Genomic DNA, 144,179 nt, shown 5'->3' with positions numbered 1-144,179 from the left:
ATTATTTAGGGCCTAAGTTCTATTTTTTGTAAAAGGAGAGAAGAAGAAAAACACTGACTGATAAGTTTTCTTTGAATGCTAAATATATGATTAAGAACTCTAACAACTTTCAGATCTCTGTTTTGACAGTATAAAGAAAAATAAACTTCCCCTTTGATATACCCAATAAAAGTCCTTTGAATGAACAAAGAAGCAAGTTCCACCTTTACTGACTCTCTGATAATATGAAACCCCAAATTTCCCTTCATTGACTACAGTTTGGGGGTATTTTGCTTTTTATCTTTTTTTATGTGGTTATAAGTCTATGAGGAATAGACTATCGATCTCTGAAGCTATTCACAACCTCAAAGTATTAGAAGGAAAGAGAATGCTGTTAAATGCCATTGAAGCTTAGGAAAAAAAGCATTTCTAGACCTCATTCATTTTCCTTTGTCAGTAAGGAAATATTGCTTTCAGACAATAGTAAAAGAGGCTAGTAATAGAATTTGAGGCAAAGTCTGGTTTTTGGTTGATGCTTCAAATTCAACCCTTTCATTTCATGGGCTGTAGTCTGTAAGAAGAGAGATGGATTATTCATCTTTATAATTAAAGAGATACCAGTCATTGAAACATAATGTCCTTCTCAGTGAGTGACAGCCTCTATGATTGGGAGTTAGCAGTGGTCCACATGTGAGATGAATTCAGGTAATCTCATTTTTTTCTCTACCTCTTAGAAATACCTCAAATTGACACTAATTTGATAGTCTCAAATCCCCAAACCTCTCAGATACTGAGAATTGAATGTAAAGAATTTCTCCTTGGTGTCTGTCAGTAACTTTCTTTTTGCTTCAGGTTACAAAGGGTGATTGACAGGAAAAGAAGGACTGCTTATTGCTACAAGGAACATGAACCTGAAAACGATTTATAAGGAAGTGCTGTGGGATTTTGTTTAATTGTGAAATCCAATGATTGTGAAGAATAGATGATGAGAGTTCTCAAAAAGATCCATTTGTCAGTAGTTGTCAAGATTCATATGGCACAACAAATTGACATCTACCTACTTTTAAAAATATGAAAAGAAAGTAGACTTTTTTCTGAATATCCCCCCCCATAAATGTGCTTTCTGCATTTCAACATCAGTAAGTGATGGGAGACCAGGTGTTAATTCTCTTAAGGGATAGAGATGTATCTGGATTATTGAGGGTAGAAGATAAAACAAATAGTGGGGGGGGTCTCAGAAATAGAAGGAATTGGAAAGTATAGTCTGAGTTAGAGGGTATTTTTGCAATGATGAAAATCAGCATGTGAGTAATAAATTACAAATTCCTTCCCTAGGTAATATGATATATTTTTTTAAATTGCACTTTACATCTGAAATCTCACACTGCCTTAAGGAAACTATGTGGAAAAAAGAGAACTGGCAAAACTAATTGATCAAAAGTGAAGAAATGCTTGAATGGATCCTCTGACTTGTCATAACTTCAAAAAATAAGAATTAAGATTGCTAAATTATAATGTTGGAAATTTGCTATGGTTTAAAATCACTGAGTAATAGAATGTTAAATTTGGAAGAAATGTTAGCATTTACTCTGAACTTACTTCTTTTTTTCTCTTTTCCTTTCCTTCCTTTCTCTAATACATTCTCTTCTTTCTTCCTTCTGTCTCTGTCCCTTTTTTTTAGGGGGGGGATAATAATGGAGCTCAGAGTAGGACAGCAACTGATGAAGCTAGGAGCAGGCTCAATTTTTCTGCAGCATGCTAATTCTTATTTTTGCCAGAAATAAAACTCTCTAGGTAAATAAGCTCTAAGAGTAAAATATTCTCCATGCTCCTTCTCGGTTTTAATCTGTTCTTTAAGTTACAGTTAAAGTCTATTTATTTCATGGAAAGATTCCCAGCCTACCATAGACTGAACCATTCTCAAAAGTGTAATATACCAATGATCTTGTGCAATTCATTCCTAAGTGACAATTTCATTATAAGTAAAGTAGACTGATTAGCTAAGTCCCTAAGGTCCCTTTTAATCCTAAATCTCTTATTCCATGATTCAATCACTCAATCAATAAATATTTATTAAGATGCCCAGGCACTGTTCTGAGGTTAGGGATACAAAAGAGGCAAAGAACATTGTGTCTTCAAGGATCATATTATTCAATGGTGGAGACAACAAGAAAGTAAATATATGCACAAACAAGCTATATACAGGATAAACAGGGAATATCAAAGGTTGGCTTTGAAATTAAGTGATTTAGGGGAAGGCTGCCTGTTGAAGGTGGGAGTTCAGTGGGGTCTTTAAGGAAGTCAAGGAGGTCAGTAGTACATTAGAAATGGGGAGCATTCTAAACCTGGCAAAAAGTCAAAGAAAATTCCCATAGCCAAGAGATGGAATGTCTTTCCTGTGAAACAGTGAGGAGGTTTTGCAATCAGATTGAATAGTATTGAAACTTTGCAACTAATCATATAATCTTTTATTTTTTCAAATATACTATATTAGTATATTGAAGCCATTATTCTCAAAAAAAAACAAACAAGAAACAAAGTAGATCTTGCAAGTTTTTAAGGATGGTAAATAGCTTTTATAGTTTTTACATGTCCTCCATATTTTTTACACTATGTAGTTATATAATTCACACTTAATAAAGTCTTGACAGATAAAAGAAAATCAACTAAAATGTACACAAAATAATCCAGGATTGTTACTATTGGGCATATTACCTGAAAGAGGGAGGTCAAAGAGAGAAACAAAGACCTAATATGTACCAAAAGATTTATAGGAATATTTCTCATAGTATCAAACAACTGAAAACAAGCTCAAAAAATGAAAAAAGGTCAACAATAACTCATTGAAAATGAATGTAATAAATACTTGTGTTTCAAAGTTATGGATATGGGAAAGGCAGGCAGATGTTCCAGTGGACAGAAACTGACTGCCATAGTCAAGAAGACATAGATTTAAATGCTGTCAATGTCGCTCTTTGAACTGGAACAAGTCATTTCACCTGTTAGCAGTTCTTTAAGACTATACATTTCAGGGGTGGCTAGGTGGTGCAGTGGATAGAGCACTGGCCCTGGAGACAGGAGTACCTGAGTTTAAATCTGGCCTCAGGCACTTAATACTTACTTAATTGTGTGGCCTTGAGCAAGCCACTTAAGCACGCTTGCCTTGCAAAAACCCAAAAATACGACTATACATTTCAGAGAAATTGTAAAGACAGTTCCCTCAACTGAGAATTCCATATTGAAATGAAATCATAGATGTAATCCCTATCTCTTTCCCTAACCTTATCACTATCATTATGCTTATTCCTACATCTCTTCCTATTTCAATGGGAAATTCATAAAAATATGTGTATTAAATAGTATAGATAGAAACAGGATGAAGAGAATAATATTCATGATCACAATATAAACTAATTGATCACTAAAGGGAAGTTGAATTCTGAGCGAAGAAAATTTGATGAAAGTCCCAAAAAAGAGATAGTTGAAGAAACTTCTTCCCTCATAGCAGAGAAGCTGAGAATTACTAGGACTGTTTTTTAACTAAACTTTTATTTAAGTCTTTTGTTTTTTTTTAAATCATCAAATTTTTCTCTGATATCCTTTCCCTTTCCCAATCCAATGTATCATCATGTGATACAAATACTACCTTTTGTAGGATCAATAATTAATTAATTATTTAATGCTAATTTTTAAAGTTTCAAATTGTATTCATTTCCCCAACCATTATTCTATCCCATTGAAAAAGCAAGCAATCTATTATTCATATGAAATCATGCAAAACATATTTGCATATTATCCATGTTGCAAATAAACAAAAAAAATTAAATTGAAAAAATCCTTCAGTTTGACTCAGAGTTGATCATTTCTCTCAAGGTATTTTTCATTTTGAGTCCTTTAAACTTTTCTTGAATCATTGTATTGATGAGAGCTTATCATCATAATAATATTGCTACTACACTTTTTCAATAGTCTGTTTATACTCACTTCACTGCATACAATAATATTCTGTCACTGACAACTGTCACAACTTATTCAATCATTCTCTAACTAATGGGGATCCCTTCAATTTTGAATTCCTAGTCACCACAAAGAGCTATTATAAATATCTTTTTTGCATGTGTATCTTTTCCTTTTTACTTTTACCTCTCTGATCTATAGAATTAATAATGATATTTCTGGGTCAGAGGATAAGCAAAGTATTATATTTATATACCTTTGGGCATAGTTCTAAATTGTTTTCCAGACTGTTTGGATCATTTTACCACTCTACCTTCAATGTTTTAATATCCCTCTTTATTCACATACCAGAGAACATTTATTATTTTCCTTTTCCGTCATGTTAGCCAATTCAAAAGTGGGGAAGTGGTGCTTTATACTGTGTTTAATTTGTATTTCTCTAATCAGAAGTGAATTATAATTTTGTATGTGAATGGATAGCTTTGATTTCTTCTGCAAACTGCAAGTAAATTTCATTTGACCATTTATCAATTGGGAATGACTCTTATTATAAATTTGAAATGGCTTCGTATATATTTAAGAAAATAGGCACTTATTAGAGGAATTTGTAAAATTTTAAAATTATATTTCTTTAATGACAAGAAGAACATTTTGCAAAATGAAATATTCTTATTCATATCTTATAATTTAATTTAGTTTTTGCTTTTGTCTGAGATCATGATTGCTTCTTTATGTTCAGTCATTCAGTTGTGTCTGACTCTTTGCAATTCAATGAAACATAGCATGTAAAATTGTCCATTGGTTTTCTTGACTATTATATTGGAGTGATTCACCATTCTCTTCTTCAATGGATTGAGAAAGAGGCTAATGATTTATCCAGGGTCCTATAGTTAATAAGTGTCTGAGATTACATTTGAACCCAAGTCTTCATGATTGTAGACTCTGTGCTCTCTTTATTAAGCCACCTACCCAATGATTGTGAACTATTTTTTACAAGTGAAGTTTAATAAATCCCACCACAAGATCTTATTTTAACTCTTTTTCTCTGTGTGTTCATATTTCATGTGTATTTCTAATAAATAACATATTGTTGAATTCTGGTTTTTAATCCATTCTCTTCTCCATTTCCACTTTAGAGGTGACTTGATCCAATTCACATTCATAGTTATAATTACTATTTCCTTCCATCTTATTTTCTTCAATTTATCCTGCCATCACTCTCTATTTTTTTACTCTGTCTGTCGTCAATTGTCTGTTTTGTTTCTTACAGGTGTCTCCCTTGATCTTCTTTTATTATTCCTCTTTCTTCTCCCCTTCCTCTCCTACTTCCCAGTTAGGTAAGAATTATTTTTTTTTTCCAAAATTGAGTGTGTATACATTTTCTTCCCTCTTTGAACCAATTCTTATGTTAATGAGGTTCAAGTGTTTTCTGCCACTCCCCCCACCCAGTTTTTGTCCACTGTTAAAATTTTCCTTTGGTGCGTCTCTCATTTAGTTAATTTCTGCATGCTTTTTCTCTCCTTCCCTTTTTTCCCCCAGTGCATGACATTTTATTGTCCCCCCCTTTTTTATATCAACTCAACTATTTTGACTTACATTCATGCCCTCTGCCTAGGGAAACATTTTTTCACTTCTCCAATAATGTAAAATTCTTAGGAATACAAGTATCATATTTCCATTCAGGAATATAAGCAGTTTAGCATTATTGAATTCCTTACTTTTTTCTTTCATGTTCACCTTGATATGCTTCTCTTGAGTCTTATATTTGGATGTCAACCTTTCATTCTTTTATGTTTCTTTAACAGTTATGCTTAAAAGTTGCCAATTCTTTAAATGCCTATGTTCACACAATTACACTCAGCTATTCTAGGTAAGTAATTCTTGGTTGCAATTCTAGCTATTTGGACTTCTAGAATTACTTTAGTATTTTAATAGGGAAGTAGCTAAATATTTTAGCATCCTAATTATATCTCCATGGCATTTGAATGATTCCTTTCTATCTACTCGAAATATTTTCATCTTAACTTGGTAACTACGAAATTTGGATGAAATATTCCTCAGATTTTTTTTTTTTTTGCTTTGGAATCTCTCTCAGAAGGTAATTTGCAAATTCCTTCAATTGCTATTTCACCTTCTGGATCTAAGATAGTTGGGCCAATTTGTGAAATATGATTTCAAAGCTCTTTTTGATCATGGTTTCAAGTAATCCTATTCTTTAATAATCTTTTAGAACCATTTTCTATACCAATTGCTTTTCCAATGTTATATTTCACTTTTTTTCATTCTTTTTACTGTATCTTTAAGTCTCATAAATGCATTACCTTCCACTTTTCCAATTCTAATTTTTTAGGAAATATTATCTTCAATGCACTTTTGTGCCTATTTTTCCATTTGGCCAATTCTACTTCTTAAGGACTTCAACCCTTCAGTGCATTTTGTGTCTCTTTTACTATTTGGACAATTCTGTTTTTAAGCTTATTGTTGTCCTCAGTTTTCAGAGCCTATTTTTATAAATCAGTTATTACTCTTTTTATATAATTTTCTTTCATAATTCTCATTCCTTTTTTCCAATTTTTTTCTTGATCACACATGACTTTAAATCTTAGGGGAATTATTTTTGTATTTAGATCCAATTTGCATTTTTCTTTGAGGTTTTGCTCATATTTGTTTTCATAGTGTTTTCTTATTCATTTGTGTCTTGACCTTTCTTGCCACCATAGTAATGTTTTAAGGCAAGATATTTTTGTTGTTATTTTTCTCATTTTCCCATTCTATTTTTCACTTTGAATTTTTTGATAAAATTCAGTTATATTCACCTGAGGTTGTGAACTATCCCAAGCTTCAAGGATTTTCACATTACTGTTTTCAGAAATGGTTCTGGGAGGCACAGTGGGTAGAGCACTAACCCTGAAGTCAGGAGGAGTTGAGTTCAAATCTGATCTCAGACACATAATAATTACTTGACTTTGTGACCTTTTGCTTTGCAAAAAATCCACCCCCCCCCAAAAAAAAAAGAAATGGTTCTGGGTGTCTCAAGATTTTCAGTGTTTCCAAGTTGCTGCTGTCCTAGATAAGGATCTCCAACTTTATACTCTGGTCTTACACATGAAACTCCCTGTTCTCCTGCAGAAACAAACACTGGGTTATAGGATTATGACCAGGTCTCTTTACTCTTGGAAACTCAAGTGCTAATCTTCTCTGCCCTAGAACTGTGACCTTGGATCCTATTTTATTATGACTAATTAGAAGCACTTCTCTTTTTTCCAGGAACTGAAACTCTGAACCATGGACAAACAATGGACTTGCCAAACATTTTCCTATTCTCTGTCAAGTGTCAGATCAGGCTTCCTTTTATCTTCTTTTGGAGTGCTTCTTTAATTTCCTTGCAACTATTATAGATACCTACAATGTCCACTACTGATGTTCCAGCACCTCTAAGGTGTAATGCTTCAGTGTTACAGACCTCTTTCCTGAAAACTCCTAAATTATCTTCAACTGAAAACTGCCTCATTCTCACCTTTTGTTGCCTATGCAATTCCACCAACTAGAGAGTTTGGAGAGTTCTACTGGATTGTTTCTTTTACTCTGCTCTCTTCTGTAAATTCCTTTTTTTAGAACTGATCTTTATATTAGTTGTCTTTAAGTATTTTTCCCTCTAAAATTGAGGGTTTAATCTAGAGGAAAGAGTGTGGGGCAAAGCAATGCAAAATAAAGATAAGAGTTAAGCCTTATTTCAAAAAATGAATGATGGAAAACAAATCTTATTTTTTGTCATGGACTATGAATTTGAATTCCTGTCTTGACCATTTAATACCTGTGTGATGCTGAACAAGTTGTTGAACTTCTCTAGGTTCTACGTCCCTCATCTATAAAATAAGCTTTTATCAGATGATCTCTAAGTTCTATTCAATTCCAAATCCATTAAATTATGAAGCAGTGATTGATTCCTCAAGGGATTTGGTTTGAAATTCCAAGTTTTCATGTTATAAAACTCCAGATAAATAAATCTATGAAAAAATAAATAAATATGAGATCAAGTGAGAGGTAAACACAGACACATACACACAGCTATGCGAATTAATTTATGAATCAATTAGGAATAAAATTACTTTCAACTCCATAGGGTTATTGCTTTATGTTATTGAGATACTCTATACACATTTAACATCCTACATTTAAATATTGATTATTGTCACAGTCATTTTTATCAAAGATATCCTTTTATCTGCTTTTAAATATTTTGTTGTCGCCATGATTATTGTTTGGTCAATCTTATCTATCTCTCCCTAGTCCCATGCACTTGTCCATGAATTTTTTGGCATGGAAGTGGCTTCTCATTTCATGCCTCAATATGTTCCCATTTTACAAATGAGAGACTGAGGGAAATCCTAGGGTCACATAACTAGTAAGTTTCCTAGGTCAAATTTGAACTCAGACCTTCCAGACACAGTTTCCACCTACTTGCATCACTTTAAAATTTTTTTTTAATTTTTTTCATCCATCTGCACATATATATTCTTTAAGTTACAAAATTTCCTTTCACTCTCCATTTCCACCACTCTTCCCTCAGCAATGACCATTCAGGTTAATATTTTACATACACATTAAGCATAGTTACAGATTAGTCATTTTCAGGATAAGGAATTAGGATTAAGGGAAAGATATATATATATATATATATATATATATATATATACATATATATATATATGAGATAATTTTTATAGAGTTCATAAGATTTTGAAGGATTGATTATTTTGTTTGTTTTTGTTTTGTTTTGTTTTTCTTCCTCTGGATGGGGATCACATTGTCCATAGTCGATCTTGTATAGTTGTCCTAGCTCTCTGAATTGCTAAGAGGAGTTGCATCTATCAAGGTTTTTCATCTCACAATGTTGTTAATGTGCACATTGATCTTGTGGTTCTACTCCCTTGACTCAGCATCAGATCCAGTAAGTCATTCCATATTTCTACATAGTTCAACCAGTTATGGTTTCTTATAGAAAAATTGTATTCCATAGTATTCATTTACCATAACTTGTTTAACCATTCTCCAACTGATAGACATTCCCTCAATTTCCAATTCTTTGACACTACTAAAAGAGTTACTCTGAATAATTTGGAACATGTGGGACTTTTCCCATTTTTATGAATTTCCTTTGGATATAGACCTAGAATTGGAAGTGCTAGGTAAAAGGGTATGAACAGTTTTATTGCTCTTTGGGCACATTCCTGTATTTCTTTCCAGAAATGTTGAATCCATTCACAACTCTGCCAGCAATTGCATCAATGTCCAAATCTTCCCATAACTTCTCTAGCATTGATCATTTTCCCTTTTTCTCATCCTGGTCAATCTGATAGGTGTAAAGTGAAACCTCGCTGTTGTTTTAATTTGTATTTCTCTAATTAATAATGATTTGGAGTCGCTTTTATATGATTATATATAATTTTAATTCCTTCATTTGAAAACTGTCTATTCATATCCTTTGACCATTTATCAATTGGGGAAGGACTTGTAACCATATACATTTATTTTAGGTTTTTGCAAGGCAATGGGGTTAAGTGGCTTGCCCAAGGCCACACAACTAGGTAATTATTAAGTGTCTCAGGCCAGATTTGAACTCAGGTACTCCTGACTCCAGGGCCAGTGTTCTATTCACTGCACCACCTAGTCCCTCCATTACCTTTTAAATTGATATAATTCTCTTTATATTTTAGAAATGAGACCTTTATCAGAACTCCTAGTATGAAGATTATTTTCTAACTTATGCTTTCCTTCCATTGATTGTATTAGTGCAAAAGCTTTTTGGTCAATTTGATTAAAAAAAAAGAAAGAAGAAAACCAAATTTCTAGTATTATAAATGAATTTAATATAGTCAAAATCATTAATTATGTAGTTTATAATGTTCTCTAATTCTTGTTTGATCACAAATTTATCCCCTTTCCATAGATCTGATAAAGTATTTCTTGGTCTATTAATTTATCTATGGTGTCATACACCACTTTTTAATGTAACAATTTTATTCTATTATCAATAAGTGATTATTCATCTATTTTCTTCTAATAGGAAGCCTAAATATTTAAGAAAATATTTTCCCCAAGAAACAGCATTGGGGAGGACCCTTAACTTAATACTAAAATCCAAAAGAAACATGAAAGGATCATTTTATCAAAGAAGATGACTTACAATTAATGAAGAAGGCAGACATGGAGAGAGACTGAGAGGGGCAATTTGTTCACAATTCTGCCACACTTTCAAAGAATAGAAAATATTCAGTTTCTCATAATTACACAGCAGAGTGAATCACAGTTTCTTAAATGTTAATAAACCAAAGAATAATTTGTCAAATCAGAATTCACTTTTCTGACAGCCCTATGTAGAACAAGACAGAGAAAGTTCAGCTCAGCAATGGAGCAAATGAGGCAATCATTTGCATGTTCATCTAATGAAAGGACAATACACAGATTATCAACTTTCAAATTACTTGGTAAAGAAGCAAAATGAATCTTCAGCTTACCAAAATAAATCTTAACTTTTCGATCTGCTGAAATTAAGCATGGAATTTTTTCCATTACTTGTTTTACTGATTTTACTGCCCATTGTGAATATATAAGGATGCTGAAGTAAGGATAAGTAGGGATAAGCTTTTTCATAATTTTCTCTTTGTACTTACAAATATATCACTGTTCCTAAATGATTAATGTGCTTTGAAGGTAAATATATTCATTGACTTCATTCATAATGTACTCATGTGTTTTGGTTTAAGTGTCAGGAATTGATCTTTAACCACACTACTGTACAGCTTAATTTCCTTATCACAGTTTTTTAAGACTACTTGTTTTTCTTTCCCTTCATTAAAGAAAATGCCAAGTAATTCATGATGGATACTCAGGATATATCATCAATTATCAGAGGTATTTTCTTATTTGCAAAAATGTATTGTTCTAAGAGTTAGACAACATGGATTCCGGCACTGCCCAACTCATTGAAATTTTTGTGAAATATCTCCATATTCATATTCTTCTTGTTGTAAGAAGTGCTGCAACTGCCCTTTATTCCAGTTTTTATTTCTTTTGCCGAATTCTTCTGTCATGAGGCACACTAGTTAATAACTTTACCTCAACTATGATTTCTCTGAGATTAGTACCTAAATCATTGACACTATCAGGGATGAAAATAGAAATGATTTTACCATTCTCTCAGTAGTTCTTTTGGACTCCTCACAGAAAAGAACTTCAAAGTTAGCAGTACTTTGGAAATCACTAAGTACAATATTTATTAGCTAAAAATCTGATCTGCATCATCATAGACAAGTGACAAATATCTCTTTTCTTGAAAGACCAACAGTGATGAGGAAGTATCTCTTGTCACCCATTCTACTTTTGAACAGCTTTATTTATTTAGAAGTCTGATCTTATGTCAAGCTGCATTTATCTTCTGTACCTTGTGCCCAGCAGCTTTTGGTTGTACTTCTTGCCTCAAGTTTCTTCCCACTCCAATGTAACTTCCAAAAGTGATTTAGTTTGACACAGCCCACATCCAGTCTCCATTTTCACATTGTCTAATTCAATAAACTATCACATTCAGGATCAAATGTAAAAATATTCTTTTGGTTGTTCAAAGCACGTTACTACCTTTTTAATCTTCTTACACTTTACTTATGCAAATTATTAATGTAATTTAACAAAAGGGTAAACTGAGGAAATACTCTCAAGATAATATTTATTAGCAGGGGCATGCTGCCTGTTAATAAATGGGTAAATGCTTTGCCTCCATTTATCCCAAAGACTTCAAGCCAAAGGATCGTTTCCCTTTTATAGCTTTTGGGGAATAGAGAATAAAGAACAGAACAAGGTAATATAATCATGGGATCAAGGACAGTAAAATTGTTTACAAAGTTCAGATAAAGGGAACAGCATGATTGGTTGAAAGCTTGTTAAAATGGGTAGGCAGCAATCCTCTCCATGCTTGCTGAGAGTCCAAATGCAAGATAACAAACCAGACATCCTTGAAGGATAGCTTGACTGTGTAAAGATAATAGGCCTGACTCCTTTGTGTTCACATACATTCCTCAAGGTCAGTTGAAAATTACTTGAAGTAATAATAGATCAGTGATTAGCAAAAGAACAGGATTTCTAAAATTTACCAATTACAGGCCAGCTGAATACTGACCTAAAGTCACAGATAAAGAACCAAGACTAAAGCAATAATGGACAAAAGGAGTTAAAGAACAGAAATCAATTAATAATCCCCTCACTTAGTCTATATAATCTGTGATCCAGTGACACTGGCCTCATTGTTGTTTCCTTAACAATACACTTCATCACCAAAATCTTTATTTTTCCAGACTGAAATTGTCTCCCTCCTTATTCTTACATCCCAACTTCCCTTATTTCCTTTAAGTTGCAGCTAAAATCTCATCTAAAAGGTTTTTCAGTTTCCCTTTAATACTAGTTTCTACAACTGATTATTTCCATTTGATTCTGCTTATAGCTTGCTTGTGTGTAACTGTTTGGAAGAGTTTCCTTAATTAGACTTCTTGACATTAGTTTCTTAAGAATAGAGGCTGGACTGTCTTTTAATTTTTTATCTAGGAGTACCTAGAACATAGCATGGTGTTTGACACATAGTAGGCACTAAATGTAAATTGATTAACTAAATATCTCTCATGTTGCTCTGTTGAATCAAGTAGATCAGGCCTAATCCTTTTTCCACATGATATTCCTTCAAATATTTAAAAGGGGCAGCCATATATCCATTTTTTTTCTCTTCATCAGCCCAAAACATGGGGAAATAAGGAAAATTATCTTATTATCCCAGTCATTCTCTTCTATATGTATTTTAGCATGGCAAGCTTTTTCCTAAAAGGTGGCATTGAAAAATGAGTATAATATTTCTTATATGACTTACTTAAGGTAAAGAAAAATATGCAAGAGTAAGAGCTGAAAAGAAGGAAAAGAGGTAAAAGTTCAAGCAAGGTTACAAGCATGAAAAAATCAAATTTGCTTTTAATTATGCTAGCTTCTATGTTCAAAAAAGCCCTCTTCCCCATCTTTGCCTATTTCCATACTCAGAATCAGCTCAGGTCCTATCCTCTTCATAAAAACTTAATTTTCCAAGCTGGTAATGATCCTTTTCCAACTCTTATTCAAAACAATTTTTTACCTTTACTATTCTTCAGTTATCACATATAATATTAATGTAGCCATTAATTTGTATTTCATATTCTCCTACTAGATTTTTAAGATAATTAGAATTGGAATCTCTGAATCTCAGTGGTCACAATAGGTCTCAGCACCTAGAAAGTCCATAATCAACTTGCTCGAAATTGAAATTGAATAAAAAAGTTCAGGCACCATGAAGGCCTGATGATCCTGTCTTTTAATGATATAGATATAATGGTAAAGTAGAAAGAAGATATTATATGTAGTCAGAAGCCCAAGGTTAAAATACCAAATCTACTTTTCACTGCCTCTTTGAAACTGGGCAAGACACCTAACCTTTGTGGGTCCAAGTTTTATCATTTGTAAAATGATGAGGCTGAATGAGATGAACACTAAGGTTCCTTCCAGATCTAAATGTGATACTCTTTGAAAAAAAATCTTCTTATGGAATAATAAAAAATAGTCTGTCATTGCTTGCATTTTTCAAGTCTAATAGAAAACGGTATCAGAAAAGGAGGACATGAATAAGCAGTAAAAGATACCTGCAAAATTGTAGTGAAAAAAATAGAGCATTGAGTCAGGAGATAAAAAAAATATGATAACCAAAGAAGCTAATTTTAATTTAAACTTCATTATTCTAATGATCAGGGGAAAAATGTGGGGTAGAAGCAATGGTTCCTTTGGGCTGTACATTTAACAAATCAGGTATTGTTTTCATATTTAGATAGGAATTGCATGGGATTAGTAAACAAAATTGTCTTCATTCTATGCTATTGGAGACAATGGATTAATCATTGCATAGGAAAAGTTTCTTAACCCTAAATTATGGAAGAAATAACATTAAAAACTGTTAAGTCTTTACTGAAATATCTGTAACTATTCTGCTCAGAATTCTCCTGATTTACTACAATAGTTATAATATCAAAGAAATACTTGTTCTTAATATTTTGTTTCTAAATGTTTACAAACTTGCATTCAAACCTGTTATTCTAGAATCTTCACTAGAATTCTCTACTCCTTCTGGTTAATCTAAAAGAGATTTACCATCTTCCATTCCAATGATATCTCCCCCCATTCTCTGGGAATTTTGAGTATCCTTGGCAATGGCTTAACAACTCAATCTAAGGAACAGCTAGGTGGCACAGTGGATAGAGCATTGGCCCTGGAGTCAGGAAGACCTGATTTCAAATCCAGTCTCAGACACTTAATAACCACCTAGTTGCGTGACCTTGGGCAAGTCACTTAACCCCATTGCCTTGCAAAAGTAAAAATAAAAAATAAAAAACCCATCTGTTTTTGAGAATTCTAATATTTAGTGTGCCTGTGCCAAGCAAATTGAACTCAAAGAAAAAAACAAGTGTTTATTCTTTTGATTTATGAATTACATTGGATTAAACTCCTTATTAACCCTTTATTTTCCATCCTTTCTAAGCAATAGAACATTCTCTTTGTAAGGAAAAAAAAGAGTTGGGTAGAACTGCTTTCTCTTTCATCCATTATCAATAGCTTATCTGCATAAGAATTAGATCTGTCCATTCTATGTTCTTTCTCGTTCACAAGATATCAAAAACATATAAACAAAAATAACTACATATTTTTGTTGTACTAAGCATTCATCAGCAGATTCAGCTTGTTCTGTACTTGGATATTTCTGATCCTTTTTTATAAGATAATACGCACTCCTTTATATTCATTCTCACTCAACTTGATTTTTTTCATCTTCTGTACTTGAGTTTTGGACTTGGAGGCATTATTGAATTGTTTCAGAAGGCAGAGGTCAGGTGTTCCCTTTCCACCAAAGTCAAGGGTAAAAATTCACTCTAATCAAGTTTGCATGGTAATAATACTCCTCTCAGCATAGAAATAAAGGAATATAAACATTAATTTGTCTTTGATTTCACTTTAAATCAATGTTGTACTACATAACACACAGCCAAAGCTCACCAGTCCTGTGTAGGATAGGAGTGGCTGTTTTTAGTATCCAGATTAAAGTGTGTTCCATAATTCCTCAAAAACATTTTGTCCTTCTCATTGCTATAGCAAAGCAGAAACAAGGCATGGGCAAATCAATACAGACAACTTGGACCTTATGATTTTCTACCTAGAAATCATCCAACTGATTCTTAGGAAATATTTTCATTGTTCAACTTTAAGAGCTATACTTTAATGCCTTTCTTGATATTTCTACCTTTACAATAATTGTTATGTATGTTTCCTTCTCTTAACTAACACAATCAGCATTCTCTTATAGTTTATTGTCATCTCTCATATGGATATTTCAATAGCCAGTGTGTTCTTTGGTCCAGTCTAATGACTGTGCTTCACACGTGATTGATTGTATTTGCTTTCACTATCTCCTGTGCCTTGAATTCGTTCCCATTTTATCTCTGACTTTGAACTTCTTTGGGTATCTTCAAAGTTCAGGTTAAACATTATGGAAGGCAGTAGGTCTTTGTCCATGTTCACCTACTTTATTCCCTCTAAAATTATCTATTTATACAATATATATCTTGGATTATATATATATATGTGTGTGTGTATATATATATATATATATATATATATATATATATATATCAATTAGCATGCTGTCTTCTCCAATAGAATATGATCTCCTTAAGAGCATGGCCAATAGTATATTTTTGTTTGATTTGTTTTATGCTTTGTTTTCTTTTGTATCTCCAATATTTAATGCAGTGTTGACCCTATAGAAAATAATAAATGTTTGCTGATTAATGGATTATGTATCAGAATTATTGGTAGTGAAAAGTATCTAACCTTAATTATGACTAATGGGAAGTAAGCATACATAGAAGATGTGGAAGTCTAATATTTTCATGTCCATTCTGGAAGTCATCTTATAGAAATAGAAATAGAAATAGAAATAGAAATAGAAATAGAAATAGAAATAGAAATAGAAATAGAAATAGAAATAGAAATATTAAAACCAAATACTAAAATGAATTCAACTTAGAACAATAATGTCAAGTTAATGTATTAAAAAATTTTAATCCAAATTCTTTAAAAACAGCAAAGCTTCTTCAGTCACATTGCTCCCATGGAAAGTATTTCTCTCTTTATATGTATGTATGTATGTATATATGCAAATATGTAGTTGTTTTACAAAATACACATTTATTAGTACATGCGCAATTATTACTATATGCATCCTCAAATAGATCTGTGCTATCATCACTTCAGAAATTCTCTCTAATGATGCAAATCATAAATCATTGTTCCCTACATATATTTTACAATTCTCTTTTGTCCATGTTCTACCAAAAGTTTACAACAAAGGTCACATGTAAATAAATTTGAAAATTAGTAGATATGATTGTATTTTGGATACTAGCTAGTTTTTTAAACTCATAAACTACTCAAATAAAAAAGTTTAGACATCACTAGTATAGTGAACTCAAAATTAAAAACATAACAAAAAAATGCTCTGTCAATAAAAATTGGCCCATCCTCTGCAGCTTAGTCTTAGAGTTGCCTGAGATTACATACATACACACACACACACACACACACACACACACACACACACACACACACATATATATATATATATATATATATATATACACAGATAATAATTTTATATGTATACAAATACAGGCATGAAAACTTATATATGTATGTGTATATGTCTGTTTGTATTGTACATCAATGTTTTCATACATACATGGATGTGCTTAGGTCACATGTGTAATACAGTCATTGCATATACCATATGTATATGTATATGTATATGTATATGTATATGTATATGTATATGTATATGTATATGTATATGTATATGTATATGTATATGAATATGTGGTCATACCCATTCTACTATAATCCCCAGAGTATGTGGCCATTTGCATTTGTGAAGAATATTTTTTAATCTTGAGTTCAATATATCAGTAGTCTCAAAACAGTTTTTATTTGAACATTCTAACACTTTAAATAAATGATCAAATAAATAAGAGATGTTTCCCATGTATCAGCTCAATTCAATTTTCCTTTATTAAAGGCATCTATATACAACTCTTTCAATTAATTTTTCATGGAAATTACTTGTCTCTGTACTATTAGAATTGTATTCTTGAGAGTTTTTCATCTTCTTTGAGCTACTGTTCTATAGTGAATTTAGATCATGCTATCCTTGTTATTCTATATCTGAACATTCTGCAACAAATATTCCCAATATCTGGTTTGCATGCCAAACTTTACTCAGATTTCCTTTATTTTGCTATCAAAATTTCTAAGATAGTCACCACTCATTTTGAATACTCCAAGCATTTCTCCTTCCATAATTAATTTCTTTTTGATAAAAGAACCAAGGTTCAACATAATTCCTTTTGTTATCCCCTCTATCTGTCAAAAAATGAAGTTATCAAGAAAGCTATAATGTATTAATTTCTCACCCTTTGGCAGAGAGAAAACATCAGGTAGGTATCCAGGGAGCTCAAATTCCAAATCAGTACAAAATCATATGTCCATGCCAGGTGTGTAGTCTGTTTCCTGAATGCTTCATCAATATTTTCCTTCAGTTTAGGTATCTTTTCCTTATTCTGGAAAGATTACATTTCTTTTATAGTTCCTTCCAATGATGTTTACACAAATACTCTCCAGTATGATTGCCTAAATTTTACCAGATATTACTATTTCATCACATGATATTTTTCCATTAGCAGAGGACTGATCAGAAGAATTTTTATCAATTGAGTTTTCAAATAAACTTTACTAAATTGTTGTAATGTTTTAGACCTGTCCCTAATCAGATTTTCCTTGATGCATTTACAATTTGAAAGGCATCTAGAGGGTACATTTGCATATGAAGGGGTTAGAATGAGTGGCACACAGAAAAAAACATTGCTTATTGAATGTGATTGACTTGTGCATTTTCTTCACCCATTCATATGCTTGGAGAATTCATACAGATTTCAGCATAATTGGTACATAGATATGGAATTGATTGATAAAGTGAAAAAGACCATTCTGAAGTGTCAAGAAAGACAGAGGTCATGACACAAATAAATTTTAAGGGCTCATCCATCAATTTTATCATATGGCCTTTTGTTTATGTCAATGGCCAAGGTATATTGAAAAAGAAGTTCATAATCTAGCAGAATAATGATTATGTAACAAAGGAGGATGACCATGAATACAGGGAATTTGGTAAAACATTTACATAAGAAAAAAGTAACTTTTAAGGTCAAAGAAGCAGAGCAATAAGGTTGTATAAATAAGAGACCATAAATCTGTACTATTTTTCCATTTACATACTAACAGGGATTCCTTCAATATCATAAAGCTTTACAGACAAGGCTGGAAATGTTTTAAGATTAATGGCAGAAAAAAGATTTTTGTCCACAGGAGCAAACTTTATGATTAGTAACTGCTATGCCTCAAAGCTTCCCATTTTACTTCTTGCAAGGGATTCTGCTAAATGTCATGTGTCTTCTGAGTGATAATAAAAAGGTATAAAATCCTAATCTATAGCCTAAGCATATGAAGTTATTACCTGCAGGCAATCTTCTTTTGTATACAGTTAAACGTCTTTTTCTTGCAATTTGGTTATTCTCATATTTGACCTTCAGTTATATGATCTATAGGTGAGTTAAATTCTCCTTGAGTTCTCTAATAATCCAAGCTAAGAAACTTCACTAAAATATTTGCAAATTTCTTAAGTAGAGTAATTGATGGACACTGAATCCAGAATCCTCACTTTCAAAGTCTCAAATCTTCCTAAAGGTTTTTGCAAGGCAAATGTGGTTAAGTGGTTTGTCCAAGGCTACACAGCTAGGCAATTATTAAGTATCTGAGTTTGGATTTGAACTCAGGTACTCCTGACTCCAGGACCGGTGCTCTATCCACTGCACAACCTAGCTGTCCCAAAATTCTTAAGCTTCTTGACCAATACTTCATAATTCCAAGGAATTCTTTTTTTCTGCCAGTTGAAATTCAATTAATATGAATTAATATGAGTGAATGATAGTCATCAGGTTTGACAAACTTAGGGTTGTTCTGCTCATCCTGATTGCATCCTCTGGGAAGACAACTAACCTTTTAATTGTGAATGTCGGGGAGACAAATAACTGCTCCTCAACAGAGTCACCAATCACAATTATTCTTTCCTGACCCATATTAAATCATCTCTTCCTCTGTCTCTGATTCTCTACCTCTCTGTCTCTCTGTCTCTCTGTCTCTCTCTCCATATATATATATATATATATATATATATATATATATATATATATATATATATATATGTATATATATGTATATTCATATATATATATCCATATCTCTCTCTCTCTCTATCTCTCTCTCTCTATATATATATATATACACATATAAATTACGTGCTCAAGAATACATAGAAAGTAATTAGAAAAGTCAGAATGTAAACCCAGGTCCTTGGGCTCTAAATATAGTTTCTTTACATTGTCCTCCTATAGACAATTAACCTCTTCTTGAAAAATCAAGTAGCACAGGAAACAGTTACTAGACAGTGTGACAAAGACTTTGTGTGTCAGTGTAAAATGGGTAAACATATTGTAGCACACAATTGTAACTGATTACTATGCTCTATAAAACAAAAAAGTGTGATGAATCTTGAGAATCATGACAAAAACTTTCATGATATGATGATGATGAATTAAGAAAATTAAGTAAGACTAAGAAAATAATATGCAAAATGACTTAACCAATGTAAATGGACCAAACTAAAAATGAATAAACAAAAATCAGAAGCATGGCCACAAAGAAGAGATATAACAATGTTAGCCCTAATACATAATTCTTTGCAGATGTAAACAGTCGATAGGTGTGGAACATTTTGTATATATATATATGTATGTCTGTGTGTGTGTGTGTGTGTGTGTGTGTAACTGACTTTATAATATTGATTTTTTGTTGATATTTTCTTCTCATATATGGGATAGCTTTTGGAGAAAGGGGTAGGGGAAATTATGCTAGAAAAAATTCAGGTGTTATAAAATCAAAAGAAAATAAATGCATATGCATGCAATATATATAAAAATATGCATATATACTCATATGTGTAGAGTGTTCAAGAATCTTAGAGTGCACCAAATGTCTTATTTATATTTTAAACAATAGAAAATTTAAAACTGTACAAAGATTTGGGAGTGGGGTTACTTGCAACAAATAGCTGGAAGCATGTATATACATGAGTAGATATATAAATATGTGTATGGATGTATCAATTTTTAAGAAAAGAAAGATAATGTGCACAATATTCAGGGCACTGAAAAATTCTCCTTATCCCCATTTGATGCTGAGATTAAGATTCTTTTTCTTTAATACTCTGATCTTCCTCTGTTCAATTCCTATATGACTTACTTATGACAAAGTACCTGTTGTCCTTGTTTATTTGTCTCTCTAGATGTTTTAATGGAAGAGGTCCTAAGTGAGATATTATTTATTAATAACAACTATGCAATCTTTGACTATAAAAGCAAATTAGGTCCCTCAATTGCCTGTGATTGACAATTAGCAATTTCTTGTCAAAGCTTCAATGTATACTGAGTAGCATATGAACTGCTGACATATATAAAATAACCTTAGCTGAATGTAATGTATAGACACATACCACTTCAGAAAACAAAACAAAATAAAATTAGAATCCTCCATTCACTGTACATGTGCTTTCTGCTTTTCTAAATCTCCACTTCTGCCTTTTTTCTATATATACTAGTTCATTATAGCCCTCCTCTAATTACTCTGTTCTTCCTATGTACTGGGATTATCAGTCAGTATGTAGTTTTGGATTAATTGTTTGACTGATTGAATTCTGAAATACTCTGGATGTATATAAATTTAAATAAATGGGGGATAAAAGTGACATCTCTTGTAACGCTTATTCCTGAGTATTGAAATTTTTTCAAGTTTCAAAGAAAAACATTTAAAATAAATAGTTATTTTGTTAAGGGCTTAGATTCTTTAAATTAATTGATATGTTAAGAAGACGAAGAACCATTTTTGGTTGAAGGTAGAGAGGAAGATTAAAAAAAAGGTACATGATAATTGTATTATATAAAAGGAAGAGCATGTTGTATATGATAGATTTGCAATTTCATGTGCAATAATTTTTTATCCTTTTATGTTATTTCATAAATTAAGGATTAAAAAACAATTTTTTGTTATTTAGTAAATTAATATTTAGAGAAAAACAAGCAGGAAAAAAAGAACAGAAAACATAGCCTTTAATCGTAATAGGTGTTCAGTTCTGGCAAGGATTTGTTAAGTTTTTAAAATGTGTTAACACTAGAGTAATGTGACATAAACAGAATTGTAGAAAATTTACCTACACTATTATCTGAATAGGAGGTTACTTGAGAAATCAAAGCAAATTGAATAAACTTAGATCCTGATTAAGTTAAAAAAAATTTCAGAACAAAGCTTATGACACTACATTGATCTTTTAGAAAATGCTTCATGGGAACATATTTTAAGTTGGAACAATGTATATTAAAAGCACCTTCCTTTTATGAAAAAAAACTTACTGTTTCAAATATCCACAAATCATTTACAAAAATAATAGAATATTTTTCATATGTTAGTAAAAATTATTTTTGCATAGTTACTGTTCATAATTTCATCTACATTTTATATTATTTTAGAGAATGTTTAGCATAGCAAATACAAAGCTGATCTGGGAATTAAGGAAACCTGAGTTCAAGTTTTCATACAAATATACATATATACATACATATATATATATATATATATATATATATAGTAGACTGACACATATGAGAGAAAACACCTATCAGTGTCTCATGTTACTATATAACTATAAACTCCAGAATAATTATTGATGCACAATGTCACAGGAAATTTTCTCACTGGAATTCCTCAGAGCAATGAACTCCCAATTCAAATCAATACTTCCTTCCTTCCTCCCAAACAAAAACAATGATCTCTGTGAGGGTTGAGTGTTTCACAAGATTACTCATTTTTGGTTTTGGTTATGAATTCTTTGATGTTGCAACCCAGGAAACTAAGAAATATATAAAATAAGCTAAAATTCTATGTGGACCCATTCCATTTCTTCAACAGCCTTGATAGAACAGTTGAAAAGAATAAGAAAAATTCTAAGAATTACAAGTAATAAGCAGTAATAGAAACATGTATGTGATGATCAAGTGTGATAGATTTAATTCTTCTCAGAAGTAGAGTGATCCAGTATACTTTCAAAAGACTCATGATGGAAAATGCCATCCACATCCGGGTTGGGGGGAAATATGAGACCTGAATGTAGATCAAAGCATATTACTTTCATGTTTTAAAATTTTGTTTTTTGTGTTTTTTTCTTTCTTGTGGCTTTTTGTTTCTTTTGTTTCTTTTTTTCACAACATGACTAATGTTTAATGTGATTTTGCATATATAACCTATATTAGATTGTTTACTATTTTGAGATGGAGGAGGAAAAACTTGGAATTTAAAATCTTATTAAATGAATGTTTAAATTGTTTTTATATGTAATTTGGACAAAATGCTATTATTGAAAAAAACAAGTAAAACAAAAACAAAAAGATTGCTTTAAAAAATATATAAAGAATTACAAGTTTTCAGTCTATCCAAAAAAAAATACAAAACTAACCTCATTGCTAATACCCTAAATGTATGATCTTCATCAAAAGAAGAAAAAATATACATATGAACAGAGAGGAATTCAGTTTTTGAATAAACAAATAAAAGAACTTGAGGAGTTAATGTGTATCACACAAGTCAATAAGAAAGACAGCTCATGAATTTGGATTTTATGATTTGTTGATATGTTTAGAGGACAAAATAAAAGCAGAATGGACAAGAACTTTTTTGTTATTATCACTGTATGACAATTCCATCAATTAAGCAAATCAATTAGTCAAATAGTCCTCTAGCAAACAAAATTTATTTGACAATATATTCCAGGGACTATTGCAGATACACTGCATTCAAGTAGAATAAACAAAACAGATCCTTACAAGGAACTTGCATTCTCATATTGGAGACAAAAGTTTTACACTTAAGGATATATAACAAATATAAAAAGAATAAATATGAAATAGATGAAAGGTATATTGGGAAGAAAGGCACTAGCATGTAGGACACTTAAAGAAAGCTTCATGAAGTTTAAGTTTGAACTGTAATGTAAAGGAAAAAGTGGGCTCTCTAACCTGGACAGAATGAGGAAGAGTTCAATTTAGGAATAGTGTTTGAACAATCTGTAGGCACAGATATGAGATGTAGTAGCATGCTGATGAAAAGTATTTTCAAAAAAATTACTATCAAAACAATATCAAATAAATGCCATCATATGTAAAGATATTCTCTGAAGAACTTGCTAAAACCCTGTCAATCAGTCAGTAAGTATTAAATGGTTACTATGCACCAAACACTGAACAAAGAATTGGGGATATAAAGAAAATTTGAAATATAATTCTTGCCATTAGAGAGTTCTTGACAAATGGGCAGGGGAACACACATAAAAAGGATGCTTTAAGTGTGGAGAGAAGGACAAAGATCCTCAGCATAGGGCATAGTAGGAAAAAAAAAGAATATGTTCAGTAGAAAAAAAATAAAACATGACTGACTGACCCAGGATTTGCAAGAAGAGCCATCCGATCAAAGGAAAAGTGTTTAGGAGCAGAGCATGCTTCTAATGTGTAAATTCCATAGCTTATGTGATACCCATAATAGATGAAAACAAGCTATGACTTAGAGAGAAATAAATTAAATAAACAGATGGTTTTGATAATCAGTGACCATCTCTGAATAGACTATTTTATCAGAGATATTTTATTTTATTTTTATTTTTAAATTTATTTATTTATTTTCATCCATTTGTGCATGCCTATTTACAAGTTACAAAATTTCTCTCCACCCTCCCTTCCCACTCTGCTCTCCTCAGCAGGGAACAATCAGGTTAACTTTTTACATACATGTTAAAACATATTTACAAATTAGAAATTTTGGGAATGAGGAATTAGGATTGAAGGAAAAAAGATACGTAAGATAATTTTTATAAAGTGCATGTCAGATTTAGGAGGTTTTCTTTTGTTTTTTTTCCCTGTAATGTTTTGTTTTGTTTTTCTACCTCTGGTTGGGGATAATAAAGTCCATAACCAGTCAAATGCAGTGGTCCTCACTCTCTGGACTACTGAGAGGAGCTGCTTCCATTAAGGTTGTACATTTCATTAATGTTGTTGATGTGTACATTGTTCTAGTCCCTTGGTTCTACTCCCTTCACTCACCATCAGATCCCTTAAGTCATTCTATGCTTCTCTAGAGTTTGACCATTTATGGTTTCTTAACAATAATATTCCATAATATTTATGTAACATAACTTGGTTAACCATTTCCCCAATTGATGGGCATCCCTTCAATTTCCAATTCTTTGCCATTACAAAAAGAGCTGCTCTGAATATTTTGAAACATATGGAACTTTTCCCATTTTTTTTTACAATTTCTTCTGGATATAGTCCTAGAATTGGAATTGCTGAGTCACAGGGTATGAACAGTTTTATTGTTCTTTGGGCATAGTTCCATATTGCTTTCCAGAAAGGTTGGATCTGTTCACAACTCCTGAATAGACTTTTAACAATCTATATTATTTTGTGTAAATCACTCCAACCCAACATGCATACCTAAATCTCAATTCAAATGTTTCCTTCACCATGATCTCCCTGCTCTCCCTTAGCCCTAGGTGAAAAGAATTTCTCTCTTTAACAATATTTCACAGCATTCTTCCTGGAACACTTCTTTTTATTTCTATCTCCTTACCTTGTACCCCGGTTACTTCTATAATCCTTGTCATTCCTGCCCCTATTAAATTGAAACTTTCCTGAAAGAAGGATTGAAGCAGGGGACTCTGGACAGAGAGAAATATTGTAATTTTTCTCCTTTTTATGTATTAAGAGACAAATGTTACAATTCTTTTCTTTTTCTGTGCAGTCCAGGCCTTGCCTTCGCAGAATTTTTTTTTTCCTCTTTTATGTCCAGTTTCTGACTTAACAGAGGATTGTCCCCAACACAGTCCTGTCTTTAACCTCCTCAGTGCTCTCAGGGTTCAGTCTTTGGTTATGGTTAGAATTCTGGTTTGCTATCTAGCTGCCTGGACCTCAGTTATTATTATTAAGCTGTCTGGACCTGTATTGCACTGTGGCTAAAAGTCTCCTGCTGGCTTTCCCCACTCTCCTGCCTCCTGGAATTTTATTCCACTTTTTATCCAGAGACAGACCTTCAAAGAAGATCCTCCACAATGTCTACAGTTGAAAACGTCTTTGAATCTTCTCTTTTTATTGGTGGGATCTGTAATGTGAATGGCAAAGTAGAGTCTTCATTCATCTTTGATTGGGAAAAGCTCTGGGAGCCGGTTAGCTTCACACTTCTATCTTCTCTTTTCTTTTTTCTATATAGATACAATACTTTTTTTACAAGCATACCCCTATAAGCAAGTAATATATCTAGCAAACAAACACTTTATTCAAAAAGTTAATCTTTTGAAACTGTTAAACCTTCCATATTTTGAGTCTATACTTGTCTGCTCTGTAAACCAATCTAAACTAGAGTCTCCAAGTGATCTCATCAGGCCTTTCTAGGTATACATCATAGATTCCTCTTGGCTACCTTGTGTTAACAAAATCTCTAAACTGCTAGTAAAGCCGATGTCTTCATGCAGAAAGACAACCTTATGTCATGCATTAAACCTCTCCTTAGTTCCTCTTTATACCATTCTAACCCCTCTCCTAACTCTTCCTTGAACAGGAGGTGGGCTATGTTGCTCATTCTCTCCAAACTGCTCATCTTAGCTGATTTTAGTTAATCAGTCCAGCTATCACTTGCAACTGTATTCCTCTTTTTCTCTCTTCCCTCTTTCTAATCTTTAACTCTTCTGGATGTTCTCATCAACCCAGTTTGTAGTTGTTTGTTCTTTGTTTCAACTTGCTTCTCAAAACTCACTTTCTTTACCTTGCTGCTTCCCTAAAGAACTCTGTGGGGCAACTAGGTGGTGGGGTGAATAGAGCACTAGCCCTGGAGTCAGGAGTGACCTAAGTTCAAATCTGATCTCAGACACTTAATAATTGCACAGATGTGTGACCTTTGGCAAGTCACTTAACCTCATTGCCTTAAATAAATTAAAAAGGAAAAAAAAGAATTTTGGGAAAGAACTTGTAACTTTTTTTTAGGTTTTTGCAAGACAATGGGGTTAAGTGGCTTGCCCAGGGCCACACAGCTAGGTAATTATTATTAAGTCCCTCAAGCTGGATTTGAACTCAGGTATTCCAGACTCCAGGGACAGTGCCCTATCCACTGCACCACATAGCCACCCCTGTAACTTTGTTTTACAATAGCTTGTGAATTAATTTTTTTTAACTTTTCTCAGACTCTGAGTCAGAGTGCCTTGTAATTTCTCCACTGTTAAATGAGCTCCTTGCATGAAGATCTCCCTGATCATCTAGAGCTCCAGGTGAAATTGTCAGTATTGCAGGGTCTGTGTTGAATATCATTTTATTTTCTTGGGACTGACTACTGATCACTTGTATATAATACTTGTTTTGTTTTGTTTCTTTTTTGCTTTTTTTTGCTAGGCAATATGGTTAAGTGACTTGCCCAAGGTCACACAGCTAGGTAATTATTAAGTATCTGAGACAGATTTGAACTCATGTCCTCTCTACTCAACAGCCAGGTGTTCTATCCACTGTGCCACCTAGTGCCCATAATATATGCTTAATAAATATTTGTTGAATTCAATTACTGAATATCTATGAAAATAGTACATATTAAGTGAATAATATGATAAAATTACTTATATTACTAGTAGACTATCAGATTAAAATATTGAAAAACAGCTCAAGGTGAACTGCATGAATACCTAGAATTCCTGTCTTTGATAAATACTAACCATACAATTAATTAAACAAAGCTGAAGAAAATATTTGGTTCACATGTACTAATAGATAATACCAAAAAAATGCAAAACATAAAAAAGATTAAGTCAAGAATTTGCCTGAAACATTACTGCCACTATTTATTATTATATTTGCAATATCAAAATTATGTGCAGAAAACTTGACTGAAGCTATTCCTATGCAACTTTGGGCAAGTCTCTAGATCTCTAAGGTGTCTAGAAAACTAAAGAAATGGACTGAACGATTTCTTAGTTCTCTTCTAACTCTGGCACAGCAAATAGAATATTGAGATTTCCAGTCATCTCTGGGTTCTAAGCAGACAAATACTCTCTGTCTAAAGACAAATAAAACACAGTTTCTCAGTCTCAGTTTTATTACCTAGAATTCATTACCTATAAAATTCGGGGGGGGGGGGGCAAAGCAGCAACCAAACCTGATTTTCTTGTCCCTTAAGTTTTGACCTGCATTCATTGTCCAAGGAATAGTTCTGTGGTTCTTGTCTCCCCTCAGAAGGGGAAGAAAAGGAAAGGAAGACATATAGCTAACCAAAATGAATCAAATATTAGAACATACAGTTTCTTTCCATTAAGAGAAGACTATCTCAGCCAATACTTTTTCCTCTTGTAGACTGTATGCTTCTGCTGCTATTTTTATCAACCTGTCCCATTACCCTGGTGTCAGTATGTTTTCATCTGCTCCTTCTATTCTAGTACTGAAGTGAGGGGGAAGTAGGAGAAACATGCCAAATGCCTTTTAAGTTTTGACAAGGCCCCCTACAAAGGAAAAAGGATGGAAGAGGAAGGCACTTCATCTCAGGTATAGAATTGTCCAAGTAGATAATGTTTTCATAGATATTAGGGAGTGAGATGAAGGATAATGATTCCACCCCTCTCAGCATTCTCTCACATTCAGAGCTACTCACAATGATCCAGTATCCTCAGGAGTCAAAGGGAAGAGGAGTTGGAAGGAGTGAGTCATTTGTTGAATGTATCCAGAGTTTTAAACAGCAACCATCACACAGTAATAATTCCTTAGTCATCCTGGCTGACCAGGAGGTATCAGAAGGTATGGGGTTGGGAGGGATAAAGGACTTGGGACAAGTGAAAGGGAATGGATGGGAATGGATATGACTGGATTACTTAAAAGCATAATCAAGTGTGGGGAGTACAAATATTTTAACCTTATCTTTAACTAAGTAGTCTTGAATAAGTGTTTAAAACATTAGTTAGGAGGAGGAAGAAGAAGATGAGCAGAAAAAATGACAAAGAAGGAGAAAGAGAAAAGGAGGGAAAAGAAGAGGAGGCAGAGAAAAAAGAAAAGGAGTCTAAGATTTAATATATGTATGACTGAGAGTTAAAATTTTTTAAATATTAATCTTCTACAAGAGAGGAAGGTAAAAGGAGAATAAATGACCTTAAGACTTTACTTTGGAATATGGCAGTGTGAAGGCAGCATTCCCGACAACTCCAACCCCCCAACCACCCAAAAAACAAACAAATGAGGGATCTAGCCAAAATTTAGAAGGGCAGAACCCACAGAAAGACTGAGTGATACATTTTCCCAGTCCAAGATAACTTAGAACCTCCACAGGAAAGGTGTGCTTCACCAAGACCTAGGGTGGGAAAAAAAGCCACTGCGCAGCCCAGCCCAGCTCAGCAAAGCCCAGTCCAGCCCAGCCCAGAGATCACCCGCAACAGCTTGAAGGGGAGAGGAGAGAACTCTGCTGCACCTGGGTGAGTGTGGAGGGAGGAGCACCGACCACAGAACCTGCAGCGAGAATCGGGAGAAAGCATCCTGCACACCCAGAGAAGGTTTGACATATTTGTTCTCAATCAAAATAAATTGAAGAAGGAAAGAAAGGAAGAAGGAAAGAAAGAAAGGAATGAATTGCCAAATTTACTGGCATGCAGTTGGACAAAATAGTTGGTTTTGTTTTTTTTTTGCAAGGCAATGGAGTTAAGTGGCCTGCCCAAGGCCACACAGCTAGGTCCTTAACAACTCTTCCTCTTCCCCCACCAACATCCAGGATTAAATGACGCAGAATCAACTCACAGAATTTTAAAAATATAATAAAAGAGAACAATGAAATACATGAGTCTGACATGAAATCTAGTCCTCAAGTGGAAAAGCACTAACTAAAGGGTTCATTCTCTGGATTATGCTTTCAATTCTGCACCATAGAGGGATTCCTCCAGGTATGCATGGGGAAAATGGAGCCAAGAGCAACAGAGCAGATAGCATGACTGGACAAGTCAGTCTTCTATCAAAAAGCAATGGTGATTTACTCAATTTTGCCTTGGGGGGAAAAGTCCCAGATCCAGATTTACCTACTTTGGTAATATATAAAAATTAATAAATTAATATTATTTTTCCTGTAAATTCAGTCCCAAACCCTATTCATCATCCAAATACATTAATATTCACTGTAGCCTATATACCAAGATCAGTCACTGGTTTACATGCTCCATCCACAAACAATAAAATAAATAAAATCTACTTATGTTACATATATTTAAATAAAGTAAGCAAAATTAAAGTATTATTTAAATCCAAAAAAAAAAGACTTTACTTTATTCCCATATTTGAAATGCAAGAGAAGATAAGGTGTGTGATGCAAACGAAGTCAGTGAGGTATGAAGAATGCTCAGAGATATAAAGAATGCGTAGAAACTGCTAACATTTTAATGTTTTATTCAATTATATCTATCAAAAACAATTCTTAGAGTAGATAGTATATTATTCTGCCCATTTTACAGAAAAGGAAAGTGAAACAAAGATTAAATGATTAATCCAAAATCACACAGTAAGAAAGAGACTTAGTATTAGAAAAAGAGATCTTGGGGGCAACTAGGTAGTACATCGATAGAGCACCAGCCCTGGAGCCAAGAGGACCTGAGTTCAAATCTTACCTCAGACACTTAATAATTATCTAGCTGTGTGACCTTGGGCAAGTCACTTAACTTCATTACTTTAAATAAATGGAAAAAAAGAAGAAAAGATCTGAAAGTACCCCCAATGTTTTCATTTAGCAAATTAAACCATGGGTTTAAATGAAATATGATGGTTATATATGTTAAACCAAAATTTATAGCAATAGAAAACATGTATGCATGAATTTCTAATTCATGGTCAATAGAAAATACAAATTTTGTTCAAGAAAATCTTAATGGAGAGATAATATATATATATAATATATATATATATATAAATAATATATACAATTTTCCTTTTTCTTTCCTGTGCTATTAGAATGAAGGAAAAAATACTTATTAATCACCTACCTGGTATTAATTGTTGTACTAACACTTTATAAATGTCTCATTTGACCTTCAAAACAATCTTGGGAGGTAAAAACTATTGCTATCTCTGTTTTACCATTGAGGAAACTGAGGCAGACAAAGTAATTTGCCCAAGGTCACAAAGATAAGTGACTGAAACTAGAGTGTCCAAGGTCAGAAAGATAAGTGTCTGAAACTGGAATTAAACTCAAGTCTTCCTCTCTGGAGTCAAAAGTCTCTATCTAATTGTATGACTTAGCTGCCTCTAGGAAATAACTAAATCAAAAGTTAATACTGGGGTCGGCTAAGTGGTACAGTGGATAGAGCACCGGCCCTGGAGTCAGGAATACCTGAATTCAAATTTGGCCTCAGACACTTAATTACCTAGTTGTGTGGCCTTGGGCAAGCCACTTAACCACATTTGCCCTGAAAAAACCTAAAAAGAAGGTAAGACTGTTGATAATTCTAAATTATACACTTCTTTACAACATCTTCATACATACATATGTATGTATACCCACATGTATGTATGTATGGACATATATATGTAATTGAATAAGTTTCTAATGTTTTTTAAGCTCACTATACTTACAGCAAAATACTTAAGTCAACCTATTAACATCTATCTCAAGAGGGACTAGAATGTTGGGGAAATTCCTAATCAATAACTCAGTAAATCCTAATTAAATGCCTGTTGAATACCATATATTTTCTAATTGTTGCCAGTTTAATTGCTTACTCAGATAAAACTGAGAGCAGGCCCTCCTTTCAAAGGACTTGTATTCTTTTGGGGGGAGACTATGTACATAAATTAGCACATTAAAATATATTTAAAACAAAATGCAATTTGAGAATAAGAGTGTAAGAATTAGGAGTTAGAAGAATTGGGAAAGGCTTCCTATAGAAGGTGAAGCTTAAACAGAGCACTGAAGAAAACAAGACATTCGAAGAGACAGAGGTGTCATGGGGAAAACAAAATTATTTTGTGAGAAGCCAAGAAAGTATAATAGTTGCAAAGGTAGTTTGGGACCAAGTTGTAGAGGGCTTTAAAAGCTAAACAGAGGCACATATATTTTATCCTAGTGGCAAAAGGGCAATTGAAATTTATTGAGGAAGGGAGTAAACAGGTCAGACTTGGCTTTAATGTTTCAGGACAGATTGACAGAAAAGGGATGAGTCAGGGATAATATTTAGAAGGCCATTGTGCTAGTTTGGGAAAGAGGCAATGATTACCTAAACTAGGATAGTTGCCATGGGGATAAAAATGAAGGGGGGAAAACTAAGAGATGTGAACACAGAAACAATGATTTGGGATATGATGAGATATTTGGGGAAAATCAAGAGTTACTGTAGGGGCAGCTAGGTGGCATAGTAGATAAAGCACTGGCCCTGGAGTCAGGAGTACCTGGGTTCAAATCCGGTCTCAGACACTTAATAATTGCCTAGCTATGTGGCCTTGGGCAAGCCACTCAACCCCATTTGCCTTACAAAAAAAAAAAAAAAAAAACTAAAAAAAAAGAGTTACTGTGAAGAAAGAAACAAGTTCTTGGTAAATTATGGTATATATATATATGGGAAGAGGGAGAGGAAATATATGGGAAAAATAAAGGACAGTCCTGAGGTTGCAAACTTGAGTGACTAAAAGGATGACAGTGTCCTTTACGGAAACAGAAAAATTTTCAAGGAAAGTACCTCTGTATCACATGTCAATTATGACACATCTAAAGAAGTCTTTAATAGAGGGAAAGAAGACAAATATGTCACATATTGGAGTAAATGATCCTAATGACATCCCCATTAATCAATGGTTATAGCTATTATTACCTTCATTTTATTCATGAAAAATCTGATTGAGTGACAGTAGTAGGCATTTCTGAGGCAGGATTCAGAGTCAAGTCATTTTGATCTAAAAGTCAATGCGCCATTTATTTTAAGACAGTATATATGAGATCTGTTTCAAGTTCCTGATTCTGTGACTCAAAGTCTGGGCAGCTTATGTCAGAGAAAGTAAGAAAAACCAAAAGAGAAGAAAAAAGAGGAAACAAGAAAAGCTGACAGGAGAAAAGCAAGCAAGGAAAATCAGTGGAAAGGACAGAACTAAGAGAACAGAAAACTAGTGGGAAAAGAGAGAAAAAAGAAAATTCAATAGGGAAAGAAAAAGGAGAACCAAAACTGCCTATGAGAAATGAGACCATAAGCAATACATATAATCTGACATTGAAACTGAAATATTAAACTATCTTATATATAACTGGTGACTCTAACTTAGGGGTGAAGTAGGTATCAGCTAGAAAAAAACCCAAGTTGGTCTATGAGACTGAATAACTAGCTAAATTTATGCATGTTAGTTTTTTCCTGTGAATATTTTTTTAAAAAAGCAAAACAAAAAACAACAAATTTTCCATTTAAAAAATACCCTTTGGCTTGGTTGTTCCTAAAAAAAAGAGGAATAAAACAAAATCTAATTTTATCCTGACCACGTGAAACCTGATTTGCTTTATCTTTAAAAATACCATTTTTTCCCATGTATAAGATGCTACCATGTATAAGACTCACCCTAATTTTGGGGCCTGAAATTTGAAAGAAAACTATGACATAAAGTTATTGAACTCAAATTTTATTCAATCATAAAATTCATACATCTCCTCATCACTGTCAATACTCCCATCCATTGGCTTGTCCTCATCTTTGTTTGATGAGGAATCACTGTCTCAGGAGAGACTGACTGCTCCCCTGCCTTCCCTCTAGTCTGTGATGGACCACAAGCATAGTCCATTCCATTTCATGAACCTGAAGCACCCATTGTGTCCTCCTTTGAAATCAGTCACTTTTTCCATCAGTAATTCTTCTTGACTCAAGCAGAACCATCTTTGTGGACACAGGAATTCCAATGGCCCTTTGATCTTCAGTCCATATCTTCAATTCCCTCTCTAAATCAGACAATTTGGCTGATTTGCCACTCCCTGCCTTCTTGTTTTCAAAAGGTTTTCTTCTTCCCATAGCCAGTCTCAGATTGTTTTCTTAATTGGAGGAGGACCAAATTTATGTTCAGCACCATGATTTCCACTTACTATTGAAAACTTGAATCACTTTTAACTTGAATTCACCATTGTATGAAAATCTTTTCTGAGCCATTTGTGGGCAGCCTGTGGCAAAATGTAACCTAATATACTGGTAACAAATGGGAAACAATGAGCTCAAAGACAACAAGCATGAAAAAAGTGAAAATTCAAGTAAAAAAATCTACAACCACTCTATAAGACATTATCAGTTTTTAGACCCCAAAGTTTTTGAAAGAGGGTACATCTTATACATGGGGAAATATGGTATATATTTTTTCTAGATTCTCTTTCATTTATTCAAGCTATTTATAACAATTTCCTAATCACTTTTATTATTTCATTCAAATTCAAAGAATGCTATCAAAATGGGATACAGTGAAATTTAGGTGACATTTACATTTGTCTTTATATAGAAAATTCATTATGCCATATGAATAGATTAGTATCTCTTTGATTTGTGTGGAGGAAAAAAGTTCCCTAACAATAAAAATCCTCAATTTCGTAGCATTCTCTAAAAGATATATACAGTTAGTTTTTATTGGTCTAACAAATATGCAAATAGAATGCCCAAATTATACGCTTTAAAATTTCAAAGCTAAATTGAACATCTGTGCATTTCCTTTGGTGAATCTTGGTGACAGAAGATATAAGTTAGGTTTGGGGTTTTATAAATTTCTTTGACTGATCTTAACAAAGGATTTATCCTATAAGAAAGCAAGACCACAGATATAGTTCATTGGTTTTACTTAAAAACCACATTCAAAAATGAACAGGTGGGGAGGCTAGGTGGCGCAGTGAATAGAGCACCTGCCTTGGAGTCAGGAGTACCTGGGTTCAAATCCGGCCTCAGACACTTAATAATTACCTAGCTGTGTGGCTTTGGGCAAGCCACTTAACCCCATTGCCTTGAAAAATCTGACAAAAAATGAACAGGCTTCAAAACATTAAAATAAAAAAATGTTATAGAGGAATATGACTGGATTGTTTGTTTTTATTTTGGCAACATCTTTATTGAATTACTTTTCACAATTCACAGCAAGATCCTGTGGTGTCCTTTGCTTGTGGTTGTGGTACCTAAAGCAAATTGTAGCTAAACAACCTTTTTTCTCTTAATTGGCATTTGAACATTAACTTCAACTATCAACATTTTGCAGGAGATTCATACTACAGATTTTATTTACATGGGGATAAAACCAGAAGTGTAGAATTATAGAAAAGAAAAAAAAATACATTAAAAGGAAACCCAATGAAAAATATATCAGAATTCTCAGATTGTTGGCACTGCTGGTTGAAAGAAATCATATCAAGGGAACCTAGAAATTAGGTAGTTTGTCTATAAGAAAGTCAATAAACTGTATTTTTCATTTGTTTTATTTTATTTGTGTAAAAATTGATGTCTTCGGGGAAAAAAACTGAGTGAACTACTCCCCACATGAGACATTTCCTATTTTATCTCCCCCATCTCATTAGAACCTTCTTCTTATTCCTCTCAGGAATTACTTTTCTCGACAATGCTTAAATTTTGTTTGTACTAATCTCTGTTATATCTTATTTTTCCCTCAGTAGAACACACATGCACTTTGAAGGTAGGGATTGTTTCATTGTTCTCAGACTATCCCCAGCACCTTTTTACAATGTCTGGCAAGTAGTAAATGTTTGATAAATGAATATGATCTTGAATTGAATTAAATTGAATTGAATTTGGAGAAAGGAGAGTTGAGTGTGGCTAGAATAGTAACAGAAGCTTTATAGAAAAACTTACACTTGAACTAGGCTTTTAAAGAAAGGTGGAATTGGGAGCGGGAGAGGAAATAGAGAAAAAGGCATAACATGAGGAAATTTGGATCAAATGGTCACAGATTTAGAGAGCAAAAGAATAGCTAATACAAGTCCCCTATTTTAAATGGGAAGAATCAAGATTAGGAGATATTACTTTTGCAAAGAATTTAACCCAGAGTAACATAGGTAGGAAACATATAAGGGATTTTCAATTCAGTTCCTTTGATTCCAAATCTAATGCTATTTCCTATATACCAATCTGCATCCCTTTGGTAGATCAGCATTATATAAAGTATTTTGTAGTTCTTTTAATTGTTTGTTCCTTTGTTTTTCCAGGGATTTTTTTCATTTTTTTAATAAAAACAAGAGTTGTTTTCTAAGAAAAGGATCAACATGAAAAATGGAAATGACTATGGAAGAGTGGCATGATGCAGATCATTGACAGTATGTAATCTATGGATTAATTAGTATTCTTTAATGATTTTGGAAAATTATTACAAGTTGATTTCAAGAATGACATAAAGGAAAATATGCCTGGATTCCTTTGGTCATTTCAATTTAAAATTTTTAGGGTGGTGGGGGAAAAATTCATACTTCAGGAAGGACATAAGATTTCTTATTTGATAAATAATCTACATTCACATGGAATTATAAATTACTTTGACAACTCATTTATTTCTAAAAAAATGAAGTTAATGCCTTTTTGGTGTTCAAGAAAGTCAGTTTTCCTTCTAGGCAAGAACATGGCCTAGTGCATAAGGGACTGAAATCTGGAACTGAATTATAATTTGGCCTCAGATATTTACTAGCTGTATGACTTCGGGCAAGCTATTTAACTCTTTCTGTTTCAGTATCTTATTTGTAAAATGAGCTACAATAATAATACACACAATTCTTCACCATTCAGGTTGTTATGAGGATAAATTGAGATACTACTTGTAAATCATTTTATGAAAGTTAAATACTTATATAAATTCTAGTTTTTATTGTTATTACTGAAAGATAAATAAAGAAAATAAAATAGATTAGAGAATAGAGGAAAAGCCTGAGAAGTATTTTAACCAATAAATGCTACAACTTTGTTATTACTTTTACTTTTCAATCATTGAGATAGAACTAGAAGAAGAAGTAAGCAAGAAATTCAGTGAAATGCAATATGCAGTAATGAAATTAAATATACAAAGCCTAGTGAGAGCTAAGGGACAACTGAAGCAGATGAACATGAAAAACTAAGGGAATCAGCAATTAATATATAGCATTGTTTTTCTTATATGAATTAGTAAGCAGCTGCAATCATTCAGAAAAAAAGGCATAGAGAATTTATTCTAGTGTTTTTAGCTCCATACACACACACACACACACACACACACACACACGTATATATATATATATATATATATATATATATATATATATATATTTATGAAGAACTTTAAGTTTTCTTGAAATTTGAATAATGTAGTGACTACAGATTCAGTGTACTATTTTTCAAAACTGACAGTTTCATTTCTAATTGTCTATGTACCAAAGCACTTCATTGGGTTATAAAATTTGGAATCTGTTGGCACTCATAGTTCAGTGAATAGATGATGTGATGAAAACTGGTAGTTAAGTGTTAGTCTCAAATGGAAAGACCTATGACCAATATATATGTATGTGTCTATGAATATATATGCATATACTTAAAAATTTATATGTCCATATTTATATACATACAGGAAATAGGAACATAAAGGAAAACTATGAATTATCATATCGCTTAAGTAATATGTATTCCAGTTAATTGAATTAAAAAGAAGCTGAAATTTTTGAGAACATCCCCCCTCCTTTTAGCTATTTATATTGAAGATGCATATATTTACAAATATAAAGAGCTGTGCATGATGGGAAAACTCTATGTAGTTCCTGATGCTATTACTAGGAGGTTCCTGGGTTGCTTGAATTCAGTAATTCTCAGCTGCAATAGAATAAATACTACTCAGATATATCTGTCTATGATCCAGTATCTATATATAGTGAGCCCCAAGGAGAAGGAAATCACTAGACTGTTTAGGGAGAAAAAAATTAGGTCTTGGTAGGTAAATTTTTATAAATAAGTAATAAACAAATAGATAAATAAAATAGATTTGTTTGCTTTAAAGTCTAAATACTTCATCTAGTTTGCATAATTGTATAGTTTCCATTACTTCTTTGTCCTTATTCTGCATGTTGCCAATGTAGAGATCAATCAATGTTTATTAAATTGAAGTCTACAAATTTATTTTCAAAAATATATTTTGATAACTATTACAATATTATTAATTTTCTTTTTAATTTTCTTTTCTCTATATTTTAAAATATTTTCTTAATATAGAGTTCATAACCTTCACTGGACCGCCCTTACTAGAGATAAAGAAGAAAAGACTTTGGAATCTGCAATGTCTTTAGGAAATGCCCTGAAAATGATTTAAAAATAATTGCCCTGATTTTAAAAAAATGTCATTTGCCTCCTTCTATTTAAAGCTAAGTGCAGATGACATATCACAATTAATTGAGGATTTGAGTTATTTGGGTTCTAGAAAATCAAGGTTTACAGTGTAACTAAAAACTGCAGTCATCCTTAGTCATGCCAGCTTTTCACATTTTCCAATTCTGGCAAGATCTTGCTTGCTATTCTTCTTGACCAGTCAGTCAAGAATGCCAATATGACAATTAACACCTACATTCTCCTGGAATGTGAATGCAAATTTAACCCACATTTCTATGGCTAGAGTATAGGTTGTTTTTCTTCAGCTGCAAGGAGATAATGGAATCGATCAGTAAAACAGGATACTACATTATTCTAGGACCATAGATTTTAAACTGAAACAGACCTTAGAGGTTATCTAATAAAACGGTATAGCTTTAAAAATGAAATTATTAAGGTTTTGAGAACTTATGACTTACTCAAAAATAATCACATAATATGAAGAGCAGAGGCAAAATTTAAACCAAGGTCTTCCTGATTCCAAATCCACTTCTATATCACACATATGAGTCAATCTCTTGAGCTATTTCCATCAATAGTTATTTGATAAATGATCAGTAAGTCCTTAGTACATGAAGCCCACCATGCTACATTCCAGAAGAAATTACAATTATAGATGAAACAATATTTGCTTTACTGTTGCTTAAAAGCAGTCTTCCTAAAAAATGTTAGTATACTATATAAATTACATTATGATTTTAAAATCATATAATGGTAGCATATGTGGATAGCTTATAATTGATGCTATACCATTCAACTCTTTGCCATTCTAATAAAGCAAATTTTAAAATAGTAATAGGTTGTGTTTATTTATTTGCTTCTGATTATTTTGAAACATTTGACAATGTAACAAAAGGAGAAAAAATTATCATCTGATGACATTAATGATATTGTGGGAAACCATATTATGAATGACCAAATAGAGACATCTTCATAAACCCTAGAAACTGACATTTAGGAATTTTTATGTACTGATAACTGAATTCTGGAATTACAAAAGCAAGAAGGCAATTAAATCATTTAATAAACATTTATTTGGTTGTTAAATATATGCTTGGCTTTATTTAGATACTGGGAATGCAAAGAAAAAAATGGAATAGCTCATGTCTTCTAGAAATTTTTGTTCTAGTTGGGAATAGCATGTACATAGATAAACGAATCAAAAGTAGGTACAATGTTATTCATAATATTAAGAGAACTATCAATTGTAGGAAAGAGTGTGATGCAGGTGTCAGGAAAGGCCTCCTATAGGTGACATCTGAGCTATGTTTTAAAGGAAACTAGTTTCCAAGAAACATAAGGGAAGAATGAGTGATCCAGGCTTAGAAATGGGAGATACAATGTTCAGTTAACTTGGCTTGAATATAGAGTATGTGAAGTTAAATAATTTTCAGGTAGGATGGAACCATATTATAAAGTAGAGATGTCAAACACTAATCCTCCCTCTAAACCAGCATATTGCTACCAGCAATAGTCCTGAATGCCCCAGAACTTGATTAAAATTAAATTGGGAAGTATTTCCCAAAATGAATTACAAAGGAACATAGATAATAGTTTTCTAAGTCAATATGTAGAGTTCAAGAGCATCCTTAATGCCCCACCTCTTTCTATTTGAATTTGATAGCACTGTATTAAAGGACTTTAAAAGTCAGAAAGTGCCAGAAGCAGTATATGATCTAGAAATGGCCAAAAACCTGCATATTTATTTTATTTTATGAGAAAAACCTGCAAAAGGCTTGTCCAAACAATAGGGACAATCTTGAAAACTTTCCCTAAATTCTATCATCTAAAGATTATCTTATCTTAAGCATAACCACAAATAGAGAGTAAATTAGAAAATTTCATATCAAGGTGAGTATGTCCTTTGAAAAGTTGATAGAAAGATTATGTCAATATGTCATCAAACAGAGAATAAAACATTTTTGTTTTATGGGGAAAAGCATAAGTATTGGCAAAACTACATTATAGAAAGGGCAGGCAGCCATGAGGCGCTTCGGTTAACCAGGCCACATGGTGAAGCCCATGGAGCTCCATGCGGATTAAAGAAGAGCCAGACAAAGCTTCTTTCTGGATGGGAGATTGGAAGAAGCAAGAGACTCGAAGGGGCAGTGCTTGGTGTTAAATACTCCTCCAATGTAAGCTGTACAGAGGTGCTTGGGGATGGTCTTTCATCTTGCAGCCAGGTAACTCCCCAATGGCAAACTACAAACTGGTCCTTCCTCTCCTTTCAACATGCTATTCCCTGTCCACCAGTGTCTACTGCCAAGGTTAGGTAAAAGGGAAAATGGGGGATAACATACAAACAACAGGGTCAAGGGGAGACAGGATACAATTAACATTTGCAGAATCTCAAGAGTGGGAAACTCTACTGATTTAACATTTTTTTTTTATCTGCCACATTCACAATTCTTTACAACATGATTGTGTACATTTAAATATCAGGTCTGACATTTTAATTTTATTAATATCTCACATGAACTCAGCTTTAAAAGTGAATTTTAAACCATGAGAATACATTGTAAATGTAAGAGGCACATAGACTTTTTTCAATGAAATTGTACTCTAGCACTTCAAATAATCCAATCAAAAGGTCAAAAATTTGGTGCTATGAGTCAATTATGAGGTTGTTTACATAGGGCCATAGATTTGGAGCCAAACAACAATCACAGAAGTTTATCCAGTCTGACTCTGTCCATTTATACTTGAGAAACTTAATACTCTGAAGGGCGAATTTATTTGCTTGAGGTCATTTAGGAAGTGACAAACAAGATTAAAATTCAGTTCTGAATTTAAAGCAATGGAACTTTCCACCAAATCACATTACCTCTCTCTAGATCCTAGTATTGAGAGAATTTGTATGACCATATAATTGATTAGTTCTGTATCAAAATAAAGGAATTTTAAATGAATTATTAAAGACCAGTATAATGTTTATCAAACAAAATTTATAATTCTTTTAACTAAGAATCTTAGTTAACTTAGAAGTTCTTAAATGAATTTTCAAATGGGACCATGACATTTATTTTTTCAATATTGTAGTGATACTGTTTGTTCATAGGATACTTTTGATAAATTAAACATCCTTGAAAGACTATTCAGGAAGTAGAGATATTAATTTTACTTTATATAGTTTTAGTGAAGCAGGGGAACTCTAAGCACAGAGAAATATCATAATCTTTTTGTATTGGGAACAAATCTTCTAAATTGTTTTCAGTATTATATGTGTTCTTTATTCTGTATTCACTCTTGCAAACCCCATTTCCTAAGCCTCTTTGGACTTTAACAGTACCCTGACCCAGGTCATGTCCTTGAGGCAATATGTAGTAAATGCTAATCAAGGACAGTGGATGCTACCTTACATCAAGTATTAGCTGCTCCTTAAAGACATCCCAAGATATATGCAGTAGAAATTATCTTGCACCATGGGTTGACCACTCCAACACCAGATGCTAACCATTTTTTAAACACTGCCCACATTCTTCCCACCACAGAAGTATATTTAAGAAAAGATTTTGCCCCAGATTACCACTTTTTTTCTCTTACATGATTTGATCAGGTAGCAGGGTACCTAACTTACTATTGTGAATTCTTCTCCACATGGCTGTGTCTCTTAAAGAATCCTTAACTCCTGTATAAAATGTTTAACTGATTAGCTTTATTATTTACCTATCTTCTGTTTGTTGTAACTTTTAAAACGTTTTTCTTTTTTCATCCTTGTATACTGGGGGCAGTTGGTTCGGTAAATTGTTCATCACACAAACCTTAACTCCAAGTTAGGGGCCTAACAATGCTGGGGTGTTAAATAAGGAAATGGAGTGGAGGAAGGAATAGAAATTATAAGAAAGCAAATTTTGGCTCTATACAAGGAAAGATCTGTTAAAACTTGAACTCATTCAAGTAAAAAAAAAAAAATGACCTGGTCTCTATTGTAACCAGATGTCTGTCATTAGAAGAGAAAATTCGCTCTGATCTAATTAACACTGATCTAACAGACTGCATGGACAACTCTTATACTAAAAACCAACAGCCCCACACCCCCCACTCCACCCCCTCAGACATAATCTATCAGGATATGGTAGGAAAGAACTAGCAATAAGCAATGTAATGTCTTGTAAAGAACAGAGGAATAGGAATCTGTACACTTGGGTTCTAACTTTTGCTATTCCAGAAGCTTCCTACTTTACTTTAGTTGATTTACATTAGCTCTCTGGTTCCAAAAGGGAATTATAAAATGAGGGGATTGAAATGGGTTCTCAAAGGTGCATTTCAGCTTCAACATTGTATAATTTCCTCTTATAATTATGTTATGCATAAATTTCATTAAGCCCAGTTTCCACCCTTTTCTTTTTCCTTTAACCTCTCTTCCTGTCAAGTATTTGGCTAATATCTTCAAAGAAACAAACAAAAAATACCAATGTATGATATAAATATTATTTGAATATGAAAGCTTTATGTGCTGCTCAAAAACATGTCAATGATTTAATGGGTTTTCCCTGTACAGTATTAGGAATTAATTTGCAAAACATTATTTCAAGTTGGAATTGCCCTATTCAGCAGGCATGACTAATGTTCATTTATTAGTCTCTTCTGTTGTCCTAATTGTCTATTTTTGGGTCATCATTCACTAATTTTACTAGCAGGGCAGGACTGAGAAAGGTCTGTAAGATTCCTTTACATTACATAAAAATGAAAGCAAAACCAATGTTTCACATGATCAAGGTCCCACAGTCAGTATTTCTGAAAGAAATATAAGTATTTGAATTAGTTCTTATGTTTTCTGTATACTACTGACCAAGAAGAGCCAAAAATCTTGGTGTAATTTAAAACCATTAAAACTTAAAATTGGGGGACAGGTAGGTGGCACAGTGGATAGAGCACCATCCCTGGAGTCAGGAGGACCTGAGTTCAAATCCGGCCTCAGACACTTAATAATTACCTGGCTGTGTGGCCTTGGGCAAGCCACTTAACCCCATTGCCTTGCAAAAATAATAAATTTATAAAAAAAATTGAACTAAGATTTTTAGAATACTCTTTATTTTTTTATTATGATTTCTTTTTTAAAATCATTTATTTGTTTTCATCCATATGCATGGAATATTTTTAAATACACATATAGATATGACAAGTTTCTTCAGAGAAAGGAGAAACTGTTACATGATACTGAAAAGTAGGGCTTCACAGGGCTTTTTTGTACAAGTGATTTACTCAGCTAAAACCTTTCAAAAAAAGTGTAACTATATCAAGAAATGAGTAAATGCATGCATTTGATTTTTTTCATAGTCTGTACTTGAACCAGACGTTACAAGTTCATGTGAGACTGTTATATATTGAAAAAGCAACTGAATGGAGGGTTTCAGAGATTTAGTACATATAGCAGTACGGGGATATATTGACATCTGAGGATCCAGTGGAAAAAAAAGAAAGAAGTGCATAACATATGCTAAATTGTCTACTTATCTGAGTTCAAAAAGTAAAAAGATAAGTTCCATCATACTAGTGTCTTCATCAGTTTGGCACTTCATGAGATTATGCACCATCATCTACACTAGGTCATTTTCTGCCATTCTGCCGTAATTACCCTTTCTCATTCCCCTTTCCACCTCAAATTTTGAGAACATTAATCAAAACAGTTATAGAACAAATATGTCATTGTCTATGTTCTACCTGTCAACTTTATGACCTTCCAAACCATAATTCTTGTCCACCCTTTTCTTTTCATTTGATTTGATTTATTTTTGTTTTATTTTGTTCTGATTTTTACTTCCACTGCATTAGAATGTAAGTTTCTTTAGGACATGTTTTGCTTTTCCATTTGAAAATCAAGTATTTAGCAAAGTGTTTGGCATGTAATATGCAATTGAAAAATGTGCTTGATTTATTATTTCACCTTTTTTGTGAAATGTCATATGGTTTACAAAGTCCATTATATTCATTAATCTGTTCATTCCTATCTGATCAGTGAAGAGATATTGCCTTAATTAGAGGATAAATATGAAATTATCACAGTGCAATCCCTTCATTTTGCTGATGAGGAAACTGAGTCACAGAAAAGATTCATAGCAAGGTAAAGATTTGAAATTTATTCCAAGTCTTTTGACTTTTTAAATAAATCCAATGGTACTTCTCATAGTGTGCTCATCAGTTAAATTCAATTCAAATGTAAAAAAAAATAACTTTAAACTCCTCCAATCCCTGCAAAATACTATTCTAGACTATTATGTCTAAACAGATTACACAATACAAATACAAAAGCTTTTAAGAAGCAGTAAATATATACTTGAATGAACTGAACTGAATTGTGTACAATGCACAGCATTGTGTGGTAATTACATAGTAAAGGTACAACAATTTTTAGTTTTTAATTAATTAATTATTGCAAGTAATTTGGAGTAGTTGATAGATAACTGGACTTGATAGTCAATACAATTCTGGATGGCACATAATCTGACACATACTATCAATGTGATTCTCAGCAAGTAACTTTAAGTTCTCTGAGACTATAGATTGCTGAGCTGTTGTTATTGATCTGCATTGATAGAGAGAGTCTTATACCAAGGGAAGCAGAACTTCAGGAAAAAGGAATGTGTAGTGTGAGATATGAATGTGAACAAAGTTTATTACTGACTTAAAGAAAGAGGGAAAGCTTGATGTTGATGAGGTTTGAATTGGTTTTAGAAGATAGAAGATAGGTAGACTATCAAGAGGAAGGGAGAAAAAAGAGAAAGATAGAGACAGAGCGAGACAGAGATAGAGAGAGACAGAGACAGAGATAAGAAAGGCAGAAGCACATAGCATAGAGAATAAATAGAGTAAGGGCATAGAGGCAAATATAATCATTCCAGAGTTCAAAGAGTACTGCAGTTTAGATAGAATTCAGTAATATGCAGTAAAGGTTGGAAAGTCTAGGTGATACCAGGTTGAAATTATTGAAGACCAGGCATAGCTGTCTGTACTTCACTCAGAAGGCAAAAGAGAGGCACTGAATATCTTTGAACAAAAAAATGAAAAGACCAGTTCTGTGTATAAGAAAGATTGTTCTCATAACAGTATAAAGAATGCATTTAATGGAGATTAGAGACACTGAAAAGATCTCAAGATTCTATTTTAATAGTTGAAGTTAATGGTAATGATAGCCTGATGGTAGCAGTGGTAAGAAAGATAAAATTCTACAGAGAAGAGATTTTTGAAATGTTCTTCTACAAGTCCTAGTTGATATGGCAGGTGAAGAAGTAAAGAAAACAAAGATAACTCCCAAATTATAAACTTAAGTTACCAGGTAAGAAGTATTAAGACAAAGAAAGGGACACAGAGAAAAAGACTGAAACAGGCAGAAATAAAAGAATAAACAGGAGGAATAAGGAAGAAAGAATATAGATTCTGGACTGTGGTTTGAAGTATTGAAACATGAAGGAGCAGTATCTTTAGGATGCTGAAACTTCAGATGTAGTGCTCAGAAGATGATTATGGATGGAGATAAAAATTCAGAATACAATTACAGAGAGCTAGAATTTAGTTTTTCATTTATAGGTTGACCTAAACAGTCAGTAAAGTCCCTTATAACTCTCAAATTCTATTTTGGTGATTCTTTGAAGAGGGATAGATTGTTATTGTGAGAGGAGAGAATAGGAAGAAAAGATAACGTAGGACACATCCCTAGAAAATACTCACATTGGGGTGTTGAAAAGAGCCAACAAAGGAGAAAGAAACTAATCATTTCTACACACACTCATACACACACACACACACACACACACACACACACACACACAAATACTTTTCAGAGTCCAGAGAGTCCTTCAGTACACACACTTTCATAAACTTGCTCAAATTTTCCAAATGTGATCTGTATTTAATTATGTCTAATAATTTTATTCAGTACTTATTGGGTTGCTTAGAAGTAAATCAACTAAGACCAAATGGGAAAGATATGCTCCTCTAAAATATGCACATGTATGCAAAGTTCAAAGCTTTACGTCTGCAGGAGACATTAGTCTTCAGTTTGCATTGATTTTCAGTAACAACCTGCTGACAAGCACCTGGAGGTGATTATCAGAAGTTGGTCTGCAGCCAGAGACATATTTTGGGACAACTTAGTTCGGGTTGCTTTATGATGAAGAGTAAGATCAAACTAGTATCAAAACTGTGGACCAATTACAGTGAGGAGCTCTGTTAGACCTTTGTGTGCTATATTTCTCTACTTTGCTGCTGAGCATATAGTCTGCAGGCTTCATCAACATGGTGGTTGAAGCTCACTCTCCTTTTTCCACCTACATGTTAATTTTACTTTAGGTTTATGGCTAAGTGATTTCTTTAAAGCAGAGAAAAGGAAGCACCTACTTCAGTGAACATATTTTGAAAACAAACACATAAAGATACCAAAAGGTCCCACAAACATTGAATGCTAGAACTAACTGAACGGGTATTTAAATTTTATCTAGTTCATCCTCTTGGCTTTATAGATAAGGAAACTGAGTCCCAGACTAGGGGAAATAACTTACCTAAGGTGGAAATAACTTGCCAGGTGATACTAGTTTGTTTTCCACTCTATGGGCTGCACTATAATTTGGGGAAACTAACATAGTACAGTATTTCCTAATGACAGACCAGGTAAGCACATTTGGCGACAGGCTGAATTAACTCTTTTCTGTAAATTGAAAGTTAATGAAACAGAACAACAACAAAAGAACTTTTTGCTCTAGGTGTTTGAGGAGCTAAGAATAGAACTACTTACAGAGCAAAACAAGACAAATCAAAACAGTACTGCACTGGAGAAAGAAACAGTTCTGAAGCAAACTTATGAGTGCATGTCTGTAAGCAGAGTAAAGGAAGGTAAATCTGTCTCCTTGTCTCCCTGCTTGCCTGCAAAGGAGCAGTATAGAAAATCCTTGCAGCTCTTTTCTAGGGAATGATGTGGTGCACTGGTTCAGGGCTTTGTCTTTATTCACAACACATTCATGTGGCTCAGCAGGGGGGTGGGGGTGGGAGAACTGCTCGATTGCCAGCCAGTCGTTCTCTTACACTGTTTGCAGGATGAGGCAAATGATGAGAGAGAGAGAGAGAGAGAGAGAGAGAGAGAGAGAGAGAGAGAGAGAGAGAGAGAGAGAGAGAAGAGACACAGAGAGATAGAGAGGGAGTAGGAGAGCACGCAAGAGAGGGAGAGAAGGATGCTCTCTGGCTCATTCATACATTAGGTCTCTTTGCAAAGGCAGCAGGCAGAAGGAGCTGCATCAGCAAGCTTTCCAGCAGTGATTATAACTATTTCCCATTAATACCATGATCAGAGCCACTTTGAGGAGGCAATCTATTACTTAAATATAGAGCCTTTCAACTCTGGTCAGAACTGGAAGTTCAAACCCCCCCCCCTTGTTTTCTGACTGATAAAGATTTTGCAGCTTTTACAAGCAGACCAAACACTATCAAGACAGACTCTGCCACGACAGGTAAGACGCAGCTAAGATTTATCCATTTGTGACATCATTACAGGCGAATGCCCTTTTACAATGATTACTTTTTAATGTAATGCCTGCCAAATATAGAAGTGCTATGTACAGTTATCTTCATCTTAGTCTACCTGCAAATAAGTATTTTTATAAGAAAACCTGCAATTAAATTAAAGAACACCCACTAAATCTTTCCTAAGCAGAAAGCATCCCTGAGTATTTCCATTTCTGTGAGCTTAGAGTTCACAGCTGGCAACTTGATCACAAGCTGTGACCTAAAATGCATGTCTTGATATGTTTCTATTAAGAATGTATAGAATTATTTTCCATCATTTTAATAAGCCATAATCATTCACTGGCCACTTTGTTAGATTCAGTGTTCAGGAGGGGTTTTAAGTTTTATAGTTCGGGAGCTCCAATGACACCACACCTAACTTGGATTAGTTTGAGAAATTCATCCCTGCATGGGGGTAATGCACCTGCTGCAAGAGCATGGTTTGTGTTCATCTACTATATAGGAGAGTTATTATGGACATAGAGATGTTTGATCAATGTAAGCAAAGTGGGATCATTTTAGAAGAGAAAAGCTACATGTAGTCAAGTTTATATTCAGTCATACACCTTTGAGGTCTGAATTATTTTACTACATGATTAATTTTTTTTTGAGCTCCAGAGAAATCTTTACATTTCCATAACCCTTTATCAGGTTAGCTCATTACTGAGGTCACACAATGTTGCTGCTATTGTTGGGCAACCAGTCCTCTAGCTATCATGTTTAAAATGTATTATCTGCATGACCTGAGAGCACAGAAGAGACAGATTGGCAACAGGTTTGTAAAATTGTGCTTTACTGAATTTTGACAGGAGCAGCTGCTGCAATTTTAGCTACTCATATATGTGTAAAGTTCAGGTACTCACATTTCACTTTCTTGATCATTAAAAAAGTAGACTCAAATTGCTATCTGGAATAAGAGTGCAAATAGGCTGACCTAATCATCAACTCATCTTAGTGTACATCCTTTCTTTTAACTCATTTCAAATTAAAAATCACTCCCTGACCATAATTGTAATGTCTTCAATACCACTTCTTCCTATTGCCACATATATACCTATGATTATATATATATATATATATGTATATGTATATAAATCTTTTTCTGCTGTATTGCTCTGATCTAATTACTTCACACCAAGTATTAGAATAGGAACAATCTAATGACGTAGGGATGATGCTGAGGTATTTTCTGGATTTACACTGACAAACAATAAAATGTGTAGACAAATGATGAAAGCAGTTCCTAGCAGGGCACATGTTTAACTATCAAATCCTGCAGTGAAGTATTGTGAAAACAGAAACATTTTCATTCAAAGATATTTTATTCAAGGGAGCTGTGTGGTTCTTTTCTCCTGTTTAGCTTATTTCATTTTTCACTTTCACCTACAGAAATTTTAACTCCTTGGGAAGGATTTGTGCCATTTTTAAATCCTCCATTGAAGTAACATATGAGAATTTCTGGTTTGGCCTGCTTCAGTTAGATAGATTTTTTTTGGACTTCAGGTAAAAAAAACAAAGCAAAACAAAAAACTTCTTTTAGAGCTTTTTGTAAGGTCAGAGTAAAGATTGAGAAAGATAGGAGTAAAAGATGAAAATAGATATTTGAAACATTTCAAGTCGTAGAAACAAATGAATGAATCAAATTGGAAGTATTCTAAAGTTTAGAACATATAATTCTGTCTTTATACATGGAAGAGACTGAATTAGACAGGGAGCCTTCCTTGACATAAATGACTAACAACCTAAACAACCTTTCACAGACATGAAGTTCTGAATTTATACATTATCATTTAAAACTAAACTCTTTCTACAAAACTCAATGTATAAAAAATGCATCTTGCTTGATTAATTCAGTTGTCTACAGAAGAAAGAAAAATGTTCAAAGATTTACTGAAATGTTTAAAAGTTCATTAGCTCTACAGATTAAGTGAAATATTTAAAAGTTAATCAGCTTTAATGTCATTATCCTGAAATATTTTATTTATGTATTCATTTTCTTTCATTACCAAGGTCAGATTACTAGGTTCATGGTAAATAAGTGGCTGCATAAAAACTTCTTTTGAAACTTGTTAATGTTTATTGAATGTTCATATGACTTCCTAATTCTCCCTTTCTTCTGTCTTCTACCACTCCATCATCTAAAAACCAAAATAATATTGGACATGACAGAGATTAAACTTGATTCTTGGATGCAATGAGAATATACCATTCCCAATTAATGACATTTTATTGTAGAGGTTTAATGTTCGAAGGCTTTGTTGTTTATTATTGTGAAATATTTTTATACTGTATATAATTCTTTTTTTGTTGCCACAAACTTCCCTCCTTTACATTTCCTTACAAATTCTATGGAAGGTTGATATGTAACTTCATATTTAATGTCAAATAACTATACTTCCTTGATATCTTGGAATGTTTCACATGTAGACAAATATATACATGTATATGGGTGATCATGAAATCTTTGTTCAGTATTATGTTTGTAGCAATTAGTTTAAACAACATTAAATATATTTATATATTTGGATATTACCCCCCAGGTTTCCTTTTAGGTATCATCTATTCTCAAGAAATCTGAAATTGTGGAGGATGCCATCCTTTTAACCACTGACTGTGAAGTTCAAACTTTGTTAGTTGAGACTTTGGTGTTCTCCATGAAATAATTGTCATATTAAAAATCACCTTCTGAATGGTATTTATTTACTCTTGATGGGGAATGAAACAGATTAGCAAATATGCTGCATTATATAGGAAATGAAAAAAACAGTTAATGACAGTTATAAAAGGATATTTAATGATTACTGTTAGAATCTATTTCCTTTTTCTCTGGAATTGACTTCTGGCACTTCCTCTGTATTAAATGATATTGTCAAGTTTTGAAATAAATTTCTCAAATATATTTTTACTTGCCCATTGTTTTAAAAATTGCTTTACTCACACTTTCATTTTTTGTTTTTTCAAGAAATTGTCTTTTTACTATTTTGATATTTTCCAGCAATGCTTTCATTATTTTACATGGAACTTCTCTCAACAAGAACTTAAAAGCACCAACATCAAAAATCCAAATTCTTCCTATGAATTGATAGTAATTTTGAAGATTGAATAGAACTAGCAAGTGGAAACATTTCTAAAAGAGAAAAAAATAATGAGAGAATACTAGATTTATTTTCTCATCTCAGGTTTTCACATTAGAATACTCTTAATAGTGAGATCTTAATTTGGACCCTGAAAGCTGAAAGTTGTTGCTCTCTCTAGGAGTAAATATAGAATACATATCTCCTTGCTGTCCCACTACAGCTAATCAGTTTTCCCATGAGGCTCATTCCTAGGGTTGAAATGAATATTTAGCTTAGAATTGCTGAACCATAAAAAGAGATGTGATGGTTCAAAGGAGTAAATAATAATCATCAATTTTATTACAATTCTAGATAAAGTTAGTTCTAGATAAAGTTAGTAGTTTCAATTCTAAATTATCATATTATAGTCCTTTGAATTATCTATAGGCACAGAAGATAGCATATACAAGGCAAATTTTTTACTGAATATTATATGTTTCACATATTTTTCTATACATACTCAAAGTAATATAGCTACAAGGCAAAATAAATTTAGCAATCCTAGAATATAAAAATATAGGAATATATGAAACCACACATAAAGAATCTCTTTTTAAAAGGGATCCCTTAGAGCATTTGAAATTCTTTTATTTATATGTGTTTGAAAACTTTTCAAGAATAGAAATATTATTTAAAATGCATCTGGGCATGTGAACTATAGGTTTATAAGTACAATGATGCATTTATTCATCAACAATTATAGTTTTATAAATAAATAAATATGTCTGCATATATATGTATGAATAATCTTGTATATTTCCAGGTATGTGCACATGGGGAGTCACATATTAAAATTTTAATATTTCACTGTGAATTTCATAGGATAGAGATAATGTAAATAATGGAGAGCCATAAATGCATGGACATGTAGAAAGGTTAAGTTGATAGTCTTGTAGCACATGAAAAATCAACCAGGGATTAAAGTGGTCTTCTTTTTTTTTCCTTGAACTTTCTTTATTAGATTAAAGGGGTCCTGACATTTTAGAAAAGTTCTGTTCAAATTAGCTCTCTGTGTTTTCCTTTAATCTGTACAGGCACATATTCCTGCCTTTAAGGTTGCTCTGAGATGGTGACAGATTCCAATTAATTAGGTCCTACTGTCAGATATGTATATTGGAAACAAAAACCATAGGGTTCCAATAAGGAGTTTAACTCAATTCCTGCAAAAGAGAATTAAGATCAATATTCTCTTTTAAGTACAAAGAGAAATAGCCCAAACACCAGGAAGTTATTTAATGAATGCAAAATTTACTAATTGCTGCTAACAAAAAACGCAACATTATATTAGCATTCTCTGTAACTCTCTATAGAAACATAAGTGATTTGTCATTCTTGGGAATTTTACAAAAGAATCTTTTGATTTTTATATTTGTAAAATCATTTTCTTATAGAAATTGCAAGTTTATAAATTAGACTGGCATAGAATTTAATTTGCTATTATTTATGTTCAAATCGCATTCATTACATTTCATTACTTAAACTAGGAAGAAATCAAATTACAAAAAAAAATCACTAATGCAACCTTATTTAATACTCTCATAACCTTTCTGTCCCCATTTTTTAGCATAATAGCAAAAGTCATTATGCAAAGCTATTGCATTACCTCGCTACCATCTAATTTATCTTTAGAGTATCACCACCTTTTCTTTCAATTTCATAAGTGATGATTTATTTTAAAAAAGAAAAAAAAACATGTGGTGAGTCCAGATGTTCAAACACAATGGCTCCCCAAAGACCTACAGTTACAGGTTGATTCCAGTATGGCTATGTATAAATATACACATCAGAAAAGTAATTTAAAATGAGAACAGAGGGTATATACTACAGTAAAAATAGTTAGCAAAAGTGTCAAGGTATTGGAATTTTTTGTATAAATAGAAAGTAATGAGAAAGAAAGAAATGTTCTTTACCTCTAGTGGAACATTCAGTTTCCCCATATGTACAATGGGAATCAATAATCATCATATTATTTACATTAAAATGTTAAGGAGAACTATATTTAATATCATGATAATGATTATTTTTAAAATAGAAGATATAATAGGATATAGATATACCATGAGACTGATATATAATACCTACATTTTAAACGAGTATTAAGAAATATATTTGATAAATTCTTCCTACTTGTAAGACTTCAGAATTCAAAGTTTTTCAGATAGTTTGTTATAGTAATTAATAATTATTACAGCTAAATAAGTTGTGTTTATTCTTTTAACATGTAGTCTGTACAATTATTATTTTATATTATTTTGATGTGTAAATTGTATAAATCTCTCACTAAAATGTAAGCTACATGAGATCAGGGGACTGTGTCATAGCTTTGATTTTCTCTCCTTCTGACTAGCATTGTCCTTTACAAAATTAATTAGTGAATTGAATTGATTCTAATAGGAACAGCTTGAATGACAAAGAGTTTGTCCCTTCCAGCTTCTTGAAAAGTTGGGAGTTCCTTAGATACAGCAATGTAAATCTATTTTAGACTTAGTTGACACCAAGATTATTTTTTTAAGTTGTGGGAGGACAGGGAAGGGGAGGGGTCATTGAGTGAGAAGTCAGAATTAAATAAAGAGGTTGAATTCACATTATTAAGAAATACGTATAAAACAGCAGGGGCCCTTTGGAGAGCTTGGAGGAATCATCATAAGATGGAAACATAGACCAATAGGGAGTGGAAGAAAGAGACATGTGTTAAGATGCATGAGCCATAATGTAGAGAAGCTACCCAAACCTATTCATCCCTTTACTGTTATTGTAATTTTATAAGTATGAATGGTTTTTTTTTGGTGTATGTGTTTTTGTGTTATTCCCCCCTCCCCAGTTTTCAAGGATACCTTTTTCCCTTATCTTTCTCTAATCACTGAAAGAGAGAGAGAAGGAGGGAGAAATGAAGATTGAAAGTAGAGAAGGAGGGAGGGAGGAAGGTTGGAAGAGAGGAGAGAAGGGAAGGAGAAAAGATGAGGAAATGAAGGAAGGAGAAGAAAGAAGGAAGGAAGGAAGGAAGGAAGGAAGGAAGGAAGGAAGGAAGGAAGGAAGGAAGGAAGGAAGGTGAAGAAAGACTAAATAAGGAAGGCAGCGAAGGGAGGATGTAAGGGTAGCAAATAAGAATAAAAAGAAAGAACAGAAGGAAAACGTGAATGAAGGAACAAAGAAAGAAAGGGAACAAAGGAAGGAATGAAGAAAGGAAGGAATAGAGGAGGATGGAAAAGATGTAGGAAGAAAAGAAGGAAAGGGATGATGGAAAAAAGGAAATAGGAAGAAAAAAAGGAGAGGAATGGAGGAACACAGGAAGAAAAGAGAAAGGAAAGGGAGGACAGAAGAAGAAGAAATAGGAAGAATGGGAAGAAGGAAGGAAATGGAAGAAGGGAAAGAAGGATGGAAGAAGGAAGAATGAGAAAAGTGAAGGAAGAAATACAGAATTCTCGTATCACATTAGAAATTTTGAATAAAATATTTTCACATTGGCCAAGTCCAAAAATACATTTCTTATTCTCCCTATCAGTCCATAATCTTTATCAAGGTTCAAGAATCATGACTGATCATTTAGTTGGTCATAGTTCTTAAGTCTCTCATTTTTAAAATATGATTTTGATATTATAATGTAAAATATTCTTCTAGTTTTGGTCACTTCACTGTCTTACAAATTCTATGTCTCGTGGAAATCTCCTCTCTCCCCTTGCTCAATTTCATATAGCCCAATAGAGTCATACTTTATATTCATATACTTATTTTGTTCATCCATCCCTCAATTGTGGGACATACATTTAATTTCCAAAGGTTTATTTGTTTTTTGTTCCTTTTTGCCACCACAAAAAGAGGTAATATGTGTATATATACATACATATATATATATATATATATATATATTGCTCATATTGGATGTATGCATAGATCTTAGATGTAGTACATTAGATGTCTAACATCTTTTATTTTTTCTTTTACCTGTTTAGGCTATGGGTCTTTTAGTGGTCTAGTTAGTTATGTCAAAGAGCATATTGTTCAGCAATTTTTTTGTATTAATTCCAAATTTTCTTTTATGTACAATATTTTCCTGGTTCTCCTACTCAGCATCAGTTCATATTAGTCTTCACAGGTTTTTCTTAAATCTTCCTGCTCATCATTTCATATTGCACCATAGTATTCCATTGTATTCATATATTAAAACTTGTTCAGCCATTCTCTGCATCATGCAAAAAACAATTTGCTATAACTATTTCCCTTTTTCCTTTCTTATGGTTTCTTCCAGATACAGACCTAGTACTGGTATTGTTGTATCAAAGGATAGCCTTCTTTTCTAGAATGTTTGTACCCATGGAGACTGGGGGGGGGGTGATTTTGAGGGAAAATGAAAGATGGAATTGTTGCACTCTCTAGAAATTTTGAGATGTTTATCAAACTTGGGGGTGGTGTGTCTTTAAAAAATTATATTTTAATTTTCTTCTAATTACATGAAAAAGTTTTTTAATTGATAATTTATTTTATTTTATTTTTCCAATTACAGACTTTTATAGTTTTTCAACATGCATAAAATACATATTTTTCTACCACTCTCCCCTCCCTCCATCCCTTGATATGGCTAACAGTCTAGTAAAAGATGTACAAGTACATTTCTGTTAAATATATCTACATATTAGTCATTTTGTATAGGAGGAGCTACGGCAAAGATAAAAAAAAAGAAAACCATGAGATAAGAAGGAAAAATAGATAATATTTTAAAAAGTGAATCAGATTTGGCTATATTCTTTTTATTTCTGTTTTTGTTTCATCTCTGAACTGCTAGGAGGAGCTGCATCTACCATAGTTAATCAACTCACGATGTTGTTGTTAATGTATACTATGTTCTCTTGATTCTGCTAACTTAATAAGGTTCATATAATTCTTTCCCTGCTTTTCTAAAGTCTGACCACACATGTTTTCTTATAGTATTCCATAACATTCATATGTCATAACTTACTCAGTCATTCCACAATTGATGGGACCTCAACTTCCAGTTCTTTACCACTACAAAAAGAGCTGCTATAAATAAATTTGAACATATGGTACTTTTTCCAATTTTTTAGTATTTCTTTTGGATATTGGCCTGGTATTGGTATTGCAGGGGGTTATATAATTGGTTTTATTGCTCTTTGGGCATAGTTCCACAGTAAAGATAGTTTTCAACTTTCATTTCTGTAACATTCTAAATTCTAAATTTTTCTTCTCCTCTCATCCCTTCCCCCTCCCCAAGATAGCAAGAAATCTGATATAGTTATAGGCATACAATCATGTTAAACACACTTCCACATCATTCACGTTGTTAATAAAGAATCAGTACATAAGGGAAAAAGCAAGAAAGAAAAAGACAAGAAAAGGTGAAAAATGTATTCTTTGTTCTGCATTCAGATTCCATAGTTCTTTGTATGAATATAGTTAGCATTTTCATCATGTCTTTTGTAATTTTTTGAATCATTTTATTGCTGAGAAATTCTAATGGTTGAATAAAACAAAATGTTGCTTTCTATTATGTACAATATTTTCCTAGTTCTCCTACTCAGCATCAGTTCATATAAGTCATCCCAGGTTTTTCTAAAATCTTCCTGCTCATCATTTCATATTGCATCATAGTATTCCATCGCATTCATATATTACAACTTGTTCAGCCATTCCTCATATCACAGAAAAAAAAGAGTTGTTATAAATATTTTATGCAAGTGTGGGCCCTTTTCCCTTTTTTATGATCTCTTTGAGATATAGACCTCTTAGAGGTATTGCTGGATCAAAGGCTATCAAAGATTATGCATAATTTGTGGGTGTCATGTCTTTAACCCTAGAGTTTTTACTATTTTATAAATCTCTAAAGGAAATGACTCCATCAGCAGAGAGAATCATTTTAAAAGTTTATGGAACCTATTGGGAGCCTCTGTTTTCTGCTAAATTAAATAAAATATTTTATACTCAGTTGTTTGCTAGCCCCAATGCTTTCAGAGGTGTTAAGGGTCCTTTTAAAAAAATTGCCAAATTCTGATGTTCCCAGAAAACCTCTGAATTAAGAAAAGAAGAGGTAAAGAAATTATTCCTAGAGAAAAGTCACAAAGACTAAACATGGTTCATTTATCATAAGGGAGGTATCTAAGGAACCATTTAACCCTCACCCTATAGCCTGTTACCCTGAAATGTTATGGAGACCTAATATTACCAAAGCAGGGTGGGGGAATCACTTTATAGAAAAGTTTCCAAAGGGTGTTCTAGTACTTGCCAACTAATAATAATTGTATCCTCTGATGGTCCCATTTAACAAGTAAAATCCAGATTTCATTAACTTTAAGATGCCAATTCTGAGTTTTCCTCCTGGGCAACCTACTTTACAAATTCAAGTAAACTTTTCACTTAATTTCAGTTTTAGAGATCCAGTATAATTTATTCCCATTATTTGTGAGTGCTTACCTTCTTCGTTTCTCCCCAGTTTCAAAAATAATCTATATACATTACAAAGTCCTAAATACTCTTTTATTATTATTATTATTATTTTAAAATTTAAAACCTATATGCCTTTCCTTACTGTTCAGTAGTCTAAATAAGAGTAATATTAGTTTTGAAGTAATCAAAACAAACTCCTTAATATTCAGGTTAATGAAGGAAAAATTTCACTCTCATATTTAAAAAAAAACAGACTTTGGTTTCCTTATTTGAATCCACATGGAACCATTCAATTGTCTAGTCTATCAGTTTGTAGTAATGCATATGAAGCATGATAATGAGAAATCAGAATCCAGAGCTTCTACCAAAACTCATATCAACCATTGTTTTATTCAGTCCTTTTAAGTGTAGTAAGATATATTTCCCATTTTCCTCTGATGGGCAAAGAAATGAAAGGAAACTCAAAGAGAGAAACTCAGTTAACTTTTCCCTAATTTCTAAAGAAGTACATATTGAGATTAGAATTTCCTAAAAAGAGGAAAGTTTTAGGGCACATACTATGTCATACTACAAACCAGTAAAACTTTGGATAAGGCAAATGTGTTATGAAATTTTAAAAGATTTCAAAGCAATAAAACTAAGAAATCATTATAAGAAATACAGGGAGTTAGTGAATTGTCATACTAGGTATCAGGTACAGATATCAAGCCCTGCTAGTACATATGATGCCATTTAAGTCTAACTTTCATAAAATGAGATCATCAAAAAACATTATCTTTACTTTACTACATAGATGATATTGGCCAAGTCATAATATTTCTCTGGGTGTTCATTGTCCTCAAACATAAAATACAGGGTTTGCATGAGATGACCTCAGATATCCTTTGCCAACTTTAAACTGTTGGAGTTTTTGATCCTTTTGTTGTTTATTGCAAAACCCAGATAGTTCATAATGAAAACAAAACCAAGAAAAAACTACTGAGTATTGGTGAACTTCCCACTCTCCTAAAGTACCTTTCCTGTTCCCTTTGAGAAATTATGGTGTACTTTCTCTCCAGCAAATTGTCTCAATCCTGGAAATGTGAAAATGATGTGATTTCCGTGGTGTCATCAAAGTGAGAATAAGTAACCCTTTATTCTACTTAGTGCTTCAAGTCCTTTTTTTTTTAAGTGTAGACTTCCTGGTAGTCTGATGATCCATCAATTATCTCTTCTGGATCTATTTTTCAGCTTGTTTGTTTTTCCTAAAAGGTACTTTGCATTTACATGATTTTTTTCAACCTTTCTGTTTTGTTTGATGGAATCTTGTAGTTTCAGAGATTCAGTTGTTTCTATTTGCTCCATTCTAATTTTTAGAGTTTTAATTTCTTCAATTAGCTTTTCTGTCTTTTTTTTTCCAGTTGGTAATTTTTACTTTTTTTTTTCTTTTTTCTTTTAGGTTTTTGCAAGGCAATGGGGTTAAGTGGTTTGCCCAAGGCCACACATATAGATAATTATTAAGTGTCTGAGGCCAGATTTGAACTCAAGTACTCCTGACTCCAGGGCTGGTGTTCTATCTACTATACCACCTAGCTGCCCCTTATTTTTACTTTTAAAGCAGTTAATTTCTTTGGTCAATTTTTCATAATTTCCCTGCATGACTCATTTCTATTTTTCCATGTTTCTTCCTCCTCTCTTCTTTGGTTTGTAAGTTCTTTTCAAAGTTCTTCTATGAGCTTTTGGATTTGAGTCCAATTCATAGATTCTTTTGAGACTTCCCCTGTGAGTAATTTTTCACTAATTTCTTCTTCAGATATGACAGTTATCAACTTTATCTGCAAAGTAGTTTTCTATAGTGAACACTCTTTTAGCTTTCTTGCTCATCTTTGAGTTTTTGTTTTGCTCCTAGGGTATGGAGAATACAGATCCAAACTTTTTATGTTAGGGCTATGCTTTGATCCCTGGTTAGTTGTTGGTCAAGATATTGCCTATACAGTCTAGGCCTTGCCTTTGCAAATGTCCTCCTTTATGTCCAGGTTCTGTCTATGCAGTGGTTTGTTCCCAACTCAGTCCTGTGTTTTGCCCTGGTATTCCTTGGGTTCAGACTTTGGGAATGGGACACCCCTGCTGGCTTGCTATCTAGCTGCCAGGACCTATGTTGTTGTCAAGTTGTGGGCACCTGAACTGCACTATGGCTTAAAGCTGCCCACTTACTTTTCCACTCTCCCACCTAGCTTGGCTTTACTTCCCCTTTTACCCCAAAGAGACAGACCTTCACTGAAGATCCTCCACAATGTCTACTGTTGAAAACTTCTTTGGATCTTCTCTTTTTCTTGGTGGATCCTATAGCTTTAATATCTGTGCAGAGGCTTCATTTATCTTTGGTAGGGAAAAGCTCCTTGAGCGTATTAGCTTCACTCTGCCATCTCGACTTTACCCTGGAAGTCCCCTAGTGCTTCAAATACCAAAGAAAGGGGGGTCCAGCTTGCCCTATTTAATTCAGACCATTTCAGCAATTGGAAACATCATTAATCATTTAAATAATTCCATGATGTTTGAGACTATTGCCACCTGGATGAGCTAAACAAAAACATTATATTTGTTAAGACCTATGAATTTGGGACAAGTGTTCATCCTCATTTCAGATTCTACCACTTCTTTTCGTACAAATTTCCTGATTGTTTCTACTTATTAGCCGAATCACTTCTATTCATAAGGCAAGTATTTTTATAAATTATAGACAATAAAGATACCAACCTATTTTAGGGCCTTAGCTTCAACAATTATCAATTTGCAATAAAATTTTAATTAGTTACAAACACTCTGATTGTATTTAAGGAGGAAAGTCTCAAAAAATTGTCACTTTTCCCACTGTAACATGTTTTTCTTTCAAGAGTCATTATAGTTCTTACCACCTAAGGTTGTTGTGAAGATGAATTGAGATAATATAAGTCATATACCATCTGATCTGCACTCCATCAATTTCTTAAGTATAGGCAATTAAGTAAAATGAAGTCCTAATTTGTAGCATTTTTCACTTTCTAGGGTATACTTGTTAATAATGAAAATTGAACAACCAACTCTTTTTTTTTCCAGCTGGTTCCAGTACATTTCTGGTATATTCTACTTCTTTTCAGATCTTTTTAAATACTGGTATTTTAAGAAAAGAAATTATAATTAAATAGATGGGTCATAAGCTACTCAAAACCTAGGCTCTGCATACACAGAAAGAAAAACCACTAGGGGTCCTATTACTAAATCTTAGAGGTTCTGGTACTATTTAGGAAATTCAAAATGATCAGAAACACCTTAAAATGGATTTCAATCATGGCTGCCCTGCTTAAACTTCAGACTTAGAAGCAATCAAGGAGTCAGACAACCAGAAGCCTAGGTGAATCCATAATCCATAATCAGGGAAAAATGAGGGTATTATTATAGATTTTATAAAGTTTCATCTATTTGTAAGAGGACTCATTCCATTAACCATTTCAGTATTTCCTTATGAATTATTATGAATCATTTAATCATAGGATCGTGGAATTAGAGGATAGATAGAAGGGAAAAAGAAAGAAGGATGGGAAGAAGAAAGGGAGTAGGAAAGGAAGCAAGAGTAAAGGAAGAGAGGAAAAGAAGGTAGGAAGGAAAGGGAAAAAGAAAGAAAGGAGGAAGGGAGGAAGAAAGGAAGAACTGAAGAAGGAAAAAATGAAAAGGAAAAGAAGAATAATGGAAGATAGGGTAAGTGGAAAGAAGGGAGGAAGAAATAAAGAAAGAAGAAAGGAAGGAATGAAGGGAGGGAGGAAACAAAGAAGGAACAAAGAAAGAAAAACATGAAGGAAGAAAGATGGAAGGAAGACAGGTAAAATAGAGGGCTAGAGAAGAAAGGAAAAAAAATAAAGAAGAAAAAAGCAAATTCTGCTCTCAAGGACCTTGGAAATAAGGAAGGAAGATAGAAAGAAAACAAATATTTACTTAGTGATTACCGTTTAGCAAGCATTCTGCTAAATAGCACAATTAATTGTCATGAATGCAACAATAATTGAATACAATAATAATTTTCTATGTTTCTCCTTTCCAAACTTTTCTTTTTTTAAGCTAAATATACTCAGTTTCTTTCATCAATCTTGATATGGCATGAACTCAATGGGAGTAAAGTAAGAAAAGGGAAGGAAGGGGAACCTGCCTCTATTAGGTTCCTACTGAGTTCTAGGTACTATGTTAAGCACTTTATAAATCTCATCTTATCTTCAGTTGTCCAGAGAAGTAGATGCAATTTTTATCCCCATTTTACTTAGTTGAGGAAACTAAGTAAGATGGAGTTTACTTGATTTGTTCAAGGTCACAAGGCTCATAAGTGTCTTAGACTGGATTTGAATTCAAATTTTCCTGACTCCATGTCCAGTATTCTGATGAACCAGCACCTAAACCCAGACCTTCTTTGTAAAGTTAAAAGAAGAAGTTGTAATTTATAAGATCATAGAGATAGTAAGTGGAAGAGATAAGTATATATCCAAAACTCCCTGATAACGATGCCAGCATTTCCACCAAAACACACTGCCCTATTTGTTTACAGATCACTGGTAGGCAATAGAGAATTTTTTTAATCAGAAAATATCAAAGTAAATATGACTGAATAAAAGAAAATCAGAAATAAATTAGAAATGCTAATTAAGTATCCTAGAAAAATAGTTTCACACTAATGGTATAAAAAGTTTGATTTACAAAATTCAAATTTGCACTCTCCCTTCAGAAAAACATTTCAGCAGAATGTGAGAAACATTTTGCATTTTCATAACTATATGACAATCTTAGAGTTGTAGTCTTAGAGTGGAAAGGAACCTTAAACGTTCCAGTTCAACTATCTCATTTTATAGATTAGGAGACTAAGGCCCAAGTAGTAAGTAACTTGCCTAAACTCATAGTAGTAAAAGGCAGAACTGTGATTTGAACTCAGATCCTTTCACTCAAAATCTAATTCTCTTTCCACTGTATCAAAATGCAATTTTTTCTCTTATTATTGATCTTTGGTTCTAAAACATTATGTTTGGACAATGGCCTCTATGATCCAGAAAGGTCAAAATGCCCCCTCAAAAATGCAAATTTTAAAATCTTGCTCAACACAGACCTCTGGGAACAAAACAATTCTTATACATATCCTTTTAACAAATTCAGATTCTCTCTTTCTCTGATTCTTTGTTTTTTTATCTGTCTGTCTATCTCTGTCTATTTTTGTCTCTATAGTTTATCTTTCTCTGGGTATATATATATATATATGTATATATATATATGTATTTATATATGCATAGATAAATTTATACAAGAACAAACATAGATTGACAGATATATACATATATGATTATGCATACACCCATGTGTAGAACTTTAAAAGGTTTTGGGTGTATTCTTCAACATATCTCCTTATTGCCCTCAGCTCTCTCTCCTCCAAGTCTCCTTGTCTTACTTATTAATTGATTCAGCTTCTCTTACAAGAGGACGAAAAAAAAGATGAATTAATTGATAATTGTCAGTCAAATAGGTGCATACTAAGTGCCCTCAGAGAATGAAAGCACATTCTCCTAAGTACCTGGCAATATATAGTCTATTTGCTGTATACTGAAGTATATGGTAAGATGAACCTCACAGCACAGTAGAATGAGTGTAGGTGCTTAGGCAAAGTTTGGTGGAGATTGTTAGTCTAGGCAACTACTGTGCTCTGTGAGTCAATTGAATCAACTGACTGTCTGATCTCCCTAAAGGTGACTTTGTAGACTGTAGCAATAGAATCATGGGAATAGGGGAAATTTTTTATGAGTTAAATCAAATAAAGTCATCTCTCATAATCAATCTCAACTGAAAGATAGCCAGGGAAAGAATAGCATAAGAAATGTTGGGAAAATTATAACAAAAGAACTAATCAATCAGCAAATAGTTATTGTGTGTCTACTATGTATCTGACTGTGTTAGGTTCTAAAGAATATAATGAGGTTCCAATTTATGAGTCCCCTCCCCAACATTCAGATCTGCTCTGAGTGTTCTTTCTTGTTTATTGCTAGAACTGGGAATTCTAAGACTTAATTACTTGCTCTGCAATTCCTACCTCTACTTTTGCCCAAAAATGTTGGTCTTCAGGTTGCCCATTACCAGTACCCACTGCTTGAGGGTTATCCTTAGCCTTTAATCTTTAATGAGAAGATCAGGAGCTGGTCAGCCTAGAGACTTTTTTTGTGTGGGCTGGTATATCTTTTTCTGAAACTTTCTTTTTTCTTTTTTCTTTTTTCTTTTTATAAAATATTTTTAAGTTACAAAATTTCCTTCCACCCCTCCTCCTTTCAGTCACAAAGGGTCATGCTAGCATTGTATATACTTATTTTTGAAAATCATGTTTACAGATTAGTCATTTTGTATAGAGATTTAAATCACTTATCAGTACCTTGGATCTTCTTTGATATTTACAAGGCCTTCTTACAAGCATGTTTATTACTTAATTAGAAGTGCTGTCTGGTCTAATTGTCCCTTGGTGATGCCATCTTCTGACCTACGGACCCACTTCAAACAGATAATTATTTACCTTAGATAATTATTTACCTTAGATAATTTTTGCTCTTCTTCTTCTCTTTCATATTTAAGCAAGAATAAGTCTTATCCCTCTTTGCTAGAATATCTTTCAATAAAATGCGAAATTGCCCTTGGAGAGAACCTGCATCTAGTGAATACTTTCTCAGACATCTTATGCCAAATATTTTGGAGGTATGAACCCCAACAGATATAAATACAGAGGGAAGCAAACTCTATTCTCAAGGAACATATATTTTATTGGGGATATTAACCAGAATCTTGAAGAGTCTGCCTATGAATGGGGGACTGAAGCAAAGCAGATTGGGAATAGATAGAAAGATATCTGAGAAAGATCTTAAAGCTTGGAACCCAAGATCCTATTGGAGAAGAGACCCTAAGGACACCACCCTCAGATGGATATAGGAAGGAGGGAGACAGGTCTCAGGTTTCCTCACAATAAAGGAAGGATGCACTCTAGGGACTGAGTAGGATGGGTCATTCACAAAATCACTCAAGAAATTTCCAGGGGCTGCTAGGTGGCACAGTGGATAGAGCACCAGCCTTGGAGTCCGGAGTACCTGGTTTCAAATCCGGTCTCAGACACTTAATAACTACCTAGCTATGTGGCCTTGGGCAAGCCACTTGACCCAATTTGCCTTGCAAAAACCTAAAAAAAAAATTTCCAAAGGACTCAGAATCTTATCTCAATTGAGCCATAGATTCAAGCCCTTCCCAAGATAAGAGACTAGCTCATAGTGAAGAAGACTTTAGGGAAGGAAAGAAGACATACTCTCAATGTATTGACTCACTCCCTGGGACAAAACCTGGGATACTCTATCCTGGTTATGGCTCTGTTCTGAAAACACACACACACACACACACACACACACACACACACACACACACCACACACACACACACACACAAACACACACACAATGAGATAAATGAGAATACTCCACGGTCATTTTTTCAAACAATTTTAGACTAATATCTTAGAGAAAATACAAAAAGAATCTAATTTTCCCATGGAGAAGACAAGAAAATGAAATTAGAAATCACCACCGATAGTAAAAACAAATTAGTTTTAAAAGTAAACTGAACACAGAATTTAAATCAGAAAACTTATAGGAAAATTAAGACAGAGAGTATTTTTATTTAGTGCTTCCTTTATATAATTTTCATCTAAAAGTTTCCTTCCTTCTAGTTGACTTGAGTTTCTCTCAGACCTAATTTTCATCTCTAGCAACCAACATTTTTAAGATTTATCAGAGAATTCATATTATTGTTTTGGGGACATTTCTAGTAACTAACTTATTGTACAACACCACCCCATTCCAGTGACTGATTTACAACTGACTATAACAGCAACTGAATTTAATCTATCAATGACAGTGGAGCAAGAATCATTAGTCTTAAAGAGAAAATGTTCATTAGAAAACAAGGGAAGCAAAAATATAAGGTATAGAGCTCTTCATTTACTATATTCACTAACTGAAGTAACTTCTCTACATCTAAGATTAAAGTACAAGGAATCAACTACATAATCTAACCCAAAATAATTTTTTGTATTTTGTTCATACTCCTAAAGCTTATCTTGACCCCTTAGCATTTTAGTGTCTTTACTTTTATATTATACTGTAAAGTTCTTTTTTTACTAAATTAAATAGTCACTTTTTTTAATTGCTATAAGATACTGCCCCAATGAGTTTTATCTTCTTTTGATGAAAACTACTTTTCACAGCTCACTGTCAAATCAAAAATATTTCCTACTTCAGAAACTAGATCATCCCTATAACTATACTGCAGAAATAGCGACTTGTGACTATAGGCTTTAAAAGAGTGTTGCCATATCTGTTGACCATTAAACTTAATTCTAGTTGACTGATTTAAAAGAATCTCTTCTGCTTTTCTCAAAGGCTAATCAGAAAAAAATCAAGAAAAGACAAGGCAAAAGGCACTCATTTGGTTTGATCTCGTCTCCTTTCCTTCTCCCCATTTATTACATCTTTTGATTTTTTCATTATTAAAATTGGTGTCTAGAGGATAAAAAAAAATCTCCAAAGAATAACAATAGTATTATTGGAGAGACATTTGTATTCTTTGAAAAATGGTTTTGAGATGACAACCATGAATTATTACATGTATAGAATTTTGCTATTCCTAGTTTCAGTGATTTAATATGTTTAACTTTTTGGAAAATGAGTGTCATATTTTAACAGTGCAAAAATATAACCCATGGATACATATGAATGACATATACAATTTAATTAGGAAACTAATGAGACACAATTGGCAATCTCATTGGTGAAATACTGGCACAATAACTTCCTATTAGCTAACTGATTTTTCTCTTTCAGCTCTTTATGTTCACCCAAGCTCTGAATACAAGAATTATAGTACTAGATAACTGCTACCCTGGTCTTCAAAAGTAATTGTTTTGTAAAATTACTAAATTAATTATCAATTGAAATAAGAAAACCATTAAACCTGTGTTTATTTTAGGATTGCTATCTATACAACGGTCCAAATGTGGAAATTAATTGAAAGCATGAAATCATTAAATAACTCATGGAAATAAAATGGTTTATTCATAATATAATAAACTCATTTAAGCCCCCAGATATCCATGTGTCAGTCATTGAGCAGAGCCAATATGAAAATGCATACAAATTTATAATTAAAAAAATGTGAAACCAGAAATTGTTGTTGCCTTTTTTATATTATATAATTTATAGTATCTAATTACTAATTAATTTAGTTATCTATTTATGTATTTTAGCACAACTAGATCTCTTAAGACCTGTAGTTAAATTCACATTTTTGAATGTTTTCACAGTTATGATCCAACTGCTTGGATTTAATTCACTCAAACATCATAAATTCTAACTGATAAGTGGGTCTAAGCAAAGCTAGAGCTGACAGTCTTCTTTATTGTTATATAAAGCTATAATTCCATCATTTAGGATACTGTCATCAATTGTGGTGCTACTGACAGAAAAATAATGTTTAAAGCTGTTATTTGAAATCATTGCAATGTAATAATTTCATAACATGAAGTAAATTTTGCTTTCCATTATTGTAATGCAAAACTTGCTTGCTAAAATAATCTCTCTATTGAGAATCCCTCCTAACCCTCAACAACTTTAACACTGATTTTCCTAATAATTGAAAAGTTAAAAAAATTAATGAGTGATATATTAAATCAAATTATATGGAAATATATTTGATAGATTTTTTCCAAAAATTGTTTTGTGAAAATAACAGCATTTGATAAAAAAGGAGATTTTTGAATAACAATGAATAGGAATCATAGCTATTTCCTAAAATGAATTGCTTTCCCCAAGATAACTGTTACTCTGGGGATTCACATCTATTTAAAATATAACTAATAAATAATGTTTCCTTAAGAAAAATTATACTGAAAGTCAAAGTTTTAATACCAAGAGATTTTTGAATGCCCCTTCACTGAAGATCTTCAAGCATATTTTGGATAACTAATCATCTAGTCTATTAGAGCAAAGATGTCTTTTGGGTATTATTTTCCCAAAGTTCTGGGCAATTGTAATTTTACAATAATTCAATTAAATAATTTTTTTAAATGCTTACTATGTGAAAGACCCTGAATTAGTTTCTAGTGATGCAAAGATGAAAAATGAATGTGTGTCCTCATGAATCTTATAGATAAGACATGTACATGAGAAAATATGAGAGAAGGCAGAATAGAATAATTATAAAGTAGAGATAACATGGCCACTAAAGATAAATGCAGGGGAAGGGGTCACTTAAATTGCTCAGAAAAGGAAGGATTTATCTTAGTATAGTACAATCTGGATTGAACTTTTAAAAAACAATTATTTTTAGGAACATAAGTGTAGAGATAGTGGATTTAGGTAAGCAGCATGGTGGAAAGATGCTCTACACAAATGTGCAGGGACAGAAGTGGGCAAGACAAAAATAAGGAACATCTAGTAACTAAGTTTATCTAGTACATAGAGAACATGAAATATATTCATGAGGACAAGGGATGGTCTCAAATGTCATTCTAAAGAGTTTGTCTTTTATAAAGGAGACTGAGAATCATAGAAGGTTTCTGATCTGAGAACTGATATGATCATACCTGTACATGCACACACAAACATACACATACATTCAAATATGCAAAATACATATATTATGCACAAATATACACACATATAACCATGTCAATATCTACATAGCTAGCTAAACAAATTTTTAACTGAGAATTGAATCTGTGTTATAATGTAATATGTCAGTAATGCTATAAATATTTTATATATATAAATGAGTGTAATTAAAAATTTTGCATATATGTGTAAATAAATCTATCTCGATTTGGTATCATATGCATAGATTTAATAATTGAAGCTTAGTGAAGTGAGGAAGTATAGTTAGTAAAAAAAACAGAGACTTGGACAATTATCACATTTATCCAGGGATCCAGATAATCCAGAAGAACTCCTTAAAGGAATTATGAGAAAGATAAAGAAGACTAGGATTGTGTCATGGAATACAAGGGAGGGAGAGGATATCAAAAAGGGAATGGTTAATACTGTCAATTTATGCAGAAAGAAGTCTAAGAAAGTCCATTTGTACTTGCCCATAAAGAAATCAATAGATGGATGGGGAGACCAGATTATAGGAGGTTGAGCATTTGGAAGCATAAGGAGAAATCAAAAACAACAAATACACAAAACTCTTTCTAGCCGTGAAGATAAAGAAATGTTCATTTGAGAGTGTAGCAAGGCAAATACTTCAAAAGGACATTGTTTATTAAGTATCTTCTATAAGCATTCTACTGTGATATTCCCTTCCCCCCAAAAAATGTTACAGTTAGCTTGAAGATGAAGTACAAAAAAAGGTAATGAAAAAATAATGATGACATTGATAGTGATGATAACAATAGTATATATTGAATCATAAATTCTTTGATGTCACCTCTCCATTGGACCTTTATTGATCTCATAGCTATTTTGCCTCCTCTCTCTACTCAGATCTCCTACTAATTAGTTCCTGTCTATTTTTATAGTTATGTAACAGCATGTATTACATTTGTTCTCTCCTTAAAGAATATAAGCTGTTTGAATATTTCATTTTCATTTTTTTGCAGCACCTAAAAACTAAAGTTTATTTTCTGTCTCTAAAATAGCATAGAGGAAAACAGAGAGAATTTAATGGGCTGGGGAGTAACAATGAGGGGGCCCATTTTGGATATTACAATATTTTGGGCATGTTATGAAGCAAGAGATTGTGCTGATAGAAATGCATGGAAATAGAGCTGTCTTTAAGTCTTTTGAGAGTGAATAAAGTTTAGAACAACTTTTGTGGGGAATGTAAGAGGGGATCATAGATAACTCAAACACAAAAGATTTCAAATCTTCATTTTATATAAATAATGCTTCTCCATGGTGTTTGCTTTTAAATATTATGAACCCTTAATGAATTTAAGTGACTTCGTATATAATTAGTTAACTGAGATGGTAGGGTTAGGGTGAGGTGAATTGTAAAGAAGGAAGGAGCAGGGCGGCTAGGTAGTGTAGTGGATAAAGCACCGGCCTTGGAGTCAGGAGTACCTGGGCTTAAATCTGGTCTTAGACAATTAATAATTACTTAAAAATTACTTAATAATTCTGTGGCCTTGGGCAAGCCACTTAGCCCCATTTGCCTTGCGAAAACCTTAAAAAAAAAGAAGGAAGGAGCAGAGAAATTCAAATAGTGCCAGACAGTGCCTTTGGAAGATCAACTGAAAACTGAGATAAAGTGCTTCTGAAATATTAATGTATAACAATGGAAAATTAATAAATATCTTTTCAGTGATATAACTATTGCTACAATTGAGACATGTTCATTTATTCTAGGTATTCTACAGTTGACATGTCACCAGGTATTTTCTAACCAGTTACCTGATATAATGCCAGTATCATTGGTAACTCTTAATGAATTTGTTATTAAACTATTACATTTTCAACTTTCACTTTCAGTCAGTACAGCATTAAAACCACAGGGATGGATTGTATGCATTTACACAGGGCCACTGCAGATCTTGCACTTTAGTATGTATTGACAGCACTTTTATCCAAATAAATTTATGATTGTCCAAACAAATATACTGTCAAAAATTAAATATATGGTCATTTTAATTAAAAAAAGATTATTAAGTGCTTATTGTGTACAAGACTAAATAGTATTTTTTTTAAAAAATGAAAGGTTCTAAGTGTTACGATAGTGTTTTTTTAAAAATGAAAGGATTTCTGTCCAAAAGGAGATTATATTAACTGATACTATTGAATTTATGCATTTTCATCATTATTCTGATGTTATAAAAGAGGTGATACCCTCATGAAATAAAGACTGACTTCCCTTTCCAAGTTGCACAGCATCACAATAGCATCTCTGCAGCCTCAATTCCCCCAATACACACACACAAACGTACACAAAATATTCCACTTGCCATTCAATTAGATAAATTCTTCCTACCCTCTACTAGTTCCTATTACATCTTGTAACCTTCAAGGGCAAAGATGTCTAGGAACTTTCTTCAGTTTGGCAACCAAGAATTTTCAGCATATAGGTTCATTGGTCACCTCCTCAGCTAATTTCAGAGAAGGGCCCACCCATAACCTCCTCTTTCTCTAAATTATTTTTGCTTCTGTCTTCTCTCCCCTCTCCTTACTTTTTTTACTTCATAAAGATTCTTCAATAGAGAGACTATTTGAATGGAGCTGGTTAAATGAAGATGGTTAAGGACTAGTAATAGATATTGGGTATGAAAATGAGCATGTGAATAGTGAGACAACCATCTTGCTCAGATCCAGCTTCAGAGACCATCCCTTACTCTGCATTCCACTCTCACTTTAACTGGTCTCTTTCCCTAAGCAAGTTTTCTAAGGACCAAGAAATTTAAGAAAATAAAAATTGAAATAAATTCCCACAAAAACATTTTAAAACAATAAAAAACTTTCAGACAATTGTTATTTACTTTATCAACTTATGAATTAATTAATAAGTATATGTATGCATATATACACAATTATGTGTGTGTATATAAAACTTCACCTAATGAGTCTTTCTTAGTCTTATAATTAATATATCAACTGACTATCATAATTTCTTTCTGTCTTCCCCCTTCGCTGTTTCCTTCCCCCACCCCTTGTTGCTTTTCCTCTTCCTCTTCTGTGTCTTTTGTTGGGAAATAGTCTTTGGGGATTTCCCTCATGAGAAGGTCTGGAGATCTGCTTTAAGGGAGAAAAAAGCTGGACTGGCTGTTTCTCTGAGGTTCTATCCTTTCTCTTTTTAGGTGATCATTCTCAATTTTTTCTGGAAAAATCAACAGTACAATAAAATATGTAATATTAAAAAATGGAAAATTCCTATGGATAATGGAAAGGGGAAAATGACCTCTTTCCCTTTCATTTCAATATAGATAAAAGGTAGGGACTGGTTCAAATCCAAATTCCCTAAGTTCCAGATGACAATTCCATGTACTGTTAAGTGGAGATCAATAAGTGACTGATGATGATAAAATGATCTGATCCTTTCATACATTGGGCAACTAGTAAATATTTTTTGAAATGAATTGATCTAAACTTGTCTGATCTGAACATAATTTTATTTCAGTTTTCTAGAGGAAGTATTTCACATTGAATTTATGTATTTGGATTTTAAGTACTTAGAAATCCCAAGCAATTACCATGTGGAATTTTCCTTGATACAACTAACATGCTTGTCTTGTGAAAGGATCAAGAGAGAGTTTTCCTCATTAGGCACAAAACTAACCAATCAAATAAAGGAGTGACAGGAGTCAAAAATTAGTCTCAAATTTTTAGCTGAACAACTGAGAAAAAAAAAATTTTGTTCCATTTATGGAAACCAAGACTGTACTTATGATGCATCCATTGCTCACTACTGCCTAATCTATTGGATATCTTTTAGTAATATTATACTTTCAACATGTCAGGAATCAAATCTTATTGCCTGAAACCTATTATTCAGTTTTATCAAATACTATTTTCTAGGAAAGAAGCAGTGAAATACTTTAGAGAGAAGTGAACTAAGAATCTGATTTCTTGTCCCACTATTGAGTAACCGTTAGACTTTTGGTATCTCTATAAAAACCCTCTAAAAATGATGTTACAGAGTAATTCTTGATCTACACTGGTAAAAGAATTTTCTTCACTGGAAATTTCCTATACCAATGAAATCATTGTTCTGACCCAGAACAAACCTGTGCCAGATATTTTGCAGGTTGCTGGAGATAAACACAGGCTCAGACATATAGACACAGACACATAAACACACAACCAGACATGCATACATACATATGTGGACACACACACATACACATAGTCCTGCCTTCATCAATCTGTTAAAATAATCTGTAAAATACTAGGATAGCCACCTTCATCCTATACCCCAAAACCAGCATTATAAAGGCACACTAATGAAGTTAATAGAACATTTCAATTTTCGGTTTTCAAATAAAGAAGTTATTCAAACTTAATGAGCCCTTGTAAAAACTTTGTCAACTAGACCCCCAACTAGACCCATAAGAACTGCCTTACAAATTTATCATGGTGATCAAAATAGTGATTTCTTAACATTCTATTTATGTTGTTTAGGAAAGATTACTCAGAAGTTGGCCTAGAGGTAATTATGTTATTCCTTAGTGACCACAGTTAACAAGGGAAGGACTGGAAAATTAAATGAAATTTGGAGCCTAAGATGTTTCATGCATAACCATCACTCTCTCCTTATTATATATCTTGTTGAGAGAAAAAAGAAAAAGAGCTGTAAACAAGGAAGTGAGGCTTTATGATTACTTTAAAAAAATCACACATATACAATAAGGAGACACCACATACAGAGTAAACTCAGAAACTTCAATAAATAAGCAACAGTGCATATCTGTCATGGGGAAAATTCATTGCTTATTAATCATAAACCAGAGTTATAATGGTTTATCCTTGTTTCAAAGTCCAATTTTTCTAAACCCAAAAGTTGGCTGTTTTTTCCCTAATTAAGTTGGATTTCTTCCAGTACAGCTCCAAGGAGTACTAAGATTTATTCTACTTATTTTTTCTCACATGGGCAGGACTAATATAAATAGCAGGTATAAAGATTTTCTTTCAGTCTTAAATTTCCAGTGGATGAGACCCTCCCTATATTAATGTATTTCAGCCTCTTGACAAGATAATGTTCCTCTGATGTTGTATATCTGATCTAACCTTTTTTTCTCTGTCATTAAAAGAAAGAGATTTATAACAGAAGCATATTAGTCTTAAAGAATACAATTTGTCATTTTAATAGTGGGTCAGGGCATTGTGGTGAAGCAGTGCCATGTTTTGGCACAGTTATATCATACTTACAAGTAAGTACTTCCTTTATAAATTAATGACAATGGTTATTAATTTTTTGTTCTTATATGTTAAAGCAAAATTACATTAAAGGTTTTAATGTAATGAAAAAATCACATCTTGATATGTTGATCAGTTATTGACACTGACTGATTTCATTGCCCCATCATTCATTAGTCACATGAAGACTTAGAAACTTTCTTAATTTCATTTCTTAAATGGTTAGAATCATTGTCTATTTTTCATTATATGTGCTTGGTTTGTATTTCTGATTAGTAATAGGCCTTGAAGTAAGTCTTCAATAAGAATATGATATTTTATTTAATTGAAACATCCAGACTATGGTTCTACATAGAAGTTAAAGACATCATTTTTCTGTCTTCTTTACCTACTAATAAATTAAAAGAAATGGTCATTTATAAGCTCACCAACTGAAAAATGGGACAAACAATCCTACACTTTAATGCAGGTGATCATCTCCCCTTAAAAATAAATGCTGGGGATGTTCTCATACTGAAGGCATTTTGTGTTTTCTTTTCTTTTCTGATACTCTCTTTCCATCACCATGGTCTTCATGCCTTATATATTGTTTACCGATAAAATGTGACAGCAAATTTCAGTTTTGTTAAATTTATAATTTCCCTTAATTTTTTTATTTTCAATCCCAAATTCTCTCTATTTATTCATCTCCTGACCTAACCACTTGGGAAGTCAATAAATATGATACTAATTTTACACACACACACACACACACACACACATATATATATATATATATAAAATTATACAAACTATATCTCTATATTAGCCATAATCTAGAAAAAAACTAGAAAAATACTGGGAGAAATGTATAGATTTGAACATTATTCCATCAGTTCTCTATCTGAAGTTTGGATACTATTTTAAATCATAAACAATTTGAAATGATGATTGATTATTGTATTGATCAGAGTTACTAAGTCTTTCACAGTTGATTATATGTACAATATTGTTGTAACTGTATAGATGAATTTTTTCTGGTCCTGCTCAGTTTACTTTATATATATTCATATAAGTCTTATGAATTTTTTCTAAAAACTTTCTACAATTTCTTACAGCATGACAGTATTCCATTCATATTTTATGCATATATATATCATAACTTGATTAGCTATTTCCTATTAAATGGGCATCCCTTCAACTTCCAGTTATTTATCATGATTAAAAGAACTACTATAAATTTTTATATAAATATGAATACTAGATGTGGTATTTCAGGAGGTAGAGACAAGATGGTGGAATAAAAGCAGGAGCTTACCTGAGCTCTCCCCAAAACCCCTCCAAATACCTTTAAATAATAACTTTAAAAAAATTCTAGAGTGACATAACCCACAAAAAGATGGAGTGAAACTATTTTCCAGACCAAGGCAATTTAGAACATTGGACCAAGGTGAGAAAGGAGTTCAGTTTATTATAGGCCATGCTAGCCCAGCCAAAAGTTCAATAAGTCATTTGGAGGCTTTGGGAGCTGCTTTGAAACAGATGCTTTCAGAGCTCTCAGCCTATAAATGGTGAGGGGTTTGACCAATTAGTCAGGAGGAGATTTTTAAGGGTCTCTTTATGAGCACTGAGAGGCAGGACTTTATTACTTTGCCCATAATCAGTTTGCATTCCTGGGTGGCAGTCCCAGGGAGAGAAGGAGCACGGGCATGCAGAGCTTGTGACTTCAATAAAACCAAAACCCTCCAAATAGTTTCAGGGCAGAAAAAAATGTTTATAGTCACTCATAGACCAGAGTTCTGGTCAGGAGAGTAGTAAGCACATCTCTCCTTATGTCATACTACCTTAGAAGAACTGAATACTTAAAGGTCCCTAAAATATATCTATATATCTATATCTATATCTATATCTATATCTATATCTATATCTATATCTATATATATATATATATATATATACATATATAACTGGTTTGGAACCCCCTGAAAGTTGGGAACAGTGCAACCTCTTTGCCTACTTTAAGAATGAATTAAAACACAAGTGAAAAGTAAAATAAATAAGAAAAAAAAAGACATTAGGAAAATGAATGAACAACTGAAATAAATTCTAAGAAAGTTACTATGGTAACTTTACTATGAAGATCAAAATGCATTCTCAGAAAAAAAAAAGATAACAAAGTCAAAACTCCTACATCTAAAGTTTCCAGACTAAAAATATGACTTAGGGGGATGGAAAATCTCACAAAGGATTTTGTAAAACAAGTAAGAGAAGGCTAGAAAAACTGGTAAGAGAAATGCAAGTGATGCAAAAAAAATCACAAAACCAAGTCAAAAATTTGACAAACCAGACACAAAAATTACTGAAGACAATAAAATCTTAAAAATCAGACTAGAGAAAATGTTAAAAAAGGTACCAAAAAAAGTCAAAGAGCAGAAGAATGTCTTGAAATACTTAATTGGCCAAATGGAAAAGAAGGTACAAAAGATGACTGAAAAAAAATCTTTAGAGATTAGAATTGAGCAAATGGAAGCTAATGACTTCATGAGAAATCAAGAAACAATAAAGCAAAACCAAAGCAATGAAATAAATAGAAGCCAGTATAAAATATCTCATTGAAAAATGAGACCTGAAAAATAGATCCAGGAGTGATAACTTTTAAAATATTGGTTTATCTGAACATCATGATCAAAAAAATAGAGCCCCACATAATATTTCAAAAAAATTGTAATGGAAAACTGCCTTGTTTCTCTAGAACCAGAGAATTAGGGAAATTGAAAAATTTTATTGATTAACTCCTGAAAGTGACCTTAACAGGAAGAGTTCCAAGAATATCATAGCCAAATTCCAGATTTCATGGGTCAAGGAGAAAATATTGCAGACAGCTAAAAAAGGATCAGTGCAAATATTGTGGAGAAATAGGATAATGCAAGATTTAACAAGTTCTACCTTAAAGAATCAGGAACTTGGAATATGATGTTCCAGAGGGAAAATCTACTCAGTAAAATTGAGTACAATGATTCAGACAAATAAAGTGGAATTCAGTGAAGTACAGGTCATTCAAGAATTCTTGATGAAAAGAACAGAGGTGAATGGAAATTTTGACTTTCAAATACAAGACTCAAGAGAAACCTAAAAAGTGTAAGAGGAAAGGGAAATCATAAGGAATTTAATAAGATTTAACTTGTTTACATTCATAAAGATAAAAAAATTGGACACTCATAAGAACTTTCTCATTATTTGGGAAATTGGAAGTATATATAAACAGGGGGCACAGCTGTGTGTTGAATATGAAGGTATGGTATGTAAAAAAATGAAATCAAGGAGTGGGAGGAATATACGGGGTAAAAGAGAAAGGAAGATGTGAAATGGGGTAATGTACCTCATATAAAAGAGGAAGAAAAACATTTTAGTGGAGGTGGAGAGGGGCAGGTGAGGGGCACCTGCTCAAAAAGGGAATAACATACACTCTATTGGGTGTGGAAATCTTCTTCAAGAAAGTAGAAGGGGAAGGGGATAAGAGAGGGGTTAAAAGAAAGGAGGAAAGAGGAAGAGGTTAGTCAGAAGCAAGAATAGTGTAAAAGGAGAGAGAAAATGGAATAAACAGGATTGGGAAATAGGATGAAGAGAAAAAGTCACCAGTAGTAATTATGAAAAAAGTGAAGCAAGTTTCTCTGATAAAAAAAAAAAATTTCATTTCTCAAACATATGGAGAATTGAGTTAAATTCATAAAAATAATAGTCATTTCCCTAAATGATAAATGATCAAAAGATATAAACAGTTTTCAAATAACGTAATCAAAGCTATCTATTGGCATGAGGGAAAAGTACCCCCCCCCATTTGACTGGAGATATGTAAACTGAAACAATTCACAGGTACTACCTCATGCCTATCAGATGGGCTAAGAGGAGAGAAAAGGAAAATCTCAAATGCTGTAGGGGACCTGGGAAAAAAAATGAAACACTGATGCTCTGTTGGTGGAGTTGTAAATTGATTCAGTTGTTCTGCAAAGAAATTTGGAATAATGCCAAAAATGGGATTAAAACCATGAATACTCTTTGATCTAGCAATAACACTACTAGATCTCTACTGAAAAAAAGATAAACAAAAAAGGACCTCCATGAACAAAAATATTTAAAATAGCTCTATTCTGATGGCAATGATTTGGAAATTGAAGAAATACCTATCAATTGAAGAACAACTGAACAAATTGTGGTATGTGATTGTGTTGGAATGCTATTATGCTGTAAGAAATGATGAGTAGGATGCTCTCAGAAAAACTTGAAATGACTTTTATGAGCTCATTCAAGGTAAAATGTACTGCCTAAAAGCAGCAATATTGTAATTTGATCACGTGGGAATGATTTAGCTATTCTTAATAATGCAAAGATCCAAGACAACTATAAAGAACTTATGAGGAAAAAAATAATGCCATCTATCACGAGAAAGAACTAAAAGTATCTAAATAGAAAATGAAACATACTCTTTTGATATTTTTGCATATTTGATTTCTGAATTAAGAAACATTTAATGAGGGAGGGAAGAGGAAAAAAGGTTCTATATTTTTTCTACCTGTCCAGTACCAAAAATATGAGACAATTACCTTAATTTTAAATGAGTGATCTAAAGAGAATAGTTGTTATGAAATAAAGTCCATATATATAGAAAAATCAATTAATTAACATTTGTTAATTTATAAAGCCTCAACTATATTTTAAGAAGTAGTGATATAAAGATAAAAAATAAATAGACTTGTCTCTCAAGGAACTTACAATCTATCAGTAATTTTCTTCTCTTAAAAAAATACATTATATATATTCAGAGTCAATTCTAGTCATCCTGATTCATATCTGACCATTGCTCCCAGATGCCCCTGGAGGAAAAAGTGACAGCACCCACTCACTCAATTCAGTTCATCACTTCAAAGTCATCACTTTCCTTCTTGTCATGGTCCTCTGAGAATGAAGGACAAACATCATCATAATAAATATAATTCTATTTTTATCTCAATATTAGTCTTCAAATAAAGTGAAGTCAAAGCTTTGATAAAGCACCTCCTTTGTTCTAGTAGTCACTGTGCTAACTGCTGATATATAGTAATTATTCAACACCCATCTAGTACCTTTCATGTTAAGAAAGTTTTTACATTTATTACCTTTTATTTTTCCCCCAAGAAACTTTAAATGATAGGTGCTATTCTCAATTTAGAGATGAGGAAATAGGGAATCAGGATTGGTACAAACTTTCTCATGGCCACACAGTTATTAAGTAATAGAACTAGAATTTGAATCATTTTGAACAATGGACAGGATCTTGACTCCAAATAAGTAAACTGTACTACAGCAGATTGTGTTTGTGTGTGTATATATGTGTGTGTTTTATTCTTCTTAAATATCTATGAACATGTTTCATTCTGAAAGCTAAACTTTCTTTTTCAATGTTTGAGCATAGTATAACTAAGTGTGCATAGATATATCAAAGAAAACTAGTCTGTGATCAATCTCTGAAAATCCAACCCTTGTAAATTACTATTGCTAATGCAAAAGTCATATCTGTACTCATTAAATAACTTGTTGGGAAATGAAAAATTCAAGTGGGTTAATTGGATCCCCCTGGAGAATGAGAGCTGAGATTTCCCACTATAGGGGTTAGTTTATTGCTTGGTATATTTGACAATATTTCTCAAGTGATTATTCAAATAAAATTGGTCAGGGATATTTCATATGGTAAATTTGTAAAAATTCATTACTGAGGATTACATTTAATGAAAGACTTCTTGAGCAGGAGACTATGTAGTAGAGTTTAATATATATAAATTAAATCTTCTCCTGGAAATATACTAATAAATACAATGAATTAAACATCAGGACTGAGAGACTCTGGCTTATTAATATAGTGTAACCCTATTTAGTGAACTCTAATTTGCTGAACACAGATGTTACCAGTAAAATAATTAGTGGAGAAAATGTGTATCCTGCAGAATATCAAATGTATTAAATATTAAAATTTAATAAAGATTTAATATCCTATTAAAAGTTAGAAGAAAGAGACATGTGATAATAATTTTAAATGGGTTTTATGGAATTATAGTTATATAAACTCTAGGGAAAGTACTTTACCAAATTTTAATAGTCAAATGTTCTTTTAGAAATTTATGCTCCACAAAAATATAGCATCTCCAAAATATATTTCTTATTTCTTAGTATAAATTATTTTGAGACTTAATACATTCTACTTAAAAATATCCTAGGGACACACCTGGTAAGAAGCAAAGCACTAACTCCTACCAATAAAATTATATGTTTCTGTATTGTAGTAATAGGGTAATAATAATGATGATGATGATGGTAATGAGAAAAATAGATTTTTCCCATCCTTTCTATTCCATCCTTTCTTTCAATATTCTATCTCTCAATTATTTGAAGCTTTGTATGAACATGATGACAAATATACCAGTGTATATTTAGCTATTCATCATCCAATCTTTCTTTGATATTTACTTATGGACTATTCCTTTACTTCCTGCCTCTCCACAATAAATATGAAAATTACACAGTGCTTCAAACAAAATTTTATCATATACATTGAAAATCCTTACTGCCCAGAGATGCAGTATTTAGTCAATTACTAGAGCCACAATGTTCAAAGTCAAAATAATAATTACAATTGTTTATATTTGTATTGAATTACAAAATATTTTTACATTCATTAATCTGAAATTTCATTCATCTTTGGGAGGATGGGGGAGAGGAGACAGGGATAATTCAAATTACTCCCTGCTCCACATCAGTCTATATTCTACTCAGCTATCAAAGTGATCTTATTCCAGCAAAAATCTGACCATGCCATTTCCCTAATCAATCAATTTATGTGGCTTCCTATTACTTCCAAGATCAAATATAATAATCCACCCTTTGTCTTTTAAGCCCTTTAATAATTTGGTACTTTTCTATTTTTCTAATCTTTATATTTTGCTTCCCTCTGACCTTGTTGCTGTTCCTGACAGAATATGTCATTGTCTGACTGCATTTTCTCAGTGTAACATCCCTGGAATTCTCATTGTCCTCCTCAGTCTTCTGGGTTCCCTAGTTTTGTTCAAGTTTCTGCTTTAACTCTAACTTCTGTAACTTTCATGGTCCCTTTTAATACTAGACCCTTTTCTGTGGGATAACTTCCAATTTGTTCTGTATGTTGATGGCACACAACTTTGAGTTGTATGGGGGCAGGTACTCTAATTATATCTCATTGTATCTCAATTACTATCATAATAAATTCTTGTTGACTTGTTATGACTTAACAACATTTTTGGGTGCTTGCTTTCTACACCAAAATGAGGTATTGGATTCAAAGGTGACAAACCATGCCTGATGGCAGCAAACACTAGAGAACTCAGAATGAATGAAAGCTCAGAAGCAAATTATAAATGTAATTGGGAAATGTTTTTTTTAAATATACACTACAACACAGAAGATGCTATTTTTTTCCTAAGAGAAAATGCAGGATATGCTTCTTTCTAAGTTTGATACCAGTGACCTAAAGGATCTCTCAGGTTCCTTCATTTCTAAACATATGATTTCCATTTTATAGTTTGATAGTCAGAAACATTAAGCTAATTGTCCATAACTACAAACATAACTGTTAAGTATTAGGGGCAAGATTTAAATACAGGTATTGTATTACAATATATTAACCATTAAAATGTATAAATACAAATAGAATGCATTAACTATTCCCTTAAGCCACCTATTCAGTAATGTACCTAATACCACACAGAAAGTCTTTTAATTTGAATCAAGTGCTATTTCTATAAAAGCTAGTTTCTCTTTAATAATATGAACAATTTTAAGAACAAGGATGCAAATTAGGAATCTTGACTTTGAACATGGATTATAAAGAAAGAAGTTTAACCTGAAAATCCTGATCACTGAACTCTTCTAAATGGTTTTCCTTTCCTAAATATCCTATTCCTTCTGATGAATTCTGTATGACACCAGATGAGTCTTACCAAAGCATTGTTATTAACCTAGTTATTTAATAGGTCATTTTTCTCTCACAATCTCTTAAATACAAATTCCTTGGAATGGTTTCCTTGATCTCCACAAGCTGAGCCCAGTTTACTAATTCAAATTCATCTGTCATTATTTTCTTATTGAAAGCACTGTTTCAGAAATTTATTTCTCCAAGTTCCCCTTTCCTTCCCAGTTCAAATTCCAATCTGTTATCAGTCTGAAATTACATCTCCTTTCTTTTCACACTTTGCATTTGTTGATTTTCCCAGACATTCAAAGGCTCATATGTTTATATCTGGAAGGAAGCTTAAAGTTCATTTACTACAATAACTAAAACTGAAGACCATAGATGTTAAGTGACTTACACAAGAACATACAAGTAATAGCTAACATTTACTTAAGCAATTTAAAGTTGTTAAGGATTTACATAAATTATCCTATTAAATCTTCAAAATACCTCTACAAGATAGGTTCAATATTCCCACTTTAAAAAGAAAGAAAATGAGGCTAAGAGAGTGTAAAATGTTTTGATAAGGATCTGCAAATCAGCAAGTGTCAAAGTCAGAATTTGAACTCAGATATTCTTAATTCCTAATCTACTGCACAATTCCTATATCACCATGCCGCTAAGCTGCTTCTAAAGTGATAAAGATATAATTTGAGCTCCAACCCTAGCTATTTCCCCTGAACTGTGATGCTGTCACTGGCCATTTAATTAAAGACTGCCTTGCAATATCTCTTTCATTTTTATTAAAAATTCTAACCAGTACATGTCCATTCTTCATAACTGAATCATAATGTATTTAACAAACCATCCATGATAAGATTTTTCTATTTCTCATAAGGTTTAGCATAATAATGGTACAAATAGTGGACATTCAGATGGATTGAGTATAGATTCAATGAGGACCAGTTCAGCTGAATTAAGAACACTCCAGTACTTGAATGACCAAAAGGTAATGATTTCTTTTTTCCAGGTCCAAACCTCTCAAGGGTTGTGCGAAAATTAGTGTATTCTGGGTCAGAATAACATAGAGCCTGACAAAAGTATCAATATTTGAAGCATTAAAGTATTTAGATCATTAAAATATTTCTTGAATAAATGAATGAATCAACATGCACTAGCACTTCCTAATGAGGTCCTGTGACTTTATTATGATCTCATCTTTCTTTTCTTTTTGTTTCCTTTCTTGTTTCCTAAACAAGAATATCATAATAAATTGAACTTGTAAGATGCTAAGTTCCAAATGATTGATGTTCTGCTTCAAGAGAAGGAATTTTCACATCAGGATTTCTTCTCCATGTTGGTGAAAACACAGATCTGGACTCAAAACAAACAAAACATGTCCATATCCTTAATGAAATTTTCTCTAATTCTTTTACTTAAGAACAACTCTTTTCTCAGAACTGATGTCATACTTTGAGAATAGATTTAAAACTCTTACTTAGAATCACAATGCCAGAATTTGAATTGAAAAAGTTTTGTATTCAAGGCCTGTTTATAATATATAATAGCTGGTTAAGTCACCCACACTCCCACTCCTGCAAGAAATTCTTTAAGAATATGGATTGTAAATGAGTTGCTTTTCTAGAAGAATTTCCAAAACATGACTTTTCTTACCAGGAATTCTCTACATCAATAAAATTACTGGTCTGGACCCAAAAAAACCAAGAAAAACATTTATCATATATTATTTCATAATAAGGCTATTTGCAAATAATCCCATTAGATTTAACATTACTTAATAGATGAGACAAAGCCATATTTAAGATTAATATCTCCTCCAGAATGTAGCAAAAAGCTGCTAATTCAGTTATATCAGATAAATTGCGGAAGAGAGGTTTAACAAGACCAATGCCAGATTCAGACAAGGTGGCCTAGATTCCAAAGTTGCAAGAGTAAGGAGATGCCCCAAATGTCCTATGTGAATTGCACTATGTGTCACAATATTTTCACTTTACTCAAGTTGTGAATGGAACCTTGAAAAAAATTTACTTCCTTCACTCTCTTTAGATGTTATTTATCTAATTCAGTAACATATACAATTAGTCATTGAATACTATTGATTTCATTTCCATGAAATTTGGAGATTAGACATCAAGAATCCTTTTAATTCTTTACATAACCCTGAATTTTTAGACCAAAAATAAGAATACCGAAAAGCAAATGCAAAATTTGTAAAATTTAATGAATAGAAATAAGACAGTCATGACAGTCATCAGATGAACTGATCTCTATGAAATTTATAAAATAAAATGTCTGTGATAATTCATAACTAAATCTGTACAGTATGTATTTCTGTTTGTTTTTTTAATGTAAAATAAAATCTATTTGGCCTGGTCAATCTGTCTTTATTGAGCTATTGATTGTGAAAATTCACTTAATGATTAAAATCAATGAAAAAAACCATTCTAATGAGCCTCTTTAAGAGAGTATAAATCACAAAATTTTGAGTGGGACAAGATTAGTTTTATAGAGACCACAAATTAATATTTATTGGATCATATTCTTCTCTGTAATCCTGCTTCAGTCTATTAACTCTTTCAAGTTCTTTAGATGATACAGAGTCAATAATTTAAAAATCTGGCACAGTAAACTCAGGTTTGGGTTCTTTTTTGAGGCAATGGGGTTAGGTGACTTGCTCAAGGTCACACAATTAGTATCAAGTGTCTGAGACTGGATTTGAACTCAGATTCCCCTGACTACAGGGTTGATGCTCTATCCACTGCTCCACCTAACTTAAACTCAGTTTTTTAAATTCTCTGAGAATAACATTTATATTTGGGGACTTGGCCAAAGGCAACCAAATTATTTTAGACATTATTTTCTACAAGGGATCATGGAACTAGATATAAACATACTAGCTCCATAGAAATGAGCTTTTGCTCAGGTTCAGTGTTGAAGGACCTGAGCTCCAGGTTGACAAAATCCTCCTTTATCTATTTTGCTGCCAAAGTGGTTCATCAGTCACTAATCATCTTCCACATAGTCTACCCAAACATGAGGAACAATAGGGATTGCTATGTTAGCCGAGAGCCAAGTGGTTAAGAGCTTAGCTTGAGAACATATTCATAACCTTAGAACTATAGGACTCATGATCTACACCATCAATCATGGAAGCTTTGGTAATAAGTAAACCAATCAGTTATCATTTATTATGTACTTACTCTGTACCAAGCCCTGTGAGAAGGAGGACACAAAGTAAAAATGAAAGTCTCACTCCCCCAAGGATCACATATTCCAATTGAGACACATATGCATATTTATGTCAATAGATGATCTATATGAAATGATTGAAAAGGGAGGATTTTAGTAGTCGAAGCAAAGAGAGATAACAAAGATGAAGAAAAACAGAGATACAAATGGAAAGAAAAAAGAGAAAAAGAGACATAAAAAAGATAGTGGGATTCTGAACTTCAGTCTCACATCATAGCTTGCATATTGGGCATTTCAAAATGTAAAGACACCTGTATCTCTGTGTATTCAAAATTAAATACATTATCTTTCTCTCTAAATCCTCCCCTCTTCCAAGGTTACCTATTTCTGTCAAAAATCTTTACAATGGGGAGGCTATGTGGTGCAGTGGATAGAGCACCAGCCTTGGAGTCAGGAGGAACTGAGTTCAAATCCAGCCTCAGACACTTAATAATTACCTAGCTTTGTGACCTTGGGCAAGTCACTTAGCCTCATTGCCTTGAAAAACAAAAAACAAAAAAAAAGCATTACCATGTTTCTGGTCTATAAGATTCATAATCTTGACACTATCCTTGACTAGTCATCAACTATCAATTCACATATTCAGTCTGTTGCCAAATCTTGTCCTTTCTACATTTAAACATCTCTCAATTTAGATCATTTTTTCCTATACTCACTTTGTTGTAGTTGACCAGTCATTTTTCAGTCATGGTTGATCTTCATGACCTCATTTGAAGTTTTCCTGATGAGGATACTTAAGTGGTTTGTCATTTTCTTTTCCATCTCACTTTACAAATGAAGAAACTGAGGAGAACAGGGTTAAGTGACTTACTCAGGGTCACACAACCAGTAAGTTTCTGAGGCTAGATTTTAACTCAGGAAGATGAGGTTTGCTGACTCTGGCCCAACATTCAATCCATTGTGCCACCTAGTTGCCCAAGCTACTCACATAACTTCCCCCTTAGTTTGGATCTTTATCCCTTACTGCCTAGATTATTGCAATATCCCCTAAATATATTACTACAGCAAATGTATCCCCATTTATTTCATCCTATACATTACCACTACATTGATTTTACAGAAGTGTAGGACCATGTGACAACCTTATTCAATCAACTCCAGTAACTAATATTAGAAACAAAACAAAACAAAAACTTCTTTAGTTTTAAAAGTCATGTGTAGACTTGATGCAAACTATTTGTCTTGCCCCACCCTCCCATACTTTGCAATCTATCCAAACTAGTCTTCTCTCTATTCTTCAAATGCAATATTATCCATTGGCTAACTCACATACTTGAAATTCAATGCCTCCTTACAAAGTTTCTCTTTTATTTCAGGGTACAGTTCAAGTTCATTTCTACAGGTGGCCTTTTAATTATTCCCATAAATATTAGCCTAGAAGTAACAGCATTCTGCAGAATTGTATTAATTCATTCTATATTGTAATTCTATATATCTTCATATGTATTTCTTGTCCTTTGCTCATGAAGAGGACCAATGATGTCATTGGTTTATGTCTTGAATAGCAAGAATACTACATTTAAATGAGACAAGACTGTGCAAAGTTATTAGCCCCACTATTTCCTGAGGACCCATCTGGGTCCAATGGCAAAATGAAAATCAGGATGATTGGAAATAAACTAAGTGTGGGAGAAATTTTGCCTTTTTAAGCTAACATCTTTCCCATATCTCTCATATGTATTTATTCATACTCTATATATCTCTAGATCTATCTATCTATCTATACTTACTTACTTTTCCTACATTATAGTGGGAGTTTTAGATATGGATTATTTTATTCTTTGTGTTTATATTCCCATATCTATATCAATACCTAACACAAAGTAGACTTTAATAAATTTATGAGATTGATTAATTAGGGAATTAGAAAATGATTCATGGTTGATCAATTTAGGAATCAGAAAAAGTGTCATGGTGAATCAAAGTAAACCAGGAATTCCAGGAAGTAGAAGAGAATAGGCAAAACACTGTAATCAATGGGGAAAGTCAGTGGAATGAAATGGAATGTGCATGGAAGATGAAACATCATCTGTACAGAAGAGCAAATTGGCCAGTATGGTAGAATTATGAATGGACATAGAATGAATGAGAGGGTCCAATGTTCAAAAAAACAGGATAGGCAAAAAGGTAGATATATACTAATTCAATCCAAAGCTAGTCCAAAAATAAATTATTGCTAAATGCTGGAGATGCAAACACAAAAGGAAAAAAAATAGTTTCTACCCTCATTAGAGGCAGGGAGTTTAGTTACTTTTAGAAGAAGAAATACATAATCTATTATGAAATACATATTGGACATCATCATTTTTGTCTAAATGGTACTAAGTACAAAGTTACTTTAAGGTCTATACCAGCTCCCTTTTCAATTTATTGGATAAAATTTTGTGCTTTCAAAAAGAAGTCTCTTGTATCTTCCCCTTGGCTAGATTCTCTTTTCAGTGATGGTAAGACCTGAACATTATTATATATACATATATATGTATATATATATACATATATGTATATATATATATATATTCTTTCTCCAAAAAATATTTACTCATATTCTCTCTATTCAATGTAACACAGAATTGAGCATGTTAGTTATCCTTTAAATACTTAATATTGTGGAAGCATAGGATAACAGAGTTTTGAGAAATACTTGAGTAAAGATCATCTAAGAGTCTTACTTGACAGTGAAGAAACAGAAGTTCATCCATTTCATGACCATTTGTCATTTACATTAATGGCAAAGCAAAAGCTTGTAGAATGGTTGTCTAGTTTTGTGCCATGTATACAGTGTGTGTTCAGTAAAGCTCATCAGTTGATTGAATCAAATAAGATGGGATTCAACAAAGATGAATGCAAAGTCTGATATTTGGGTTCAAAAATTAACCTAACATTTATAAGATATGTGTTAGTTAATGACTAAATAATAGTTTATTTGGGGGGAAAGTATGTTTTGTTTTTTTCTGTGCACTTCAAGATCAGTATGAATCAACCAAGTGTTACAACAGCCAATAGAACTTACACAGACCATCCTGGGCTGCAATAAAAAGAGCAGAGTCACCAGAATAAGGAAATTCTAAATCCCACAATATTACGGGTTTTCAGTTTCTATCTGTAGTATTTTGTTCAATTTTTGGTATCATGTTTTAGTTAGTGGAAGATAGCTAGATAGGTAGCTAGCTAGCTCGATAGATAGATAGAGATAGAGAGATAGAGATAGAAATAGAGATAGAGACAGAGATTAGTTATCCTACCTAATGGAGAGTAACCAGAAGAGTGAAGGACTTTTGAGTTCATTTCTTATGAGTTTCATTTGGAGGAAGCGAGTATGTTTAGCATTGAGAAGGAAGATACCAAGGGGATAAAATAACTATCTCAATGCTTTTGAAGAATTTTGATTAGACTTATACTGTCTGTCTCTAGTGGGCAGAATTGGAAATAATGGTGAAAAGGAGAAGAGTAAGACAATAGACCCCCCTCAAAAAAAAGAAATCTCAAAACAAATTATACAAAAGAAAACAAAAACAGAAACAAATAAAAAAAACCAATAAATAAAAGTTTCCTATTTGATCCATCCACAAATAGAATTAGTTGTTTAGGTAATACTGGTTTCTCCCTCATTGGAGGTATTATAGCAAATATTTAATTATCACATATTGTGTATGTTTTAGAGGAAATTCTTTTTCATGTACAAATTGAACAAGATGGTTAATGTTGACCTTTTCAACTTTGAAATTCTCCTATTCAATGAAAAAAAGTAAATCTTGAAGGGCATCCAAAGGTCAGTACTAGATATTTTGGAGTCAAATTGTTCAATTCAATTCAGTAAGTATTTATTAAAAGTATCTTCTATATTCCAAGCAATGATTATATAATTTTAAAGGATTTAATTACTGCATGAAAGAGGTGTGATAAAACTACAAGAAAATTTCTTTCCAACATAACTTCCATACCAATGAGAAAACTCATTTGAAAATTCCCAACTAGGAGTTTCTTAGAACAAGTGACTATCAAGATGATGGGCAGATGTAATATTCAGGCAAGGTAATAAGATTAAAATGTAATTGGGATATATTTAGCAAAACAAATAAAAATACAATAGGATATAGATAATATTAGTATATAGAATTCTAAATCAATATATAGTTCTCAGGGATCTTTATGTACAGGTTAATAGTCACCATTTCTATTTGATTTTGACACCATTGACATAAAATATTGCATAATTATTTTGCTGATTACTTATAATGATGGATCTTGTAGACATCTCTGTCACTGGTCATAAAGGTCCATGTCAAATGTTTGGCTTTGATGCCACTAAAGCATGTTTTAAAAAGCATGATGGGGATATTTTAGCATACTGCTATATGCAAATACAAACATAATTCTCTCCACATTAATATATCTGGCCTCTAAAACAATATACTCAGCAGAGGTATCTTCAAATAGGTAACATGATGCAGAATTTCATTCAGAATTCACTGTAAATATTTGACTGAGCACCTAATATACATGGGTTAGGGACTGAATATAAAAATTGCCCGTTAAGACTCAATCTAGCTCTACTCTGATCCTCATACAGGTTGAAATATTCATCAAACAGATGTTTATATATCTGTTCTAAGGCAAAATTGCTACCTCAACAAAATGTCCTGGAACATAAATCCACAAATGTCAAATACTTTTAATTCACCACCTTGTTCACATATTTCCAGTTATTTGGCTACATTTTCACTTCAAATAAGACACCAATTAACCTGAAACTTCTTTGAGCATTTGGTTTTAATGAAAACCCTGAAGGAAAAAAAAAAACTAGTTTTTAATTTAATTTTCAATAATATACTGAATTTTTCTTTACAAGTTTGTTGTTTTTAAGATAAATACATTATTGAAAAATATAAATACATTGACAAAATATACCCTAAGGGATTCTAAACTTACAAATTAAATTTGCCTTTACACAAATATCCAAATCTTAAAGATAAATCTTTCACAAAATATGATTTCCCTTCTAGGAAATAAAAAATTTCCTGAAACTGGAGCTGTAAAAATTAAATTCTTAGCTGCTACTTATTTTATTTTTTATTTTAAAACTTCATATATTTTATATGCTTAAAAAAGACCCCTTAACTTCTATGTGTATCCGTGCAGCAATATCAGCTCCCAGAAAGAAGGTCAGAGCAATGATTCACACTGTCTTTGTGCAGAATTTAGCTAAATCTCAAAGTATCTCTATGATTTCTGAGCTAGGTACTTCAAGCTTCTAAAATTAGTTTGATAACAGCCAATTTTTGTTTGTTTTTGTTTTAGAACTATTTTGTACTGAAAATGAAGTTTGTTAATGGAATATTTTAACTGTCTGAAATTTATCAAAATGAAAAGTATGAAAACCATCCCATCTAAAAATCAGTAAAAAAGTAGCTGGTGTTGTTTGTTGCATAGAAGTAAAGACTTAGGGCAGATATGATAACTGTTTTCAAGTATTAAAAAAAAGTATTAGAATTATTCTGATTGGGCCTAGGGAATGAGTAGAAATACAATTATTGAGTGGAAAGTGAAAATAAGCAAATTTAAACCAAGGAAAGGAGTAATTTTTTTGACAATTAGAGATAAACTCAATTAATGTGATCTGATTCAGGAAGGTGTGAGTTTCCCCTCACTCAGCAAGCACAATTTGGATAGTCATTTGTCAGGTATGTTATAAAGGTGATTCTTTCTCACAGATGAATAAGTTAAGCTAAATGTCATTTTGGTACAGTGAGATTCAGAGTCTGTAACTGTGAAATTCCAGAAAGATCAGAGATCATAAATGTTTTTTTTTCTTGTTTTTACTTTTTTTTTTAGATTTTTGCAAGGCAAACAGAGTTAAGTGGCTTGCCCAAGGCCACACAGCTAGGTAATTATTAAGTGTCTGAAACCAGATTTGAACCCAGGTACTCCTGACTCCAAGGATCCACTGCGCCACCTAGCCATCCCCAATCATAAATGTTTAAAACTTAAAAGTACCTTAGAAATGAATGTAGAATTGGAGAGCCTTGTGTGAATTGCAATTTTGTTATGTACTACTTATGTGACTTTTGGTAAGTCGCTTAAATCACTTTGGGTCTCAGATTACTCTTCTATAAAATGTGAGAAATAGACCTGATAACATGAACGCTACTATGTTTTCTAGCTTTAAGTTTTACATGGTGTGATTTTGTTGTGGAGAAGCTGCTTTCACTGATATATATTACAACCTATTGATATTTAAAAGTCTGAAAAAGCTTTTTAGATTGACTTATTTAAGGTCACAAATCTACTAAGTATTAAGATCAGGATTTGAAACACTTTTCTGACTTAAAATTGAATAATACTGATATTTGTCCATCCTTGCTCCTAATACAGCATGTTTTAAAACATGCACCAATCTATCTTTAAATTCCAATCCAATGATTTAAGATGAAAAATCTTAACATTAGTGAATGTAACCAAGATCACATGGCTCAGTGTTATGTTCTAATTCCAAATTCCAAACTCCTCTCTAAACAATGCTGTCCTAACTTTAAATAAATAAACCAAAAAAAAAAAAAAAAAAAAACCCAAAACCAAAACAAGCCCCAGCTTACAAATGATTAAATAGCTCCAATACTGATTATATAATGGAAATTTCATCTAGAATTAATTTCTAGATTTTGTATTGGAATTTAAGACATAAAAAATTGTCCTTATGTCCCCATTGTATAGTGAAAATTGGTAAGAAGATAAATTAACAGGTAAACCACAAAGAAATGCCAGAAAATTTCAGAGAAAAATGATTGCCCATTGAGTCAGCTACTTTGTTTTTCATTTGCAAAAATGAATCCAGATGTATCTTAATGGTGGAATTACATTAATTGTCAGTAGAGATTTACAGGGTTTTTTATTTTTAATGGTTCTATCATCAGGCACTCTGCACATCAAGCTGAAAAAGAGAGGCCAAAGAGGATGAGATATTCTCAAAATTGCTATATCAGCTCCACAGAGACATTATGGTTTAGCTGATAAGTGCTAAGAGTAGTGTTTTACATAAATATTCTACATTATTGAGCAGATTTTTGTGTCTATAATTAGAGCTTTGATTTATTCTGATAGAATTAATTATGGGGTAATGTCCTCTATTGTATGTTATATGAAATTTTCTTTCCTGATCAAATCAAAGGCACACATACACATTTCCTTAAGAAAAAAAGATACACATTTATTTATATGAAATGTTAATTAAAGCACATAGTATTGAAAAGCTTAATTAAAAACAAAAACAACTTCAATAGGTGGCAAAGTCAGGCCCATATTCACACTTAAATAATAGTATTAAATATGCTATTTAAATAGGTTAACAGCTCTTTTAAAAACCAAAGTGTTAACTGCTAGATTCTGGGTGCAATTGTGTTGAAATAAAAACATGAAGTGTCAGATTAGTTCCTATCTTCATTTGACACAGGGGAGTACCAGGCCTGGAATCATTTAGATTCATCTTCTCAAGTTCAATTTGACCTTACTAGCTGTGTGACCCTGGACAAGTCACTTAACCCTGTTTATCTCAGTTTCCTCAACCATCAACTGAATTAGAGAAGAAAATGGAAAGCTATTCTAATATTGTTGCCAAAAAAACAAAAATGAAAACAAAACTCAAATGGGGAATGAAGAGACTGATACAATTAAAATGACTGAACAACAACCAAAAAAATTATTAAAGGGAGTGCTATAAGATTGTGTCAAGATTTTGATAAATGTTTAAATCCTGATATTAGCAAATATATAGCACATGAAGCTTCAGAAAAAGTTTAAGTTGTCACAACCTGAATTCTCAAATGATGTTTTCATTAGTCAATTCCTATACTGCTATTAGCTGAGGAAGTCATGAGGTTCAAAATTTGACCAACTCAAATCCTTTTAAAATTTGAAATATCTGGAATATTCTATAATAAACATTTCTGTTGGCAAATCATATGGGGTCTTGAGTTATGAATACATTTCTTCCTCTGCTACTAAAACCCCTTTTTCTCAATAAAGTTTTGTTTATCTGAAGCATATGACAATGTTATATTTCGTTATGAATTATATAGCTAGGCAACTAATCAATAGGGGCCTGAAGTCAGGAAGAAATAAACTCAAATGGATAAGATGCTTTCCATGGATAAGTCACTTAACCTTTGTTTCCTTCAGTTTCCTCATCTACAAAGTGAGGATAATAATAGTGTATATGGATCCCAAGGTAATTAATCGTGAAGATTAAATGAAATAATGGTTTTGGGCATATAGTAAGCACTATATATGTGTGTATATATATATATATATATATATATGTATATTAGCTATTATTGCAGAGAATTATGATTATAATTATTATTAATCCATTCTATATCTTATATCCCAACCAAATTGATCTTTTTGCTATGCCCTGGCTATTCCCTCTCCCCCAAAACACCTTTTCTTTCCCTCAAAATACCTTATTTTGCTCAACTCTAGCTCAACTTTCTAAATGAAGTCTTTCACTAGGTTCATTCATTGCTATAACTTCCTTTTTTTACAGGTTTTTTGCAAGGCAAATGGGGTTAAGTGGCTTGCCCAAGGCCACACAGCTAGGTAATTAAGTGATTGTAGTTGAATTTGAACTGAGGTACTCCTGACTCCAGGGCCAGTGCTCTAGCCACTGCACCACCTAGCCACTCCACTGCTATTACTTTCTGGTTGAACATTACTTTGCATACTTTCTATATATGTCTGTATTGTCATAAAAAAGGTAAATTTCTTGAGGTCACAGATTATATCTTTTCTTTTTATCCCCACTATCCATAATAGTACTTGTTACAAGATAGTTGTTGTTTGTCCTTCCTTCTATAAGAAGACCATGATATCAGAGAGATAATGTCATGAGAATCAGGGGAATTTATATGTAAGTGAGAGGGTGGAGAGTTTGTGCAAAGTCGCCAACCTCACTTTTTATTCCAGAGTTATCTGGATTCTGTGGCAGGATATGCATTCAGGATGACTAGATATGACCCTGGATGCAATACTAAGGTCTTTAATAGGTCTCAGTTTAACTAAGGAAAGGGCTATTCAATCATTAAGGCTAGGTAAGAAAGAGGTGAGGCAAAGAGGCAAAAAAAAAAGACCATTTTTACATGAAAAAAAATCAAACTGGAAGGGCAAAATCCTCAGAGTTTTTCAGAGATTAAGGTTGAAATATACAACCCTGTGAAATCAACTGCCCTTTTATTAGCTGTTATTAGTAATCCTATATCACATATGAGAAAACTGAATTTCACAGAAGCTAGATGACATACTTAAATTCACACAGGAAGCAAAATGGCACAACCACACCTAGAGCCCAGATTTTCTGATCTCTGATTTTATTTCCATTAAGCTACATTACATCCTTAAAATAACTTTGAAGAAATTAAGATATAGAGAAGTTAAATATATTTGTTTGCCAAAAATTAAGAAGTTTTTTTTTAATTCCAGATTTCAAAAAGGTTGATGGTGAATATCAATAGTTTGCATAACTAGAATTTAATGCATTTTTGTGAAGATTAGATGTCATGTTGATGTAATGCATTTATTCATAAAAGGGATACAATTGCATGGGGAAGAGATATATTAGAAGTATTATTCATATATTTTTGAAAGATATAAGTCTAATCAGTGCCTCAAATGCCTAAAATATCATGAATAGTATTTGTTCAGAAATTTTATAAATATGAAATACTAAACCAATTCTATATTTTCTTATTCCAGCAAAGTAGTCTTCTTAGTGCACAGTTTGAAATACATATCAGGCAAGCTCAGAAACTCCATCTTGCTGCTGCTTTTGAATAAAAAAAAGAACTACTTAATCTGACTTTAATAGCTTTCTGCCCTCTAGCTTCAATGTTTATCCTCCCTTTACTTTCCTCCACCCTTTCTCACTTACTTTTTCATCCTTACTCAAACTTCTTTTGGTACCCTATCAGCATCCATTCAGAAGAGGACAATGATGTGATTCACATTTTCCTCTTCTCTCCTATTTCTCAAATCATATCATTCTGATGATTTTTGTCACATATTTCTGTCCTTTATCTGTTTAACATGAAAAATTTGCTTTTCTCATTGCAACAGCAAACTACTCTATAACAAGTGATTCCCCTTCCATCTTATCTTTTCCTACTTTCTCACTAATATTCAAATGCATCTTGTCTACTGAATGCTTTTCTACTGCCCACATATATTTGTCCATGTATCTCTAGCCTAAAAATGAATAGAAATTATAAAAATAATAATAAAAACTTAATTGATTCATTTATCCCTACTTGCTATGGTTCAATGTCTCTACTCCTTTTATGGTTCAATTCTTTAAGAACTGCTTTCCACTCACTCTCTTCCTTTGTTTTTATAGTCTGATCTCTGACCATTTGTTCAACTGAAACAGTTCTCCCCAATAATCTTTTAATCACCAAATCTAATGATACTTTTTCCATCCTTATGCTTTTTGACCTCTTTGCCAACTTTAACACTATTGAACATTATATACTTTGATACTCTCCTCTCTTCAGGTTTCTATAGCACTGACCTCTCTTACTTCTCTTGCTCACATGACTCCCTGTTAATCATAAGGGAACTTCAGTCCTTTATACAAGATCCATTGTTGAATTGTTTCAGTCATGTTCAGTTCTCTCTGGGACCCCATTTGGAGTTTTCCTGGCAAATATACCAATGACTTTTACCATTTCCTTCTCCAACTCACTTTACAGGAGAGGAAATTGAGCTAAATGAAGTTAAGTGACCAGACCAGGGTCACAGAGCTAGTAAATATTTGGTCTCCTGACTCCAAGACTGACACTCTATCCACTACATTACCTAGCTTCCCTCTTCTCTTCTCCTTCTATACTAGTCCACCACGGAATCTCATCAGTTGTCATGGTTTCAGTTTTCATTTTTATGCATAAGATTCTCAGATATATTTGTTTGGTCCTAATCTCTCTTCTCATTCCAGTCTCACATTTCCAATTGCCTATTAGGCACAACAAATTTGATGGCCCATGGACATCCTAAACTCAATATATCTAAAACATTTCCCCCCCCCAAACCATCTTTTCTTCCTAACTTCCTTATTGCTTTTGAGTATGCCCACCATTATCTATACTCAAAACCTAAAACTCATTCTTAACTCCTGTCATTAAATTCATCAACTCCTCTCTTTAAATTTGTTGCCATGGCCTGTTAATTTTTACTGTCTTAATATTTCTCTCATATAGCCCTCTTTTTCTTCTGCCACTGTCACCACTAAGAGCATATCTTCCCTACCACATGCCCAGGTTATTGATTGCAAAAGCCTGCTGTTGTTTTTTTTTTAGCCTCTAATCTCTTCTTATTATAATCCATCTTCCAATCATTTGTCTTTATGATCTTCTGAAAGTCCAGGTCTGGTCACCCCCAATTCCTGAACTGTGTTTCCCTCCTCAACTCAGGTTCCTGATTTCCTAGGCTGCCTTCAGATTTATCTAACGTCATACCTTATGCAACAAAGTCTTGCTCAGTCCTCTTTAAAAGATCTTAAACTACCCACATTATGTATGTTACATCATAACTATTCAGTACTGTCCTCAATATCATCTTTCTATATCTTACTTTTTTAACTTTAGCTAAAAAGGAGTCAACTTACATTGTAGTTGGTATTTAATGATTTCTGTGGTCTTCTAGCTGCTTTTCTATTGCCCACATATATTTGTCCATATATCTCTTTCCTAAAGATAAAAAAAATTATAAAAATAAATAATAATTATAATAATAATAAATAATAATAATATTATAATAATAATAAAATCTCTATTGATTCATTTGTCCCCACTTGCTTTGGTTGGTCTTAATAAAGAATTAAACTAGTATGTGTTAACCTCCAGAGTTGTCCTAATGAGAAACAAATTGAATTAGGTTAACATGATTTTAGACTCCAGAGTTTGAACTCAAGAAAGAACAAATGGAATTAGGTTAACTTATGTGCTTATCAGATTTTTCTAAACTTGTGAATTACACATAGATGCATGGAACCTGATTAGAAAATCAACCCCTGATGTGGGATTTTGGAGAAGAATTTTTTTTTATAGTTCCATAATCAGAAAGCAGAATCTGATAAAACTGATACCCTGCATCTATCAAAGGAATGGCCCTCAACTCCTGATGTGTAGAGGATTTGCTATCAGAAATTCCACTAGGAAGAGTACTCCTTCCCATCTCAGGTCTCTAATCTCTTTATGTTTTATCAGTTATGCTAAAGATTTGTACAAAGCCTAGGTATCTTCCCACTCCGGGAAGTTTGCACAATCCTGTGCCCAATGATAAAATGGGGAGATTCATTTTTGTTATTGAAAGAAAAGAAAACAAAAATTTATTTTTACATGACATCAGCAATACATATAATACCTCCCAAACTTTTTGAAAATAAAAAATTGCTTATTTTTTATCTTTTTAATCCAGTCAATAAAATAGCATTTCCCCTTTAAATACACTTAGATAAATATTTCCATAAAAATGATTAAATAAATTAAATATTTAGTTAGATATTTATTCAGTTAAATATTTAAATAATTAAATAAATTGAAATTTCTTTAGCTAAATATAACATTCAATTTATAAAATTTTGAATTTCAAATTCTCTTTCTCCCCCTCTTCCTTCCTCCACCCCTAGTAAAGACAAGCAGCATGATCTTGATTACACATGTGAAATCATGTAAGACATTTCTAAATTAACTAAATTGCAAAAGAAAACATACAAACAAGAAAAATAAAGAGTAAAATATATGCTTCAATTTAAGAGTTAATTAGAAATTGTATTATTGTCTTGATCATAGTAGTTAAGTCTTTTATGGTTGATCATTATCACAGAAGTGCTGATACTTCAAATAATATTTATTAAGTACTTGCAGTGGTTTGAACACTTTGCTAAATACTATGGACACATACACATACACACACACACACACACACACACACACACAACAGAAACAAAATCTCTGCCCTGGAAGGATATTCTAAAAGGGAAGAACTCATGGATAACTGGTAAGACTATTTGGGAATTTAAAAGCCTCAAATCATTCTGTCATCTATTGATTGGCCAATAATAGATGCCAGGTCAAGCTTCAGATTAATTAAGAGTGAATTTAACTAGCAATTATTTTTATTTTGGCCAGAAACCATGAGGGTCTTCCCCTCTCAAAATGATGTAATTTTGGACTGGGTTGAAGAGGCCCACCCTGCCTCATTTCCTTCTTACCTAACTTTAATGATCCATTGGGCAAGTCCTTAGTTAAACTGAAAGTTGTTAAAGACCTTAGCTTAAAAAAATCAAGGACACTCACTTCACCCAAATAACTGTGGAGGAGAAAGTGAGACTGAAGACTTTGCTCTGTTCTCCCTCACTTAAATCTAATTCACTTGCATGTCCTGGCATCATATTGCTCATATCATGGTCTTTTTGGAAAAGGAAAGGGAATCAACAGCAAGCCACAGTAAATGGAAGATAACCTTAGAGAAAGAGGCACTTGTTTCTGGGAGAGTAGAAAGATTTCCTACAGATAGTAGAACTTAAGCTAAGTACTTAGCAGATAAGAATTGTAGGGGGTAGAAGAGGAGGGAGAACATTTCAGGTATGAAAGACAATGACAGCAAGTATAACATCAGAAATATAAGTGATAGATTATCATAGAAAAGTCCTAAGTAGGCCACTATGATTGGCATTGGACTCTAGTGTCCTTGGATTGGAGTACTGTATACATGATTATAAAAATAGAAAGGTCTCTTGTTTTAAAGAACTTGAGAAAGACAAAGTAAAAATGTAAAATTATATGTATGTGTGTATATCTATCAATGTATCTATCTATCTATCCTATCTATATTATTAAGGAAAAATGTAGATACTAGAGGTCATTACCATTAGGGTGGCATTGTCAATTCTACATCTTAGAAAAAATCACTTTGGTGACATTATGAAGAGGAATATTACAGAAATCTGAGGCAGAGAGACCAATCAGCAATAGTCCAAGCATAAAGTTATGAGGACATGGACTATTCTGTTTATGTGCATATTTATACACAAACACACACACACACACGCATATATATATATATATATATATATATATATATATATATATATTTACATATGTGTGCTTAGGAATATATAAAGCATTGTAAAATGTTTCTTGAATTGAATTTGTTGAAGTGAATATTATAAAGCCTGCATGTATATGAGTGGAGTTAAAAGGATCAATCTAACATATGTGAAGAAAATTTGGCAACAGTATGTTAGTTTAACTTTAAGTTAGATTAGCAGTAAGTTAATCAAATTAAAAATGTAGAGTTGTAGATGTTACTAAAGTTATAAAAAGGGATGATTGAGAAGATTGATACTTCTTTAAATAGTCTTAGTGAAGTTAAAACAAAGAAGAAGGAAAGATAACGAGTTCTATTCTGGTTATTCTAGTATTTGTGATGTTTATGGGGCATCAAGTTCAAAATTGTCCAATAGGAAGCAGCTTATCAATTGACTGGCTAAGTAATTTCTCCAAGGTCCAATAGTGGAGTTATTTCTTACCATGAAACATTTAAACAATCAAATAAGATGATAAATATACTTGGCAAAGCTTAAAGTACTATATAAAAGCTAACTAGCTATTATTTTTTAATTCTGACATTTAATAGAATAATCACATTTCTTATGCATGCAATTATATTATCATCTATACAATTGATATTTATAAAATATTAAATCCCCCAATATAGGCTGTTGGGGGGGGGGTGCAGACCAGCAACAGAGCGAGGAAAGAGTTACATGACCAAAGGCTGTCTAATAATCAAAAAGATGGGACTCTAAAGAGATGGAAAAGAGAGTCTACTTTATTGAGAAAGACACCATCTTATATAGAAAATGGTCTCTTCCTTATCTGATCCCCTAAGAACATTCAGTACTTCCTTGTTCCCAGGTCATGCTGTTAGTTCTGGTATATCATGTGTGTCATAACCACTTAGCTTCCTGGGTAGTGGGGAACCGATCAGGATAGAGAACAGACTCCTTCCTCTGAGAGGGCCTGTTCAGCTATCAGTGTCAGAGTTCCATTCACCTGTGGTCCTCTGCATCTCCCATTTTCTTTTGTTGAAGTTTAAGAAAGTGCAGCTCTGTTCCTAGAGAGCTCAAGGCAAGACCCCAGCAAAGGCAACATATGGGAACAATACAACACACAAGGAGAACTAGTATGATCATAGGGATCAGAGATGAAACAAGAGCAACAAAGCCAATGCATGGGAGTCAATTCTTTCAAGGAATTCCAGAGATTCACAACAATTTTATCTACATTCATATTATTTAAAAATGCATTATTAATTTGTCCAATATATAATCCAATGCTTGTATATCTAAAGCTATAGAACTATTTCCAAATGCTCCCAGTAAATGGTTTTTAACTTTATCCCAATCATAAAAAGATGTATTATATTTTACTGAAGTAACACAAAGGGGTATGTATCTATAATCACATTTGATATTTAATCTATGTTCTAACAGAACAAGTTCATTCCCTTCTGCAAGCACTACTTCCTTCATGCTGTCAATCAACATAATTCCTTATTAATTCTGTCTTGTTTTTGTAATGCTTTAGATTCATTTCTTTGCAATTCTATAACAAATTCAGCAGATTTTGCTCCCATCTGTAAAGACATGACTGATACAGCTACTGAGGTGGCAGAGCAAAATAACTCCTAGATAAATACATGAGATGCACCTTTTATGTCTTCCTCTTTTTGCTAGTTGAGCAAGGATGCAATCAGATGGAGCTTGATACCAACCTGATATTTTGACAGGTAAGAGGGTAAAAGGAGTTTGTGTTAGTATAAAGACTTGTTAGCAACTAAAGAACAATTTTACAATTCACACACGTGATATTCCAAATTTTCCCCAATTGTTTGTTTTCACTGAAGACGTTCCCTATCAGGAACCCATAATTCTTAAGAAGACATGCCATGATACCGGTCTGTGTTGTTTGGTTGGTGTGTACATGCCCCATATAATCATGTAGCAGGATGATGTTACCAGTAGTGGCAAACACTCTCCAGATATGCTGTTGATATTTGTGTGTTTGTGTAGTCCATATGGGTTTTACCTAACATGGACCCATTGTCTACCCAAGTCCTAGTGAGTGCAGAAATCATGGAGTTCATGCCATTTAGCTTATGACTCATTTCTTGTCATAACTTGTATTCCTGGGCATGGGTGGAGAGGCATTCAATCATTGTGGGGTGCCACTTTTCAATGTCCAAATTGTAATATTTGTACAAGGTGGGGGCAATGGATGCCTAGTCCAAGTGTGATTCTGAGTTGTGGTGTTAGGACTGCTCATAGTAAGGTTAAAAGTAACAACACCATAGGTTTCATAAGTATGTCCTGCCTGGAGCACGTGAGTTACATTTAGTAAGGTGATACTTGGAACAGGACCTGACTCAACTGGGGAAAAACATATTGGGGGACTGGTGGATAAACCAGTTTAATTGAACCCAATAGGGTCAACTATAGTTATATTTTCTAAAGAGAGGCCAAATATGGGCTCCAATCATTACTAGGGGTACTGAGATATCTTCCCATGTGACTAGGGATAGCCATAGAGGATTGCTCCAATAAGCCCAATGGGTTTCTGCTGTCTCTGTTCCCTGAGCCGGTTTATTCTTCATCAACATAGATAAGAGTAGTGACCATAGTTTCAGGTTTGTTGGATCACTCACATTTTTTGGTCTCTTGCACCTTCTTGCAGGGTGTCATCTTCCGTCTCCCACTGTAGCTGTAGTTCTTAGAGGCATTTAGTACAAACAAACAGCCCTCTGTGGATGCATACTACTGGTTCTCCATTACCTGAGGAAACACAAATACTCACCTCCATGTTATTACTGTACCTGGCCCCTGCCAGGCAGTAGGGGCCAAATTTTTCTATATAACCTGTTTGTTTCCAGGACCCTTGGTGTCCTTTTATGATTCATAGGTGTGTTTCTTGTTCTCTATTCCTTGTTTTTTTAACTCTTAAGTGCCACTCAGCTGGCTTAACTCCTGAAACATTACATGAGAGAAAATTTAAAGTATATAATGCCAGATTCAACTTGTTAGGGATTATGCCCTTATCTCCCCCTTTCTTTTGTTTTTGGAGGAGTGCTTTAATATCCTTATGCTTTCTTTCTACTATGGTTTGTCCTGTAATAATATATGGAATGCCACCGATGTGAGTTATGTTGTAATTTTGACAGAATGTGTCAAAAGCTCTTGAGGTATAAGCTGGACAATTATCCATTTTATATGTAATGGGATTCCAATGGAAGAAAAGCAGTGTAATAAGTGTGGGACAACATATTTAGTGGCTTCTCCATTGAGTGCTGTAGCAATAGTAAAGGACAAGAAGGTGTCAACCTGATTTATGAACATATTGAGAGAGGCCAAACTGATATATGAATGACATCCATTTGACAGATGTGATTGGGATAGAGTCCTTGTGGCTTAATGGAAGGATGAAAGTGTGGAGTACCAGTAAACAGGATACATGCTGTGCATTTGTTACCAATGTCTGGCTTCTTTCCTGGTGATTTAAAATTGTCTGCATATATATCTAGCTGATTGGTGAAATTTAGTGTATGAATGATGGGCTTCCCATACTTTTAAGTGTTAAGGAGGAATCTTCTAAGTGATTCCCATCAGTGAGTGGGGCTGGTAGATAACTGTGAGAACTTACATGAAGGATGTATATAGGATGTGACCTCTGTCTAATAGTTTCTTGAACAAACTGGAATAATTGAGTAATATCATTGGATTGATTCTTTATAATAGCTATCTCTATTTTCTCAACTACTCCCATAGCTTACTGGATATCAGTTAACAATATTCATTGGTTCTTGGTACTTTTGAGCAGCCAAAGCTAGAGCATACAGTTCATTCTTTTGAGTAGAATTAAAGGGTGTATTTAAAACAAAAGTCTGATTGACTTCTGGGCATACAATTGAAACCCTTTGATTCTTTGTGGCATCTGTGAACCCAACCACTGCCCCTTGAATGGGGGGTCCTCCTTATCACAGACTGATAAATCCATTGCCATTTGGTCAGAAATCAGGTTAATGGCATTGTGAGGTTATAAGAAAAGGATATGGGGGTAGCTAAGTAATATCTGCCATCCAGTATCATGCTGAAACATATCATTTAGCTGAACCTGGGTATATGGCACATGAATGGAAAGAGGATATGTGCCTGAAAGGAAAAGACAGCAGTTGGTAGTTTTTCTTAAGAAAGTGACCACTGCAGCAGGGTGAGTAAGTAATGATTTACTAGGTTGGACATGGAGGAAATAACCATTCAAGAATGGTGTTTTCCTAGAAAATCACTTCTGAAAGATACACTGGACTATCTAGAAAAGAAATTTCTATACCCTTTTGAGGTAAGAACCTCTCAGTGGTGGTACTGGCAATGGCATCTTCAATTCATCTGAGCTGTTTTTCAGCCACTTCTGAGAGCTGGCAGGGAGAAGCAAGATCAGTAGGACCTCTCAGATTATTGTAGAGGTTGGTGAGGGCAGAGGTGGGAATACCCACATGACTCCTGACCCATTGAATGTCTCCAATCAATTTTTGAAAATCATTTAAGGTCTTCAATTATCTCTTCTAATTTTTAACCTTTGTAGTCTTATTTGATTGTCTTGAAGAGTACTGATATGGGTCTGATTTTGGTACCTTATCACTGGCAATTTCAAGGCCAAGTTAAGACACTGTACTGTCAGTGTTAATGAAGTCATGAGTTGACACATAATTGTGCTATTTTTCATGCTGTGAGGTATCTTTTATATCTGGATGTAAAGATATCTATGATATCTTTTATAAGGACTTTGTATTTTAGTAGATGGTATGGAAAAGGCAAAACATTGGGCATCTTGAGGAGTGACAGGAATGGAATAAATGTAATCCTTCATATCAATAATTCAAATTTTCCACCCCTTGGGAATCATATTTGAAGATGGAACTCCAGGTTGAAGAATCCCCATAGGTTCCATTTGGGCACTGACCTGTCTCAGGTCTGTGAGCATTCTCCATTTATCTGACTTTTTTCGTAATAACAAAAACTGGAGAATTCCAAGGGTTATTTGATTCCTCAACATGGCCTTGGCCAAGCTGTTCTTGGACTATATTAGTAAGGTCCTCAATTTTCTCTGTGGTTAAGAGACACTGCACCACCCATATGGGTTCATTACTTTTTCCATGCTTATGTATATGGGTATGACTGATATGGGTGTAAGAGGTTGAGGCAGTGAGTCAGTGACTCCCATCAGAAATCCTGTGTAGTGAGTGTTAACCTCATTTGCCCTAGTATGTCACAAGTCCATAAGCTGGTAACATATAAGGTTGCATAGTTACTCTTTTTCCGTCACATTCTCATATTAACTTCCAAGTGCTTGAGGGAAGGGGCTGTGCCTATCTCAATCATTTGTATGTCTGTTTGGTGAAGTGGCCAATCCTTTTGCCTCTGTGTCTTGCAAATGTCAACCCCATATCAAAAAGGCCAATGAAGGGCCTACTCTGAATGTTAATGTCGAAAATTTTTTACAACTTGGGTCCAATATATGTTGTTGTTTAAGGCATCTCTTTCTATTAATTTTTGTTTCTCTCTTTTTCTAATCTAGTACATTGCATTGTTCCTATAGGCAAGTTAATGAGAACACCTGAAGCTACAGGATCACCTATACTTTTTGTTAATTTTTTTCCTAATGGGTTGATAACCACTACTCAATGGATAATTTCTCCATTCGGCCAAATCTGGGGGTACACAGTGAATCCTCTCTATGCCACTTCAGGTGAAGCTAACAAAATCCCCATTGTATGTAATGGAAGTGGAGGTATGTCCTGCATGAGGATAATAACACGAATATAGGCTGACATGTATACCCCTTGAATGGAATAAATGGGGACAGTTACCACATGGAGGGTGGTATTAGATCCCCTGTCCCTTGTCTTTCCTGGCTTTGTTGTTGTATGTATTACCTAGAGCAGCCTCCATTCCCTAGTGTTGTTGGTGCGGCCCAGGGAAGGCACCTGGTGTTCCATTTCCCAACCTACACCCTGAAGCCCAGTGGTATCCCTTCCCACATTTAGGACATGGGGTCTTAGGGCATGCGGCTCCTGCTCTAGTAGCTTCCTCCTTACCTCTTTTACTTTGCCTACGCTGCGCCTGGAGGTATCCTGTCTTGCTGCAATTATAATGTTTTCTATCTTCTTTCTTATTTCCACTTCCGCTTTGCCTTATATCAAGGTTCATAGCTCCAATTTTTTCCCCCTAATATATTCACATAAAAGTTATTGGTGCCCACAAAGGAACATTCCTGAATCATGTCTTCTATTGTGATATCCTTTTTACTGTCTGCTAATATCCTTTTGCAATCCTTCCTAGCTAAGTATCTAATCAGGTGGGCAAGGAAGGTTACAAAACTTTATTGCTCCTTGTGTTTATTTGTTTATTTGTGTTTATTTGTCTTTTATCCTCCTTCCCTGGAAGGGTTGCCCAAGCATCAGTTTCACATAGAGCCACTAGTTGATATCCAGCCACCTCATAGTACAATTGCCTACCCATTGCCTGATCCTGTCCTGTGCCTGATAATTGCTTAAATTTAAATTTAACCTGCTGTTGTTCATTCCAAACTGATTGTTGTCAACACTGTTCTTGAAATTCGTTTAACAAGAGCATGGAATCTAGTTCCAAACACATCCCAGCGACCTTCCCCCCCAGTCATGAGGAAGTAATAGAATAAGCTATTTGGTCCAGGAGAGTTCTAACATACATGGAGGCAGGACCATAATCAACAGAAGCCTTTTTTTTACTACCAGGAGTATTCTGATTTCAAGGGGCTCATAATTCCCCAATCATTGTCCTGGATTGCTAGGATCATCAGTTTCTAAGACTGGATATATGTGGAGCCCTAGATCTCAAGTCTCTTCTCCCTTCTCCAGGGTCTGTCTAAGAGCCCTTTCCAGGGGTGTCTGTTCTCTATATTATCTTAGTTTTTCCACTGGAGATATTGAGAGCTGCATGCTGCTGTAAGAGGGGCAGCGGGACAACAGAGGAGCAGTGGGATAAATAACCTCAGTCTCTTTGTCACTACCTCCTGTGTCTTCTCTTTTGGCTTTTTTATTTGTCACTGAGGCTACTTCTCTTGATTCCCCTCTTCCTTCTTCTACCTGTGACCCTGCATCGAATCTAAGGGCTTCTCTATCATGCACTGGGTCCAATAAGCATAATTTTATGGCATTAAATGATTGTAAACAATGTTCAGGGAAATTGTCAGGTCCTACTGACAAGAAATATTCTGAGAGCTATTCTCCAACCACCTTCTACTTTTCTGGGTTCAAGTTTCCCTACTTTGGTAGTCAGGGGCATGTGATCTCTATCAAATCTAGGAATTCTTTTATCTGATCCCTTGTGACTGTAAGTCCTCAGTGTCTCAATTTCAAAAGAACTTTCTCATAGTCTCTTGGATGGACTGTTTAATGTGGACTTGTCCCATGTTTTCTTTTTGGTTTTTTTGGTTTTTTTGTTTTTGCTTCCTTGCCCAAGAGGAAAGGGAAAGTTACCCAAAAGTAGTTTGGCCGAGTCTTCTGCTTACCTTATCTTGAGATCCCAGTTAGTCTTGCAAAACAAAGGGGACCTTCAGCCAAAGCCAAGATGGGCTCAAGACACCCCACTCAATCTGCTTTCAAGGTCCCACACTGGGCACCAGGTGTTGGGGGTCACTGACCAGCAGCAGAGTGTGGAAAGAGTTATGTGACCAAAGGCTGTCTAATAAAGCAAGAGACGGGACTCTGAAGAGATGGAAAAGAGTCTGCTTTATTGAGATGGGCACCAACTCATAAAGAAAAAGAAAATCACAAGGTCCCTTCAGTATCTTATCCTATAAGAACATTGAGTACCTCTTTGTTCCCAGACTGTGTTATTAGTTCTGGCATATCGTGTGCTTAAACCCCTTAGCTCCCTGGGGTGTGGGGAACCCAGCCAGGCCATAGAGCAGGCTCCTTCCACTGAGAGGGCCTATTCAGCAGTCAAGGTCAGATTTCCACTCACCTGTGGTCCTCTACATAGACATTCACATTCCCTATAGATTGTTCATTTTTTTTGAAGCCAGGGAATATTTCAACTTTCTACTTTAATTCCAGCAAGCAAAATCAATAACTTCTTTATTATTTATAAAAGCTTTCATGACTCATGACAGCCCTTCACTGTTTTCTTGGTTTATTAAGTCATTTTAAAAATAATTTTACTTATATGGTATAGGATTTACTACCAAGACCTACACTCTTCACTGGACTTGAAATTCTTCAGTGATGTTTTTATTACATCTCAGGTAAAACAAAACTTCCTTAGCATGAATATTTGACATTTAGAGCCACCCATCTTCCCAATCTGGCTTCTACTTGCCTTCCAGTCATATTCATATTTTGCCCCTTCACACACCATTCAATTTGTTTTATTATTGTCATGCAGGCTGTTCCTCATAGATTAGAATTCATCTTCTCAATCTTTGCTTTTCCACCAGTATTTTCTATGTCTAGAAGCCATTCTCTCTTCCCTTCTATCTTTTGTGATCTCTAGATTCCTTCAAAGCATAGTTCAGATGCCACCTCTAATATGAAACCTTTTCTGATGCCCCATGAATTATCATTTTTCTCTATTGAAATGACTTCAAATTTTTTTGCATGTTCTTTTAGATATAGTTTTGAATTCCCACAGTTCAAATGAAATCTCCTTAATTGAATTTCCCATAAGCATCTACAAATTAACATGTCTAAAATAATTAACATATCCAAAAGAAAGATCAATATATTTCCTTATAAATGACTCCCTTTACAAAGCATCCTTATCATTGTAAAGGGTACTTTCACCCTTCCATCTGTTCTTTCTAAAAATTTGGCATCAAATTTCAAAAATACGTTGAATTTACATATGAATTTCTAGAATGGTCTTCCCTCCCCAGTTATTATATGGAAATACTCTATATTTTCAGAAGAACAAGAAATGGACACTTCTTGTCTTCAGAAGTCAAGTTGTTGGGTTAAACTTTTTATGCCATTAGGTGACCAAAAAACTTTTGGAAAACTAACTTCTTTTGTGAGGAAAATGGGAAACATGAACATACAACACTGTCACAAAGTACCCAATTACTTAATGCTTAATGAATCATATGGATTTGTCTGCACATATTTGTCTGTACCTATTGCTATACAAATGTATTTAATACAAACTTCTTGAGGATAATTATCTCTTTTTTTCTTTCCCTTCTCAGAGGTTAATACAGTGTCTTACATACAGTTAAGTTTTAATAAATGTTTACTGATGGATTTATTGATCAAAGGCGAGGATTGCTGAATTTTTTTGTCTTTTGTATTGGTTTGTGTGTTATGTGTGTGTGTGATTGTTACCTCCAGAGCCTAGAGGGAGTTTTGTGTTTGTGTGGATACATATTATATGTGTATTCAAATTTGTACATATTTATGCATAAATATATATACATATATTTAAATATGTGTTTAGGTACATATAAAGCAATTTAAAATATTTCTTGAATTGAATTTGTTGAAGTGAATGTTATAAAGCCTGCATGTAAAAGACTGCCATCCCTCAAGAAAAAGGCAAAGGAATCCCTTAAAATATCCATCTCCAAAATTTTGGGTTGTCTAGGAATTGTGTTTTAAGTTGCAATGTATAAATGTCACAATCTATTAAAAAATTCAAAGAAAAAAAGGAAAGAAAGTAAGTAGATTCTCTAGTGGCTGGTCTAGTCCATGGTCCATATTTTAAGTTAAAGCAACAAATTTAACTACAGTTGAAATGGGAACTTTATTTTCTTCACTCCCTGTCTCCTGGCAGCTACAAATGATGTTAAATCCCCAAGTGCAGTGGAATTGCCAACATTCCTTTTTACACAGTATAACCTCCTTGACACACCATCCAAGAGGATGAAGAAAGATAGAGCTCAAAACCAAATCTGCTAAACTTTGTCAAGTTTTTTTTTGGGGGGGGGCAGAAGAAAGCAACAAGCTGTTCAACCTCAAAGATATAAAGTTCTTTTTGATTTAATTCTAAATCATCTAAGCTCTTTGGCATAAAGCAAGTCTTTCATGGACTTTCTATGACAACAATCACTCCCTAGTTTTGCTATAATCAGAGTTTTTCACAAGACCTCACAGCATTTACAGCATTTACAAAGCTCCCCTGAAAAGATATGCATTTTTCCACATTCAGTCGGGGTGGTATCATACAGGCACTTTTTGTTATTGCTTTTGTATCTGAAAGTAGCAAATGGGAGATTTAAACATTTCTGAATGCTTGCCTTTCTTATTAGATAGTTTTTACAATTTATTTGCGATGTCTTTAAAATTAGGATCTAAATTGAATCCTAATGAGTGCCAATCTAGAAATTCATATGCAGATACAATATACTTTATATGCTAAGATTTTGGAAAAAAATTAGTGTTGGATCTTATAAAGAGGGTAAAAATAATTCAGTCATAAGTGAAGATGATCCAGAGGAGAAAGTGTTAGAAAGAAAGACAACTGAAAAAATATGACCATTTAATCTGGCAGAGTGAAGAGAATAGCAAATAAAAGGAGGCAATATTAAAAAGAGAAAATTATCATAAAGTTTGGAAAATATGTCCTGATATTGAGAATTGAATTCTGAAGTACTGTCCTAAGGAAAATTGTAGAAAATCTATTACTCACTAACTGTGCAACAAAACAGAACCAAACACTAGAAACTATGTTGTAGGGAGTGGAGTAGTACTAACTCTCCTGGGAAAGGAATATATAGGTTTCTAGAGCTATCTTGTTTCTGTATTATTTTCACCAGCTCCAAATGATATGAACATTTTTGTTTCAAAAAGTCTAAAAAAAAGTTAAAATTTATAGAAATGGGTTGGTGAAAAGTGATGAATAGTATACTCAGAGTTAAACAGTTTTAGAAAATGGAAAGAGAAAGATGAGGAGAGTGGCAGGATTGGTACATTTATTCCATGTCCAATAAGATAATTTCTGATATTTTTCTCCTTTGAATCAATAAGTCAGCAATCCTTGAACTGGTTCTGTGGTCCAGATAGTAAGGTAGGTGCTAGACCTACAAAAACAAAAAAAAGCGACAGTTCCTTTCCTTAAAAACTTTACATTTTATTGAGGGAGTCTATGCATATATGAAGGATGTTCTTATTCATTTTAATATCTGTACAGTGGGGGGCAGAACCAAGATGGTGACAGGAGAGGATCATCTCTTAGGCGCTCTCTCTCAAAACTTAGAAACTAAGGACTCTAAATTTTCAAGAGACAGAACCCACAGAGGGATCCAGTGAGGCAGTTCTCCAATGCAAGGTAACCTGGAAAAGAGCTGAAAGGCTCTGCTCCCCAGGGATGGCCTGTCCAGGATCATAGGGCCCAGTGGATGCTGGGCCTAAGGGGTGGTATGTCGGCTCAGGGCCTCTTGGCCCCAGAGCTGGGGATCTGTCTGCTGCACTACTCAGCTACCCTACAGCAGAGACAGAGTGAAAGGAGAGAGAAAAAATAGTATATATATTAGTGGAGAAGTACAAATGGAGGGAGTTGCGATCAGCAATGGCAACGGTGGAAAAATATGGAAGTAACTTTTGTAATGGACTTTTCATAAAGAATGTGATCCACCTATGACAGTGCTGGAGGTGCTGGAACACAGACTAAAGAACATTTTTATTATTATTATTTTTTGGGGGGGTTACAGGGCAAATGAGGCTGGATGGCTTGCCTGGGGCCACACAGCTGAGTGATTGTTCTGTGTCTGAGGTGCCAGATTTGGACCCAGTGCTCCTGGCTCCAGAGCCAGTGCTCTGTCTGCCACCCAGGAACCCCCATTATTATTATTATTATTATTATTATTATTATTATTATTATTATTTTTATTTTGGGTCATTTTTTTGTTTTTTTTCAGGGCAATGGGGTTGGGGTGGCTTGCCTGAGGTCACACAGCTGGGTGATTGTTGGATGTCTGGGGCCAGATTTGGGCTCGGGTGCTCTTGGCTCCAGGACTGGTGCTTCATCCACTTTGCCACCTGACCACACCTACTATTGTTATTATTTTTTCATTTTTCATTTTAATTCTTTTCTCTCTACATTACTGCTCATGCGGGTCTATACTTTTTGAGGGGAGGGGTATTATGTTTACTCTTAAACAAGAATATTTTAGTAATGTATAAAAAAATTTGTATATTTGTACAAAATAAGAATAAATAAAACATATATATATATATACATATATATATATATATATATATATATATATATATATATATATATATATAGATACACACACACACACATCTGTACAGTGGACAAGTATACCATGGATGTGTCCCACCTGTTTTGAAGAGTTGTCTGACATGAATTACAAAATTTCTTCAAGTGGAGGAATGTTTCCTCATATTCCTTTTTAATATATCTTTTCAAATTCTGAACTTAAACATTATAAGAGCATTTATATATATAAGGTAAAGCACAAAAATGAAATTCTGTATCAAAATTTGAACCTCCATTTCTTAGCATTTTTAAAGTGTATGATAAATTATAAATATTACTTTCAGAACTCTTCTGCTTGTTTCTCCTTTTTGACTTCATTTTGTTCTCTTCAACTTGTGATGTTGTTGTAGTTTTTGGTATCAATCCTACTAAGCATTTGCCCTACCTATTAAAAAAAAGCAAGAAAAAGAATTTAAAAACTTTAACAAATAAAAATGAACAAGCTAAACACATTTCCATAATATTCATATACAAATATGTTTGTTCCTGCATCTTGTGTCTATCACTTCCCTGTCAGGAAGTCAATAACATGTATCATTTTAGTTCTAAAGATTCTGTTAGACATTGCACTGATTAGAGTATATAAATCTTTCATTTTTTCTTGAGCATTTGTTGCCCATGTATAATTTATTGTCTTGGAAATACTCACTAAACTCTTCATAAGTTCATACTATTCAAGGCTGTCTGAAATAAGTTCTTTTATAGTAATGGAGTCACAATATTCAATTTTGTTCATTATTTTTGCTTGGTGGATCCCTAATTGATGAGAATGACTTTTATTTTTAGGGGGTTTTTTCTCTTTTCTCCTCTTTTCAGATTCAAAAAATCTATTTTGTTTAAAAATGTTCTATTACTCATATTTTTTCCATTTTTAACCTACCCTCTTCTATATAACCACTTGTTTTCTTGTTGCTTGCAATGTATCTCTATACCAAAATATGTGTGTGTCTGTGTGTGTTCAAGACAGGTGGATATTTTCTTTCATTTACTCCTTTATCTAGATTTAGTTCATGATATGTAGCCCTGTGTTGCAGTCTCATCCAGAGTCTCCCACAAATGTTTCCTAAATATTGTTGACTCGGGACATAGGAATTTCTGGGTGCCCAGTGAAATTATAGAATATGTAGAATCTCAGATCTCCCAGTCAGTATATTTATTCTGGTCTTAGCATGTTCAGCGCCTTACTATTCTTCACCCATATCCATTCAATGGTCATTTCAACCTCTGGAACATCTCTCCCTTCTGACTATGTTAATCTACTCTCAAAGCCACCACTTTATATATATTTTTATTAGGTTTTTGCAAGGCAAATGGGGTTAAATGGCTTGCCCAAGGCCACACAGCTAGGTAATTATTAAGTGTCTGAGGCTGGATTTGAACTCAGGTACTCCTGACTCCAGGGCCGGTGCTCTATCCACTGAACTAGCTAGCCTCCCCTAAAGCCACCACTTTAGATGAAATCCTCACCACTTCAGCCTCAAGTCTCTGTAAGAGTCAGTCCAGCTTCCCTGGTGCTGCCAAAATGATTTTCCTGAATGGCTCTTTCCATGTGACTCCCCTATTCCATGAATTCTAGTGCCTCACTCATTGCCCTTTGAATCCCTTTTAAACTCAGCTGTTTAGGTTTTAATGTCCTTTGATAGCATTTTATTTACCTATTTTTCTAGGATTGTTGCACATCACTTCTACTTCCATATTCAATCAACTATTCAGTCAATTTGATATCTTCCCTATTTCTTACACATGATCCTCCATCTCCTACCTTTGAGCCTTTCCACTGGTAATCTATTTCTGGAATGTTCTCCCCCTTTAGCTCTGCCTCATAGTAGCCTTATTTTTTAAGACATAGCTCAAGTATAACTTTCTGCATGAAGCTTTTCCTGATCTCAAAAACTTCTAGTATTTTTCCTCCTAAACTACCTTGTATTTAATCATTCTGAATTCATTGCCAGTTATTTATATGTATTTCTATAAATAACTTCATAAATATATGATGTCTCCTTTTTGAAATATAACATGGCACATTGTAAGAACTAAATAAATGATTGTTGATAGATGGACAGACTGTCTAGCCAGACAGAAAAACAAATAGGGAGAGAGAGAGAGAGAGAGAGAGAGAGAGAAAGAGAAAGAGAGAGAATTGATAGATTCAGTGGAGCTTCTTCCAGACTAGAAAAGATTCAAGTATGATCCCATAAGGAGGTGCTTTCTCTCTATTTCTCTGATTTCTCTGTCTCTCTTTGTCTTTATTTCTGTCTCTCTGTTTTTTACTGGATTGAATTGGAAGAATTCAAGTTCCATTTGACACATGAGAGTGTGTGTGTGTGTGTGTGTGTGTGTGTGTGTGTGTGTGTGTGTGACAGAGAGAGAGAGAGAGAGAGAGAGAGAGAGAGAGAGAGAGAGAGAGGTAAACTATGGAGAAAGACAGAGTACATTTACCATGGAAGATTAAAGGTAATGGAGTAGATCCTGTTGGTCCATGATCTTGATTGCTAAGGCTCTCAAGGTTGTAAGTTCAGAAACAGATATATTTGAATATGTCTTTTGTCATTGCATTTCATTCAGAACTACCTTATCCTTTTTCACTCTCACATTTTAATTTTAACTTCCTTATTACTTTTTAAGTAGCTTGTCATGGATTATTGAGTATTTACTCTATATTTATACTGTAATTCTCTGAAACAGCATACAGTAATTGCTGTTGCTACCACATAAGATATTTAATTACTATAAGTGTATGTAAAGAAGTAATTAAAATATTAAAAAATAAATTTACCCCCTATCTTTATATTCCAGAAATATTTGGTCATTTTTCTTAAATTCAGACTTGTGTTTCCACTATTCAAAGGTATTTGCAGTTAGGAAATTTCCTTTTTCACTGGATTGAATTGGAAGGTCATAAACTATTCTATAACCTCCAGTCTCAGAGATTTATCCCTGACAAGGATAACAGAGGCAGGGCTTAAAGCCAGAAGCTTTTTGACTCTTAAAAATAGCTCTTTCTATCCAGTTCCATTTGGAAATGGATAAATATAAATATACCATAATATATAAAATGCTAATTTATGATTCATTTTATTTTTCTAAGTTACTATATGGACCACTAGGTGGTTCAGTGGATTGAGCAGTGGGCCTGAAGATTTGAGTTCAATTCTGGTCACAGGTACTTACTTACTAAATGACAAGAGTCATTTAACCCCTGTTTGCCTGGAAGGCAGATGAATAAAGTGCAGAACATGGAATCAAGAAGACTTGAGTTCAAATCTAATCCCAGACCAGCTATGTGACCTTGGGCAAGTTGATTAACTTCTATTTGCCTTAATCCATTGGAGAATTAAATGACAAACTACTCTAAAATCTTTACCAAGAAAAGACCATGAATAGCATTGATATGCTATGGCTCACAGGATACTGAAGAGTCAGAAGGACTGAACAAAAACAAAGTCAATAGGTAGCCCACAGGCATTCATTTCTATTTAAGAATGACACTTCTCAATTACAGCATATTGCCTATTTAGTTCTCATTTTCTGAATTTTATAAAGCATGTAAATACATACACTAATGCACATACAAAAGAGCTAAAAGATACTTTAGAGATACACTTCAGACATCAGACGTATATTCTAGCTAGAGGCATTATAGAGAGGGTACAATCAAGATGATTCTTTTCCACAGATTGGAATAAAACTCATACTTCCCCTATTGAGAAATGTTTTCACTATGCTTTTCCACAACAAACAGGGTATTCTTGAGATAGCTAAGTCTGTGAAGAATTGTTCTGTAGGAATTTGTGGCACAGTTTGAAATCTGAAGGACCTTGAAAATGATACAAGATATCCTGCACTGTTTTCTCTCATTTTGCAGAGTCATGTAGGTTGGGGAATGATTTACAAACCACTGAGCATTCAAACTTTTGTTGGTGTGTTGTAGGTGAGATGAGCTATTAAAAAAAAGAAAAAAAGGACTGATAGAAACCCCTTTCCACAAACCCAAAGCAAAAGTATCAGGCACATGTCTATTTTAACATCAAAAACAACAGCAATGGGTAAAACAGTTGGGTAAAGGATCAAAGACTTCAAATGGAGTTTCCCCCCCCATTTAAAAAAATCACAGTAGGAAGGACTTAAAGCAAGATCAGAAATTAAAGGGCATATTATTTCTCTCATCCTTACAAGGGCAGGTGAACACAGAGGGGCATTTTCTACCACTGAGATAATAATAAAGACTGACACAAAGAACCTGATGTAATCTTGCTGCTGTGAAGTTTAAATCAATCCAATCTTTCTATGACCTTTTGTGTTGTCAATTGAAAATTCATATACACACAAATGCCCCTCAGCAGAAAGGCAGCTGCATATGACCTCTTGGATGACCTGTGGTCATCCCCTTGGTCAAGAAGTTAGAGGAAAATAAAAGAAAGGACCTGTTCTGTACTTCTCAAAATTGGACCCTTCACTGCTGTGCTTATGTCCAAAGCTTGGCCATTCCAGCTATTAGACTCATTGTGGTTCCATTATCCCCTTTACCTATAAAAAGACATCCACTCATTGGGTGAAAGTAGAGATATGTGGACATGTGCAACAGTTTCATAAATATATAATGTCTCCTTTTTGAAATATAACATGGCACATTGTAAGAAATAAATACATCTCTAAATAATCTCCATTTATCAACTCTCATTAATAGTCCCAGTCAAACTGATGGTTTGGTCCTGCTACAGTTAGGGAACCTGAAAACTGAAACCAAGAGCTTATGTTATGGGTCAGCTAGTTGGCACAGCCCTGGAGTGAGAAAGACTTGAGTTCAAATCTGCCCTCAGACATTTAATAATTACCTAGCTGTGTGACTTTAGGCAAGTTACTTAATCCCATTGCCTTGCAAAAACAAAAAACAAAAAAGAAACAAAAAGAGCTGATGGTATTTAAATCAGAGAATGAATATCAAAAGGGATTGGAATTTGATGGGAAATTATACATAATTAAGTCAAAACTGAGGAGTGAGAAAACTATTGAAAATGGTATTGAATGCTTCTAGTCAGCAATGGAGAAATATTCCCATTTTCCCAGGAAAGGCCCTGCCCCACAAAGACAAAATTAGTGCCTTATACAGTTAATTATAGCAACAAGCTAATGACATTAAGATTTGATAACTTCACCAGTTGTCAATACCGAAAAAGAAAATATATATTTACATAAGGTTATATAAATAATGCACATATGCATCTGTATGCATATGCACATACCTATTGTAATGTTATAGATTGCATCTTCATGACCCCAAATAGTTATATCATATAGACGATAAGGTGGAACTAAGTGAGAAGATTAGAGGAATCAGGATAAATAAATGCTTACTAAAGAAAAAAAAAGAACAAAGTAATATCAAAGCTTTGCTATTCTGAGAGTAAACTACTATTATTATTTTATATACAAAAGGTAGAAATAAGTTCTGGTTTTTTTTTTTTTTTGCTTTTATTTTCACATTTTAGACAAGGGAAACATGCTGCCTTACTAGAGAATCTCTTCCTCTTCCTCAAACTGCCCCCTCTCTCCCCCCCCACTCAGATAATGCTACAAACCACCCCTCCTCAGTGACCTCAGTAATAAGAGTAGGATGAGGCTAAGACATCAAGTGGGGATGGGGAGGGGAAGTGGAGACAGGATATTATCTCAAGACTGCTATTGAGGGCAACTAAGTGGTGCAGTGGATAGAGAACACCAGTCCTGGAGTAAGAAGGGCCTGATTTTAAATCTGGCCTGAGACACTAAACAGTTACTTATCTGTGTAACTTGGGAAAGTCATTTAGCTCCATTGCCATTGCAAAAAAAGAAGGTATTTTTTTAAACTTAAGCAGTGGAGAGAGAGGGCAAGGGAAATTCACACCAGGAGCCAACTTATATCTTATGATGGTTTTATACTGTACCTGTAACAATACCTTCTAAATTGAACCTCCTAGATTTAAAAAAAAAATTGTCCTGAGTCTAAAACTTTTCAACACTATTTATTTTATTTTTATGTTTAAGTTATATAAACACTTTTAGGTAGAATAAGAAGACTGGATGGCATAGTGGAAAGAGCATTGATTAAGGAGTTAGATAATATCATTTCAAATACCACTTCTTATAATTAACAACTGTGAGGTCATTATCAAATCATTTAACCTTCCTGGGGTTCATTTTCTTCTGTAAAATGAGCAGGAACACTAGGATGGGCCATGAGGTTTCCTATCTAAGCTAGATCTTTCAGGATCTTTTGATAAAACACTTCACATTTTAGAAGGTACCATTGCAAATTAATTGTCAGTTGAGGGTCTTGGAACTGAAAAGCATCAGGAGTAGAAAAATAGGTGGCCACAATAGGAAATCCTAGCCTAGTAAAGGTATCATGACAGCAGTGTCACCTTGAGGAAGAGCTGTTATTAAGGAAAAAAGGGATGCTACTGTAAAGGAAACTACTTCAATGTTCTTCCTAGGACCAATTCTGAATAGTACAAGTATTTTTTCAACTGAACAGTAATGGGTTTCTGATCTTGGATAGAATTCTGGTCAGACATAGGAAAAAAGTATGTTCATAACCCCAGAAGGAAAAATGTATCTAACTTAACTATGCCTGCATTATGAATGGCACTGAGCCACATTCTGGCAATTAGAGATCATCAATCAGCCTGCCACCTTCCCACTGCAGTCTGACCATACTGAATTTAACCTCTTGTGAAAGTCTGAGCACCCAGACTAGATAGCATATCCTCCTTGCTTGGAGTTGAATAATATCAGTAATAAACAGACTGCTATTTGTGTGCATGTTTTGTGTGTGTGTGTGTGTGTGTGTGTGTGTGTGTGTGTGTATGTTGGAAATTATATAAATAAACCCAATTTGTAAAAATGAACAAAGCCCAAAGCATCTGATGTTTTTGATAGAATTGATAATTACAAAAAACAAAAACTTGTGAGCATGTTGACAAGGGCAAAGAAAAGAAAGACTGATGTTAGAATAGTGCAAGCATGAAAGGGAAAGGCCTCCCTGTTCCCTGACTGGTATTATTTGGGCCATGATTTGACAAAGTAACAAGGCCACCTTTAAGCAAAATTCCCGTGAATGTAGAAAGGAGGTAATTTTCTAATCTCATTTTGTTTCACATTGCTTTGCATCATTTGCATGTTTCATGACTTTTTACTTATATCAAAGTCAACATACATTTGCCAAAATAGTGAAATAAGTACATTTTATCTTTAAAGTTCATAGATTTCTCTTTATTTTTCTGACATTCATCAAGCATATAGGTGGTGATAGTTACATCTTATTTGCTTGTAGTCTTCTTTATCTCGTTTCTTTGGGAATGTCTTCAGTTCTGAACACCACGGTTTTAGAAGACATGAATAAGCTGGAAAGTCTTCAGAAAAGGAAAACTTGGGTGGTAATGGACCTTGCATACATACATATCATTTTAGTATCATCTAAAGTAAATGGGTATGTTTAGACTGAAGAAACAAAGTCTTAGAAGTAATAATAGTTGTGTTCAAGTATATTAAAGACTATTACATGACAGAAGGAATTACACTTAACCTATTTGCTCCCAGAGATAACTAAGAGCAACAGATAGAAATTGTAAAGAGGCATGTTTAGTGTTATGTCAAGAAAAGCTTTGAAAGGTTTTGAGGTGTTGAAATATGTAATATTTGGACTGAAGTGGAGGCAATGTCCCACTCTTTGGAATTCTTCAAATAAGGCAGGATGACCACCAGTCAGTTATATAATAGTGATAATTACTTTTGTGCATGAGTTGGACTAAATGATGTTTGATATACTGACCAGCTCTCAGTTTTGTGATTCCACATTTTAAGTCTCCAAATGAATGATGGAAAGACTCAGAGAGGTGAAGTAAATAGAATAGCTAGGTAGCGTCAAAATTGAGTTTAAAATCTAGGTCTCAATTTCGAGTTCAGCCCAGTTCTTTTCATTCCTTTTTCTCCACCACTCCTTTCTATAGTTTTTTGTATAGTTTCATTAGTATTGTAGTGGTTTTACACTGAGAACCAGTGAGAATGACTTTCTTATTTTCACACAATGAATATCAGAAGAATCCAGGTCTTCCTAAACCCAAACAAATTACAATAACCAATATGTCACGTGTCCTGTAGAGAAGAAAGTGTTATTATATTAAATGCACTCTTAACTGAGATTGGAAAATCCTGTTTATTCCTATTCATGGAGTATTATCGAGAATCAAAAAAAAAGTCAGAGGTGTAGTCAAGATGACAAAGTAAAGGCAGGAGCTATTCTAAGCTCTCCCCCCAGAGCTCTCCAAGTAGCTTTAAATAATAATTCTAAACGAATTATAGAGTTGCAGAACCTACAAAAAAGGAGTGAAAGAACTTTCCAATCCATCTTCTATGATAGCTTAGATCAGTAGAAAAGTCTGTTGCACTAGGGATAGATAGGCATACAGTCTAGTGACTTTTTTACCACTTGCAGATCTGACCCCAGCAAATTAAGAGCAGACTTAGGGGAAACTGAATAAGTAGTAGCAATGGTGGTTTCCAAACGTTTCGGCCCACTGACACCAAAGACAGCTTAGAAGGTCAGCAGGAAAGGTCTGTGTGCCAGTGTGATAGAGGAGCGTGAGAGCTGGATGCAACAGTTTAGAAGGATCCCAGCAAAGCAGAAGTAGCAGTAGCAGTGGTAACAATTGTTTCCTGAGCTCTAAGCCCAAAGTTAAGGGAGATGAAACAATGTATCAGAAGGAGATTTCAAGGATCTCTTTGCTAGTACTTAGGCAGAACTCTATTGCTTTGCTGATAATCAGATCTAGGCTGCAGTTCTAGTGTCACACAATTCCAGGCAGAATTTTTTTTGATAGTTGAAGTCTGGGCATACCAGTGGAGTAGAAAAGATTGAAGTGCTTTATAGATAAGTGCTTTACAAATTATATAGAGATTAAATTTTTATAATGGCATGCATAATTTGAAGCATGTTGTGTTAATAGAAATATCCTTACATTTCTGTCCCATCTCATTAAGGGTAATTTCTTATGAAAGAGAAGTTGATCCCTAACAAATGTATAAAGGTAAATGAAGGTTAAAGAATTACTTGATACCTTCAAAAGTTTTCATGGGATTGGTGATTTATTGCTTTCAGCAGAAGCACCTTTTTATCTTTTAAGCCAGTCTGAATTCACATTGCTGTCAGCAAGGTTTATATTGGATGTTGATATTCACATAGCACTTGGAATATTATCACTTGGAATATATTTAGTATGGTGGACATCAAATATTAAAACTAGTCACTCACCTAATTGTAGGTCTCGATACTCTGGGATAATATTAACAAAACTGTGTAAAATGAATAAAATTTTTAAAAAATTATTGTTCTTTAGGCTTTACTGACAAAAAGTGTTCATGAAGGGGGCAGCTAGCTGGTGCAGTGGATAAAGCACTGGCCTTGGAGTCAGGAGTACCTGAGTTCAAATCCATGCTCAGACACTTAATAATTACCTAGCTGTGTGGCCTTGGGCAAGCCACTTAACCCCATTGCCTTGCAAAAACTAAAAAAAAAAAAGAAGTGTTCGTGAATATGATTTTTTTTCAATGTTTCAAAAAGAACCTGTAAGTCTATATGATATTTTTTGCTTGGTACCAAAACCCTCTCTGAAAGGAACTGAGAATTCTTTACTACGCATATCACCACCATAATCAGTTATTGTGACAAGTACTCATAGCAAATCTATCCTACCAATGGCATTAAACTAAATCATTTCCTCAGTGATATATTTATGCAAATCGTGAAATACAAAGAAAATATGTAAATTGCATCAATTGCTAAATTAGTATTCATGTGGTGAGCAAGACTATTAATAAGAGTGTATGACAAGAAAAGAAATTATAAATTTCAAGTTACTCAAGAGGAATAAATTATGGACACTGTACACACCTATTACTTCAGACTTGCAATTTCATCCATGTGGACAGCTTCCATTGCAGAAACTTAGTCAATGAAGACCAATAACACCTTTATAAGATCGTTTTAGAATAGTCTGGGGGCAGTGAAATGACACATTTAATAAGTGCTTACTATGTGATTAGCTAGGCTCTGAGAATATAAGTAAAAATGAATTGATGATTTTAATACATCTACTAATGTGTCAAAGGCAAGACTTGAACCTAAGTCTTTCAAGGTATATGCTGATTTTCTGTCTAGTTCACTATTAGACCTCAAGTTTACCTCTTTACCTGATATTTTGTTTCTGAGTTAATCATTTAACTAAAATCAAGGTAGAGTGGATAGATTTGGCCTCAGAGTCAGAAAAATCGAGATTCAAACCTTTCCTTTTAAGTTTCAAGTTTTGGTTTTTTTTTGCAATTATCTTTGGATTTTAAGTTGTAAATAAGATGCTAACTTATACTGGTAGAAAGGTTAACCTCATCTTGAACTTCAAGTGAAATCATAGGTACAACTTATATTTTTTTCTAAAACTTAATCATAAAATCAGAAGTTCAGAAGAAATAGCAAAAGGTCAGCAAATAATTTTCTTCTGATATTCAAAAGAAATCTTTCAAACTAGGGCATATTGCATGTGTTTCAGGAAGTACATTCCACCTTCTCTTCTATTCCTATGTCTAGTCCAAATGCCTCCTGCTTTAAAGGAAACTATTTCCTGAAATGTTATCTCTTCTTCCATAAAATAGATTTCCTGGAATTTCCTGCCTCATTGGCTAGATTGTACAGTTAAAACCTTCACCTCTCTGTATAAGACAATCCTGTGGAGAGATACTGCCAAGCTGAAAATATAGCAAACATTGGAGACTTTTTTTTCCTGTTGAAACTCCAGAGGCAACAATCTTATCTCTAAGACTCTCTAATGCAGGCAAATTAATCTGATTTACATGTCATCTAAATGAAGAGTAGATACAGATAGCTCTGAATCATATTTAAATTAGAGCTTGCATTTTAGGTTGTTATCTAAATGAAGACTGTTCATTATACACAAAGTAACTTAAAAATATATCATTGAGTATCTACAATTTAAAAGCAGAAAAGTGTGTATATATGTATGTTAGAATGACCAAGTATTTAAGCAAATACTGTAATGTTAATATTGTCAGAGAGGATGGTATAATGTGCATAGAAAACAGGTCTAAAATTTGGGTAAAGCTAAATATTGACTATGTGATACTGAACAAGACATGTAACTTCTAAATGCCCCCCCAAACAATTCTTTGAATAGGTAAAGACTTAAATTGATAGAGTGAGTTTCATCACTTAGATTTTTTGTTTGTTTTTTGTTTTTGGCAAGACAATGGGGTTAAGTAACTTGCCCAAGGTCACACAGGTAATTATTAAGCGTCTGAGACCCGATTTGGGCTCAGGTCCTCCTGATCCCAGGGCCAGTGCTTTATCCACTATGCCACCTAACTGCCTGCCCCTCACCAAGTTTTTTTACCAAATAAAATCATCCCCTTCTCTCCTTATAAAACCACAGTTCTAGGTCAATTAGTTAACACACATTTATTAAGTGCCTATTATAAGTATGCCAGTTAGATTGGACAATTTATTTTTTTTGTAGAGGCAATAGGTTGCTACTGAGTTTGTTGAAGAGAAGAATAAAATGATCTCCACTTAAATAAATCAATTTCATTCTTGATTAGAGAATGATTGGGAGTAAGGAGAGATAGAATATAGACAGATAAAGATAGAGTATGGAGAGAAATAAAGATCAATTAGGAGGTCATTACAAAAGCCAAAGTGAGAGGTTGATGAGACCTAGAATAAGGTGGTCAGTGTAGAGACAATGGGTTGAATTCAGTAGATGTGAAAGTAGAAATAATAAGATTTGTCAGCTGAGTTTTTGCACAATAAAAGTGAGAGGTCAAAAATAACCAGAGTTATGAACTTGGGTCAATGGGAGAATGGTGTTGATTGGTAGAAAAAGAAGTTTAGAAAGGTGAGAGCTATAGTTTAAGCCCTTAACACCTCTCCCAAATTATTGCAATAGTCTTATAATTGGTAACATTTCTGTTCTCCAATCCATACTGTACCTAGGAGACAAAATGATTTTTTAAAAATTCAGGACTGATTATATCACTTCTCTATTCATGAATTCAAATAGTTCCCCATTACTTCCAAGATAAAATATGAACTTTTCTGTTTAGCTTTTTAATTATCTTCATTTCTTGGTCTCAATCTACTTTTCCAGTTTTGTTATATATTGCTTCCCTTTTTGTACTCTAGGATCCAGCAAATAGCTACTTGCTGTTCTTCATGATACATCCTCTATATCTATGACTTTTCATTGACAGTCCCCTATGACTATAACCCACTTTGATCTCTCCTCCTCTCTTAGAATCCTTTGTTTCTTTGTTTTACCATCTATCCTCCCAGGTGCTATTGTCTCTCAACTTTCTGTATTATTTTTTTTATATTCTTATGTACATATGTGTTGTCTCTCCTGATTAAATGTAAATTCCATGAAGTCAGAGGTGATTACATTTTTTATCTATGTGTTCCAAATATGTAGACCAGTATATGTGAGAGAGTAGTTGAATAATACAAGCTTAATGACTGATCAGTAAATGACAACAAGCTTGTCCTCCAATGATATTTCAGTTTGCAAATTGTTTTAATACAGCATTTCAATAAAATAGCTCATTTCCATTTTTCAGATCTGGACACTGAGACTCCCTAATAAGTGATTTGTCTGTGAGCAACAAGTTTAATAAGTGGTAATATAAGGATGCAAATCAGATCTTCAGACAAAATCCAAGTCTCTTTCCATTGAAATATTCTTCCCCCTTAAACAAGAAAGTAATAGGAATGAAAGGCAACTTTGTATGAAGTTATCATTAGTTTCACCTCCCTGATTCTCAAGTTGTTAATAAAAGCTAAGGAATGAGGCTAAAAGTCCTTAAAAAAAATTCAGGGAGAATCAATGAAAAATACATATATTGAATGCTGTTCCCTTCTGTTATTTAAGTTCTGTAAAAAAAATCTATGAAAGATTTTATTTGCTGAAGGAGAGTATTTTTTAGTATTATTCAGTATTAGTACATAATAAAGTAGTGAGATTGTTCCAAAAACATTTTATGCGAACTTAAGTCAATCTTTCTTTTTTGCAAGGTAAATGAGGTAAAGTGACTTGCCCAAGGTCACACAGCTAGGTAATTATTAATTGTCTGAGATCAGGTTTGAACTCAGGTACTCCTGACTCCAGGGCCAGTGCTCTATCTGCTGCACCACCTAGCTGCCCCTTCATTTAGTTCAATCTTAATGTGATGAAAGGAATTTAATAGAGGAATCTGATCTTCAATGTAATTTTACTTATCTGAAAAATACTTAACAATTAGTCCCTGGAGTTTTCAAATGTGAATTCTCCACACAAAAGTATCTGATACATTTCTCACTTTCTAGCACATCCCAGATTTAACTCCTAAATTCTGATGAAGCAAAAAGGAAAAAAAAAATATAACACCATTGGATTAATGATTCATTTTTGAAATTTGGGTGAATTTGACTCATCTGTTAAAAGTTGGTCAAGTACATTTTATTTTATTAAATACTGTAATTATGGACATCTGTAAATGTCAAGATGTCAACAGCTATGAACATGTTTCCAAGAGGATAAAATTTAAAAAAAAAACCAGAAAAAACCACATTGGTCTTCTGTTGCTCTTAAATGAATTTATGAAAGAATAAGAAAGAATTTATGAAAGAATAGTTCTATTTTATAGGATCAGTAATAATGGAAATACATATTAGTATTCAAAATGAGATGCACTTAAGAAATGAATATTAATTCTTCTAATTTTTCAGAACCCTAACTTTTTTATTGGGGTCATGAGGTTATGGTAAATTTTATACTGCTTTTATCATTGTCTCATTGACATTTGAGATGCAGTTAGGAGTTTGCCTACACTAGCAAGTCTCTTTGAGTAAAATTTAATGTTCACTATTGAGCTATTTTGGATGAATTGTAAAAGATACTAAGTTTTTCAACACACAAGATTGGACCCAGAATGTTACTCAGTTTCTCTGTGAATGTGAGCCATAAAATTTCAGTAATTTTTATGGAGCCTAACTCATCTATTTTCTATCCTTCATCCTTTTGCAATAATAATTATAATTAATGTACAGTTACTAATATATATATATATATGACTCAATGGATATAAAGTAATGAAAACTAAGTAGTATTTTTCATTGAATTCAATATTTATAAGGGTAAGAAAACACAACATTATTTCATTTAGCTATTTAGTCATTTATTCATTCTAGAGGCAGCATAGTATGCTGCATAGAGTATTGGATAATGAATGAGAATAAACTAGTTTCAATTACTACTTCCAAAATGTATTGCCTATGGGTTAGTCACTTAATATCTATGTTTCCTGACTCCTCAGCTTTGAAATAGACATAATAAAATCTATAGTTTCTACCTTACAGGATTGTTTTGGGCCTCAGATAAAAGACATGCATCATAATTTTTCAACTCTAACACACTCTGTAAAGTCAATTAGTGTTATCAAAAACATTTATTTTTGTGCCATCCCATGAAAGGTATTGTTCTAAGGGACATGAAGGACTACCGAGATGAATGAAAATCAAAAAATGTGGTAGAGAGGAAAGAGTGTCCAATTTAGAATCATGTGAACCTAAGGTTCCAATATCAGTTTGGCTGCTGATTTGTTACTTTTATAAGTTTTGAGGAAATCAGTAAATCTCCCTGTACCTAAAATTCTGATCTCTTAAAAAGAGAAAATTGATCTACATGACACCAAAGTTCTTTTCCAGCACTAAATATAAAATACTGTTTTCTATTCTTTGTCCCATAAAAGCTGAATATATAAGTTATATAGTGATTAATACTGTCTATGCTCTGATTTATTAAAACTTTATTACATTTATTTGTTCAACAAATATATCTTAAATGTTTAGTATATTCAAGAACTATAATAAATACAATACTAACCTGACTGTTCACTGGGTGGAAGGAAATTTTGTAACTTAAAAAATATGCATGTGCATATAGATGAAAATAAATTAATTTTTAAAAAGAACTATACTGGGGGGCAGAGCCAAGATGGCAGCAGGAATATAGCCTGTCTTAGGGGCTCTCACCAAAATATGTCAAAAACCTTAAAATTATGACTCTAAATTTTCAAGAGACAAAATCCATAGAAAGATCCAGTAAGGAAATTCTCCAGCCCAAGGTAACTTGGAAAATAGTGGGAAGGCTCTGTTCCATGGTGTTGGAGGTAAAAGCAGTGTGGGAGAAAAGGAACTTCAGTTTCCCAAAAACAACCCCAGGGCTCCTGGGAGTGCCTGTTCCTGGCAGCAGAAGTAGTTTCCTGACCTGCACCCCAGGAAGCACAAAGCATAAATTGAAAGATCAGAGGTGAAACCTCTGCCAGAGGGAACTCAAAGTCCAGGCCAATCTGATCCTTTTCAGTGCAGACGTGGCACTTAGAGGAGCCAGATCCCAAGAAACAGAAGCAGACTCATGGAGTCACCCAGCAGGAGCCTCCCAGCAGCTGCGCTCTGAGTGTTGGGCTCATGGATGCTAAGGGAGTGGAAGGAGACTGCCAAGGTCTGTCCTCTGATCCTGGGACAGGACTCTGGAGATTTAACCACATTCAGACCCTGGTTACAGTCTGGGTCCCCTATAGATCAGGGACCCCCCCCACACACACACACATGCACACACAGCCCCGGGGCAGAGGGGTGTGCTGGTGGTCATTCAACAGACTAGGAGAGCAGTCAGAGCCTCACATGCTGACATCGTCATGGGGGTGTTCCAATAACACTCATAAGTTCAGGAAGCACCCCAAAACCAGGCACAGGCTGTGGAAATGAGTGAATAGAACAAAAAGGAACCTGACTATAGACAATTTCTTTGGTCCCATGGAGGGTCAAAATACTCAATCTGAAGATGAGGAAATACAAATTTATACAAACTCCAAGATATATATAAATTGCACTCAGGCTATGACAGAGCTCAAAAAAAGATTTTGAAAATCAAGTAAGGGAGATAGAAGAAAAATTGGGGGGAGGGGAAGTAGGAGTGATGCAGGAAAAACATAAAAATGAAGTCAGCAGCTTAGACAAGGAAATCCAAAAAAATGTTGAAGGAATTAACATGTTAAAAACCACCTTAGGGCAAATGGATAAAACAATTCAAAAAGTTATTGAAGAGAAGAATGCTTGCAAAAGAAGAACTGGTCAGATGGAAAAGGAGATAAGAAAACTCTCTGAGGAAAGCAAGTCCTTCAGATGTAGAATGGAGCTAAAGGAAGCTGATGACTTTGCAAGGACTCAACACAATAATTCAACACCAAAAGATTGAAAAACTAGAAGAAAATGTGAAATATCTCATTGAAAAACAACTGATCTGGAAAACAGATCCATGACAGATAATTTAAAAATTATTGGGCTAACTGAAAGTCATCATCAGGAAAACAGCCTTGACCTCATTTTCAAACAATTTCTACAGGAAAATTACCCTAGTATCCTAGAAGCAGAGGGTAAAATAAAAATTGAGAGAATCCACCAATCTCCCCCAGAAAGAGATCCAAAAATAAAACAACTCCCAGGATTATTATAGCCAGGTTCTAGAACTCCCAAGTCAAAGAGAAAATATTACAAGCAGCCAGAATGACACAATTCAAATATCTTGGAGCTTCAGTAAGGATTACCCAGTACTTAGCAGCATCTACATTAAGGACTCATAGGGCTTGGAATATAATATTCCAGAAGACAAAAGAAATTCGAATGAAACCAAGAATCAACTACCTAGAAAAATTGAATATCTTCTTCCAGGGAAAAAGATGGACTTTCAATGAAATGGGAATTTCAGATATTCCTGTTGAAATGATCAGAGCTGAACAGTAAGTTTAATCTTCAAATATAGGACCCAGGTGAAGCATAGAGAGGGTGAACAAGAAGGGTAAATTATGCAGGAGTTAAAGATGATGAACTGCGTGTATTGCTGCATGGAAAGAAGATACTGATAATATTCATATAAACCTCATTTAGTAGAGCAGGTAGAAGGGGCCCCAGGACCCATGCTCTGTCTGCTGCACCACTCAGTTTCCCCACAGCACATTTTAGAAGAGGGACAGATTGAAAGGAGAGAGAAAATATCATAGATGGTAGTGGGGAGAAATGCATGGAGGGAATTAAAATCAGCAACAGCAACTATGGAAAAATATGGAAGTAACTTCTATGATAGACGTATGATAAAGAATGTGATCCACCCAAACAGAGCTGATGATATCAGAACACAGACTGAAACACATTTTTTATCTTTCTTTTATTTTATTTCTCATAAGGTTTTATATTTTCATGGGAGAGAGGGTATTAAGTTTTTTTTTTTATTTTTTATTTTTTTAGTTTTTGCAAGGCAGTGGGGTTAAGTGGCTTGCCCAAGGCCACACAGGTAATTATTAACTGTCTGAGGACAGATTTGAGCTCAGGTACTCCTGACTCCAGGGTCAGTGCTCTATCCACTGCACCACCTAGGCAGCCCTAAGTTTAAGTATTTTTTAGTAATGTGTAAAGAAATTAAAGAAAATTTTTTAAAAAGTATAATTTAAAAAAAAGACTTCCTCTGAAAAAAAAAACCTATACTAATGTTATTGGAATGAAATACTTTATTAAATCATTTGCTAGTATGTTTTAAATTACCTTTAAATTACCTTTAATTTTATTTTCTAATTATTGTTAGGAACTACTTATAAAATATAAGAAACTCCATTTACTTTAACAAAATAACTATAAATGGGGAAGAGGTTCATTCTTATTTAAGTTCCCCAAATTTATCCCCACTTCAGTATTCAGTATGGTCTTAAATTCATTAGAGTATAACACATTATCCTTTTTTTAAACTATATAGAGAATAAACAGTTTCCACCATGATTAGAAGTAGGAAAATCATAAATACTGCTCTTAATTTTTTTGTCAAGTTTTGTAGACTGAAAACTAAAACAACAGAAATCAAAACCAAATCCCAAAATAGCAGTGGTTTCAGGAACTTTTTCTTCAACAAAAGCATGTGCCCACTACACAATCTTGTGAGGTCTGCCTTTCACTACTTAAATGAAAAGAATGTTGACCTGATTTTCCCTTGACTAACCTTGATATCAAAAATAAGAATATTAAGCTGCTGTATCACTAGGCCTATGTCTGATTTGGGTCATTCAGAATGATGTACAGTATTGAAATTTTCTGTATTACTCAAAATTTGGAAATTAATCATCCTGGTAAGTTACACATTTAGTCTTCATCAGTCTAAATGTGTTAAGATGATGAAAATTATCAGAGACTTCACTCATTACATATGATGTTAAGGAAAAGATGTTAAGAAATCATAATGGTAGACACTGTTGTATGGTATCTTATGTGTATCAAATGTAAAGGAAGATATTGTATGGTATTGTAAAGAAAGAAAGTTGATCCATTCTGGAAATTAGCTTCAAAAAAAAGAGTAAAAGGATAAGAACACCAAGGAAAATCATCCATTATAAAGGGAAGAAATGAAAAAAATGAAAAACGAAAAAACATGAAATGAAGATTCATATTTATGCTTCCTTGAAATGTTGCTCTTCATATTTTTGTTTATTGAGTGTGAATGTTTGTAACAAAAGGTTCATTTTTAGTTGCAGCACAGCTTCATTGGATGCTCATCAATAAAGAGAAGTGAATGTCAAAAAAGATTAAAAAGGACTGCACCACTACCACCAGAAGAGAGTGAATCGTGTATGAACAAACATTTTCACATTAGGCTCATTTCTTGTTTCCTTTTTAACATGTTTCTCTGATCCTGTGCCCCCTCTCCCTTCTTCCTTTTCCCTAATTCCTCTTAGTCACTAGATTAAAAACCATAAATTGCTACAATTTTAGTCAGTCATGTCTCTGCATAACTTGAAATCAAATATACTTTGGATGTTGTCTGTGATTGCTTATCTAACATATTTCCTCTATTGTTTGACAAGCAAGTAATTGAGTATTATTTCTCCTTTGACTTCACTGTAATCAATGAGAGCAAATACTTCTTCCTAAACACTTGAAATAGAATCAGTGACTGTTTACCTAAAAGCAAAACAAACCAAAAGTCTCTTCCATTAACTGTTAGATATCTATATTTTACATGATATGATAAATTATTGATATAAGGTAACAAGTTTAAGAAAGATGCTAAGGGACTCATAATTATATAGCTTTAATGATTCAATTAGAAAAATAATTATATTAGGGATAATGCAAGGATCACAAAATCATGGAATCTCAAATCTTGAAGGTACCTCAGAGAGCATCCAGTTGAAATCTATACTTATAGAGGATTTCAGCTACAACATCCCAATGAGCAGGCAATCTTAATCTTAAGGATCTTAATCATGATTAAAATCACATGTCTTGCATTTATTTCTATCAAAGTATGCATATTAGAGTTTCCCTTTCAAACTCTTTATTTCAGATCCCAATTCGAATATGCAACATATTATTCCAAACTCTGATTTGATACACAGACTATCAATGCTTTCATATAAAAATTTCACAGAACTGCCAAATTCACATATACTTACATATATAGCACATAGAGCTAAATGTAGATTACTCAGGAACCTTGTATGAGAACCATTTGTCCTCATTGTCATTGACATACTGATCACTTCTCTTAGCATTTAGTCAACAGATTCCAAATTCATCTATGCACATCTTTCTTTTTTTTCAAAAGAGAAGTTGGTGATATTTGTTCAAATGTTTTAGCATGCCTTTAGAAAACTATTTATCTTTGATTTAAACAGTGAAGAAAAATGAGATTATTATGGCACTGGGGAAGCCATTCTGACTCTCAAGGATCACTCTTTCTTCTTCATATATCCACACATGTCTTTTTAGAACATTTTTAAAACTTTTTTGACATAAATCAGTGACGTTTGCTTATTTTGTAAGAATTTTGTAATGTGATTTCTCTAGAACTAGTTGACAAATTCTAAGAGAGCAAGTTATTATATTGCTATCTCCTTCCTTATTTCCTCTTCTTATTTGTTTTGTTTTGTCATATCCAATCCAATTGCCATTTTCATTTGCAGATAAAATGGAATCAAAAAATTTGAATAATTGTGCATTATAATAAATAACATTAACAACTACAACATCAGCAACAATAATTTGCTTATATAGTGCTTTAAGATTTTCAAAATAAGTTATAAATACTATTTAATTTTATATTCACAAAAATTTAGATATATTTGCTTTTATTATTCCTGTTTTAAAGATGAAGAAATTGAGACAAACATAGGTTAAGTAATCAGACTAAGTCTAGAAAATTTCTAATTGAACTCAAATTCTATTGATACCAGGTCTAGCATGCTATCTATTGTGCAACCTTCATGTCTTCTTTCATTTCTGACTATATTCCTTTCCAGTCAAGTTATCATTCCTTTTCCTTCTTAGCACTTTTGGTATTTCTCAATATAGTTTAAAATATCATTTTTCCATATCCTTTTCACCATACAAAATAAAATTTATGACATAATGGTATGTTTTAATTTGCATCATTCATTAACCTATCTTGGATCATTGTGTAGACATATTACATTTTGGTAATTTGCTTTTGTTTTCTTCTTAAATTTTTTCTTTGTTTTTTTTTCTTGAGAATTTCATTTTTGACATTACCATTTTGGACATTTTCCCAGAAGAATTTTAGATTTTAGGATCTTACTTATTATTTTGCTAAAGTCTATGAAATTATGCACCTAAAGTTGAGAGTATATGCTAAATTTTCTTCTTTCTATATAGTGAACTTGATATTCTAGTAGTTATTTCCCACTCACCAACAAAAATAGTTACTTTATTTGTTCTTCAGCAATATATTCATTTGTGTTGGTAAGAAATGGGTCTAGAATTCTAGTTCCAGTGTTTACTTTTACTAACCTACAAAGTATGAAATTATCATTTGAGAAATTATTGCAACTATTAGTAGGTGAAGCACTCTCTCAGATATCCAGATACTTGAAGTTCATCATTTCTGCAATATACATTTCTTCCAAACAAAAAAAAAATCACAGTTGTTGTAAATGTCAAGCTTGTTAGTCATCAAAATCTTCTGCTCTTCCTTATCTCCTATGAAATCTTAGAAGTAGTTAAATTCTACAGTTCTCAGACCTCTTTATTATTTAATTATTTTTCTTGAAGCTTCCTGAAGATGGAAATAAATTATATTTGAATATATATCTACTTATTTTGTCTAAGCAATTATCTTTTTTATTCTCACTTAACGGTGTTACTTTTTTGTTATACTTTAATTTTATTTTTAAAATTACTAAATTTAGATTGGTAATTGTGAACATGCATATTTATTCCTATGAAAAGGGTTATTTACATATTGCCTTCCTATTAAGCCCTTATTTTTATTATTTAAAATTAAATGAAATTTCAAAAAGATACCTTAATCTGGAGAGAATAAGCAGATAATATTATAGTTGAACTTATAGTATGTAATTAATTTCTTCTCAGGTTGTAAGTCATCTTAGATTTATCAATATTCATACATTTCATTTACCCTAGTGACTATATTTTAATCTGTAACAAAAAGAGGGTTCCAAGGGTAAATTTTTATTAAATGAAGACTATGTTGCAGGCATTGTGCTAAATATTATTATCTTTATTTTCTGGCAGAGTAAAGTAAGATAAATGGAGTTTAAGCAAATGCCTAGTGTCATGCAGTTGGTAAATGTCTAGGGGGAGATTTGAATACAGAATGAAGAACTCAGTGTTCTATAAACCACAAAACCTATCTGCTTTAAAATAAATTTTTAAAAAAATGTGATGGACACAGGATGAATTGAAAGTAGTATTGGTGTAGTCTGTTCTCAAAGAAAGGATAACATGGAATAATTTTTAGTGTTGAATTATGTATCAACTCCAGGTAACAATTACAGGAAGAAATGAATTAGCAATATAATATAATTTCAGATCTACAATCAAAATTCTAAGTATATGTGTCTGTTGAATTTGACAAAATTTTGGAAAGAGTGAGGCTTTCTAAAAAACATTTTCACCAGTTTCCCAAATCCTGGGCATAATGACAAAGAATGCACTCTTTCTCAACTCCATGGGTGAATGATGACATGATGATTGGCCTATAATTTAAAATAGGCCACATTAGCCTGTCCACATCAACATAGTATTTTTCATTTAATTTCAATAAACTTTTTTTTAGGTTTTTTCAAGGCAAATGGGGTTAAATGGCTTGCCCAAGGCCACACAGCTAGGTAATTATTAAGTGTCAGAGAGTGGATTTGAACCCAGGTACTCCTGACTCCAGGGCTGGTGCTTTATCCACTATGTCGCCTAGCCACCCCTTTTTTTTAGGTTTTTTCAAGGCAAATGGGGTTAAATGGCTCAATAAACTTTCAAAAGATATGGAATTAACTCTCAGAAACATGTAATGATGTAGAGTAGCCTATATATCATCAGCATCAACATTATCATTGACTTAATCATCATCAACATCATCATCATCATCATGTATGTTTATATAATACTTCATGATCAACAAAAACCTTGATGTCCATCATCTCATTTATTTCTTGCAATAGTCTTGTGAGATAATTAGTACAAAAACTAATCTCAGTTTCCAGATGATTTCAGATAAACAGAGATGCTAGATGAACTTTATATAGTTCTCATACTGAAGAAAAGGGGTGAGACTAGAGTAAAATTCAAATCTCACCCTAGATCCTGGGTTCTCTCTGTTTCATTCCAGCTCTCCTTTTTTAAATGCAGAAAATTCTTAGGTATCCTTTAAAAAACACTAAATGTGCAAAATCGCGTTATATTTTCTACTGTACTATAGGTAGTTGTCAGAGATTTTTATTTTTACAAAGGAAAAATGTCTAGAATTGAGTAATTCTTCTTGCTCAATAATACTAATAAATTCTTATACACCTATCTTGTACATAAAATTGTCAAATGTCTTTCAGTATTATAAATGAATTAGAAAACAACTATTTAGTGTTTCTGATAGTTTCATTCTATATGAGTAGGTAGTTAGAAAATTCTTTCAAGTTTCACTACTTGTTTACCCTATTGGAAATTTAACTAAACTTATCTGTGTGTTTCAGTTGCTCTCAGATTCCCCATTTGCTGAGACTGGGAAAAATCACAAACAGTGGTAAATAAAATTATGCTGTTCCTTATGGTAGTGATTTCCCCAAACAAACACATCTGTGATTCAACTTTAGTTGCCAACTGAGAAAAATAGCAGTTAGTAAAACACCCCAGGGGGAAAGGAGTGGGTGTGGGGGGGGACTTTATCCAGGAAAATAATTTATTAAACTTAATCCAACTTGTGGACATGAAGAAAACTGAAGACAAGTAATACTATGCAATGTGAAGGGTTCTTAACTATCACTGGAATGAATATCAGAAGAATATCAAAAATCCATAAAAGTAACAGTCTAATTAAAAAAAAAGAAATATGACTAATCTTACAACATGAATAAAACTGTCCATGGAAGATACTTAGCAAGTGTTTGTAGGAGGAAAATTAAGTAAATATGGGAAAGAAGAGAGAAAATATAAAGATGATAGGATAGGAGGATGATAAAAAAGATACAAGGGAGGGAGGGAGAGAGTAAGGATGGAAGAGAGGGAAAGAGGGCTGAAGAAAGAGAGGGAAAATGGAAGGAAAAAAATTTTAATCAAAATAAATGTTACACTATGAACAAAATATTTACTCACACTAATTTCAGAAAAAAAAATTCTACAAAGTATAGGGTAAGTGATTATTTAACCTTGCCAAAAAATTTGAATGAAGGGATATCTATATTTTTCCCAGGCAGCCATTTCCACTTTTGGAAGTGGAAGTTAAAAAAGTATTCATTAGCACACATTAAAATTTGCTTCCTTGCATCTTCTATCCTTTGTTTTTAGTTCTGTCCTCTGAAATCAAACAGAACTAGTCTAATTCTTCTTCTATGCGACAGCTCTTTAAAAATGAATATTGAGCAGTTTTAATGATAGTGAAATCACTACCTAATGAAGCAGGCCATACTATTGTATTTCACCTCTAATTGTGAGAAAGTGATTCTTTATATTGAAAAGGTCTTTCTCACTGTCAATTCCACCAATTGATTCTAGTTTCCCCACTGGGACAAACACACACACACACACACACACACACACACACACACACACACACACACACCAGAAATGAACAATTTTCTGCATATTTAATGAAATTTTATTATTTTACTATTAATTTAATCTGCTTCCAACATTTGTAATGCTATAAAAGACCTGAAAAAAGGACTGTCCCCATTTTATCTAGCCACATCAACTATTATACATATATGTAAATGAAACACTTGGCTAGAAAGTCCTACGTGGGATATGATGGAGAATGACAGTGGTTTCTGCCCTCAAAGAACTCTCTCTCTAGCAGACCAGTTTAAAAATGTATGTATGTATGTATGTATGTATGTGTGTGTATGCATATACATAAATTTATATATACACACATATATATACAAATATATATGTACATATATGTATATATACATATTTACTTGTGCACATATGCAAAATGCATCTAAATATGCAAATACCTGTGTTATAAGGTAATACTCTATAGTTACCACTAGATAAGGACAAAGCTGCCATCACTTTTTGCTGGAGATATCAGAGAAGATTAATTAGCAGAGTTAGAATTTGAGCTATAGCTTTTAGCATACTAGTCCCATTATTAGAGGACTTCACAAGTGAAAAACATTCCAGGAATAGGATGTCAATATGCTGTGATGGAAGAAAACTATTTATGAACATTTCTGAATGGACCAATTTGAATGGAGAAAAGTAGTGCATGGAGGAGTAAGAAACACAGAAAAGATGAGTTCAGTCCTATTAGTGGAAGCCCTCAATAAAGGAGTTAGGATTTCATTTAGTAGATGATTAAAACAAATTGAAAATTCCAGAAATGCAGAGACAATAAAAAGTGATCGTGAAGGAAAATTATTCTGATAACAATATACAGAATGACTTCAAAATCAGTTTAAATGTTCCTCTGACTCATTAAATCTGATTATGAAAAAAGATAGTTCTGACCAAGGGAATGTAGTAAACTGTGTAATAATCATAGTCATGAAGATTTTGGGTGAAATTCTACCTTTGACACAAGCTGGATCATTTAAATTCTTAAAGATTTAGGTCCTACATTCATTGTCTCACATGATTAATGTAAGATTAAAAAGAGAATATGTTTATAAGATGGGAAATTTTCAGATTTTAGAGATAAAATAAAGCAAATAGACATTAAACATCCTCTGTTTCCTCTTCTGAAAAGGAGAAGCTTATAATTAATTTTTAGTTTGCTCTCCCAATTAGAGTAGGTAAGCAACAATTTCATTTAAAGGTGTCTTCTACGGGGTGGCTAGGTGGCGTAGTGGATAAAGCACTGGCCCTGGAGTCAGGAGTACCTGGGTTCAAATCCGGCCTCAGACACTTAATAAGTACCTAGCTGTGTGGCCTTGGGCAAGCCACTTAACTCCATTTGCCTTGCAAAAATCTAAATAAAATAAAAAATAAAGGTGTCTTTTGAATTAGAACTGCTTATGTGAAAAGTAGAAACAGTTTGGATGACTCAGTGGATAGAATGCTAGACCTGGTAACAAGAAAACTTGAGTTCAAATCCAGACTCAGGTACTTCCTACTTTTGTGACCCTGCTTTAATTCACTGGGGAACAAGATAGCAAACTATTAGGATTCCTTTGCAGAAAATTCTCTGGATAGTATTGGAACTCTATAGTCCACAAGGTAATGAAAATCTGAGATGACCAAATAACAGAACAATAACAATGAAAAAATGTGAAACTCAACATAACAAAATCAGAACATTAGGAATAAAAAAATAGAATTATTTAGGTCTTCATTTATTTCTTTAAAAAACTGATTGATCAAAATGTTTAACTTTTATTTTTTAATTTCTCACAACTTAATGAAAACAGTATTTATAGCTTTAGGGACTGGCCCTATTGTTTCATTGGAGTAGAGAGGTGCAGAAGATAAAAGTTCATCTATTGTTACTTGTGTATATCTTCTGATTCATTGATACTTAAAGAACTATGTCAAGCAGTGAAAGGGTGAATGATTTTCCCAGGGTCACAGAGTTAATATATGTCAAATGTCTAATTTTAATCCTTTCTCTTTTCAAAACCAGCTCTCCATCTATTATGTTGCATAGATTATCAACATTATTCATGTTATTTTTTACAGTCTCTTTTTAAATGCCTACTATTTTATTATTGAAGTGATAAGGTAGTAAACCATTGTAATAAAGTTATGGGTCAAGGCAGTAATGCTACTAGAAAAATGGAGGGAGAAATATGCACACATACTCACAAACTTGACTTAGCTGGGAAGAAGAGAGAAAATAAATAAGCATTACAGTCTTATCATGTGCATTAGTTCATGTAAATATTAGATTTCCCAAATGGTCCTGAAATTTCTCCCTAATCACCTCCATATGTCAATTCAAGCCACAAATGGACATCTTTCAGTAAGGAAGATTGGCAAAAGCCCTAATCTGACAACAAGTTTGAAAACATGAGCTATTTTGTTAAAGCCTGTTGATTTTGTGTAATTCAGTGACAATTTAGTATGATACCCACTGACGGCCTTATGTTCCTGCATCTGCTGTAAAGATGAAAAAAACCACAACACTTTCCCCTTAAAGTAGCATCCACCATACTAATTACTTCCACTCTCAGTTTATACTAAGTATTAGCTGAGCAATTTATCTTTCAAACCAGGTGAACAAAATAATTTGACTAAAGCGATGATTTACTTCTCAGTGTAACCAAATTAAAACCAATGTCTAGATCATCAGGACACTAAGATCACAGCTTAAGAGAAGGATACTGATTCCACTGGAGAAAAATATGAACTGGCACGAAAATATGTATACTCATATATGGACAGGGATGGGTACTGGCATTATGATAGGTATAGGTAGCTCCATGACAAAACTTCTTCAACCGATGCAAATCGAAATTAAAAACTTGCTAAATTCACACATAGTATGTAAGGAGGCAACATGAGTCAAAGTCTTCCTGATGAGAAGGCTAGCTTTCTATTTTCCAGTATCCAAGCTACTTCTCATAAACCAGATTTATAAAAGTCAAATATGAAAAAAATTGGTAAAACATTTTTGTCTCCAAGATACCAATTAAATTGCATGAATTTAGTGTATCATTCAGTCACTTAAGACACCAACACTTAAAGAACTCTGTGAAGTGTTCTTATATCTTGCATCTTCATCATCAATAATAAAGTTTACTTAATAGTTAAGGAACTTTGAATATGCCACCAGTTTAACATCAGAAAAACTCCTTCCTAGACGTGGCCAAAATAAAAAGAAGTCATGACTCCAATAAGAGTAGGAAGAAGACTAAAAAGTTAAGGAAAAGTGAATAAAATGGAAGGAAAATAATCATAGAATAAAAAGAAAAAAGTAGATATTACTGTATGGTACCTAGCATATGACAAATATTTCATAATATAATAACAAACTACAGTTAAAATATTCTTTATTTCGCTAATATGACTTAATTTAAAAGAGGAAGTTATACATGCATGTATTCATTCAGGAACAAGTCTATACATCAGAGACTGAAAAGGTGTTGACTGGGGGATTATTAACTGATCAGTCATACAGTATATAAAAAAGCACCAGTATATCATCAATTACACATATGCTTATGGATTTAAAATGTAAGAGAATCTTGTATGTGGAGAAGTAAGGCAAAGATAAGTGACTTCCCCAACATTACACAATACATAAATGTCTGAAATCTAATATTGACTGAGGTTGACATGATACTTAAATCTGGGACTTTTTGCTATATTAAATACTTCCTCCACCATAACTGATTTCAAACTTTTATACAAATAAAGACATTCTTAATTATGATTTGATATAGAATCAAAGCTGATCAATTACTTTGTGTTTCTTTTTCTTTTTTTTTAGTTTTTGCAAGGCAATGGGGTTAAGTGGTTTGCCCAAGGCCACACAGCTAGGTAATTATTAAGTGCCTGAGGCTGGATTTGAACTCAGGCTTTTCTGATTTGAGGTCCAGTATTCTATCCACTGTGCTGCCTAACTGCCCTAAAGGTGAGATATATTAACTGATAAGTTTGAATTTGAAATCAAGAAAATAATGTTGATATCCAATTAAAAATATGATGCATTGCAAACTATTTACATCTGGATTAAGCCAATTAGTCCACATATCTCATTTTGTCTCCCATGATCTGAATTTGCAAACAATAGATGTGATATGCATATAGAATAGACCTATGGATATTATACTTTAATTCTTTGTGATATTAAAAAGTTCAAATGTGGGAAAAGTTCTCAGACAAACTGAAATCTGCATATTAACCAAATACTAAAAATGTCTCTAGATTCTGTAAATATGGATGTTCCATCCAACAATGCAGTGTTCATTCAACAATGTGTATTCAGCCTGCCTAGTTCATAATAATACTACTATCTCAAAAATTATTCTTCTCCTATGTTTTCAAGGGATTGGACACTATAATTTCCAAAGAACTACATCTAAAGAAAGGAAAGGAAAGGAATATTGTAATGTTAATGGTCTGAACTACACTTTAAAAAATTTTGAAGAAAATGAAAACATAAAATGCCATCAAAGAAATGTAGCTCAAACCAAGAGAGAAAAAAAATCATTGAATATGTTTTTGTTTTAAAAAAAATTATCACGCCCATTATTTTCTGGGAAAGAAGTTTGTACATGTAATAGCTAGGAATTTGACCTGAAAGTTATAACTTGATTTTTATGATAACTGCAATATATTGTGTTGTATATTCAATTATATATATATATGTATATATATAACCTTTTTATATAGTTATAGATACAGTTTAATACAAGTATTATCACCAGTTTTAGTTTTTATTTTCTAAAACCTGCTTTTCATGTTATCGTCAATAATTATGATCAGTAAGTAGGAACCATGTTTAAATTAGATGGAAGGAAAATCATTAAAATGCTTCCCTATTGGTAAATACTCTAATGGGGATCAATCATAACCAATTAAAATCTCAGAAGTTATGAATCTTTAATAGCTTTATCGTGAGATAATTTATTTGTTATATTCTTTATGTTCCCAATGGAAAGACATTCTCTTCATAGAAACCAATAATCTCATAATATCATAATTGTAAAAATGTAATGTGAAACATTATTAAAGTGAAATAGTTATACTTCCTACTGTGAAAAAAATTGAATTTTGGTCACATTTTAAATCATTTGATTCTTTTTCATTTTTAAGATGAATGTATGTTTGAAACAGGTAGGTGGCACAGTAGACAGAATACAAAGTTCAGAATTAAGATAACTTAAATTCAAAACCATCCTCAGACACCTAATAATTTTATGACCTTGAATAAATCCTTCATTCACTTTTTGCTTCAGTTTCTTCATCTATAAAATAGGGATCATAATAGCAAGTATTTGTAAAAATCAAATAAAGAAATAATCTTGAAAGACTTAGCACAATGCCTAGTATTTAGTAAATGCAATATAAATGAGAGTTATTCTGAGGTTCCAGCTGGTCCTATTAGAGGAGATTTAGTCTGGTGGATCAGTTGAGTTCAAGAATTCTGAGTTACAGTAGAATTAAAGCCAGTTTGTATGTCTGCCTAGGTCTGCTACAAATCAAGTGAGCCCTGGGAAGTGAATGTTCAATACAGTCTAAAGAGGAATGAACCAACACAGATTTGGGGTGGGGGGGGTGGGGAGGGCAGGTAGCAGGTAAAAAGTTTGTGTGCTAATCAGTATTAAGATAAAACTCTTGAGGGGCTGTTAAGCTTCTAGGATGAGTGAAATAGGGGCATTAAGGCATATATAAATCTAATAAGTAAATAAGATAGAGAAAAGAGTTAAATGAATAAATAATTGAATGTCAGAATGAATAAATGCATAAATTATATATGCATTTGTATATAGTAAATATAAATATAAATTCACTGAATGACATTCTCCCTTAGAGAAGTAGGAGAAAAGGTGATAAGAATGTCATATATACTGTTAGATATATTCATAAATTCTTAACCTTTAAATTTTAAGGCATTGTTCTATAGCTTGCTCAATGGGTTCTGTCATTTGATTATGCATTATCAAGATATAATTATATTAAATAAATGACATGGCTATGGAAAAAAGAAGAGTTCACTGAAAACACAAATGATTTTTTTTTTTGGAAGGAGGAGAGTAAATGTACGATAATGTATAAGAAATTTGCAACAAAGGAGGAACTCTAGGTGAAGATGAGTTTAGCTGACTGTGATGCAAAAAAATAAAACAAGACAAAGCAAAAAGAAAATCACACTTTAAAAACACAAGGTCGGGCAGCTAGGTGGTGCAGCAGATAGAGCACTGGCCCTGGATTCAGGAGTACCCAAGTTCAAATCTGGCCTCAGACACTTAATAATTACCTAGCTGTGTGACCTTGGGAAAACCACTTAACTGCATTTGCATTATAAAAACCTAAAATAAATTAAATTAAATAATCTACACAATTCTCTGAAGTTGGACTGGTTCATTTTTATTTTCTTTTGATATAAATTCAGTCTTCTAGGGATTTTAAATGAATACTTTACTATTGATAAAGTTAGTCAGGATAGTTAATACTTGACTTTGAAATGTTCTGGATTGAGGACTTATTGATAAGAGGGGTAACACGTATGCAATTAGAGAATTCATTTTTGTGAGAACATTTTTCTATTTATTTTTAAATCTAAGGGGTGTTTAAAAGTTATTTTTCTAGTAATTAAGATCACAATTGGGAAACCCTGTCAGTAATATTTAGCTATTCCCCCAACTAAGTTATTCTCATTTAGGTTATTTTCTTATTTTTTTTACCAATTTCTTATACTGATATATATTTACCAAAAATAAAATAAACAAAAATTTCTGTTAGTATTCTCTCTGTGCTCTTTTCTCTTTTCTATTCATAATGTTTCTTTGTGTAATATAATTATATATCCATAATGCATATAAAGAAGCTAATACAAAAAATATCTATAATTGCAACAAAGAGAGAGAGCAAAGTTGACCTTTAGAAGTGGTTCATAAGAAAAAGAGCAAGCTTTAGGACCTTAGTATTTTGGGATTTTTGATTACTTATCAAGTTTCCTACTAAAAATACACTCTTTTCATTTCATTGGCATTAGATATTCCAGCCAGTAGAATCAAGATTAACAATTATTTCAGTTTTTATCTTAAATACTAAATACACCAGAGTCTGGAATAGTGATTTGCATATTATATAGACACAAAAATTATTTATTGAAATGACCTTAATAACAGTTGTACCACCTTTGAGTAAATCTTATTTAACCAAATACAAAAATGAAGCTTCTAGGTACCAAAGAAACCTGTGACTGAGAAATAATCAAATTGCAGAATAGCTAGTTTATTGCTGTTGTTCTAACTTCCATTAAATCTTTCTTTTTTTATACTTAAAGATTTTATTTATTTTGAGTTTTACAATGTTTCCCCCCTAATCTTACTTCCCTCTGCCCACCCCCCCACAGAAAAGGAATTTGCCAGTCTTTACATTGTTTCTATGGTATTCATCGATCCAAATTGATTGTGATTAGAGAGAAATCAAATCCTTAAGGAAGAAACATAAAGTATAAGAGATAGCAAGATCAGACAATAAGTATCAGGTTTTTTTTCCTAAATTAAAGTTAATAGTCCTTGGTCTTTGTTTAAATTCCACAGTTGTTTTTCTGGATACAGATGGTATTCTCCATTGCAGACAGTCCCAAATTGTCCCTGATTGGTGCACTGATGGAATGAGCAAGTCCATCAAGATTGATCATTGCCCTGTTGCTGTTAGAGTGTACAGTGTTTTTTTTGGTTTTGTATATTTCATTCAGCATCAGCTCATGCAAATCCCTCCAGGCTTCCCTGAATTCCCATCCCTCCTGGTTTCTAATAGAACAACAGTGTTCCATGACATGCATATATCACAGTTTGCTAAGCCATTCCCAAATTGAAGGACATTTACTTGATTAACAATTATTTGCCACCACACTGCTATGAAAGTTTTTGTACAAATGATGTTTTTACCCTTTTTCATCATCTCTTCAGGGTATAGACCCAGTAGTGGTATTGCTGGATCAATGGATATGTACCTTTTTATTGCCCTTTGGGCATAATTCCAAATTATTCTCCAGAAAGGTTGGATGAGTTCACAGCTCCACCAACAATGTAATAGTGTCCCAGATTTCCCACAACCCTTCCCACAATGATCATTATCCTTTCTGGTCATATTGGCCAGTCTGCGAAGTGTGAGGTGGTACCTCAGAGAAGCTTTAATTTGCATTTCCCTAATAAGTAATGATTTAGAGCCCATTAAATTTTTTTCTAAAAATATCTTTAAAATTAATTTGTTATCTAATCATTTATTTTTTTTACATTTTTTAGGTTTAAAAGTATTTTATTTTTCCCAATTACATGTCAAGACATTTTTAATATTCACTTATACAAAATCTTGAATTCCAATCCTCCTTCCTAAAATGATAAGGATTATATGTGCTTTATGTAAAAACACATTTTCATATTAGTCATAATTATAAAAAAAGAAATAAATCTAAAGAAAAAACACCAAAAGGATTAAGATAAGTGAAAAAAGTGTGCTTTGGTCTGCTTTCAGAATTCATCAATTCTTTATCTTGGGATGGATACTATTTTTCTTCACAAGTCCTTTGTATTTGTATCAGATCATTGGGCTGCTGAGAAAAGATGGGTCATTCATTGTTGATAATTATATTTATCATCATTCTTGATCAATGTTGCTGATACTGAATACAATGTTTTCCTGGTTCTGCTCATTTCACTTTGCATGATTTTGTTCAAATCTTTCTAGTTTTTCTGAAATCTGCCTGCTCATCATTTCGTATTACATGACAGTATTCCATTGTGATCAATACCATAGCTTGTTCATTCATTCCCCAACTGATGAACATCCCTTCTTTTTATTTTTTTTAATCCCTTCAGTTTCAAATATTTTGCTACCATGAAAAGGACTGCTATAACTATTTTTAAGCATATAACCCCTTTTCATTTTTAAATGATCTCTTTAGGATACAGATCTAGAAGTAGTATTGCTTAGTCAAAGGATATGTGCAGTTTAGTTGCCCTTTGAGTAGAGTTCTCAATTGCTTTCCAGAATGGTTAGATCAGTTCACAACTCCATCATCGATGTGTTAGTGCCCCATTTTTTCACATCCTCTCCAACATTTATAATTTCTTATTTTTATCATATTAACTGATTTGACTGGTGTAAGGTAGTACCTCAAAGTTGTTTTAATTGTCATTTCCTAAATCAAAAGTCTATTCATTCCTTTAAGAAATTATTTTATTTCTTCTCTTAACCTAAAATAGTTTTGCTACTGGTGGCACATATGAACTGTGCTTTATTTCAAAAAGATTCTTTCTTTTAGATATAGTTTGTTAACTTCTGATTTGCCCAAAAGTTAATCAATTTAAGCTTAGATCTATTACTAAGACTATTTTCCATGTCACTAAAGACCACGATATGAGATAAGCTGCTTGAAATTTCATTTTTAGGGTTTTGCAAGGCAATGGGGTTAAGTGGCTTGCCCAAGGCCACACAGCTAGGTAATTATTAAGTGTCTGAGGTCAGATTTTGAACACCTGACTCCAGGACTGGTGCTCTATCCACTGCACCACCTAGCCGCACCAGAAATTTTAATTAAAAATTACTTTCAGATCTTAAGTATAAACACTTTTGTGTAGGAGTGAAGTGGGATTTAGCTTTTATCATCTAGACTCTGAAACCTCAGAACAGATGCATGAACCCTTTCAAATTGCTCCCATTGGGGGAAAATATTTGTTCAAAGTTATAGCAAAGGTTATAACTGTACTGCCTTCTATCATGGCATCTCAGAACAGCAGGAGCAGTATAGCCTCCTGTCCAAAGTTAAACATGCTATAGTTAAACATCCAATCAAATCTCAGG

The sequence above is a fragment of the Macrotis lagotis genome, chromosome 1 (assembly GCF_037893015.1).
Source record: "Macrotis lagotis isolate mMagLag1 chromosome 1, bilby.v1.9.chrom.fasta, whole genome shotgun sequence".
NCBI classification, from domain to species: Eukaryota; Metazoa; Chordata; class Mammalia; order Peramelemorphia; family Peramelidae; genus Macrotis; species Macrotis lagotis.
Note: the sequence above shows the minus strand (reverse complement) of the source record.